This window comes from Oryctolagus cuniculus, chromosome 1 (genome assembly GCF_964237555.1).
Source record: "Oryctolagus cuniculus chromosome 1, mOryCun1.1, whole genome shotgun sequence".
Lineage (NCBI taxonomy): Eukaryota > Metazoa > Chordata > Mammalia > Lagomorpha > Leporidae > Oryctolagus > Oryctolagus cuniculus.
In genome coordinates, this window is record NC_091432.1 from 226,182,070 (window position 1) to 226,323,261 (window position 141,192).

General features: G+C 49.8%; 3 protein-coding genes across 7 annotated transcripts in view; 2 read left to right on the plus strand and 1 right to left on the minus strand.

Annotated features, from left to right (window-relative positions):
- Positions 1-8,397: 8,397 nt before the first annotated feature.
- RBM18 (RNA binding motif protein 18) lies at positions 8,398-31,500 on the minus strand. Of its 3 annotated transcripts, XM_008273366.3 has the most exons (7): positions 31,359-31,498; positions 29,296-29,364; positions 26,974-27,093; positions 18,474-18,600; positions 14,964-15,050; positions 13,183-13,268; positions 8,398-10,323 (listed from the first exon to the last, which is right to left on the minus strand). In XM_008273366.3, exons 2-7 carry the CDS (start codon positions 29,352-29,354, stop codon positions 10,164-10,166), a joined length of 639 nt encoding a protein of 212 aa, XP_008271588.1. In that variant the 5' UTR covers positions 29,355-29,364; positions 31,359-31,498; the 3' UTR covers positions 8,398-10,163. The 3 variants fall into 3 exon arrangements, with proteins under 3 accessions (XP_008271588.1, XP_008271589.1, XP_002720542.1); XM_008273367.3 differs by lacking the exon at positions 29,296-29,364 and having other exon boundaries at positions 31,359-31,500; XM_002720496.5 differs by lacking the exon at positions 29,296-29,364 and having other exon boundaries at positions 30,890-31,476.
- Positions 31,444-92,825, plus strand: MRRF (mitochondrial ribosome recycling factor). 3 transcript variants are annotated; one of them, XM_070056457.1, is made up of 7 exons: positions 31,444-31,581; positions 38,299-38,507; positions 44,253-44,408; positions 49,821-49,939; positions 52,034-52,100; positions 57,995-58,086; positions 91,957-92,825. In XM_070056457.1, the coding sequence occupies exons 2-7, from the start codon at positions 38,324-38,326 to the stop codon at positions 92,032-92,034; spliced, it is 696 nt and encodes a 231-aa protein (XP_069912558.1). In that variant the 5' UTR covers positions 31,444-31,581; positions 38,299-38,323; the 3' UTR covers positions 92,035-92,825. The 3 variants fall into 3 exon arrangements, 2 of the variants coding, with proteins under 2 accessions (XP_069912558.1, XP_002720540.1); XM_002720494.5 differs by lacking the exon at positions 52,034-52,100 and adding an exon at positions 81,463-81,622; XR_007917799.2 differs by lacking the exons at positions 52,034-52,100; positions 57,995-58,086 and adding an exon at positions 81,463-81,622.
- Positions 92,826-132,603: 39,778 nt separating this feature from the next.
- The window catches only part of PTGS1 (prostaglandin-endoperoxide synthase 1), a gene marked incomplete at its 5' end in the record, with an annotated part of 22,056 nt that continues 13,467 nt past the window's right edge, over positions 132,604-141,192 (plus strand). Inside the window, 5 exon segments of the mRNA NM_001082681.1 lie at positions 132,604-132,620; positions 132,717-132,818; positions 138,529-138,645; positions 138,896-139,036; positions 139,164-139,307. Of these exon segments, the coding sequence (NP_001076150.1) occupies positions 132,614-132,620; positions 132,717-132,818; positions 138,529-138,645; positions 138,896-139,036; positions 139,164-139,307 (511 nt within the window).

The following is a 141,192-nucleotide window of genomic DNA, read 5'->3' on the forward strand; positions in this document are numbered from 1 at the left end:
ACCTGTTTCCTCACCTGCAAAATAGGAATAACTATGAGACCCCCATTATCCCTGTCTCTCCTGCCCTCAGCGTGGCTGGGGGAATTGAGAGGTGAACAAACACGATGCAGTGCGCACATCTTCAGATCGGCGAGTGTGCAAGGATGCCATGAAGACAGCAGAGATCGTACTGGCTTTGCAAAGCCTCTTAGGCAAAAGGGGAGGAGGAGGAGGCATGAGCTGCAACTAAAGGGCAGGCGAACTGTGGCTGGATTTGAGGGAGAGGAGAAGGCGTTCTAGGTAGAGAGGTGACTGCAAAGGTTCTGAGGCTAGAAAAGCAGCGGCTGCGCTCCCACGAGGACGGATGCCAGGTATGTGCTCCCGTGTGCTAACGGCGAGACTGTAAGCACCATCTCTTGAGCATTTATTTGCCAAGCACACTTTCACTGTGCATTGTCCTCTTTAGTCCTCACAACAAGCCTACCAAAAGGTTATACTATTATCCTGACTTTATAGCCGGGCAAATAAACTTACAGGAGCCCCAATTCAGGCTTCGACACTCAGACTCCAGAACTCAAAGTCTTACTTACTGTACAATGCTTCCCTAGAATTCTGAAAGCAACCAATAAATATTAGCCATCATCACAGCACAGACTGGCTGAACTTCTCTGTTGTTATTCTGCCGGGTGCCACATCAATTCTTTTGTGGAGTCAGGCAGGGCATAAATCAACTCAACAATCAAAGATTCTTCTGAACAACCTACCTAAGGAAGCCACAGCACCATTACCCCAGCCTGGGGCTTGCTTGAATTTGAAAAGGAAGCGAAATTACTTTGGAAAAGAAATCTGTCTCCCCACACCTCCTGACTCCAGGAGGAAAGGTCCAGAAAGCAATGACCTTGGCAAAGCTAGAACTAGCAGACTGAGCGTGTTCCCAGGGGTACTTGTTGTCTTCCTAAGGGGGACCATGGACAAGTCACTTTGCTTCTGGGAGCCTCACTTGCAAAATGGGACACCAGGAGTGCTTACCTCTCAGGCTCAGGGGGACAACTCGCCACACGTTAAAAACAAGTCTTTTTAGGAGTGCTGACTCCATGCCCGTGGCTGAATTGAGCACACTCTGGGAACACATCAGTGCCCTGCACGTTCTAATAGCGTCTTGTTGTCACTTCGGTTCTCCTGGTCACTAGAAGATGTTTAGTGCCCAGGTCCCCCCACCTGCATCGCGGTCCATGGTTTGGGTTTGAAGAGAGGATTCATGAGTAACTGGATAATTCTGCCTGAAGCCCCCAGCAGCGGTTCAGCCCCGCGGGGGAGTAATTCTAGGACCGTAATGTGAGTGTGTGTGTTGGGGGGGAGAGGCTGGCAACCCAGCTTTGCATTTATTTACTCTGACAGCTAAATTGGTGAGCAAAGGGGAAATCAGATGAAAGCCATTTCAGAGTAAATACTAAATACAAAATTTAAACATTCGGTTGTGACAAATGGGGAGGGGATGGTGGGAAGAGCACCTTCCTCCCCCCGCCCAGGACCCTGTCCTCCGAGGGTCATCTTCCTGGGCATTTCCTGTTTAAAGAAAGAGCACACCAAGAGCCTCAAGACCCCAGGCCAGCCATTTGCTTCCCCCCCACCCTGGCCTCAGTATCCTTGGTGGTGAACTGTGAGTGTTGTGGGAGTCAGGGGTCCTGGGAAGTGATGGAGAGGACCTTGGAGTTAGACCTGAGGTCACGGCCCCGTCCAGCCACTTGCTGGGTGGTTGAACTTGGACAGGTCACTTATCTGAACCTAGGTTTCCTCAACTCTGGGGATACTATCAACTTCAGAGCAGTCGATGAGATCTTCAGTGTGGAAGGCCTTTTTCTATTGCAAATGGGAACAGTTATAATCACCCCAAATCGCCTTCTGGTGTTGACATCCACGGAATACATTCAGGTCAGCAGACACATATGAAGCACTTACTCCATACCAAGCTCCCTGCTAGGCACAGGGGACATGGAGGAAGCTGCCCTGGTGCCTATCCATGTGCAGCCCACAGTCTATTGAGAGGCGACAGCGCCAGCAACGCAAGTGCGGGGTCGTGGGTGCTACACCAGACGAGCAGAGGGACGCTTCACTTGGCTTACAGGTGGGACTCTGGGAAAGGAATTACAGAGGAGGCTGCCCTCCAGGCAAGTCGTGGGAGCTGAGAAACTGGGAGGCAAGTGAGGACTGAGGGATGAAGAGCAGGTGCCCAGGCAGTGTTGGGGAATGAGGCTCGGGCGGTGGGTAAGGGATCAGATCATGGAGGTTGGAGTGCTGAGTTCAGGAACTGGATCCATGCTGAAAGCTTGGACAGTGGTGCAGGGAAGCAGCCTCTTGGCTCTGCCAACGCAGCATGGCACGGAGGTTACGGATTCCAGGTTTGGAGTCAGCCGGCCAGAGTGGATAATCCGACTCCGTGCACACTCCTTGAGGGTCCTAGGGCAAGTGACAAATTTCATGAGCATTCGTTTCCTCAACCATGAAATGGGCATTAACAGAGAACTGAGTCACAGGTGCTCACGGAGCATCCTCAAGCATCAAGGTTGCATCAAGGTTGGTGCTGGCCTGGTATCCAGTACGTGCTTAGTCACCTAGAGCCATTGGCATCACTAAGAGGAAGCAACGAACACACAAGGGCGCTAGCCAAGTGGGACTGCACTCAGGGCTGGACTCCCTGCCCCCACACTCTGCATCAACCCCTGAAGGGTTCCTGTCCCAGTGGAGGGACAGGAAACAGCTTGGAAACTGACTGGAATAAGCCCAGTGGAATACGATCAGAACTTCAACCTCAAAACATAGATCGTGGGAGGCCATCAAGGGCATTTAAAGCATGAAGATGAGTTGGCCAAATTGGAGGTTTGGAAAGATGTCTTAAGCTGTTGGCTTGAGGACAGAATCAAAGGGCAAGAGCGCTCCTGCGGCAGTGATGAGGTTGCTGTGGGGACCAGGAGGAGGGAAAGATGGAATAGAATTAAAAGTTAATTATTATATAGCTATGGCACTTTATTATGTTACATGTGACACTAAGTTTATAATTTTACAGATAGCACATCCAGGCCCCTAAGCAATTTACACATGAATGTCATGTGTGTTATGATCATGTGTGATACATACAACATATGCAAACACATGTGCTTGCATGCATTATGTAAGTTATTCTCATCTCTAATTTTAATATGCAAAGTTGATTGTTTAGGAGCCTGGCCGTAGGCAGTGGAGAAATAGGAAATGTCCAAGATAGTGCCTAGGTTTCTGATTTTTTTTTTCTCTTCCCTCACTAGGCCATTCCCAAAGACACAGACTGCACAAGGAATGGGGAAGGGGTCAGGGGGATTCAGGAGCTCAGTCTGGGTCCCACGCAGCAGGTGGGGGTGCCCAGGAGTGAAGGGGGGACAAGGGCCTGTAGCTCAGAAGAGAGGCTGGAGTGGAGAAGGGAATTGAGAGACGGCAGGGAGGAAGGGCAGGTGAAGCCATGGCATTGGAGAGAGCTTGCAGCAGCCAGGCTGCACCCCACCCCACAGACACACAGACACACAGACACACACACACACACACACACGGGGGGGAAGGGAGTTGACTTCTTGCTTCCTGGGGGAGGTAGCATGCCCCTGGCACTCACCTGAGATACAGAGACTGACTTAAATTATACAGCCCGTGCTAGGTAGAGGGAAGTGCTGAAGGAGACTTAGGGATTGAAGCAGCAGCAAGGCAGTGACCGTGGGGTGGGGGGTGATGAGGACAGTGGGGGGGGGGGCAATGAGGACAGGTAGGAGGAGTTAGACAATGGTGGGGGGAGGACCGGGAGAGGCCATTGTGTTGGGGGTGAACAAGCAGTTTGGCCTGTTCGGGGTAAGGCTTACGGGGCAGGTTGTAGGGGGCCTCGTGAGCCTGGATGACCCCACAGGTCCAGGTGTTCCAAGCATCGTCTCTCATCTGATTAAACTCAAGCTCTCCCGGGCCCTTCTTCCTTCAATGCTCTTAAGCCTTCGCCTGGCTTTCGGCGCTCTGCGCAGGTGCTGTTCCCTCTGGGAAACCATCTGTGCCCACCCCTGCCACCCCCAGCTTGGTGGGGGCCCACGCCCTGCTCTCCCGCAGCCCCCGAGCCCTCTCTTTATCAGGCCCACAGCACACAGGGACCTGGCCACGCTCTCTCTACCCCTCCGCACCAGGGACACCCGTGGCCAAGGAGTAGCTTTCCTTCCGATGACGTCACCCTCCAGACAGCTTCTCAGATGGGAGAGGCCAGTTTTCAGAAGAGGGAAGCTTCATTTCTGTTTCATATTTGAAGACTTAAATTTTTTAATTATAGTTTTAAGCTTAGAAAGGTCACAGGGCGCATCCAAAATAAAATGCCATTCTGTACAGTCATCCTAGCCAAGTGACACTGGAGGAAAGAAGACACAGACCAGATTCTGGGGTGCGTTCCGACAGATCCGTTTGTTTTTAAACCTGGGACTCAGCCTCCCTCCAGAGACCACTGAGAACCTGCTTGAGGAGGAAACCAACCTGGAGGAAACACAATCAAGAGATTTCTGACCACAGCATTGGAACACCTGGGCTTTTCAGTTACAAGAGCCAATACACTTTCTGCTAAGGTAACTGGGGTATGGTTTTTGTCATGTGAACTGAAGAAGGGGTCCCAACCAACCTGCTCTCCCAGCTGGGGTGGGGCTTGGCTCTGGCACACCTGATGTCAGAGCCCTGGAGGGACCACGAGGGGTTGCAGCCCGCATTTGTCCCACCTGCCAGCTTGCATCGTGATCCCACGGGGGCTGGATAGCCACTTCCCTGTCCCCAAAGACGTCTAGGGGGTCAGAACAACTCTTTCATTCCCTGCAGAAACACCCGAACTTTTCGAATCGCAAAGGTTTATAAAGACATTGTCATTAATGGAATATCATTGAGAGCAGGAATTGCAAACTTAGAGTGGATATTTTAAGCTTTGTGGGCTATACAGTTTTGTGGGCAACTGATCAACTGTTATTAAAGTGAGAAAACAGCCACTGACAGGTAAATGCCTGGGCCTGTGTGGTAATAAACTTATCTCAGAGACAATCAAATGTGAATTTCAGACCATTTTGTGTCACAAACTAGCATTTTTTTTAAAAAAAGATTTATTTATTTGAAAGGCAGAGTTGAGAGACAGAGAGAGAGAGAGAGAGAGAGAGAGAGAGAGAGAGAAAGAAAGAAAATCTTCCATCCACTGGTTCACTCCTCAAATGGCGTCAAGTGCAGGGCTCTATCCAGGTTTCCCACGTGGGTGGCAGAAGCCCGAGCACTTGGGCCATATTCGGTTGCTTTCCCAGGCACATTAGCAGGGAACTGGATCAGAAGCGGAGCAGCTGGGACTCAAACTGATGCTCACCTGAGATACTGGCACAGTAGGCAGCAGCTTAGCCCACTGCATAACACAGGCTCCACAAAATAGCATTTTTCGTTTGGCTTTTTCCATGAACCATTTAAAAATGTAAAAACCATGGTTAGTTTGCTTGTGGGTTATACAAAAAGAGGTGGCATGGCCAGTGTGCTAAGAACATACATGGGATCAAATGTTTGCCTGCCTGGGTTCTCCCTATAGATCTCATTAACTATATGATTCTGGCCAACTCATTTTGTCTCCCTAGGTTCCAGTTCTTCTATCTGGACAAAGAGGAGGCTTCTTCTTCTTCTTTTTTTTTCATAGTGTCTCAGGTTCTTTGGCTCTAATACCAGGATTTTTTTTTTTTTTTTAAGATTAATTTATTTGAGAGACAGAGAAATCTTCCATCTACTGGTTCACTCCCCAAATGGCTGCAATGGCTGGAGCTGGGCTGATCGGAAGCCAGGAGCCAGGAGCTTCTTCCTGGTCTCCCACGTGGGTTCGGGGGCCCAAGCACTTGGGCCATCTTCCACTGCTTTCCCAGGCCATCACCAGGGAACTGGATCAGAAGCGGCACAGCTGGGATCAAACTGGTGCCCATGTGAAATGCCGGCGTGGCAGGTGGAGGCTTAACCTACTATGCCACAGTGTGGGCCCCTAATACCAGGATTCTGATATCTCATTTAGCAAACACTTAGTGAGCATGTATTAGATACCAGACATTGTTTTAAGTGTTGGGGGATACAGCACTGAGAGTTCCTTCTTAAATGGAACTTAAAGAGATGAAATGAATTTACATAGAATGTTGAGTAGTGCTAAGTGCTATTGACAAAATGAAGAAAAGCAAGGGGTTGGAGAACAGCAGTGCTGTGATATCCAACGGGAGGCCAGGCAAGGCCTTTTCATCATTAAACATTTGAGCAGAGCCAGGAATCAAGTAAGGAAGGGGGCAGTGAACACTGAGGTGCCTGCAGGTTAAGGCACTGCCTCAGATGCCTGCATCCCGAATCAGAGAGCCAGTTCCAGGTCTGGCTACTCCTTACTTCCTGTCCAGCTTCCTGTTAATGTGCTGGGAGGCAGTGGAGGATGGCTCCAGCACTTGTGTGAGACTCTGAGATTAGAGTTCCTGGCTTCAGCCTGACCTAGGCCTGGCTATTGCAGGCATTTGGCAAATAAACTGGTAGAAGGATACTCTATCACTCTGCTTTTCAAATAAAATAAAATTTAAAAAAAAAAAAAAAGGAGAGAGTATGTGGGTTTTGTAGGAGGAGAGCCCATGAACAGGCCTTGAGGGACAGGGGGGAGGCCAGGGTAGATGGAGCACAGTAAGCGAAGGGCAACGGCAGGCTATAGGGTCCACAGGCAATCTAAGAACTTTTAAGTCTCTGGATTTTATTGTGTGACAGAAAGCCACTGAGAGGAGAATATTTTAAAAGGATTTAAAAAGGATCACTTCGGAGGGGCCAGTGTAGTGGCACAGTGGGTTAAGCCATCACCGGCAACACCAGCGTCCCAAAAGGGCTCGAGTTCCAGCTGCTCCACTTCCAATGCAGCTCCTGGTCAACGCACCTGGGAAAGCAGCGAAAGATGGCCCAAGTGCTTTGGCCCCTGCACCCATATGGCAGACTCCGATGAAGCTCCTGGTTTCAGCCTGGCCCAGCTCTGGCTGATGTGGAATGAACCAGTGGGTGGCAGATCTGTCTGTAACTCCGCCTTTCAAATAAAATAATTTTTTTTTTAAAGGATCACTTTGGCTAATGGGTAGAAAACGGAGTAGTGGAGGCAGGGAGACAGAGCTTCAGTGGGGTACTGCAAGGGTCCAGGCAAGAGATGATGGCAGTAGCACTGGAGGTGGAGAGAAGTGGTTGGATATAAGATGTATTTTGAAGGCAGAAATCATAGGATTTGAAGGACCAGACAGGAGGAGGAATAAAGAGAAATCAAGGATAAATAAGTTGGCATCAAATCATATTTTAGGGGCATCATGATTACACATAGGAAATGTTTAATATTTATCAAGCAAGAATAAAATTTCCACATCTATTTATTTGGAAATGTATTGTGCATACCTGAATAGACAAGGGACAGGGCTGTAGAATACTTGGTTTCACAAAAAGTTTTTTTTTTTTTTTTGACTGTTTCTTTAAAAGATTTTATTTGAGAGAGAGTCACAGACAGAGGAGAGAGAAAGGTCTTCCATCTGCTGGTTCACTCCCCAAATGGCCTCAACGGCCGGAGCTGAGCAGATCCGAAGCCAGAGACCTGGGGCTTCTTCCGGGTCTCCCACATGGGTGCAGGGGCCCATACATCTGGGCCATCTTCTGCTCTCCCAGGCCATAGCAGAGAGCTGGATCAGAAGAGTAGCTGGGACTTGAACTGGCACCCAAATGGGATTTGGCGCCTCAAGTGGAGGCTGCTGGCCCCACATGTTAATTTTTGACATGCTTTGGAAACCTTTGCTGTGATCCTCTTCCCAGACACTAAGTTGCCAATTCCAGAAAATCTACTGGTTAAGGATGCACGTGGCATTTGATGCAACAGCCAAGATTAAGACAGTTCATTCCTATTTCTTCAATTTGATACTCTTGTATAAAACTGTGACATATTAGCAAAACAGTTAAACAAAGAAGAATTCTACTTAGCATACAGATAATCTAACAGGGTTGACTAGGTTACCACTTGTATCTTGCAAACCTTTCATCCTTTTGGCAATTTGTGATGTATTTATTCTTTTGAAACCCCTGTTTCCAGAGACTGAACACGATATGATACTCTCAGGTACTTCCATGACCTACTCCTTTTCAAGCAGTTCCCTTTGGAGCTGGAACAGCCAGGATCTTTCTCTCTTCTCTAGCAACAGGAGGGCAGGCACATGGGGGAGAGCTGCCAGGGGCCGACCCTCCAGCTACAGCCCTGTGCAGATGGCCCTTGGAAGCAGGGCCCCAGCTGGACACACTGGCCTGAGCCCTTCGTGATCAAAGCCTTCCACAGAGGTGCAGTCTTTACTCCAGAAAAGGACGAGAGAAGAGAGAACCACAGACGCTGTCTTGCATTTATTCACACAGAGGGATAAGAATTGGTACAAATAATAAACATTGCTTTAAATACAAATAAATACCTCTGGTTTCTAAAGGAAAAACTCTATATAATTCTAAGGTAAGTATTTTCTAAGTTCCTATTAAAAATAGAAGACTATTTTGCATTAAATTCTACTCCACTACAACCCTTTGAGGACTTAAGGATAAAACGGTGAGTTCCATACTCCAAGGAGTCACCAGAAAAATGGGAGGTAGTACTCCGACCTCCCTGACCCATCCTCCAAAAGGAAGGAGACACTTGCATCATAGATAAACACAGTTAATAAATGCAGAAAGTATTTTATATCTAAAGATATCTAAAAAGATTAACCTTGGGAAAAGTGGTAAGAAGTTCTCTAAACCAGTTCGGTGAATTCTGAAACCTCACGATGCTTAAGTTCCTCTAACGAAAGCTTCCTCGCACAAGGAAGCAGAGTGATGAACAGTCTGTGATCACCTGAATGGTTCCCGGAGTAACAGAGGGGATTCCCTGGTAAAGGAGCAATGGTCCTGGCCAAAGTTTGCCAAACCTGGCACCAAAAAGACTACAACTGTGCTCAAGAAACCATGCCCAAATCTGCTGGCTTACTTCTCTCCATATACTGCTGTATGTGGGATGTTCAAAGCGGCAAAAATATCGAGCGGAAAGTATGTCCTATGAACGAGGAATCAGTCTCATTACAATCCTGGTGCCAGAGTGGCTGCTCCACCGGCTTCCAGGGCTCAGTGCATGGCCTTCCTCATCCTACACAGACAGGATCATTTGCCCTCCTCTACTCGGACCCCTACACAATTATTAGAAAATAATGTATTTGATAGTGACCTATAGCAACGTTTATGTTTTCAGAGAAATTTTGTTCTGCTATTCAGACTGACCATGATACAATTTCAAACACAACAGTCTCATGCTATAAAACAATCTCATGCAGTAGTGCATTTTTATAAATCCCACGTTAATAATACTTGTATCAGAGAAGGCAGTATTATTTATATTTAAAAAATGATTACTACAGAATAAAAGTTGGATTTCTAAACAGAACTTCCACTGTGGTATAAAATGCTAAATTTGATTCTACAATTTTGTTGATGCGAACAATTTTAAGATATACACCATGTTTTCCTAATTGGGATTTTGAAACAACAAGCATAATTTTTAAACAGATCACTACAATGTTTGCTCAAAGAATCATCTCCCTTTTGCCAAGAACGTTCTCTTTTTTTAGTCCAATTGGAGGGATTTTCATAGTAAATTCTGCAACAACAGTTCAGAACATGATTTAAAATCTACCATTTCCCACCATTTCTTACTTTTTCTTTATGTTATGAAGACATGAGAGCACAGAAAAATGCTCTTTTTTTTTTTTGTGATGGACATTAATAAATTTAGTTTCCTGGTTTGAATAATAACATTTTGTGTGCTTGCCTTTTTCTCTGGCACACTATATAAGGTTTCTGGGGTCACAAATCCAAACAGATCAGCCAACTAGAGCATCCCAGTGTTCAAATCACAAGTTTTGGAGACAATCCTATTTATTCTGGATGATGCTCAATTCCACACATACTTCAAGGACGACACATCCATAAGAACATCCAAAAACGTTATGCTACCAAACTAACATGTGACTGTGCTCTGTCAGACAGTACCAATTACATCTACAAGGTACAAAGGCAGAGGACTTTAGGTGTAGAGACCAATTTGCTTTCGCTGCTATGGTAATTCACAATCATCATCTTCGAGATTTCCAGGCTGTTCTAGAATAAGGAGTAGTCCTTTTTTTATCTGGTGGTTTAAAGTAGGAATAGACAGGCGCTGCTGGGTACTCTGCATCGGGATTTTCTGCCATCATTTTCAGCTTTGCTTCAATGGCTTTTATCTTTGCAGTGACACTGGAAAAAGGGTAACAGAGGATCAGAGAGGAGCAAGGTACACTCAGAAAATGTCTGTGCGTTTCATCTTCTTCCTCTTACCCGCATCAGAATGGCAACAAGATATTAAATAACGAACATTTAAACCTTTGATTTAGAAGACTAAAAATAAATAATAAATAACCAGAGCTCTCATTTTAAGAGAGAGATCCAAGTCTGAACCATCTACTGTTTTAATCTAAGTCCAGATACTGCCGGGAGTACTTCCTGTGTATTTACATCTAATCTTCAGATAGACAACCTTCAGCACCTTGGTGTTTCACAGAAAGCACTCAAAAATAATTCTTGGGGCCGGGACTGTGGCCTAGTGGGTAAAGCTGCTGTCTGCACTGCCAGCATCCCATATAGGCATTGGTTCGAGTCCCGGCTGCTCCACTTCCGATCCAGGTTTCTGCTATGGCCTGGGAAAGCAGTAGGAGATGGCCCTGGTTCTTAGGCCCCTGCACCCGTGTGGGAGACCTGGAAGAAACTCCTGGCTCCTGGCATTGGATCAGCCAGCTCCGGCCATGGCGGCCATTTGGGGAGTGAACTAGTGGATGGAAGACTTCTCTTTCTCTCTCTCTGCTTCCGCCTCTCTGTAACTCTGCCTTTCAGATAAATAAATAAATCTTAAAAAAATTTTTTTTGTTCAATTCAAAATGACACTAGTAAGCAGGTTATAGTCCTTATTTGGCAGATGAACAAACAAAGGCACAGCAAGATGAACTTGCTCAGTGCTGAACAGCTGGTAAACGACAGAGCTGAGGGCTGGATGCAACTGCCTCTACAGCCCATGCTGCTCACTGCTACACCAGAACACTTCTCAGTCACTGAGTAACAGACAACATGCTGGCAACCCTACAGGCTCTTTTTATGGACCGATGTGTGGAATCACAATGAACGGGACACTGTGCCCAGCGTTTTACTTACAATGTTTCTAAGCCTTGCAAAATCCGCACAAGAACTGGTATCCTCATTTTACAGCAGAGACAATGATATGCCCAAGATTCTCTCAGGTAACCAACTGCAGAGCTGAGCTTCAGCCCCAGTTTGCCTACTGCAAAGCCCTTACTGTTTCCTCTCCATCAGGGTGGGAGCCGACCAGCTCTGTCTCACAGCAAGGGGGAAAAGTTGTGAGGGGTTTGCTTCTGATCAAGGCCACCGCTTACCCCAGACCAGATTGCAAAGCACTCAGGCAGTATTTTTTGCCATCGGGATCCTATTATTTTGTATTCTTGATGCCATGAATGGTCTACAGTCAGTGAGGAAAAGTTGGAAAGAGTGTACACAGTCTTTCAGAGATCCCTGGAAGGTATGCATCTGCTTCACACATCCATAAATTTACACGGGCAAGAAAGTAAAAAAACCAAATTACAATAAAAATAATACGGAGGTATTAGTGAGGTAGATTCTGGGACCTCTTTCATTAATGGAACAGCCAATCATTTATTCTGTGTGAGTCACAGGGAGACAACTGTCTCTAATTAAAAATAGAAGTTGATAAAAAAGACATATGCTGACATTCTCTAAACTGAAAAATAGATAGAAAACACTAGGCTATCTGGTAAACAACTGGCAAATACTGATCCTAAGAAACTGAACACGTGTTCACTGTAATGTGAAGGCCACTGTGCATAAGTATGGTCATCCTTTCCCATCAGGAGTTGATTTAGGGAAACCTCTATAGAGACCAGTCTGTGACCATAAAAAATTAAGAAATACCATGACATGAAACTTAAACATAAGATTAATTTCAATTTATCACTTGTGAAAGTTTTTCAGGGCTACCTCTCTGCCACAATTTAAGAGGTGCTGGGAAGTCTCTTTGGTTGGTGCAGATAACATACAAAGAAGGTATTTTCTTCTTCATCTGGCCTTCTGTCCACGTGGACATCACTTTCCTGGCTCGAATATGACTTCCGATCTTTCTCTATCGCTGATGCTCCTCCACAAGCCTTCATCCCCACCCCCAGACCAGGCTTCAGGGTGGTAGGCCTATGTTTACAGCCTACAGCTTCTCTCAAGTGGTAACTAAAAGGCTGAATTTTGAAGCCTGTCTGACTCTGAATTCTGACTCTGCTATTTGCTCCCGCATCATCTCAGCTAAGTGATTTCACCTCACTAAACTGCAGCTTCCTCCTATGTAGAATGATTTTCAAGGATAATTAAATGACACATTGTATGCAGAGTGCTTACTACAGTGCTTGCTTCATAGTAAGCTCAATAAATCCTTGCTATTGTTACTGTTATTGTTAACATTTCTCCCTAGGCTACAATCTAAAAATAAATAAATAAATTAAAAATCAACTTCTGCTCAACCATCCCACATAGCTTCACCCTTTTCTATCCAACCCTTAGTTCTCCTGTTTTGAATTAACTCCAAAGAAATAACTGACAATTCATAGAAACTAGAACCAAAACTATTATAGTTCCTGCAATGGTGCACAGAATTAAATGTCTGCAAACTAAATTTTGTATACGGGAACTTATGACTGGGGAGGAATTAATGTATACAAATGCCAAAGGGATCCAAGGCCTTATTAAAATGCTTGTTTTTAGAGAAAGGACTGTGTCTGCCAAGCATGAGGCTCAGTGTGTGGCAGCTAAATCTGTCCCTTTGTGAGTGAATGAATCTCCAAGTGGGAATACATAACCTGAGGGGGCAGCTGGAAGCAGAGGGAACGTATACATTCTGGAGGTTAACTGAACATCTCTCTCAACAAGTCACGTTAGTAGAATCTATTCTACACCTAGTCTGAAGATCTGCTGCAGTGTGAATGAAGGTGTAGAATGAGAAACAGCTTCAGTGCGTGAACACTGAGCCTGACAGTAGTACCTTACCTTAGGTTAGACTGAGTGGGCTCAGTGCTTGAGGATGGCTCAAGACTAATTGGAAGGATCTTATCATTCTTGTTATGATCGTATCTCTGAAAGGGAGAAAAACAGAAATTACTGCATCTCCAGAAACCAGCCCTTTATTGTAGTGCGTGGATTCAGAAACTCCAATCCCACCAGTACATCATCAGCTTGTTTTCAGAAAACTCTAGGACTGCTTTAGGCCTAGAATTAATGCAAAAATCCCCATGATTCTGGCCAAAAGCTGTAAGTTTAGAAGTTGAGAAGTTTCCATCTAACCATTAGTCCACCTTATTTGGCAGGGAAAGATTTTCAATTTTCGGATTCACAGACAGTACACAGCAAGGGCCCCCTTGAACATCCTTATTTTAACATATTGCCTCTTACACAATTTATTTTGATTCAAAATACTTTAAAATCCTGCTAGATTTTGCAAAGTACAAGTGTAACAGTCAACTCTTAAGAGGCCTGAGTGGAGAAGACAGGTAGTAAGGACTTGTAATTGCTGAATCAGCAAACATTCTAAAGGAAAGGCTTGGTTTAATTTGAAGTTAGAAAATTACCTACTTCTTATATAAATACAATATTAAAAAGTAATCAGGAACCTGTGGTCAAAAAGATTTATAGGAGAAGAGACCCACAAGGCATAGACATTTTCACATGAAAGGCAGGAATGAAGGATGATTTCTCTTGTGTGCCTTTTCAATGAGATGCAGAATGAGAAAATGACAGCCAGTTTAGCAGATGAGACTTGATTTTCTCTTGAGTAAAAAAAAAAGCATTTGGTAATTCTCCTTGTTGTTTCTAATTTTATGGCAATATGTCCTGGAAACTGAGAAGGCTCTGTGATTACCTGAAGCACTCATAGGAACCCAAAGTGTCTGATCTCTGTTTTTTACGTTGGGTAGGGGTAGAGCATCTTTGATCAAAAACCACACTCATACAGCTGAAGACTCCACCTCTGTCACCTCTGTCACAAATCTTTTTGGCAGACACGCCTGTCAAGACCCCACTGCAGGAGCGTCGACTCCTGGTTCTGCTCCGGTGTGCACCCCTCACTCCACCATCTCTGTGCCAGCTGCAACAGAAGGCCATTCACTGCTAAATTTTTTAGACAGCTGCAGTTTTTCTAGTGCATTCTCCTAAGAGACCAACTACAGGACAAACAGAGTAGTTTGCCACTTCTCAGGGCTTGCAGACTATAGAGACACCACAAAGACACACACACACACACACCCTAATAACTCTCATGTTATTAATAACATCTCTGGTGTAAGGATATGCCAGTGTTTTAAACACTCCTACAAACTGCCCATTTCTCCAGCATTTAGAATAAACAAATTCAAACCCTCCACAAGGCTGAGAGGCTGGGAAGAGTCTAATAATGCCTAAAGCAACTAATTTTAAAAATAAATACATTTTGCCTCCAAAGAACCACTCCCACCAAAGAAAGAAAGAAAAAAAAAAAAAGAAGTCTGGGTATACACACCAGCCACACGGAAAAATCAATCAGAAACAGGATCTGTGGGCACGAGGGGAAAAACAACGACGGAACTTAATCCCTCCTGAGGTGCTTTTTAAGACAAAAAAAAAAAAAAAAAAAAAAAAAAAATCTGGCAACACACATAGTAAATATGAGTAAATATGACTAGGAGACCGGAGACCGAGGTGAAGGGGCGAGGCTGCACACGGGCCGTGGACAAGTGTCTCTCGTAGATCCACACGGGATGAGACCTCACCTCACCTCTGCGGCTTCTGAGACGTACCTTTACCTGCGCATGTGCCCATCGCACCACCAGCTTCTTAGACAGAGCCAGCTTGCCATTGAGACACTGGATGGCTTGCTCTGCCTCCTGTCCAGGAAAGGGATAAAGATTAGTCAGAAACACAAATACCTAACGAATTTTATTTGTTCCTACAGTGCTTACACTAGACTTGATGGCTGAGTTTCTACCAAAATTACTTTTGGAAAATAATTGGCAAAGGCAGAATAACAAAAAGGATCTGAGTTTTTTAAGTTCAGTCAGACAATGCTTTGAATCTTGGCTCTGCTGCTGGCAGCACAATGTCCAGCATGTCACTGAATGTCTCTGGGCTTGTCACCTGTAAACATGGATTCTACTATGAGTTCCTTGCTGTCGGCTGCAAACACTCAAGTGGTGTGAGCGAGGTATGCAGCATACAGTGAGCACCTGACAGATGTTAGCTAAGGGGACACCTCTTAGTAGGTGACTCCTTTCTGTTCACTCTTAACTGAGGGTAGCACCTCTTCTGTCAATAGCTGTGCTCCCCGTGGTGAACTCGGGCTTACTCCCTGGATCCAAAGTGAGAAACACTAAGGCTTCAAGGGACAGGGGAGTGAAGGAAACCAGGCCGGAAAAAGCAGGAGTGAGTCAAAGGGACTCTGAGTAAGGTATTTGTGTGAGTCAAGCTGTGCACCTGGTTTTCAGAGCCAAAAGTTCTCTGGCCCTTTCCCCATCAAATATAGAAGCAACGAGGTTACAAGGAATTCCTGAAGCTGGCTAATAGTCACTTTTAGGTCATTCCCACAATAGTCACTTAAGGTCATTCCCAGGAAACACGGCTGTACTTTCCCATCCTAACAAATCTTCTCTGCTCCATTTATATCCAGGAGGCATTTATTTTTTTTTTTTTAAAGATTTATTTATTTACTTGAAAGTCAGAGTTACATAGAAAGAGAAGGAGAGGCAGAGAGAGCGAGAGAGGTCTTCTATCCGCTGGTTTACTCCCAAATTGGCCATAACAGTCGGAGCTGCGCTGATCCAAAGCCAGGAGCCTGGAGCTTCTACCAGGTCTCCCACGTGGGTGCAGGATCCCAAGGATTTGGGCCATCTTCTACTGCTTTCCCAGGCCATAGCAGAGAGCTGGATCGGAAGTGGAGTAGCCGGATCTTGAAACAGTGCCCATATGGGATGCTGGCATTTACCCACTACGCCACAGCACCGGCTCCTATCCATGAGGCATTTAGCCAAGCATCACCTGCATTTATTTAGTGGGAGTGATGAAGCCCTAAGGAACTGAAGAGGAACAGGAAGTCCCAGAGGGCAGGGACAGACTGTCAGAGACTGAGTGTAATACTAGTGGGCATTCCAGTCTGGTCTTACCAACCAGTGATTCTCTTGTTCCTCCACCACCAGGCTATTCAACAAGTATTTATTAGGTACGCCCTCTGTGTCAGGCACTGGATGGTCACTGGCCATCCTTGCCCACACTGTAGCACACAAAGAGCGACAGAAAACAGATGTTTTCTTCTTCTTCTAAGTTTCACTTGGTGAATGAGAACTTACATGGCACTCTTTAATTCTGAGCTATCAGCAATAATAAAGTGCCAGCAGGGTTAAGTATTTTAAAACATAATTTTCTATCTCTGTATGTTGCTTCAAAGTTCACATATTCAATGATAGCATTAAATACCACCTCAATTTTCATAATACCTTCCTCCCTCATCAATTCTCCCAACTTCGTATGAGGTAAGGAAAGTATATACTTTTAATTCCTATTTTTAGATGAAAATTGAGGGCCATCTTTTGGCCTTTCATTCTCTGGCTCACTCCCTCAAATGCCTGCAACAGCTGGGCTGGAGCCTGGAACTCCACTTCGGTCTCCCACATGGTGGCAGGGCCCAAGCACTCAGACCGTCTTCTGCTGCTTTCCCAGGTACAGCAGCAGGGAACTGGATCGGAAGTGGATCAGCTAGGACTCTGTGAACCAGTGCTCTAATACGGGACGTTGGCACTGCATGCAGTAGCTTAATTCACTGCACCAAATATCGGCCAGTAGCCTAGTCTTTTAAAGCCAACATCTATCATGACCACTGATTTTAGTTGCCCATATGAATCTTTATCACACTCTATCATCAAGGAAGAGAAAAGTACTTACAAATGTCAATCATACAGGGCATTTTTACTTGCCTCAAGAAAACTTGGGACAATTAGTGTAACAAAATATGACTTACTGCCTATCATATTTGCAAAAATTAGAGGAAATAAAAAAAGTGAAGTCAAATGACACTCTCACGCAGTTTTAGAATATACTGATACATCATTTCTTAGGGCAATATGGCAGTTGTATTAAGAAAAAATATGCATGGCCTTTGATGATGCCATTCCATTTCCACAAATGTAGTAAACACACACGGTTAAAGCTACATGATATTCACTGAGTAACATTTACACCAGTGATTCCCTGAGAACCACTTAAATAGCTGACAACTGGAGATTAGGTAAATAACTACTCATATCTTCACATAATGACAATCATAAAATCATCAACAATGGTATTGATTAGCTTTTAACTGCAGTCTATGCCACAGATAATAAAATACACAAATTTCAGATACAGGTCACTTTTTTTGGTGAGTGTATGACTGTTCACACACACACACACATAAATGAAATCACATTATCATGCAGATTGTTATCTTGATGTTTGTGTGTGTGACTGTAAAGAAAGAAAAAGAGATTGGAAAGATATGTCACTAAATATTAAGTGGTTATTTCCTGGTACTGGGCTAAGTGATTTAAATTTTCTCTTTTGGCTATCTGTATTTTCATCTATTATAATAAGCACATTAATACTTTTATAATATAAAAATCATCCACATAAATTATTAATAAAATGAGAAATATTCTTACATATGACAAAGTTATAGAGAGTACTAGCATCATCTTTGTATTTAATAACATCCAAACTTGATTTTTTTATCAAGGCCTTTCTACCCCAAGGACTAAATTTCAGTACATGCATACACCACAGTTGAAGCTGAACATTCTCCTCCTCTACATGTATTAAAATTTGTATGCATTTGTTCTGAGACATTGAGAAGAAGGGTGCATTTTTAAGAAATCAAAATAAAAGAGTTTGTGGGTGGCTTACCACAGATGGAATTTCTGTACCACAGGGCAAAACTACTCAAAGGAGGCTTTGTTGGCCAGCCACTAAAGAGACAAACAAAACAGAATAGGGGGCGGCGGGGAGGGGATGTCCATGGGCTCAATGTGGGTATCCCAAACCACTGGGTCAGAAAAGTAGATCAGTTGCCTTAGACCCTGAGCCTCAGGAGGATGGATTTTGGAAGCTGTTCACTAATTCATCTGTTTACTGAGTATCTCTTTCAGGACTCAGTGCAAGGCACACAGAGATGCATCAAACATGGCCCCTGCTTTCAAGGAATTGTTATTCTAGTAGTCAAGAGATGCACAGACAATGGTGACAGAGTTTGGGAGGTACAATGAAAGGGTGAGCAGCTTAATTACCTGCTTAGTCTCAAAGTTGACAAAACAGTACCCTCGAGGCTGTCCCTCCAAAGCACCCGACTTGTGGAAGAGGAAGTCAAACTGCTTCACCTTGCCAAACCTCTGGAGGAGCTTGAGGAGATGGTACCTGCAGGGGAAGAAGAGCTCCTGAGTATCCTCTGGCCACTTTGCTGGGCACTCAGCCTGAAGTGTGAGATAAAAGCAGTAAACACTGCACCCCAGGGGCGAAATCTCTCACCCCTGCCCCCTGCCGTCCTTCAAACTGCTGTGTGAGTTTATTTGGCAAACAGAGTTGTTTGCCTCTATTTGGAATGGGAACTAGAATTGTCATGGCTATGTGTCTGTCCAACACAAAAATGCCAAACAAAAAAACCACACCTAACAAACAGCTGTCTGGCCCACAAGCACCATTTGTTTTTCTTTTTGGAGAAAAGCTCAAAAATAGTGTCGATTTATTTATTTTTAATTTCTTGGCAATGACATAGCACTTGTGAATAACTATAACTCCCTCAAAAACATACACCCACGCTGAAAAGCCAAAGCATATCCTATCTCAAAAATAAACAAAGTAACAAACATATACATTCACACAAATCAACAATAGTTCTGGAAGACTTCCCTTAGATTTCATAGTTAATCATTAGACCCAAATTGCATTTCTATGAAACTCTGCCAAAAACCAAACCATGGCTGGTGGCACTTCCGTAAGAGCATAACAGTTTCAATCCCTAACGTGCCTGAAGATCAGGACGATGCTGGAACCACAACATGACTGAGAATGGTCTCTGAGAGGGCAAGGGAACCTGGCCAGCCCCATCAATCATTCAGCTATGGGTAATTAACCAACCTTAGTGACCTTAACACCACTTATTCTGTGCAGTAAGGTCCAGTAAGTATGTTAGATGGTCAAGAAGAAATTTACTCTTGGCAGGATGTTCACTCCAGGCTACCAGTGGCCACTCTTCCCCTCATCCTCTTCTTGGATTCCTTACTCCAAAACTTGGTTTCTACAGAGCTTTCACATTATTCAAACAGATGTGGCCTGAACAGGTTGCTGTGGCCAATCTCAATTCTGACTTCCTGTCATCTGATGTAAGGGTGAGACAAACCAACAGCTCTCCCGTTTCCTTTTCCTTTGGCCTTCCTCCTGGCATTCTCTGAGCTATTCAACTGGAGTCAAGGCTTTCTCTAAACAATGCTGTCCCTGTGATACTAAAAAGGTATCAGCCCACATGCTAAATCTGTTATTACTGGGAATTCTACCCCACAGGGAGTCAGTGAAGTTGTCGTTATGGACACATTTATATTCACATTGTTTTCAGGGAGAAACCCATCAGTATTTCATTCTTGAATAAGAATCTCCTTTGGGAGGCAGAAAGATATGAAATGAATCATAAGCTACACTAAATTTGATACTAAAGCACACCAACAAGCAACTACATTAGTTTGGATCAGGCCTCTGACAAAGGCGAGAAGGGAGACATACTGCAGGTCCAGCAGTGGAAGGATGCAGGCATCCGAAGGCACACTGTGGATATTTATCTGGTCTTCGGACCTGTCCCAAAAAGGAAAACTGCGATTCTCTTACTTTCTGAATTCCCAACTCCCACCAGGAGACCTCGGTGGCTGGGGGAATACAGGAGCTGCCTCTTCAGGGGAAAGGGAGACAGCTGAAGTGCACATTTCTGGTTTTACTTGATTTTCTGAACAGGCTTACAGCAAGAGTGAGCCTTTCAGACGCAGCCAGATGAGCTAGAGTCTCCCCAGGGTCTTTAATTCACAGCTGCATCTTCCACTACTATACTCATTCAAAGTAAAACCATACTAGTTGCCACAGAATGAGAGGTCAGAGCCATTTAAAAAAAAATGAAACAATCTAAGGGCTACTGTGGGCTGGTCATCTTTTCATTAGCTTCATTCTGCTTAATAGCAGGAAGGTAACGCGATTGGCATTTCCTAAGAAATGAATTTTAATTTACTTGGAAAAAAAAAAAACCCGCTGTCAGATTATTCTTTGTAAAGCTAACAAACACATTCTGTGCGAGAAGTGCGACCTTAAGATTCCAGGAACATCTGCTTAGGTCTGTGTCTTTCAACTTCTCCAGGATTTCTTTTCTTGTTTGATAATTCTGTAAAATTATCGCAACACTGAAACAAAAGGAATGAAATGTTTACTATTTTGCTTCCTGGAGATGGGGACTGCAAGCTCTGATAGTGAAAAAAGCCTGGAGGCTCTCGCTCTCACATCTGCAAGCACTTTTATCTGCTGCTGAGAATGGAGCTCACTACTCTCATCAGAGGCTCCCTCCACTTGATGAACCGTGCGCCCTGCAGCCTCAGGGCTGGAGAATCAGTCCACCAGCTCGCCACACATTTCTGCACCGTCACCAGTGTTTTCTGTGAAGAGCCCTTCTGCCTCATGGCACATGAGTACTTATTCCACATGGTGTTAAAACAGACACTCAGGATGTGTCAAGAATCAAGAAGGCACCTGGACTGTCCGAATGAATAAGCCTAGCTTCCTGCCATCAGGGACCTCACATTCTGGTTAGAAGGGAGAGGACAGGAAATCAACTATACAGCAGAGTGATACTTGGACACAAAGCTATGTGTGTGAGCACACAGATGAAGGAGGACCGACTGTGCAGGGAAGCTGATGATGAAGGGAAACTTCGCGAAAGCTGTGATAACAGAGAGGAAGCTGTCGGTATGCGTGATTACCACATACACAGATATAAAGGCAGAAAACAGTGTGATCCGCGGCAACAGAGTTGGGCAGATGACACAAGGCTGAACAGCACCCACAAGACAGGCTACGGAGAATGCTGTAAGCAACAGGAGCCAATGAAATGACATCTGATAGCGTTTTTAGCATAAAACTTGTTTTAGAGAAAATTTCATTTATAAGTATATAGAAATTATTATTTGTTCTGTTTTTTAAAGGTTTTATTTATGTATTTGAGAGGTAAAGTTACAGAGAGAGGGAGAGACAGAGAGAAAGGTCTTCCATCCGTTGGTTTACTTCTCAAATGGCCACAATGGCCGGAGTTTCTTCTAGGTCTCCCACATATGTACAGGGGCCCAAGGACTTGGGCCATCTTCCACTGCTTTCCCAGGGGGTGGACTGGAAGTAGAGCAGGCAGGACCTGAACTAGCACCCACATGGGATGACAGCACTGTAGGTGGAGGCTTAACCTACTACACCAGAGTGCCGACCCTAGAAGTTATTATGAGGGGCGGCGCTGTGATGTAGCTGGTAAAGCTGCTGCCTGCAGTACCGGCATCCCATATGGGCAACGGTTCGAGTCCTGGCTGCTCCATTTCTGATCCAGCTCTGTGCTGTGGCCTGGGAAAATAGTAGAAGATGGCCTAAGTCCTTGGGCCCCTGTACCTCTGTGGGAGACCTGGAAGAAGCTCCAAGCTCCTGGCTCCGGATTGGCCCAGCTCCAGCTATTGTGGCCATTTGGGGAATGAACCAGTGGATTGAAGACCTCTCTCTCTCTCTCTCTCTAACTCTGCCTTTCAAATAAATAAATCTTATGAGGCAAGTCTTTATGCTCTATGCTATGGTCCTTATTAAATGACTTTATTGTGTTTCAAATTTAAGTAAGCAAGCATTAAGGAGTTTTTCATACAAATCAAGGCATGAAGAAAAGCACGGCCAGTGAAGGAAAAATAAAGAATGGCTTGAGACAGAAACAGGGGTTTCTTTGGTTCTCACATGTTCATCCATTTATTCTCTCTCACATTCTAGTTTATCTAGTTCATCCCTTGAAGTCTGGCTGGCTCACCGCTGCTTTTAAGTTTATTTAACATACACAAACCAACCTCCTCTCCATGGAATATGGATGGCCCTTCCCAGATACCCCTCTGGCCAGTGGGAACAGGAGTCCTTTACATTCTTCAGGTAAGATACCTTAGGATTATCTTCAACTCGCCACTCCTCGCCAGTCTCTTTCTTCACCTCTCAGACTCACCCATTGGTCTCTAAGTTCACTGTCTCTAACCAGGTGATACTGATGGCAGGGCAACCTCGCCTAGCTAACATTCATCTTTGGTCTCTGCCCCTCCAACTCATTCCACACACTGATGTCTAATTTCCCTTCTTCTTTTTTTAAAAAAGATATATTTATTTGAAAGAATTACAGAGAGGAAGAGGCAGATGCAGAGAGAGAGAGAAAGAGAGAGAGGGAGGGAGAGAAAGAGAAAGAGGGAGGGAGAGAAAGAGAGAGATAGAGGTCTTCTATCCACTGGTTTACTTTCCAGATAGGTGCTAGAGCTGGAGCTGTCCCTATCTGAAGCCAGGAGCTGAAGCTTCTTCCAGGTCTCCCATGCGAGTGCAGGGGCCAAAGGACTTGGGCCATCTCCTACTGCTTTCCCAGGTCATAATAGAGAGCTAAATGTGAAGTGGAACAGCCAGGACTCGAACTGGTGCACATTTGGGATGTTGGCACTGCAGGCAGCAGCTTTACTTACTACACCACAGTGCCAGCTCCTAATTTCCCTTCTAACACATTAATTTCAGAATGCCAGTCTTCTGCTAAACACTCACAGTGAGTATTTTTGGCATGGAATTCAAACTTGTCTCAACGTATTTTAAAGATTCTAACAGTATTCTATGCATCCAGATACATTTTCCTTATTATTTGGTATTCAAAGTCAATAAGGTCTCAATCTTTCTTATTCCTACTTCTATCCTTTTATTTATGAGCTCCCCTCCACTTAGAATGCGCCTTCTACTTAAAAGTTCTGTTGACTAGGTCTTCTCCCACCTCTTATGCGCTGGCCATTAATTTTGCTTTTTATATTTAATATTAAATAGTAGAGTAAGAGACAGCCAGCTGGGAGTGCATATTCTGGCTGGAGCCACAGCTCAATAGACTAATCCTCCACCTGCGGCACCAGCACCCCGGGTTCTAGTCCCGGTCGGGGTGCTGGATTCTGTCCCGGTTGCTCCTCTTCCAGTCCAGCTCTCTGCTGTGACCTTGGAGTGCAGTGGAGGATGGCCCAGGTCCTTGGGCCCTGCACCCGCATGGGAGACCAGGAGGAAGCACCTGGCTTCGGATCGGCGCAGCACACTGGCTGCAACACTCTGGCCGTGGCGGCCACTTGGGGGGTGAACCAATGGAAAAAGGAAGACCTTTCTCTCTGTCTCTCTCTAACTCTGCCTGTCAAAAAAAAAGAAAAAAAAAAAAAAGAAAAAAAAAGTGCATATTCTGTTGAGAGGCAACTGATGGGCATCCTGGCATAATGTGAGAAGGACTTGGATTAAAAACTGATAGGCACTGGGGCCGTAGCGGGTAAAGCCACCGCCTACAGTGCCAGTATCCCATATGGGCGTTGGTTTAAGTCCTGGCTGTTCCACTTCTGATCCAGCTCTCTGCTATGGCCTGGGAAAGCAGCAGAAGACAGTACAAATTCTTGGGCCTCTGCACCTGCGTGGGAGACCTGGAAGAAGCTCCTGGCTCCTGGCTCCAGATCGGCCCAGCTCCAGCTGTTGGGGTCATCTGGGGAAGTGAACCAGTAGATGGAAGACCTCTCTCTCAGTGTCTCTCTCTCTCTCTCTCTCTCACTCTTTCAAAAAAAAAAAAAAAGCACTGAAAAGCACACACAGAATGATTCGAATTAATCACAAAATGTGAAAAACCAACAGGAAAAGTGGAGTTTTTTTTTTTTTTTAATCCCTACTGTGTTACTAATTCCCATACTCATTCATGATGGTAAATATGTGCTATCGTGTTTTGTGGTTTGTTTTTTTTTTTTTTTTTTTTGACAGGCAGAGTGGACAGTGAGAGAGAGAGAGACAGGAGAGACAGGTCTTCCTTTTCTGTTGGTTCACGCCCCAATGGCTGCTGCGGCCGGCGCACCGCGCTGATCCGATGGCAGGAGCCAGGTGCTTCTCCTGGTCTCCCATGTGGGTGCAGGGCCTAAGCACTGGGGCCATCCTCCACTGCACTCCCGGGCCACAGCAGAGAGCTGGCCTGGAAGAGGGCAACCGGGAAACAATCTGGCGCCCCGACCGGGACTAGAACCCAGTGTGCCAGCGCCACAGGCGGAGGATTAGCCTATTGAGCTACGGTGGCGCCGGCGATATCGTGTGTTTTCTAATTCAAGAAGTAAGAGAACACTGGACTAGGAAGGGAATTCAACAAAATAAAAAAGAAATCAGGAAGAGGGGTGGTAAACAGCATGGATAAATGGAAAGAGGGATAAGCAGGGATGGTTGAGTGGAAGGAGCAGGAACTGGCAGCGATGTGTGGGTGGGGGTAAGTTTAACTGGGAAAACTGGAGGATGCTCTACAAACTGTCAAGAATCACTAGAAGTTCAGAGATTTGGATTCAACAATACTTTCTGAAGTTGGACTACATGACAGGTACCAAATGTTCACATGGATTACATCATGTAACAGATTAATGTTTGAAAATAATTGTTTTTTAATAATTCATCTAGGAGCACCATTATCTACCCTGAGAAGAACAGGACCCCAAAGTTCAGATGTTTCAAAAACCTGGAAAGAAATTACGTACTTCCACGAGACGAGACTTACCTTATTAAAATGCTAGGATTCTCTGCTATCAGTAAGTAAATTAAATGAGGTAATACTAAACATTTCATATTCACCAGAAGCTGTGACTGGTGGTTATGTCTTTTAAAAGAAAATTTACTCCTCCTTAATAAAACACTTTGTTTGACATATAAATGTTCTAAGGTAGGGAATCCAAAGAACAAGTAAAAACGGTCTTGGGTGACACAGAAGTGGAAGCCACAGGTGGAGCATAGGCACTTCCAGTCTGCAAGGCCCTGATTTCGGGTTAGCACTTGATGGGCGTCTGTGGCCTGATGTTTGGCAGAGCAGAGATATCGGTGGGGAAGTTCTGACCCCGTGTCCCCGTTACTAATGCTGTAACTGGAGAAAGTGCTCACGCACACTGAAGTGGCAAATGTCCATGTGAACCTGCCCGTCAAGCACCAGGACACAATTGCAGTCTCATTACAGAGCGCTGCAGCCAACACAACCAATGCTGTTTCCACACTTTAGATTTCCATTCGGACAAGCAAAGGTGGGAATGGAAACAGCTCGGGAGAATCCCCTCATAGTTTGGGTTTTAGATGATGGAAAAAGCTTTTTTAATGAACAGACATTAATTGAGAGGTTGGACAGATTCCCACATTCATCCTCAAAGCCATAAACCACAAGAAACGAACACACTAAATGCAACCTATAGTCCAGCATCCCTGTGACCAAGGTAACATAATATCTGGGCAACACATCTTAAATACCATTATAATTTCTACAGGGACACAAATCTACATTTAGCTGATTTGAGTTTGGGCAGGTTTAAGAAACTAAACTTTCTGTTATGATCCTGGATCTGTAACTTTATATATCCTTTTCCTCTCTCCTAAGTCCAACCCTCAAATATACTCCCTCTCATCCCACACTCAAACTCCTTTGCTTTTAACACTATTTCAAAGGGAGTAACTTTAAGGACTGATAAAATACTTCATGCTTGCTTGAAGCACTGACCCCAGACAGCTCAATCTACTCACCCTTTAGTGCTCTGGCACCAAGCACGACTTTCCTCCACCAAACAACTGGAGAGAAGGAAAAACCTCTCTTTCCTCTCAACTAAGAAATTCCTTCCCACTATAATAGCTGTGATGGAGACTGAGGAGTCAGGACGATTCGGTTTGGTGACCCTGGGCAAGGCCCTTCTGCCTTGGGGCACGCGGTTTCCTCTATCGCAGGCTAAGTCAGCTGGGTGGTAACAGAGGTTTCCAAGTGTGTTCCATGGAACTCCCAAGTTCCACAGTCACATCATGGACTGCCAGAGAAAGGGTGACAACTGACAGGAGGCTGTGGGTGTACTTCTTTCCCCCTTTAATCAGACAACTCTGAGCTTTTATTTTACGTATGGCTTCTGATTACTTTTGCTTTAAATCAGAGCTCCTCCAATTCAAAATAGTCTGAAAACTACTTAGCATGGCACTTGGCACACTGCAGGCCTTCACATCACTTAATGTGTGAAAAACAAAGGGACTGAGATGATCTCTAAGATCTCTTCCCACTCTGATCCTGCATGTTCTGGGGCTGCTGAAAATGAATTATGATCAAGTTGTTACCCTCTGCCTATGTGCAAAGACTACTTCTGCTTGTTCCTTTAAGTGAGGGGACAAAAGTACACCCACAGCTAATTCTAGCGAAAAAGTCCCCTATGGCTACTAGGTAGAAGAATTCAAACAGCTGGAAATGGGAGAACATCCTTGGCAAATGGGAAAAAAGAGGTATGTGGTTTAAAAGTAACCGCATCTCTGTCTTTCCAGGAGCAGAGTCCAAGGGTAAGAAAAGTGACAAGAGGCTAACAACATCAAATCCCCTTAAAAGATAAAGTAAAAGTTAAACAAATGGGCCAAAGTGCACCTCGGAAATTCTCCAGAATGTCGTCACGGCCAACAGTCCACTTCTGTGAGTGACGGGTTAGGGTGACTTAGACTTACTCTGTGATTTTGGGGTCCAGGTTGCCGATCCATAATCGGTGGCCTTCCTGCAGGGAGCCCTCTGAGAGGATGGATGCATTCTCCAGGGGGAGAGTTTTGGTTTCTGCTTCCATCAAATCTCTGAAATATCAGAGGAAACAGGAACATTCAGGTAGGAGAGAACACCGTGTGAACGTGACACTTCAAATCCAACTCTACGTCGACTCAAGGAGGGCCTGCCCTGGGCAAGCCTTCAAAGGTCTCAGTTCTTCCACAACCAGGGCCCAGGAATTGGTTCTCCTGGGATGGCTCCTCTGCCGCTGAGGGGAGGGGGTGTGATTCTGCGTGAGGAACTGAAGTGCTCCTCCTTTGAAGCCAGAGGATGCCTGGACAGGAGCCAGTGTCCATTCACTACACCGTCCGTATTCCAGTTCAACAACTGTCACCCCAAACAAGCCTCAGGAGCCACAGGGAAGAGTCTTACAGCACTGGGAGGGACAGGTAGTGAAGCGCAGCATTACACACCTCTTCCCTCAGAAGAAACCACCTAGGAAACCTGCATATAGATTTTGGAGCTAGAACTGCGTTTGAAAGCTGGCTGTGTGGCTTAATGAGTTACCTGAATTTTCTAGGTTTCAGTTTCCTCATATAGGGTATTACAGAAAGTTAATGGAGGGGTTGGTGTTGTGGTACGGTGGGTTAAACTGCCACCTGCGATGCTGGCATCCCATATGAGCACTGGCTCAAGCTCCAAGTCCTGGCTGCTCCACTTCCAAACCAGCTCCCTGCTAATGCACCTGGGAAAGCAGTGCAAGATGGCTTAGGTAGTCCCATGTGGGAGACCTGGATGAAACTCCTGGCTCCTGGCTTTTGCCTGGCCCAGCCCTGGTCACTGGGGAGTGAACCAGTGGATGGAAGATCTCCCTCTCTCTGTAAATGTGCCTTTCAAATACACAAATATTAAAAAAAAAAAAAAGTTAAGGGAAAGGGGTGGGAGTTGTGGCGCAGCAGGTTAAGCCACCATCCAAAACACCCACATTCCCGATCAGTGTGCCAGTTTGAGCCCCAGGTACTCTGCTTCCAAACGTCTCTCTGCTAACGCGCCTGGGAAGCAGCAGACAATAGCTCAGGTACCTGAGCCCCTACCACCTGGATGGAGTTCCTGGCCCAGCCCTGACTGTTGCAGCCATTTTGGGGAGTGAACCAGTGGATGAAAGAGTTGTCCTTTCTTCTTTGCCACTCTACCTTTCAAATACATAAATAAAAAATCTAATTTAAAAAAAGGAAAATGTTTATGAGAAATGGAATTAAAATGACTTTATTTTGGAACCAAAAATTTCTGAAATCCATCAACACTGTTTTCATATACACATATTCTACATTATGAAAAACATTTTTGAACCAAAAATTTTCTTTGCATGAAAATAACTCAACACTTTTTATTTTTAATATTTTTATTTACGGGGCAGAGAAAGAACACACACACACATGTAAGCTCCCATGCTCTGGTTCACTCCCCAAATGCCTGCAATGGTTGGGGTTTGGCTGGGGCCAGAATGCAATCCAGGTCTCTCAGGTGGGTGGCAGGAACCTACTGATTTTAGCTATCACTTCTGCTCCCCTCAAGACTGTGCTGGTGGGAAGGTGGGGTTAGGAGGTAGGAACCAGAGAAAGGAACCGAACCCATCCACTAGATGTCACGTCTCTGAGCTTCAGTCTCCTCATCTTTAAATAAGATTTGAGGTGGATGTCTGGCTTAGGCAAGCGCATTCCAGAGCAGAGTGCCAGGGTATGAGCCTGGGCTCTGTTCTCAATTTCAGTTTCCTTTTAAGCACAGCCTGAGGGGAAGCAGGTGATGGCATAAAAGAGCTGGGTCCCTGCCACCCATGTGGGAGACCCAGCCTGAGTTCCCTGTTCCTGGGTTTGGCCTGGCCCAGTCTTGGCTGCTGTGAACCTGTGGGGAGTAAAATCGCTGAGTGGGAGATACCTAATAGGGTAAATACATAAATAAGAGATTTTCCCATGTTTATAACACAAGTTCGCTGAGGGGACCAAAAACGATACATGTGAAATACAGTTTTAATAAATGTGTAACATGGTAGAGAAAGAAAAGATCAAAGTCCAGGAGAGCTGGCAGACTTCAGAACTCCATTCTAGCGAAAAGGTATCCTTATATCCCCACAAGTGCCTCAGTGATCAGCACTGCAGGAGTTGTATCTTAACAACAGCTGACACATACTTTTACTCATCTCAGCACACCCTGCAAAGCAGACACGGCAGTCCCTATGGAATTGTTTACTAAATACATTTATCTACCCTCCACACAGGAGGGATTTTTCTTACATTCCCATCTTCAATTTGTTTGGCAGCATGTGACAAGCAACTATGAACTGTTCAGCCATGGGCCATGGTCTGAAAAAGAGAAATGGATAAGCCGTAGCTCTTAATCCTACCTCCTAAGAAATAGAGACTCCCAGGGGCCGGCGCTGTGGCACAGTGGGTTAACGCCCTGGCCTGAAGTACTGGCATCCCATATGGGGTGTTGGTTCAAGACCCGGCTGCTCCACTTCCAATCCAGCTCTCTGCTGTGGCCTGGGAAAGCAGGTGGAAGATGGCCCAAGTCCTTGGGCCCCTGTACCCGCATGGGAGACCCAGGAAGAAGCTCCAGGCTCCTGGCTTCAGATCGGTGCAGCTCTGGCCGTTGTGGCCGATTGGGGAGTGAACCAGCAGATGGAAGACCTCTCTCTCTCTCTCTCTCTCTCTCTGGCTCTGACTTTCAAATAAATAAATAATTAAATAAATCTTAAAAAAAAAAAAAAAAGAAATAGAGACTCCCAGGACTGGAAACAAGAACAAAACAGTTCATCTTCTTTCTGCTCTCCTTTCCTACTGATCACTTGCTAAAAAAAAAAAAAAAATTACCGCATGTTTCTATCTTTTAAGCATTCTCTAGTTTACTGGGGTCAGATCAGGGAATAAGATTCCTGTCCTCAGGATACTTCTATTTACAAAGGGAGCAGAGCAAACCCAAACCAAAAGGAGAAAGATATAACTAGTGATGAATGGTGGAAGCACCAGTAGGCAGGGAGGTCTGACAAGGGGAGGGGACTGCTTTAGGCTGAGCGGAGAGGGAAAGCCTCTCGGAAGAGGACAACATTCCGAGACTTGAATCACGGGCATTTCTGATTTTTTTGTCCAAAAACAGCAATCATACCAACAGCTACTCAGTATCACCAACAGGAACCAGGTTTAGCGGGAAACGTGCAGGATATGGAGCTAGAGAGACTTGGATTTCAATCCCAGCGTTTTGGGGGCCGCTGTTTCCTGTAGTTGTGGAGTCTGACGGCTCTGCTTCTCGTCCAGCTCCCTGCCGAGGCGCTGGCAGAAGGCAGCCAAAGATGCCGCGAGAGGCCCCCTCCCCCTCAACTCTCCTGGAGACCTGGGTGGGATTCCTGGCTCTTGGCTTCAGGTCCCCGGCGTTGGGGCCATTCGGGGATGGAACCGGCGGATGGAAGATCTCCATCTTTCCCTCTTCCCTTCACTCTGTCTTTAAAATACATGTCTAAATCAATAAATCTTAAGAAAGAAAAAAGAAGTCCTCGCCCTTGCTCCTAGTTAAGGGTTGACTTCAGTTAAGTCCCACGGTCTCGCGACCCCTAAGAGTGGCGGCTTCTTGGTATGCGCTCTGACAGTCACCTTTTTTCTTCCCATCTAGTGTTACCTCTGGGTGTCATTTAAGGGTTGATCTTCGCGCCCTCCCTGGACGGAAAGGGTTTGGCCAGTCCTGCTCGTGGTTCTGTCCCCAGCACTTCGGACACCGCCCGGCTCTGGGGCTGGGGCACGAGATTCACTGAACCGTGAACGAACCACACGAGTCCTTCTCTGCGCAGAGCCTCGCTCTCCTCCTATGTGCTACAATGGGTACAATTATTCCTACCTCGTGGGGTCGTCTGTCTCAAATGAGCCGACGTCGGTGACTGCTCAGCACAGTGAAATGTAAGAAAACACTCAGACGGCGAGCGACTACCAAAGCCCTCTGGGTTTGTAATGGCGACACTCCCTTAGATTGAGTTCACAATAAAAAAGCTTTTTTACATCTACCTTTCCAGTTACAACAACCCTGGGGGCTAGGGAGACACATTTCGGAGAAACTCAAGTCCCGGGCAGCAAACGCGCTTGTTCTCACTAAAGCTAACGGCGGGGTCCAGCCGGGAAGCCCGGCTCCCTAGCCCTCGGCCGCCACCGCTCAGAGCGGAGGGGGTCAGCACTCGGGTTGTTATTTCCGGGCCAGCGGCGGGACAATCCGGGGCGGGGCCTGAGGAGCCGTACCGCCAAGGCAGCTTCTTCTAAGACCTCCTCGCGGGGCTGGCGCTGAGGAACAGGGACACTTGGCGGCCCGGACTCACCTCGTGGCCTCGGCGTTATGCCCTCAGCTCATGCCCGGACAGCAGGTCCCGATCCGCGGCCCCACGGACGTCTAGACGCGTCCGCCTCAACGCCGCCGGCTGCCAGGCCGCCCGTGACGCGCTACGTCTGCGCCGCTGCCCCGCCCCCTGACGTCACGGCGCCCGCGCCGCCGCCGTGGCCGCCGTCGCACGCGTCTTCCCCTAATAGCCTGGGCGATAGCCGGTGAGTGGCCTCGACTGGACCTCCGGGCGCGCGTGGGGTCCGGAAGCCAGACGCCCTTACCTGAGGACCTCTAGGGGAACGCAGGAGAGCGGGCTACGGCCCTCAGACCCTTTCGAATCTGCCTTGACCTTTAAGGCTTGAGACGGGACCTGTCGCCTCAGGGCGCGTGTCGTCAGCTAGGGGTTTCGGGGACGTTGGGGGATTTGCCAGTATCTAATAGCACACTGTATGGCGGGAACATTTAATTCTTCGAAAAATCCCATTGGGAACGGGTTATCATCCCGTATGACTAAAAAAGCGGAAGTCCAGAAAGATAAATTGGCCCAGGCCACTGAGCGAGGGAGCTAATTCCAAACCCCGGTTTGTCTTGCTTGCTGTCCAGAGACTGAACAGTTGTCAGTAGCCCTTGTCCAGCCACGTCGTCCTGACCAGTCGTATTGTCATTTCCGTTCTGCAGGTGGGATTGAGATTCAGGGTTCGGTCAAATGTCCGTGGCCAGGGAGTGCTGGGCCGAGGACTCTTCAGTCTGGTGTCTTTTCCTTCAGCCACACTCCAGAACCCTGGGGAGCTTTCCAGGCGGGAGGCTGACATGACAGCCTGGTGATTTAATAGTTGAGGAAACAAAACCTCGGCGGGAGAAGTGACCCGGCACAGCCCGGAGTCAGGGGTCGTGGAGCGCCCCAGGTGCCTTTTGGAAGTGGCTGATGGTGCTGGCGGGCAGTGGTGAGGCCGGGGGGGGGGGGGGGGGTTGGCGTTCACATCTCCTAATTCTTTCTCCGCTAAGATAGCCCCTCTTTCCTTTGTGCCAGGGACGTAATGATTCTGTGTACACTCTGATCCCACAAATACCTTTGAATACATGACACCGGGTTTAGAGAAAAGCATGCCCTGCTGTCTCCAAGCAGAAATTTGGCAAACCGACAGTGAATGCAGGCAGAGGTGGCAAGGAGAGCCCAGCGTCTACCATTGGAGATGCAGAGGCCAATTCTGGTGCTAGCATTTTGGCCCTGGGCAAGGACTTAATCTTCCTAGACTTTGTTTCAGGAATGTAGCGCATTTATACTGTGTCTGTCTGTGTCGGGGCTCAGTGATGGGCAATAAGAATATAGCAGTGAATGAGAAAGTCATGGATTAGTCTTCGCAGTGCTTATAGTCCTATAGAGGGAATTAGGCAATCAGATAATTATACAAATATTAACTTGTATTAAAAATTAAGTGGGATAATGATGTATAGGGGGTTGAAGGAATTCTCAGCAGAACACCTGACCTATGTGGGCTGAAGGAGGTGGCCAGGGAAGACAGGCTGTAATGCAGTGAGGGTTAAGCTGACATCTGGAAGAAAAATGAGGAATAAGTAGAGGTGCGGGGAGATCATTCCAGGCAAGTCAATGTATCTGAAGATTTGGAAGAGGAGCACTTGAGGAGATGAGAAATCAGTTTGTTTTGCACGGTAATCATGACTCTGGTTATTGTGAGATTCAAATAAGATAACAGATGCACCAAGTGTTTTATACACAAGAGACCGCATGTATGTATTTGTTAAAATGAACAGATTGTAATATCCAGCTGCATTAGAACGGGTTGTTGGGACCATGAATAAGCCAGGACTTGGGATTTATCTTCTAGTTCTTTCCAAAATCAAAATGCATTTGTGGGGCAGGCGTTTGGCACAGTGGTTAAGACCTCACTTCTGATGCCCACAACCCTTTTGGGAGTGCCTTCGTTGAGTCCTGGCTCTGCTCCTATTTCCAGCTTCCTGCTAATGCAGATGCTAGGAGGCGGCAGGTGGTGACTCAAGCTGTTGGATACCTGCTACCCATGTGGGAGACCCAGATTGAATTCCAGGCTCCTGGCTTTGGCCTGACTCTGTCCTGGCTGTTGTGGGCCTTTGGGGAGTGAACCAGCAGATGAAAGATCTCTCTCTCTCTCTCCCTTTCAAATAAGTAAATATATTTTTAAGAGTACCTTTTGTGAAGAATAGGGAAGTTCAAATTTTGAGACTCAGTTATAGAAGAAGAGAGTGTGCTGCAAGGGGCTTTAAAAATATTTCAGCAGTTTGAATAACTGTTAGCTGCTTTTATTGTGCACCTCCTGGATGCCATACGTTATCCTGAGTGTTTATATATACAATGTAGTATAGTGGTTAAGAGACTCTGGAGCTTGATTGCCTGATGCAAATCTTGGAAAATTATTTATTTGTACCTGTTTTCTGTACAGTGGGGATAATCATAGTACTTACCTCAGGTTTGTCTTCAGGCTTGAATGAGTTATATATGCAAAACACTTAAAATCACTTCTGTCACATAATCACTGTATGAATATAGCTATTGTTACTGTTGCTATGATTATCTTTTTCAAAACTCATTAACATCAACATGATGATGATAGCAGTGGAAACTGGCTCAGAGAGGCTAAATGAATGATACGAGTCCACACAGCTAGTAAGCGGGGGAGCTGAGATTCCAGTTCCAGACTGTCCAAAGCCCAGGCATTTCCAGCATACTGCCTCCGTGTATACATTAGTTGTTTTTTTTTTTTAAAGATTTATTTTATTTATTTGAAAGACAGTGTTACAGAGAGAGGTAGAGACAGAGAAGTCTTCCATCTGCTGGTTCACTCTCCAGATGGCCGGAGCTGTGCCAATCCGGAGCCAGGAGCTTCTTCCGGGTCTCCCACGCGGGTGTAGGGGCCCAAGCACTTGACCCATCTTCTGCTTTCCCAGACCATAGCAGAGAGCTGGATCGGAAGAGGAGCCGCAGGACTAGAACCGCTACCCATATGGGATGCCGGTGCTTCAGGCCAGGGTTTTTACCCGCTGTGCCACAGCGCTGGCCCCAACATTAGTTTTGTTTAATAATACTTGAGTTCTCATAACAAGTTTCTTTTCTCAACTGTAATGTTTCATCTGTACTAAATGAATGTTAATGTGCACATGTCCTGAAGGTAAAGGATCCAAGAACTGCTTTTATTAAACTTCTACTTTGAAATTTCCTGACTTCTGTGCAATTAAAATCTATGCCTTAAACATTTCAGCAATGTGGTTTATTTATAGAGTTGTCTTCCGGTTCACGTGTACCGGGTCTGCTTTTGGGTGCTGCATTTTCTGTCAAAGGTTGTTTATTTCTAACTCATTTTGATTTCCTGTTGCTTTGTCCATTGGTATTATGACCTGCAACAGGAACACCAGGAAGCCTGTCTTAAATGGAGCAGAGTGAGACCCTGTAGATACACATTAAAAAAAAAAAAGACACATTATGATGCACCATATTCGGATATAAGTGTGAGTTAGGCATTGGCTATATTAGGCAAAATCCTAGATACAGCCGCTTAAGTCTGAGCCAAATTTTTGTGAACAGCTTTGCTGAAATAAGGCTGAGCTATTATTTCCATTTCCTTGGGCAATGACTTAATCTCTGAACCTCAGTTTCAACATCTGTAAAATGACTGTTCTTTCTTTGTGGCATCATTGAGAGGATTATCTAAAAATTATGGGTAAAGCAAGCAACTTAGAACTGCCCTCAATTAAGAGTAGATTGTTTATAATAATGATAAAGTAGAGGAAACGTTTTCCTTCATTTCCACCCAGATGTTTTTATAGACTTTGTACAATGACATTTAGCATCTCTTGCTATTAAAAATTCTATCAGGAGAAATTATTTACCTTTGCGCTTTTATTTTTAAAAAATACTTATTAATTTTTATTTATTTGAAAGGCAAAACAACAGTGACTTTTCCAACCACTGCTTTACTCCCCAGATGGCCACAACAGGTGGGGCTGGGATACCCTGGGGACAGTAGATAGGAACTCCATCTGGGTCTCCCCCATGAATGGCAAGTATTCAAGTACTTGAGCCATCATCTGCTGTCGCCCAGGCACATTAGCAAGAAGCTAGATTGGAAGTGGAGGCGGGACTGTGTCCCAGGCACTCCAATATAGGATGTAGGTATCACAAGCTGTGACTTAACCTGATGCAGCACATTGTCTGTTCCTGTGCTTTTCTTTTAAAACATAATGATGTTGATAATAGTTACCGTTTTTTTTTTTTTCAGCTCTAGCCCCACTTTGTACATCAGTAATGACATACAGATACTCCCCAACTTATTGTGGGACTATGTCTTAATAAACCCATTATAAATTTAAAATATTGTTAAGTTGAAATACACATGGGGCAAACGTTTGGCCTAGTGGTTAATATGCCCCATCTCGGCCAGCGATGCAGTACAGCAAGTTAAGCAGGAACCTATGACACTGGCATCCTATAGGACTGCTAGTTTGAGTCCTGGCTGCCCTGCTTCTGATCCAGCTCCCTGCTAATGCGATCGGGAAAACAGCAGCAGGTGGCTTAAGTATTTGGGCCCCTGCCACCCATGTGGGAGACCTGGATGGAGTTCTAGGCTCCTGGCTTCCATCTGGCCCAGTCCCAGCTGGAGTGTGAACCAATGAATGGAGGATCTCTAATCTTGCCCTCTCCCTGTAACTTTGCCTCTTAAATCAATCTTGTAAAAAATGTTCTGTCCCATTTTGGAGTATCTGGGTTTGGGCGCTGGCTCAAGCTCCTGATTGTAGTTTTCTGCTAATGCAAACCCTGGGTGGAAGCAGGTAATGGCTTGAATAGTGCATTCTCTGCCACCCATGTGGGAGACCTGGATTGAGTTTCTGGCTCCTTGCTTTGGCCTGGCCAGACCTGCTGTTGTGGGCATTTAGGGAGTGAACCAGTGGTTGGGAGCTCTCTATCTGCCTCTCTTTATGTCTGTTTGCCTCTCAAATAATAATAAAAGAATATGCATTTAATAATGCCTGAGCTACAGAGCATCATAGCTTAGTAACACTGTAGCAGGGTGGGGGACCTGTTCTCTGTGGAGGCTATTTGGATATTTATAATATCATTTGTGAACCATACAAAATCATCAACTTAAAAATTGGCCCGCTGTGGATGTGTTGAATTTTGAGTCCTGCCTGCAGTTGCCTTGGCAGGGCAGGATTTTTATTTATTTATTTTTAAGATTTATTTCACTTATTTGAAAGACAGACTTACAGAGAGAGGTAGAGACAGAGAGAGGTCTTCCATCCGCTGGCGGTTCTATCCCAGATGGCCACAACAGCCGGAGTTGTGCCAATCCGCAGCCAGGAGCCAGGAGCCTCCTCGGGGTCTCCCACATAGGTGCAGGGTCCAAGGACCTGGGCCATCCTCCACTGCTATCCCAGGCCATAGCAGAGCTGTATCGGAAGAGGAGCAGCCGGGACTAGAACCAGCGTCCATGTGGGAGACCGGCGCTTCAGGCCAGGGCGTTAACCTGCTGCGCCCCCGGCCCAAGGGCCAGATCTTAAGTGGGCCTGCGATAGCGCTTGGGCCAGATGGCCCCATCCCTGCAGCATTAGTGTGCTGGTTGTTTACCTTTGCAGTTGTGTGGCTGCGTGGGAGCCGTTGCTCCCTGCCACTGCCCAGCATTCGAGAGACTATCACACCACATATCACAAGCCTGGGGAAAGGCCAGAGTTTGAAGTATGATTTCTACTGAAGTTGTCTCTCTTTTACACATTGTAAAATAGGAAAACCAGAAGTCAAAATCATTGTAAATTGGGGACCGTGCATATGAAAGTTTATTGTGTCTGACTCTGGCATGGAAGTCTTTGAAAGGAAATGTCATAGCTTTCAGTAGGTAACATTTTTCTGGGTTCCTGCTGTGTGCTAAACACTGAGCCCTGTGTTTTACCTGCATAACCTCATTGATCCTCAACTCCCAAGAAATAAGTATAATTCTCCCTTTTGAGGAATTCAAGGCCCAGAGATGTCAGGAGCATGTGGTCAGTGGTAGAGCTGGGGTTGGACTCCAGGTCTTCCTGATTGCAAATTCACTCCATAATTTGCTGCTACAAAATATTAGGGTAAGATTTTTTTTTAATGAAGTGTGGACTGGTTTTCAGAGACAGGCGCTTCCAAGTGTTTGATGCTAATTCTTCTTACTTTTTAGCTGAGTGACATCCAAATTCCTGGAAGAGGCTATTAATGCTGCCTTTGTCACTTAGCTGGGGCGGTTCTATCCCAGAGGTAGCTGCAGGCAATAGCATCTTTCCGTAGTCACAGATCCCGGAAGTATAATGTGCAACTTGTGTTAACACAGTGGAGGGTGGCATTTTCCAGAGCTTTAGTTCTATACCATGGAAGACCTCAACCCTCAATCATGTTTCAGAGTCACATTAAAGTAAAAGTGCATTCTAATTGGTAATCAGTGCATAAGGAACCAAAGAAAATTTTAATTAAATGCTGTCGTGTAAATTTTCCAGTCATTTTATGCCTGTTTAAATGGTTTTCTTATTTAGTTTAAAATCCTCTAGTGCTCTGCACTCTCTCTTTAAACTTTATCAAGATTTTGTGCTTTTCCTCCTATGAGGGTTTAATTAGCATCATTAAAGGGTTAGGCTACTTTGCATTTGCTTAGCAGCAGCGTTTTGGTATAATGGAAAGAGCTTGGGGTTTGGAGTCCTAGAGACAAGGTAAGTTACTGAAATCTCTGTGAGTTTCTGTTTCTTCATTCTTTGAAATGAAGCTAATATTTCTTCCCATGGCCATTAGGAGGAGGAAAAGGGATAACATCTGTAACCTGCCAACTCCATAGCTCAGTTTGTAGGAGTTACTTGCTCATTGGTATGGATGATTTTCTGAAGTTGCAACAGGGTTTCTTACTTAGATCTCCTTTTTGTCTTGTTCTTTTTAGTGGATGTCCATAAGGATTTTCAGTCATGGCCTTGGGCTTAAAGTACTTCCGCCTGGTCCACCCTGCCTTTCACAGTTACCTTGCAGCCTTGACCAGACCTGTTTCAGAAATGACACTGAAGACAGTGAGTGGAGGACAGCAGGACCACAGGCGATACATGGGCTCTCCAGCTGTACCGGTCCGCCATTTTGCTACCAAGAAGGCCAAAGGTAGAGACATATGACCTCCTCCCCCTCCCCACACCTTTCTTGTGTTGGCCCCTGTGCTGGCATAGCTGGCAGGGATCTCAGAGGTGTGTTGAATTTTCCTTCTTGCCCACATGAGGAAATGGTATCTCAGTTCCTTTGAATAGCTTAAAAAAGTCATGGTGGGCTGGCGCTGTGGTTCACTTGGCTAATCTTCTGCCTGTGGCGCCGGCACTCCGGGTTCTAGTTCCGGTTGGGGCGCTGGATTCTGTCCCGGTTGCTCCTCTTCCAGCTCTCTGCTGTGGCCCAGGAGTGCAGTGGAGGATAGCCCAAGTGCTTGGGCCCTGCACCCACATGGGAGACCAGGAGGAAGCACCTGGCTCCTGGCTTTGGATCGGTGCAGCGCCGGCTGTATCGGCCATTTAGAGAGTGAACCAACGGAAGGAAGACCTTTCTCTCTGTCTTTCTCTCTGTCTCACTCTGCCTGTAAAAAAAAAAAAAAAAAAAAAAAAAAAAAAGTCATGGTGGAAGAGACAGCATTTGAGTCCAGAGCCTGTTTTCTCTTGACTGTGCTACCTCGTTTATTTTCTTGGTGCCTCAAAATGCCTACTTTCTTTCTTTTAGATTTAGAATTAGAGATATAAGTACCAAGCAAACCAGAATGCTTGTGGCAGGGATCAATATACTCCGTCCTTACAGGAAGATGCATGGTGGAAGTATAATTAAAACCAGAAGGTTGTTGGATGAAGGGGACATTAGAACTGTGGATGTAGATGGATGATCTTAATGGCTTGTGTCATCCAAGAATGAGACTCTGAGGTACTGCAGGTCTTAGCTTAAATGCCACTTCCTAAGGGAAGCCTTCCTTGACCTCTCAGACTAGGTCAGGTCCCCTGTTACACGCACTCGTGTGTACTGTTATCTTTCCTTTGACGCATTTAGAACAGCAGTAATCAATTAATTAATTGTAAGGTTTATTATTGTTTCTGTCTTTCATGTTGGAGTCAATGAAGATAGACTCTGTATCTTTCCTATTGAGCCCTTTATGAGGCCTGACACATAGTGTGTATTTAAAGATTTTGTTGAATGAGTGACAGAAAATTATCAAGCAAATCAGCTTTTACAGAGGTGGGCCTGGGAGTTCACTGCCAAAGATAGTGCTTGACATCCATAGCTGAATGTTTTCTCACTGACTTTCCTTTTCTGGTTTTGTGCTTCTCCTTTGTGTTAACAGGGCAGTTAACAAGTTGTTGATACATTGTGAATACTTACATTCTGTTAATAGTGACAGTAACAGTAACTTTTGATATATGTGTTGTGTTGTATTTTTTAAAGTTCCATATATTTACTGATTTGATCTTTATTATCATCTGTTGAAGGAATTAAAATTTTCCAGTGAAGAAGTCCTATAGTTACCTCATGAATCCAGATCCCACCATTTTGCAAATGAGGAAACAGATATATTTATAAAACATGTGTCCCTAGTCATATGTGGTTGGTGGCAGAATTGGAAACCTGACTCCTGAGGTCTCCAGCACTGTGGTCTTCTAGCACATTGGACAATACAGCCTAAACATTATCTTCTCAAAACAAAACAAAACACCGTCTTCTCATTTTCTGTGGGCTACTCAGTTTTACCTTCTTTGATTGCCTCTTTAAAGTTGGTTGTTTGATTTTTCTCTAGAGTTATTGGATTCTTCCTGTTTTAGAGGTGCTAACCCTTTTTTGATAGTGTGTGTCACAAGTATCTGCTTTTTACTTTGTTTGTGGTGTTTTTCTCGAACATAAGTTTTAATGTGCTCATGTTTTTCAATTCTTTTCTAGTCATTTTTATATATTGTTTAAGAAATCTTTCCCTATTCCATGGCAACTTATTTCTGAATGTGTGTGAGGTAAGAAATCTGATGTGAAGTTTCTTTTCCATATGGGTAATAGGTTGCATCAGCATCACTTACTGAGTAGCCAAATTCTTACTCCTGGATTTTCAATCCCCCCTACTGAATGACAGGTTCTTTATATGTATGGCTTTGCTTCGAGCTCTTGATTTTGTTGGACTGCTTGTCTCTCTGCTGAAATCACTCATAAATTCTTAAATCTGAAAGTACAAACCTTTCCCACCACTCACAAACTTCTTATATAATTTATAATCATACTGTCAAGTTTTCTCCAGAAAGATCTTACACTGTTCTTCAATCAAAGTTTATTTCTGGAATATTGTTTTTATTTTCTTCATCTTTGTATATGATATATTTAAAAATTTTTTTGAGTTGTAACATTCACAGTGAAATGTATACATAGATCATAAGGGTATGATTCATGATGTTTTGATAGACATATTGATAGTAAAATAAGTTAAAAATAGTTAAATAAGTTAAAACTAGTAAAAAATTTATTTACAGTCAAGCAAATAAACATAGCTATCATCTCACTTGGGAGGGGTATGAGCACCTCTTAGTAAAAATCCCCAATATGATACAATATTGTTAAATATAGTCCTCAAATGATATATTGGACTTCTAGACTTGTTCCTCCTACATACCTGCTACTTTGTGTCCTTTGGCTTATATCTCTCCATTTCCTTCTTCCCCCCACCCTTCATATCTCATGTTCTATTCTCTGTCTCTGTGAATTCAACTTTTTAAAGTTTCAAACATATAAAAGTGAGAACATGCAGAATTTTTCTGTGTCTGGCTTATTATACTTAGCTTTCTATCTTCCAGGATTGTCCCTATTGTGGAAAATGGCAGGACCTCCTTTTTTAGGACTGAATAATCCATGTGTGTACACACACACACACACACACACATACACAACACACATACATTTCTTTATCCATTCATTCAGTTGACAGACTGATCGTTTCCATATCTTATCTATTGTAAATAATTCTTTGTTCTTTTCTTATAAGCATTTGAGGCTATAAATTTATAAATAGAACTTTAAGTGCTTCCTACAAGTTTTTAGTGTCCAATGTTTTTATTATGGTCATTTCTAAATATTTTTAAATTTTCGTTTTGCATTTATTTTTATTAGGTCATTTCTAAATATTGTAAAATTTTCATTATGCATTTCTCTTTTTTTTGAGTATTATTTAAAAGTGTTTAAAAGTTCTTTTTTATTTATTTTTAGATTTACTTATTTGATTTACTTATTTCCATTCTGTGGTTCACTCCCCAAATGGCTACAACGGCTGGAGCTGGGTCAATCTGAATCTAGGAGTCAGGAGCTTCTTCTGAGTCTCCTAGGCAGATGCAGGGACCCAAGCACTTGGGCCACCTTCCACTGCTTTCCCAGGACATCAGCAGGGAACTGGATCAGAAGTGGAGCAGTCAGGACTTGAACTGGTGCTCATATGGGATGCCGGCGCTGCAGGCTGAGGCTTAGCCTATATACCACAGTGCCAGCCCCAGTTTAAGCATATGGCTTTCTCAGTTAGCTTAATCTCACTTTGGTTAAAGAACATGTTCTTTTTTTTTTTTTTTTTTTTTTTTTTTTGACAGGCAGAGTGGACAGTGAGAGAGAGAGACAGAGAGAAAGGTCTTCCTTTGCCGTTGGTTCACCCTCCAATGGCCGCCGCGGCCAGCGCGCTGCGGCCAGCGCACCACACCGATCCGATGGCAGGAGCCAGGAGCCAGGTGCTTTTCCTGGTCTCCCATGGGGTGCAGGGCCCAAGCACCTGGGCCATCCTCCACTGCACTCCCGGGCCACAGCAGAGGGCTGGCCTGGAAGAGGGGCAACCGGGACAGAATCCGGCGCCCCGACCGGGACTAGAACCCGGTGTGCCGGCGCCGCTAGGCGGAGGATTAGCCTAGTGAGCCGCGGCGCCGGCTAAAGAACATGTTCTATTGATGCTTCCTGAAGTTTGCTTTGTTGGATAAAGTGTGGTTATTTTGTGTAGAGGTCCAAGTGTGCTTGAAAACAGTGTGTGTTCTCTTTGGGATGCATGGTTCACTATATTTTCTTCTTTTTTATTTGAAAGTAGAGTTGCAGAAAGGTAGAGAGAAAGGTCTTCCATCCGCTGGTTCACTTCCCCAAATGGCATCAACAGCGGGAGCTGAGCTGATCCGAAGCCAGGAGCCAGGAGCTTCTTCTGGGTCTCCCCTGCGGGTGCAGGGGTCCAAGGACTTGGGCCGTCTTCCACTGCTTTCCCAGGGCACAGTAGAGAGCGGGATTGGAAGAGGAGCAGCTGGGACTAGAACTGGTTGCCTGTATGGGATGCTGGCGCAGCAGGTGGAAGATTAACTAACCTACTGTGCCATAGCGCCAGCCTTGGTTCTCTATATTTTCATTAGATCAAGTTGACTAATTGTGTTGATCAAATTTTCTATTTATTCACTTTCCCAATTTATTAGTCAAAAAACATATTAAAATTCTTGTGATTGTAGATTTATTAGTTTCTTCTTTTTAGTTATGAGGCTTTTGTTGCTGATATTTAAACAGTTTCCAGTGAATTGTTTATATTATCATTTTGAGGTAGCTTTCATTATTTCTAATAATGTATTTTGTCTTAAAATCCTTTTTGTTTGATATTAATGTAACTATACCAGCCTTTCTTCTTTTGGTTAATATTTGCCAGGGTTATAATTTTTTCAGTCCTATACATTAAGCTTTCCCTGTCCTTAGGTATTTATTAAATATCATATATGACTGAATTTTTAAAAATTCAGGACTGGCATTATGGAGCAGTGGATTAAGCTGCCACTTGTGACGCTGGCATCCCATATCTGAGTACTGGTTTAAGTCCTGGTTGCTCCCCTTCCTATCCAGCTCTCTGCTGATGTGCTTGGGAAAGCAGCAGATGATGGCCTTTGCCACTTATGTGGGAGATCTGGATGGAGTTCGTGGCTCCTGGCTTTGGCCTGGCCCAGCTCATGCCATTGCAGCCATTTGAGGGATAAACCCAGTAGATAGAAGATCTCCCTCTGTCTCTCTCTGCCTTTCAAACAAGTAAATAAATGAATCTTTTTATTTTATTTTATTTTATTTATTTATTCGACAGGTAGAGTTACAGACAGTGAGAGAGAGACAGAAAGGTCTTCCTTCCGTTGGTTCACTCCCCAAATGGCCACCATGGCTGCCGCTGTGCCGATCCAAAGCCAGGAGCCAGGTGCTTCCTCCTGGTCTCCCATGTGGGTACAGGGCCCAAGGACCTGGGCCATCCTCCACTGCACTCCTGGGCCACAGCAGAGAGCTGGACTGGAAGAGGAGCAACCGGGACTAGAACCCGGCGCCCATATGGGATGCCGGTGCCGTAGGCGGAGGTTTAGCCAAGTGAGCCACAGTGCCGGCCCCTGGAACTAGATCTTGGCTTTACTATTTCCTGACCTGTGACATTAGGCAAATTATTTTGCTTTTATCTTTTATTTATTTTTCTAAAAAATAAAGGCATTAATTCACTATGGGTTCTCTGCCATGTGGATAGTGCTCTTTTCGATATATGAGTGACTTAAGGGGTATCCTCATAGCAGCTTTACAGATAGGGAACCTGGTACTCAGAAAAATAGGGTAACTTGCCCACAGACCATAGAGCTAGTAAGCATTATTATAACCAGGATTTTAACCAATGTCTGATGATAAAGCTTGTGTCTCACTAATGTGTGAGAGAGTGTTCAGCACAATTTTGGGTACCTACTTGACACTCAGTAAATATAGGTTTTTTTTTTCTAGCACTGACATTTTGCCCTACGTGGAGTATATACTTCTTCACCAACTGCTTATTCTCTTTGTTTTTCCTTATTTTCTTCTGTTTACTGGATGTGGACTTTCTAGCTAAAGGGAAAGGACAGTCCCAAACCAGAGTAAATATTAACACCGCCTTGGTTGAAGATATAATCAACTTGGAAGACGTGGATGAAGATATGAAATCTGTGTTGGAAGCACTCAAGGATAATTTCAATAAGACTCTCAATATAAGGACCTCACCAGGTAAGTGACTGCTGCAGTATTTTGGGGAGGGGTGGAAAGAGCCTGCCTTTGGCAGAGCTGAGTTTTGTGTTTTAATTTTTTTTTATATATACATTATTTAAAAGGCAGAAAGAGACAGAGATCGTCCATCTGCTGGTCCACTCCCCAGAATCCCCTGTTAGCCTGGGCTGGACCAAGCCAAAGCCAGGATCTTGGATCTCAGTCAGGATCTCCCATGTGGGGGACAGGAGCCCAGCTACTTGGGCCATCAGCTGCTGCTTCCCAGGATGTGCGGTACAGGAAATTGGAACTGGGAGCAGAGCCAGGATTCAAGCCAGGCTCTCTGATATGGTGTGCCTGCGTCCCAGGCGGTGGCTTCACTGCTGCACCACGTGCCTACTCCATAGCTGAGTGTTTTTCCCGAGCTTTGTAACTGACGACCAAGAGTAGTTCTCTTGCTTTTCTGGTCCTTGGTGTCATTGTCTGTTTCCTACTGTATAGCTCTGGGGGAGGGATGGGTATTAAAATAATGGTATGTAATGGTTCTAGCATAGTTCCTGGCACATAGTTAGCAGTATATTTATTTATCCTTTCAGCAAGTATCTGTCTACATGAACTAGTTGTTGTGCCAGTACATGGTAGTGAACAAAAAGTCATGGTCTCTGCTCTTATGGAATTATACTCAAAAAATGTGGAATTTCTTTGTGACTACATTTAAGTCCTGACGTCTTTGGTCTGATTTTTCCAATTTGTGTTTTTACTGGAAACTGAATGGCTGCAAACCTGCCCACCTGAGTCATTTCTCTACCCCCGAGCTTGACCAGGAAGATGCTGTTTGGGTTAATAACTTCCTGAAAGTGACTTTTCTAAGTGGGAAATGTCAGAACTGTCTAGGAGAACTGTTTGCAGATGTGATGAGAAGGGAGTCGTCAGCTAATGGTGCAAGCATGCAGGAAAAATCCAATTGCTGTTAAATTGGCCTTTTGCAAATTGTCATCATGCCATAGTCAAGCCTGGGACCCCCTCTGAAGGTATCTCATGGAACCTTGGCTGCTTCCACTCACATAGTTTGTAAGGAAATTAGAAAGTGCTTCATGACCTCGTTCTTAAGAAAAGCAAGTGAAAAATACACAGCTCCAATTAAAAACACTATCAGAAATGTACTAAGTTCATAGATGAGATCCAGTGTGAAATCAGAAGACCATTCCCATCATGTGTCAACCTCTGGACTGGGGCATTTCTGCCTTTGCTGACAGTAGAGCGTGCCATTCAATCTCTCCCAACTGTTTATCTTAAACTTGCTTATTATTTTAGGTATGAAACTGATAAAGTGCTCTGTCTCCCCCGTGCTTTCTGGCCTGTTAACATTCTGCAGCCGAAACCAGAGAGCGGTTTGAGGGGAGCTCAGGGGGAAACGTGATACTTAAAATTAGCCAGCAAGCTCCACTCTTGTTGAACTTAAAAAGACGATGGGCCTGGAATGAGGTTGGGAGTGTAATTTGTTAAATGTTAACCTCTGAGAAAATGAGGGGCAGGAATGAGATTGAGGGAGATTCTCGCTGGGGACAGATTGAGGGGAAAGGATTTGATGCATTATGTCGATACGGATTTAGGGAATGGGAACCCCCGCAACTGCACTCTGAAAAGCCTGAGTTGGGACTTCTGTGGCAAGCGGTCCTATGGTAAATCAGGAAGGTTGAACTAAGATCCATTTTCAAAAGGCCTCCTATTGGTATTTCCTCTTTGCTTCTTTCTCTTGAGAGCTATGTTTGTTTAATGTTCTGTGTAGAACTTGGGATCATGAAGAAACTAGGGAGACAGGTCAACCTAGGCCAGTCTTTTTTGCCAGATTCTTCCATGTTGTCTTTCATTACTCTCTGAAGCAGCAGGCACTCTTCCTCATAGTTTCCCACTATCCACCAGCAGTCTATCTCCAAGGCAGGTGATACCTTTTAACAGTTGTTCAGGACATTGGTTCAGGACATTTATGTGTTTGTTCTTGTCCTCTTTCCCTTTCACCCATCCATGTGTGCCTTCATTCATTCATCACAGCCTTACTGAGCACTTTGCCTGTGCTGATTACTTTACCAGGTGTTGTGGATACAGAGGGCATAGGCACAGTTCCCAACTTTCAGGAGCCTAGAACCTAAGGCGGAGGGAGGGACAGACAGGTAAGTTGGGCCAGCACTCTGCCTTAGAAGGCTATTGTGGCCACCTGGGGAGTGAACCAGTGGATAGAAGACCCCTCTCTCTCTCTCTGTACCTCTGCCTTTCAAATAAGTGAAGTCTTAGTCTATCCCATGGAAATCATCCAAAAGGAGTATCACATATTTGTTAAATTTGATTTCACTCCCTTTTTTTTTTTTTTAAGATTATTTATTTGGAAGTCAGAGCTACACAGAGAGAGGAGAGGAAGAGAGAAGGAGAGAGGGAGAGAGAGGGAGAGAGGGAGAGAGAGAGGTCTTCTATCCACTGGTTCACTCCCCAGGTGGCCACAACAGCTAGAGTTGAGCTGATCTGAAGCTAGGAGGTGGGAACTTCTTCCAGGTCTCCCTCGCGGGTGCAGGGGCCCAAGGACTTGGGCCATCTTCTGCTTTCCCAGAGCAGGATCGGAAGTGAAGCAGCCTGAACTTGAACCAGTGCCCACATGGGATGCCAGCACTAGAGGTGGTGGCTTTGCCTGCTGTGCTGCAGCACTGGCCCACTGCATACTTTACATAATGCACATTTTCATGAACTTTTTTTTTTAAGATTTATTTATTCATTTGAAAGAATTACACAGAGAGGGAGAGACAGAGAGAGAGAGAGAGATCTCCATCCACAGATTCACTCCCCAAATGGCCGCAACTGCCAGGGTTGTACCAGGACAAAGCCAGGAGCCAGGATCTTCATCCTGGTCTCCCACATGGGTGCATGGGCCCAGACACTTGTGTCATCTTTTGCTGCTTTCCCAAATACATTAGCAGGGAACCAGATTGGAAGTGGAGCAGCCAGGACTCGAACCTGCACCCATGTGGGATGCAGGCACTGCAGATGCAGTTTAACCCACTATGCCACAGGGCCAGACCCATCCATGAACTTTTTAAAGAACTCCTCATAAGTGCTTTTCATATATTCTTTCATTTATTCTCATAAAAACCATATAGGTATAATTTTTATGCCCCATTTATAGATTGGCACACAACGGCCCAGAAGATTGAAGGGATCTGCCTAGGATTACACTGTTAAGAAATGGCAGAGTTTGTATTTGAGCTCATGTCATTGATCTTCAGAATCATGGATTTCGCCAATGTATTCCTGGCTAATGTCTAGCTTGTGATGACAGTGAATCTGGTTGAGTATTGCAAATAGGCCTTTGACCAGAGTATGGTCATGGATTATTTGAACACATATTGATAGGACAACTACAATTTGTTTTTTGTTTTTTTTTTTTTTTTTTTTTTTAAATAACATTTTTATTTTTTTTTATTTTTTATTTTTTTTATTTTTATTTTTTTTTACAGGCAGAGTGGAGAGTGAGAGAGAGAGACAGAGAGAGAAAGGTCTTCCTTTGCCGTTGGATCACCCTCCAATGGCAGCCGCTGCAGCTGGCGCACCGCGCTGATCCGATGGCAGGAGCCAGGATCCAGGTGCTTTTCCTGGTCTCCCATGGGGTGCAGGGCCCAAGCACCTGGGCCATCCTCCACTGCACTCCCTGGCCATAGCAGAGAGCTGGCCTGGAAGAGGGGCAACCGGGACAGAATCCGGTGCCCCAACCGGGACTAGAACCCGGTGTGCCGGCGCCGCAAGGTGGAGGATTAGCCTATTGAGCCACGGCGCCGGCTTTACAATTTGTTTTAAAAACTCCTCCCTTCCACCCTTTTCTCTTTGTGTCTCAAAAGGAGACATCCGTGAGTGCTTCAACTGTGAATGGTAAGGATTTTCTTCTAGTTTCATTTGCATAGGAAATCAGAGAATTTGAATAATGCCGCCTTTCCATCTGTAATTGTGGCTGTACTGCTTATTTCTTGGATTTCTGAAATTTTTGCCAGGGTTTTCTAGAATTCAGATATGGATAAAGGTCAAATCCAGGGTTAACAGTGAATTTAATACAAGGGTACTTTAGAAAGTTCATGGATAATGGATTAAAAAGTAAGTTTATTTTTGGAGTAAACAAATTTTGAAATCCATGGGTGCTCATAGTTTTTGTCTTTTTTTAAATGTTTATTTTTTCTTCTACCTGAAAGGCAAAACGGCCAAGAAAGAGAAAGAGAGACTGACTGAGACTGAGAGAGCTCTTCCATCTGCTGGTTCACTCCCCAGTTGTCTACACTAACTGGGACTGAGCCAGGCTGAAGCTAGGAGCCAGAAACTACATCCATGTGGGTGTCAGGGGACAAAGCACTGGAACCATCATCTTCTGCTTCCCAGGATTTTTTTCTTTTTCCTTTTTTAATGGGCTTCTTTCTGAAGAGGATTTAGGTATCAAAATCAAGGTAGCATAAGGGAATGGTTCCGAACTTGGCTATGTGTCAGAATCATCCTGATGAACTTAAAAAATTGAAGTCTCCCCAAAAATCACAGGCTCCATAGCCTCTCCAGAGTCAGAATCTGGGGTGGGGCCCAGCAATCCAAGTCACAAAGCCCCTGGCTGATCGTGTTGCTGAGCAGGATTTGTGTTCCACTTTCAGAAAGACCTTTGACTGAGATAAGAATAAAGCACAGCTGAGTTTGGGTCTTGGCTCTTGATGGTTTCCTTTTGTTAGCTCTATGCTCTTGGCCCAGTTAGCCTTCTCCAGGCTCATTTTCTCATCTGAAAGTGAAGAGAATAATGCAATGTCAGAGAGAAATTATAAGCACTAAAAAGGGTACTGTTTATTATTTTGGTATCTTTTATATATTCGATTGTCTGTATTTAGCTAAAACCCTTTAGCTGGAGTCCTCACTTTAATCCTGTAAGATAGTTACCTTATGTCTGAATTGGAAACCAAGACAGAGAGGATAATTGAACTGGTCCCACGTTTCACAGCTAGTAGATGGCAAAGTGGCTGGAGGCAGGGGTGAGGGGGTCGGAGTTGGTGGGGGGGTGGAGTGGAGGAGGGAATCAATGGATCAGCTCTTTCTACTTTTAGCTCTGGAAGTCTTGGGTCACAGGAGACCCCTCAGGTTCAGGCGGAGAAGGATGGGTGGCCACCCCAGTGGCAGATAGGAAATTCCAGCTTAGTTCTAGCAGTGTCAAGCACTTCCCATCACTATCAGTACTGCTCCAATAGAAGTGCTTAGAATAGTCTTATCACATTGATAAGGGATCCCTAAGTGTGTGTGGAGTCTGAATTAAAAAGGGGGTTAGCTGTGGGGCTACTAAGGTCCTAAATTTTGTATTGTAATTCTAAGACCCTGTAATTTTAAAACATTTTTATTTTTATTTTTTAATTTTTTTTTTTTTTTTTTTAGGATCCCTTGATCAGATTACTGTGGTGACTGCTGATGGGAAGCTTGCTTTAAACCAAATTAGCCAGATCTCCATGAAGTCACCACAGCTGATTTTGGTGAATATGGCCAGCTTCCCAGAGGTAAGGGGGCCTTGCTGAAAGGGTTGTTCTCTGCGTTCTCCTTGGGGATAGAGGAGGCTGGATCACATCAGGAGGATGCAACAAGAGAGAAGACATAATAGAGGGAACTTAAGGATAAGGGAAAGCTCTTTTCTATTTCTGAATACCTTCTTTGTTAAGCTCAAATGCTGGAGATCAGGCAAGAAATTGGAAAACTGAAACAAGACTCACCTACAAAAAGCAGTGATGGAGATGCAGAGTTGGGCATCTGGCCAACATGGCAGGGCGCTCTGGGAAATTGGAAAGGCTGGGCTGTGTCTGTGGGAGGGCCTCTGCCCAGCTCCTGCTGATCACTGCCAGGCAAAAAGTGGGCCTGGTAATGAGAGTTAGTGGATACTAGGATTTTCATTTCCAGAAAATCTAGTAAACTCAAATTATTTTATGAACTTGTTTGTCAAGTGATGACCAGTTCCCTTTTTTTTTTTAAGACTGTGAAATGAAACATATTAATGGGCAGATGTGGTCTGAAGGCCACCAGTCTGTGACGTCTGCATTCGTATTTGGAGCAGATCCTCCAGGAACTCATTCCTTTCAAGGTAGATTGACTTAAAGAATTGAATGGAGCACAGTGCTCTCAAGACAGGAAGGTGGGTTACATTAGATCATTGAAACCTTGAAGCTTAACTATTTTAAGTTTAGTTGAGGAAGATGAGTAGGCTTTTCCTTGTTGGTCCACTAAGAATTGGTCTGGATTGGAAGTCCTAGTGGACCCGGGATCTGGTCCTGTCTCTGCCACTAATGGGCTGTTTGACCTTGGGCAAGTTGGTTCTCTCTCCTGGCCTCCATTTCCTCATCTGCTAACATGAAGTGAAGGATCCTTCCAATTCTGGTCATTTCAGTAGTTCTGTCCAAAAACACAGGCCATCATTTGGAGTCAACAAACTAGGTCAGAGAAGAAGAGAAAGGGAAGAAAGCAAGCCCTTATTAAGCACACACATTCATAAAATAGAGCTGTTGCACTTCATGTGCCAGGCACACTTGTAGGGTACTGTTACCACTACCCCTCTATTCTCCTTACTTCTGCCAGAGTAAGCTGTTGAGAATATATGTTGGAGCTGGTGTGGCGTAGCAGGTTAAGCTGCCGCCTGCGATGCAGCCCATATGGGCTCTGGTTTGAGTCCCAGCTACTCCACTTCTGTTCCAGCTCCCTGCTGATGCACCTGGGAAAGCAGTGGAAGATAGCCCCAATCCTTGGGGTCCTGCATCCACATGAGAGACATAGATGAAGTTCCTGGCTCCTGGCTTTGGCCTGGCCCAGGCTGTTGCGGCCACTTGGGGAGTGAACCCACAGATGGAAGTTCTCTCTCTCTCTCTCTCTCTCTCTCTCTTTCTTTCTCTCTCTGTTCTGCCGTTTGGTGAGTGAATAGTGGAAGGAAGGTCTCTCTGACTCTCTGGGTAACTCTGCCTTTCAAATAAATAAAATAAATCTTTAAAAAATATGTTGAATCACGTCATTCTCATACTTTAAATTTATTATTGGCCTCAAATAATCTTTAAGAAAAAGTGAGAAATCCTTACAGTAGCCTAGAAGGCTTTGCATGATCTGGCCTCTGGTAGCCTCTTCAATCTTGTGCCCCTGTCATCCTGAATCAATCTTTCTTTCTTTCTTTCTTTCTTTCTTTCTTTCTTTCTTTCTTTCTTTCTTTCTTTCTTTCTTTCTTTCTTTCTTTCTTTCTTTCTTTCTTTCTTTCTTTTTTTTTACACTTTTTACTTATTTGAATGGCAGAGTTACAGAGAGGCAGAGGCAGAGAGAGTCAGGGGTATGGGGAGAGAGATATTCCATCTGCTGGTTCACTCCCCAAATGTCTGCAGCAGCCGGGGCTGGGTGGATCCAAAGCCAAGAGCCTGGAGCTTCTTGTGGATCTCCCACAGAGATACAGGAGCCCAAGCACTTGGGCCATCTGCTACTGCTTTCTCAGGCCATAGCAGAGAGCTGGATCAGAAGTGGAGCAACCAGGACTGGAACTGGCACCCATTTGGGATGCCAGCACTATAGGCAGCAGCTTAACCCACTACGCTACAGTGCACGGTGTTCTAACCTTGCTTGTCTTTCAGTCCCTCAGAGTCCTTTGCATCCTAGGCTTTGCCTGTACTGTTCTGTTGCTGGGAATGCCCTTGTTTGGTAAGCTACTACTTGTGTTTTTGGATCGTAGCTGAAATGTCACTTTGGCAGGGAAGCCCTCCTTAGTTCACCCAGTCTAAACTCTTCTTCCACACTAAGCTTTCTCATATAGCAATTTTTTTCCCTTCATTGCACTTATCACTCATTAGTTACACATTTATTTATGTTTATTTTCCATCTCGCTGGTGTTGAATTGTAAGCTTGGAATATAGGCATTAGCTAAGTTGTTCATTGTGTCCAGCATCAAACACAGTGCCTAGCACGTGGAATCAGTCAGTAAACTCTCCTTGAAGGGATGGATACTTGTCATTAGGTTGATGGAAGAGAAGCACTCAGTGCTGGTGTTACTGAGGAGCAGAGAAAGGGAGGAAAAGAGAACTGTCACCTCTTTCCTTTTCTGGCCCCTCTGAACCACTGAGGCCTCTCTTCCTTGTTCATCTAATCCCATAGGCACTGCAGGCCAATTTAGGGAATAGCCTCCTAATTACACAGCTTGAAGACCTCATCAGACAGATTGCCTTTCAGAGCCCGCCACTTCTGTTATTAAATAGCAAATGACATTCACAGAAGCAGCTCCTGATTGGCTACCAGAGCATCTTAAGAGGCAGGAGGAGGTATGAACAGCCTAATTTTTTCTTAGGAAGTTGGAGTATGTCTTCATTTTTTTTAACCAAAGCATCTTTGCCATTTCTCCAAGTTGAAATTCAATGGATTTTGAAAAAATTTTGTACAAGCATCTCAGAGAAGTTCATTTATAGGGACAGAGTGAGGAAGTGTGAGTTACATTGTCTTTTGAATTCCTTTATCTCATCTGGTGTATATATTAAACAAATAGCTCTAACTAAACATTTCCTTCCTCTAGCTTAGAAGCCGTCTATAGAGTACCCAGGTTCGAAGCTTTAAAATGCTGAGCTAATCCTCTCTGTGTTTATGTAATTCCTTTCTGTTTCACATACTGTTGGTTTTTTTTTTTCCAAACCTGAGCGTTTCTGTGTCATGCTGCAGTGACACAATACAGATTTACATGCATAATCTTAGTGCATTAAAGACAGAAAACCGTGTTGCATTTGTTTAACATGTGTCCCGCTTGATAAATGATACACACAGTTGCTGCCTTCTATGAACTTGCCTGCAGCTAGAGTTAATGATGGGAGAGAAAAGAAGGGAGTAAAAACCCTTGAACAAAACAAGGCAAATGAAAAAAAAATCAACAGGCTCTGTAACACTTTTTGGAAGGAAGAGAGTTAATGTGTATTAAGTGTCTCTTGTGCTGCCAGTTCCTTTCTTGTGTTTATTTCATACAATCAGCCCAGGTGCTCTGTAAAGTTAGGTATCATTTAGTCCATTTTATCCATGAGGAAACTGAGGCTCAGAGTAGTACCCCTTCGAAGTTTGCACTGTTGTCATAGAGCCAGGATTTGAACACAGATCTTTGCTGGATGTGATTGCCTATGCTCCTTTCTCCATTCATTCATCAATTCAACACATACTCTTGGATTCCCTTCAGTTGATTAGGTTCTATTTGAGGCACTGGGAATTCAGTGTTGACTAGGAGAGACTAGGTCTCTGCTTTGATATACCTTACATTCCAGGTGCTCATTGAGGTATAAAGAAAACGGAAGGCCAATAGTTGATATGATTCTAACAGAGCTGACATGAATCTAAATCCTCAAGGACTCGTTCACCTGTCTACAAAAGTTTCATGTCTTTAGTCCTTCAGAACTTAATAGCTTAAGAATAGCAATGGTAAGGGCTGGTGTTGTGGTGTAGCAGGTTAAGCTGCTGCCTGTGTCACTGGCATCCCATATGGGTGCCGCTTTGAGTCCCAGCTGCTCCACTGCTGATTGAGCTCCCGCTACTGCACCTGAGAAAGCAGCAGAAGGTGGCCCAAGTGCTCGGGCTCCTGCCACCCACATGGGAGACCAGGAGTTCTTGTGGCTCCTGGCTTTGGTTTGGCCCAGCTCTGGCTGTTCAGGCTAATTTGGGAGTAAACCCAAGGATGGAAGATCTCTCTCTGCAACTTTGCTTTTCAAATAAATGAAAAGAATGGCAATGGTAGAAACTGCTGATTGATCACAGACCTCTTTCCATGTGGAGTCTAGAGTCTTTCTCAACACGATACTCAAAACAACCATAATCAGTTGGCCAGTGTTGCCCTTTGAGAAAGTATTTGGCTTGGGGTACTGGTGAGCATACCACCAATGGGAATAAAAGCTATGGATAAGAGAGAGAAATGTCACAGGAATGTATACCTTTTTTTTTTTTTTTATCTGAACCATAGTGTTTCTTATATCATGTTGGGAAAATAACTCCAATTCTCTGAGGTTCTGCATTCTACCATGTCAAACCAAAGTATACATATCTAGAATATGTTAGAAGAACAATTTTTTTCAGTAGGTTTCTTTGCAAAATGAAACTTTGCTTGATTAACATATTTTTCCTGTATATGAAAAGGCATAGGAAAGTTCAAGTATAAAGTAAGCAATAAAATGAATTTTGTAATAGATCTGAGCCATATCATTAATATATTTATTCAATAAGCTTTTACTGAGCACTTACCTAGTCCCTGGTACTGTGTGTTGCACTGGGAAGGTATAACAGGTATAACAGAAACACAGTCCCTGTCCTGTTTAGTGTCAGCACTAGTTGCTCTTGTGCCCACAGAGAAAGGTAATATGGAAATTCTTGGGCCAGAGTGTGAAGTGGAGGTGGTGGTGGTGGGATGTTGTAGTGGGAGACCATTGGTCATTTAGTGAGAAGCCACCGAAGAGGATTGGGGACACTTGAAATTAGCCTGTTCCTCCAAAGTAGAGATTTCCCCCTAATTGTTAACTTTGAAAATCTATTTCATTTTATTAAAGGAGGATGACAGTTCTCTTGTAGAGGAAAATTGATTTCACTTCCTTATCCAACTCTTTTATGTACATTGGCCATGCTCTTTATTTTTTTAATATTTATTTATTTATTTGAGAGGTAGAGTTACAGACAAAGAGAGGGAAAGACAGAGAAAAAGGTCTTCCCTCTGATGGCTCACTCCCCAACTGATTGCCAGTCTGGAGTCAGGAGCCAGGAGCTTCTTCCTGGTCTCCCATGTGGGTGCAGGGGCCCAAGCACTTGGGCCATCTTCTGCTGCTTTCCCAGGCCCTAGCAGAGAGCTGGATTGAAAGTGGAGCAGCCAAGACTTAAACTGGCACCCATATGGGATACTTGTGCCCCAGGTGGAGGCTTAGCTCACTATATCACAGCACCAGCCCCATGCCCTTTATACACCAGACCTAGTTCCAAATTATTTTTGGCTATTAAAAAAATCAAATTCTTTATGTAACAATTACTGTATGCACTGAACTTGGGCATCTGGAAAAAAATGCAGACAGGGTAACATCATGGGACTGAATCTTCATTCAGCTTTCCCTTCACACTGTGCCAATAACAGAAAGTGCAATGTGTGGGGTTCTTTGTCTTTTGGGTTCTCAGGGAAGACCATGTCTGCGCTATAGAAAATAGAGGCTGTACTTGATTGTCAGAGAGCCCTTCCAGCTCTGATTATCTGGTTAGAGATAACCAGTTTAAGAACTTACTAGGGACTGGCAATGTGGCATGATGGGTTAAAGCCCTGGCCTGAGGCGGGGGTGCTGGTGCTAGTCCTGGCTGCTCCACTTCTGATCCAGCTCTCTGCTATGGCCTGGGAAAGCAGCAGAAGGTGGCTCAAGTCCTTGGGCCCCTGCAACCACATAGACCTGGAAGAAGCTCCTGGCTCCTGGCTTCGGATCGGCGCAGCTCCAGCCGGCCATTGCAGAGTGAACCAGCGGATGGAAGACCTCTCTCTCTATCTACCTCTCTCTGTAACTCTTTCAAATAAATAAAATAAATCTTAAAAAAAAAAAAAAAAAGAACTATCGGGCTGGCACTGTGGTGCAGTAGGTTAGTCCTATGGGCGCTGGTTCTAGTCTTGGCTGTTCCTCCTCTGATCCAGCTCTTTGCTATAGCCTGGGAAAGCAGTAGAAGATGGCCCAAGAACTTGGGCCTTTGCGCCCGCATGGGAGACCTGGAGGATTCTCCTGGCTCCTGGCTTTGGAGTGGCCCAGCTCTAGCCGTTACAGCCTTTTGGGGGAATGAACCAGTTATTGGAAGCCCTTTCTCTTTCTCTTTCCCTCTCACTGTCTGTAACTCTACCTCTCAAATGAATAAATAAAATCTTAAAAAAAAAAAAAAAAAAAGAACTTACTCTCTGGGGGACAGACTTTTGGCCGGTTGCTTGAGATGTGTTTAAGATACTGGTTCCCACATTGGATTGCCAGAGTTTGACTCTGAGCTCCAGCTCCTGATTCCAGCTCCTGCTAATGCAGACCTTGGGAAGCAGCAGTGATGACTCACGTAACTGCCTTGCTGTCACCCACATGGGACACCTGATTTGAGTTTCTGGCTTCAAGCATCAATCTCCTGGCTGTGGCTGGCATCTGGGGAGTGAACCGAATATGGGTTCCCTCTCTTTCCCTCTCTCTCTGCCTTTCAAATAAATAAATAAATACTTAACAATAAAAGAATCCGGTTAAGGAAATAATTTACTATTTTAAGCAGTGGCCACACCGTTGGAGTCTTTTACAGCCTCCCAAGGGGATTGTTCATCTGTGTGTGGATGGTTGTTTGACCTTATGGTGACACCTTATATGGTGAAGAATTAAGGTCATTTGAAAAATGGATAAGCTTTTTAGGTACCTCATACACAAACAATAGCAACAACAGCAGACACCTAGTAAATTAAAACAGGTGTGTATCCGCTCCCATACATTCAAACCAGAAACTCGAGAGGAACTCCAGGCCCAGAGTTGCCAGATGAATACAAGTGATGTGTACTGGCTCTGGTCAAACCTAAAATTCTTTTGAAAATGTCAGAGGCTTTGGTTTCATGAATTCCACATTGTTGTGCCAATCTCTTTCTGTCTCTCTTCCCCCATCTCTCTCTCTCTCTCACACAGACACACACACATGTGCGCGCGCACACACACACACACACACACACAGTTTTCTTGTTATCCTTTACAAATCAGGTGTGGTTGCAGTTATAGTGTAGCTTAAATGTGAGGTGAGGCGCTTTGAGAAGTCAGCATAGCAGTTGACAATTGGCACGCTGGTGAGCAAACCTGCTAGAGGAGCCCTGAAGGACGTCAGGACAGCAGCTACATGAGGGCATCGACTCCGCTTTGTGTGAGGGTTTGTGGGTTCTTACCTTCGTAGGATGATGACTGGGTGTTACCATGTGTGAGCACAGAGAGAGAGGTCTTGCTCATGTTCTCTGCCTGTCTCCTGAGGTTCAGGTGTCACAGGGTCTCAGATTGGAACAGAGGCTTGCAGCTTCCTGTTCAGAAGAACTAGCTTTCCTGTAACGCACACCAGCGGATTCATTGCTCACTCAGAAAACGTGAGTGAGTTTGGTGTGAGTGTAGATGCGAATGAGTTAAATTTATTTACTCATTCCAAATCGGCACTGGTACATTTTGAGTGTAAAATGTCAACTGGAATTTTTAACGTATGAAATCTTTCATCTGTCTTTACACCAATCTTTGCACAGACCAGCCCCCCTCCCTTGAGGATTTATTGTGGTTTTGATCTGTGTTGCCTCAAACCATTGAAATCTTTTCAAAGAAGCAGAGCTGTTTTCTTTTTATTTTTTCTTCTCTTTTTTCCCTCCTGCTGTACACTGGTACCAGGAGTGGACAGAGTTTGCTATTCAGCTTGATCAAAGCACTCTACACCAATGTAACTTCCTGATCTTACTGGTAACAGAACTAAATGTTTCCATGTTCTGCCAAGATGGGTTGCCAGTTATCGACGGAGGGCTTGCATCTGGTAATAATTATTTACTAATTCTGTTTACCTTTTGATCTGGTTTTCAGTGTACAGCTGCAGCTATCAAGGCTATAAGAGAAAGTGGAATGAATCTGAACCCAGAAGTGGAAGGGACATTAATTCGGGTACCCATTCCGAAGTGAGTTTGTCTGAAATTCACATATTTCAGTGAAATGAGGTGGCTGTCCTTGGAAAGAAACCAATGCCCCACTGTGCTGCTAAGCTGATAGCCCGCCCTACTGCCCCTTTCATCTTGGAAAGCTTCTTCTGAGATCCAGTTTACTGATTTGGAGATATTTTTGAGTGCCTGTTGTTCTAGAGGCTGTGTCTGTAGCAGTAGCTTGAGAAATCCCTTGTCCTCATGTAGTTTACATTCTGGTTGGAAAGAGGACAAGTAGGTAAATAAAATCATTCCAGGTAATGAAATGCTCTGAGGAAAGAAACGGCAATGGGCTTGAAAAGAGAGTATCTTGGTGAGGGTAGTGGTGACACGCAACTGCAGCCTGAAGACTCTGGAAGGAGGTAACATTTGGGACTTACATTGTGGTGCAGCGGGTTGAGCTGCTGCCTATGATGTGGCATCCCATATAAGCACCCGTTCTAGTTCTGGCTGCTCAACTTCTGATCCAGTTCCCTGCTAATGCACCTGGGAAAGCAGTGGAAAATGGCCTAGTCTTGGGCCCCTTCATACACATGGGAGATCCGGATAGTGTTCTTGGCTTTGGCCTGGCCCAGCCCTGGTTGTTAGGCCATCTGGGGAGTGGTCCAGCAGATGGAAGATGTCTCTCTCTCTCTCTTTCTCTCTCTCTCTCTAACTCTGCCTTTCAAATAAATAAATATTTTTTTAAAAAAGAGGTAACTTTTTGTGGAGAAGTAAATGATGAAGAGTAGCTGGCAGAGGGAAGAGCATTCTAGACAGAGTGGACAGTAAGCACAAAGGGCCTGAGTCAGAAGTGAGATCGGCGCTTGTTCGTGAAGAGCCATTAATCCCTGCTGGTTGAGTTTCAGACATAAAAACAGAATATTAGCTGTATTAGTATATAGAACTTAAAATTTCAAGTGAACAAAAAATGCTGTGTTCATTTTTAAATAAAGAAGAAGAAGAAGAAGACAAGATCAAGGCATGTTTGAGAAAGAAGCCAGCATGGGGCAGCCTCCAGGAGAGAGTGGTAGGTGCAGGTTGTACATGCTGGGAAAGGTGCCTTCTGAGGCATGGGGCTTTGTTCTAGGTCAGCAGAAAGCCACTGATGGGGTTAAAGGAGGGGCTGACTTGATCTCATGTGGACTTTTTGAGGGTGTCTCTGGCTGCTGATTAAGACGGAGAATACATGGGACAGGTGAACCCAGGAAGGCGGGATGTGACTCCCTCAGCCCAGATGAAACCTAAGTCTTCTCAGATTCCTTGACAGGAGATTTAAATTCCTCTTTAAAAAAAAAAAGTTAATTTGAAATACAGAGTTGCAGAGAGGGAGACAGAGCTCTTTCATCCACTGGTTCATTCCCCAAATGGCTGAAATGGCCTGGTCGGAAGCCAGGAGCCAGGAGCTTCATCTGGATCTCCCACGTGCGTGACAGGGGCCCAAGCACTTGGACCATCTTCCACTGCTTTCCCAAGTGCATTAGCCAAGAGCTGGATTGGAAGTAGAGCATCCAGGACTTGAACTGGCACCCACATGAGATGTCAGCTTTACCTGCTGCACCAGAGTGATGGCCCTAAATCCCTTTTCCCACACAGACTTTCACATACTCACTGAATTAATTTGTTTGATCATTCAAAAAGTATTTATTAAGCAGTAACTACATGCCAGGTACTTTCCTAGTTGTTGGGATATAGCAGTAAACAAAACAAACAGCAAAAGGTCCCCATCTTCCAAGGCTTACCTGATAGATGATGAGTAGGCATGGTAAGTTGAAAAGCAATGTGATGTCAACATACCTACCTAATATAGTGTCAAGTGATGGTAAAGACTATGAAGAGGGTAAGGAAAGTAAGGAGATAGTCTTGGGGCTTTATTACAGATAAGGAGGATTCAAAAGGAAACAACGTTTAATGAATATGAAATGAATGCAGCTTCCAAATAACTAGGAGGGAAATTAAGTCTAACTCGAATCAAATGTCTTTTTTTTGGAGTTATCCTGGATTTTTTTTATATTGCCTCATTTGTCATATGAACCTTGTAAAGTAGGTTTTTTCCCCTCTCCAGGTTTGGAAATTTAGGTTCAAAGAAGTAAAAGGTAAAATGATCTCTCCAAGGCCACACTGCTTGTGCTGAGGCTGGGCCCTAAACTCAGGTTTAGTTGATTCTAAAGGATGTGTGCAGGCCGCCAACAAGAAGTAGTCCTAACACAGAGAATCCAGGAACTTTCCCCACTGAATGTTTTTCTAACTTGGGGCCAGAAAATGACTGTCTAGTTCTGCTGTGTCCTCAGTGCTCTGTAGGGCTGAATTAACATCCTGCTTTGAAAGCAGGTATCTTACGGGTCAGGTAGACTTGGATTCAAGTCCAGTACCTGTTTGCTTGGTCACTTCATCAGTCTGCTCAGTGAGTTCTCTGAGAATGTCTCTGGGCCAGGCTCTGTGCTAGGGATGTACACACCCACAGGTCCTGCACACACCTTGCCTTCTTGGAGCTCACAGGCTGTGTGCCAAACCCCTTGTTGTTTACCTCTAGCTAATTTGTGGAACTTCCTAGGACCCACAGTTTGCAGAGGAGAAAACTGAAACTCAGAGAAACTAAGGGACTCGCCCAAGATCACAGGGCAAGGAAGTACTGCAGAATTAGAATCCCGATTACTCCCTGCATTTTCTTTGCAGAGGGTAGTTCAGCAAAGTGCTAGGTGTGCTCATGGACCTTAGAGGTGAGATTTAGTAGTGGAATAGATGATAACCAGAGGTTTATTTCCTAGTTCTTGCTGTCCTGTCTGGGAAACCTTAGACAAGCCACTTAGCCTCTCTGGGCCTCTGTTCCTTCATGTCCCATGTGAAGGGCTGTCCTCAGTGGCCTGCCAGCTCCCTTCTGAAGTTCCAGAAGCCTGAGACCCCATCAGTTAGTGCTGCTTATTGCTAACTAATTCTTAGAGTGGCCTGATTGAGAATCACATTTTCTTTCAAAGATATGGTTGAAATAATAGCACCCCTGCAGCCCCACAGGAGTCCATGATTGCCCTGGGTGCACAGCATGTAAGTTTGAAGAATCAGTGTGTTTAACTTCAGTTTCCAAGGACATAGACATAGGGATCTGTTGCATTCTTTTCTACATTATTTTATCTTTGTTAATGGGTGTAATCCAAGAGAAAGTTGTTGGACCCAAACCGCCTCTCCTGCAAAACTCATTTTTTATATACTTTCTTCCCTTTGACAAGGTGGTGGGGTCATGAGGCCCCTTATTGAGTTATAGGTTTGGTAGTTTTCCAGATAAAAAACGAATGATCTGTTCTTTATTATGGAGGCTGTGTCATGTGAGAGGAGAAAGGCTGATTTAGAAGGAAGAGGACTGAGTTTCTATGTGGTTTTGGCAGTGACTTCCATATGACTCTGGGCATATCACCCAGCGGCTTGCTGACTTCTAGCTCCTTATTTGTAGAACAGTTGAAATAGTGCATAATAATAGGCAGAGATGCAGTGACAGTGATAGAAAAAATAGATTAGCTAATTTAGCTAATGTGACTTCCTTAAACTATGTGACTAGAAGATACTGTTATTTCAGTGGAGTTTCAATTTGTTATATATCTATCATTTTAGGATAAAAAGGAGGAGCAAGCAAGGGAACTAATATGTTGAACACCTACTATGTGCCAGGAATCATTATGTGCCTAACGTACACATGGAAAGTTGAAAAAAGTATAAAGGTTAAATGTGTGCCTTCGTGCCACCTAAGCATGAAATTGAGTTCTAGCCCTTCTACCTTTTAGCTTTGTGACAGTGGCAACTTTCTTTGCCTCTCTGAATCTCACAGAGTTCATCTATAAAATAATAATTTATGGATTTTGCCTTACATGGTTATTGGAAGATTTCAGTGAAATAATGTTCATGAAGTTTTTGATAGACTGAGTTAGTGCTAAATGTTACTGTTTCCTTTACTTCCTTCACAAATGTGTGGTCCCTTTTAGGTGCGAGGAAACAGGTTCAGAGAGGTCAGCCATCGACCCCAGGTCACACAGCCAATAATTGGCAAAGCTGTAAGGAAGAGAATAACACATCACAGCTCGCGTTAGGAGTTTGTGATGTGGGGGGAATGAGAAGCATAAGTTCCTAGGATCAGTTTCTAGTTATAATATTTTGAATGTAGTTCCAGGAAACTTTGCCTGTCCTGGCTGATTGCGCTCTTCCTCTGCCTGGTGACACCTGTAAGTTGGCATTTTTATCTTCACTCTGAATGCCCAGAGCTAAGTTTTATTTTCAGTCACAGCAGATCTTAGTGTGACTACTTCTCCCTGTTGCGCTGCTCTGATTCTTGCATTCCTGTTTAAATGAGTATACCCTCTCTGTGATTCTTACTGTCTTACTCTGCCTCTGAGCTTTTGAGAAGTAGGTGGAAGATAATCCTAAATCGATAACAGGCCACATGGGAGCCTACGTGGTCCCCATCACCGGCCTCTCTATGGCCTCTGAGAAGCAGCTCTTGTGGCTTCATGTACATTTTCATCCTGGCTGTCGTCTTCTCAGGTGAAATGCCACCAGGCCCACGAGGCTCTGTTTTTGTTTGTTTGTTTGTTTTTTTAATTTATTTGACAGGTAGAGTTCTAGACAGTGAGAGAGAGACAGAGAGAAAGGTCTTCCTTCTGTTGGTTCACTCTCCAAATGGCCACCACAGCTGGCGCTGTGCCGATCCAAAGCCAGGAGCCAGGTGCTTCCTCCTGATCTCCCATGCGGGTACAGGGGCCCAAGCACTTGGGCCATCCTCCACTGCCCTCCCGAGCCACAGCAGAGAGCTGGACTGGAAGAGGGGCAACAGGGACTAGAACCTGGTGCCCATATGGGATGCCGGCGCCGCAGGTGGAAGATTAGCCAAGTGAGCCGTGGCGCCGGGCCCTTCTTCCTTCTTCTTATTGCTTTCTGGGCACTATTTATTAAGCACCCATCTGAGAGTTGCAGTACCCCGAGGAGCTGAACTGAATGCTTTAGACTCGCCTCCAGATACTCCCAACTACTCTATGGGTGAGAGGATATTCTCAGCCTCAGTTGGCTGCCGAGAGACCAGAAGCTCCTCAAGTTGATGTCCACTGCCAGACAGATAGGAAATGGCAGAAGTAGGGCCAAAATCGGGATCTTTATTGCTGCCTTTCTTCCTGTTCTTTTCTCCTGAAAGATGATCTCCCTGGAATATGTTTTTCACTTTTTAAATAGGAATCTTGAAAAGTTTTGAGCAGCAGTTTATTTTAATCAGGTCAGATTTTGGTCTCTGCCTTATTTGTATGCCCCAAGACAAACACACCATCCCAAACTCATTGTTTTACTAAGATGTCAATGAGAAAGCCACCCTAGGTGGGGTGGGGCTGTTGGGGTTGGCGATTGTTGAGTGCGTGTCTGGCTTTAAGTGACACTATAAGGAAATCACGAATTCACGCGGAGAAGACAAAGGCACGCGTGGTTGACTCTGTTCCCCGCTGAGGCTGCGTCCTTCCTTCATCCTTCTTGTCTTCTTCTATCAGTGTCTGCGTAGATCTTATTTTACACTAAGCTAACTAAAAATTGAAACACCTCTTCTTCGCAGGGAACCACCGTAGCCATTTGATTTTCTAGGGTTTTCCTGTGCAAGGCCATGTATGTGTATCTCCTCCATTTTTCTTGTGAGGATTTTGGATTATATTATGCGTACTGTTACTGCACTTTTTTTTTCACTTAACAGTGCATCATTGCTTTCCCTGATGAGACTTCTTCACTCTCTTAAGGCTGCTTAGTGTTCATATTTTACACGTAGCACGAGCCAGTTTCCAAATGTCAATGTCTGGGTTTAAATTTCTTCACTTTTCTTTCACTTTTTCCTCACTGCTGAGGCCTCCCTCCCTGTTCTTCCGCTGGGAGTGGGAGGTTGGGGAAGGAAAATTGGGCAGCAAGTGAACGTGGAGGGGAGGGGCCTCAGTGTTGCTCTTGCTGCTCCTTGCCCGAGGGCTTGTTTGCAGCGTGCTCCTCAGGGCCACACTTTCCAGGTTTCAGGGCCAGACAACCATCTGCTGCACTCTCGTGAGCCCTCCACCATCAGACCCACACTTTCTGTCACTGTTTACAGAAACCTACTGGGGTTGAGTATCTCCCCGGCCCCCTGTGTGGCAATACTAATATCAAGCAAAATGACCCTGTATTGAGTGCAAGCTAAATTCTAGGTCCTTTGCTGTATTATCTAAATTGCTTTGTTCTGTTATTACATGTGTTTTTCATTTTTAAAGATTTTATTTATTTGAGAGATAGCGTTACAGAGAGAGGGAGAGACAGAGAGAAAGGTCTTCTATCCACTGGTTCACTCCCCAGATGGCTGCGCTAGCCAGAGCTGGACCAATCCGAAGCCAGGAACCAGGAGCCAGGAGCTCCTTCTGGGTCTCCCATGTGGGTGCAGGGGCCCAAGGACTTGGGCCATCTTCTACTGCTTTCCCAGGCCATAGCAGAGAGCTGGATTGGAAGAGGAGCAGCTGGGACGTGAACCAGCGCCCATAAGGGATGCTGGCACCGCAGATGGAGGCCTAGCCCACTATGCCACAGCGCCGGCCCCATTATGTTTGTTGTTTTTATACATAAGCAAAGTAAGCATGAGAGAAGTTAAATAACTTGCTCAGCTGTGTTTAGCTCATAAAAGCTGAGTTGAGCAGGACTCACACTTGGGTCTGTTTGACTTTAACATCTGTATCCTTGCGTCTGTGGACTTCTAAGAGTATGTTCTGTTTTTGTTTTGTGTTTACTTGTTTGTTTTTGTGTCAAGGGTCAGCTGTTGGTACTTTAAATGTTAATTATATAACCTAACTATATTTAGTTTTAACTTTCAAATAATAAAATGAACCCATTTCAAGTGTACATGATGAGTTTTGGCAAATATATGTGACTCTGTACCTGTCATCCCCATCAGGATGTAGAGTATTCATTCACCCCAGCGAGTCCCACTCTGCCTCTTCACGGGTCAGTCTCCAGTCCTACTCCTCTGGTGCCAGACAACCACTTGCCTGCTTTTAAGAGAATATAGTTTTTGTCTTGGGATGTGAAACTTCTGGGACATTCATGAGTTTATAACATATTTTTTAAATATTTCCTGTATATCAGGCATAGTTGTAGACACTGTAGATAAAGTAATGAATAAGCCAGACAAAGCCTTTGCCCTTCTGGGGAGATGGTCAATAACATACATTTACAGTGTGTGTGTGGAGAGGGTGGGAGAAGAGAAATAAAGGATGCCATGCCATGGATGGGAGTGGTGATGGTGGTTCAGTATTTTTTTTTCTTTGAAAGTCAGAGTTACAGAGAGGAGAGGCAGAGAGAGAGAGAGAGGTCCTCAATCCGCTGATTCACTCCCCAATTGGCCGCATCGGCTGGAGCTGGGCTGATCTGAAGCCAGGAGCCAGGAGCCTCTTCTAGGTCTCCCATGTGGGTGCAGGAGCCCAATGACCTGGGCTGTCTTCCACTGCTTTCCCAGATCATAGCAGAGAGCTGGATTGGAAGTAGAGCAGCTGGGTCTCAAACCAGCACCCATATGGGATGCCTGGTGCTTCAGGCCAGGGCATTAACCCGCTGTGCCACAGCGCTGGCCCTGGTGGTGGTTCAGTATTAAGGAAGATGTATGTCCACACAAGTCTTCAGAAGGCCAGTATGCGAGGTGAGAACTGGATGATGTGAGGGAGTGAACCATGCTTATATATGGCGCTGAAGCAGGAAGTGCAAAGGCCCTGAGGAAGGAGTCCACCTGGGACATTCAAGTAACAGCAAGAGGACCTGTGTTGACTGTGGCACAGTGAAGGAAGAGGAACCAGAGATGAGAGCCGAGGGAGTGGGGAGACTGACTCATGTAAGGACTCATGGATTTCCCTGAGGATTTTGGCTTCTTACTTGGAGTGGAATGGCAAGCATTGAGAAGCCTGGATCAGGAGAGAGGTACAACTTAGATTCTGAGCATCTTCCCAGCTGCTGTTTTGAGGGTTTTACTGTAGAAATACAAGGTGAAAGGAGACCATTAGGAGCTACTGCAATCATGCCAACAAGAGATGCTGGTGTCCTGGGTTAGAGTTGGTCGTGGAAGAGGTGGTGAGAAGTGGTTGGATTCTAGATGAGTTTTAAAGGAAAAGCTGCCAGGATGTTTTGATGTATTGGATGTGGATTTAGAGAGGACTTCAGGGTGACTTCAGAGTTCTCAGCCTGAGAAGCTGTCAGGAAGGAGTTGCTGTTTACTGAGATGGGCAGACTTGGAGGGGATGGGTTGGATGTGAAGGAAGAGCAGGGTTGGTCAGGCCTATTAGGCGGTGCCCTGGGCATCTAACTGGAGAGGTCAGTAGGCTGTTGGGTCAGTGAATTTGGAATGCAGTGCACGGGAGTCATGAACATGTAAAGGAGGCCATGAAATTGCCTGAGATCAGAGAGTAAATGTCGATGATGAGGAGAAGTGCTCTGGGACTCAGCCCTGGACCCATCGCTTCATGGATTAGGGGTCAGTGAGATGAGGAGGAACGGGCAAAGGAGACTGAGAACAAGGGGCCAGCAAGGGAGGAGAGGGGGAGGGGGTGGGGTCCTGGAAACCAGGTGAGGACATTGAAAGAAGAGGTACGCTGAATTCTGCTCATGGCTTAAGGGTGAGGTCTGCCAACTGATCATTGGATTTAGCACCCTGACTTCCTCACCAGTTTGTCCCTCTGTGTTTTACTCTCTGGGTATGGTAGCACGGGTCCTCTGAGAAGCAGTTGCCTCTAGGATGTACAGGAGATAAATTGCAGCAGACGCAAGTGGAGATGGAGCAGGAGCAGACAGGGGTTTAGGCTCAACACCAGAGAAGAAAAGAGACGACTGGAGAGAAGGAGACTCACTGCAGTGCAGTTTTGAGGAAGTCTCCGCCTGGCTGAAGGGGCCTCCAGGGCAAAGACAGCCCCCGGATGGATCCCATACTGTGTGTAGTGGTCTGGCTGCAGTACCTCTGCCATGCATGGTGGTTGGCTGGGAGTAGCTGGGGAATGTGTCCTCCGTGTGACCTCAGTGTGAATGTCACAGGGGGCTGAAGGTGCCAGGCATTTGTATTCCTCGTAGTAGGTTCTTCTGGAGGACGATCTGAGTGGCACCTCCATGCCCGCTGCGATACCTTGGGCAAGTTGGTGAACATTTTGGAGTTTCAGCCTCTTTATCTGTGAAATGGGAATACGTGGTATGGTTTTGAGCAGTCATAGAATATTGTATGTGAGGCCTGCCTGGCATATCAAAAGGACTGCATAAATTGTAATTCCTTTGTTTTAGAGTATTATTATCTTGGAACCATCTTTTTTTTTTCCTCTGATTAAATTTGGGAGTAAAACCAAGGACATTTTATTTCTATTTGCTGATTTCTCTTTTAGTCCTTAATGCCATCCTGCCTTCTCTTCCTCACTAACTCCCTCCCCCAGACTCATGCTTGTATAGTTTTCTGTCCTTCCCTTCATTTTTAGGGTTGGGAGGAATTGAGTCATTATGTTGTAATTATGTGAGAATTTAAGTTGCTCGGGAACACTGTAGTTTGATTGTTGATAAGCACTCAGTTTGTTCTGTGAATATGAATTACAGTGAACACACCTCCTGGAAGGCATAGTTCAAATAAGAAAATCCAGTGACTAGTCCTGCCTGTGGTGTGAGGCTTGCTGTATGCTTCCAGTGCAGGTGAGAGATTCAGACTCTTCTTTGGCATCTCTACCGATTGAACCGCTCCCCAAGGTCTCAGGTCCCTCTCTTCCTCTGAGCGTTGTTGGAATGACAGACATGGTGCCTAGACTAGGCTGTTTCCCTCAGACTTTGTTCCAAGGTGATAGGAAGGAGAATTACACTTAGAATCAGACCAGGGAGCTCCCCAGACAGCAGTAAAAAGCCCCTGTGTTATCGTTCCCCCAGCCTCAATTCTCTTTCTCAAGTGTTTTCCCCACCAAATGCTGACGTGCGCTTTCTCTTGGCTGATGACTAGGCTTTGTGAGGGAGAGCAAGCTGCGGAGGGTAGGGTAGGGTGTGCTCCAAGCTGAGGCAGTGGGGAGGGGTAGCTGCTGCCCTGCCAGGGAGAGCCCAAGATAGGCTCGTTATTTAAACTGTGCAAGTCAGCGTCCTCATCCGGAAAATGGGATAACAGCAAAATATGCTTTCGTGACAATTGACTGGGAGACGTTCCTGTGAGAGATAAAGGGGAGAGGAAGCAGTAGTCGTCAGGAGAGCCTAAAGTTTGCAGAGCAGGTCTGACACCAGTGAAGACAGGAAAGGAACTCAGAAGTGAGGTTAATGTCACTTGTACAACTGTCATTGTCAGGTTTGCAGTCCTTACTGATCCTTCCTGTGACCTTTTCTGTTGGTGTTAGGTGACTCTTTCGGGGGCGTTGTCTTCACTGCCCTGGGACATGCTGCTTTCATTCAGGGTTCCACTTGGAATGCCCGTACTATTCAATGGAAAGGCATATGGCTTTTTTAACAGCTTCCTTGACATATAACTCACCCATTGACAGTATACAACTCTGGAGTTTTGTATATTCATCAAGAAGTGCAGCCATCAATGCAATTGATTTCAGGAAATTTTCATCATTACCACAAAAAACAACCCTGTTTCACTAGCAGCCGCCACCCCTTTCCCCAAAAAACCTCTTAAGGTTGCTCTAGGCAACTACTAATCAACTTTTATCTCTATAGGTTTGCCTATTCTGAATGTTTTATACAAATGGAATCACACAATATGTAGTCTTTTGTGATGGACTTCTTCACATAGCATAGTATTTTCAAGATTCAGCCATATTATAGCATGTAACAGTACTCTTTTTTCTTTAATTATTAAAATTCATTTTATTTATTTGAAAGACAGACCGAGATCTTCCACCTGCTGGTTCACTTCCCAGATTCCTACAAAAGCTGGACCTGGGGCAGGCTAAAGCCAGGAACCAGAAACTGCATCCAGGTCTCTCACATGGGTAGCAGATACTCAACCACTTGAGCCATCACCTGCTGCCTCCCAGGGTAAACATTAGCAGAAAGTTGGAATCAGGAGCAGAGCCAGGACTCAAACCCAGCACTCAGATATGGGATGCAGGCATACCAAATGACATCTTCACTTCTGGGCCAAATGCTCACCCCCCAGCCCCCTATTTTTAGCTTTTTGAGGGACTGTCAAACCTTTCCACAGGGACTACACAGTTTACATTCTCACTAGCAATATTTGAGGGTTCCAGTTCCTCCATCTCTTTGCCAACCCTTGTTACTATTACCACTCGAGTGGGTGTGAAGTGACATTTCATTATGTTTTCTATTTGTGTTTCCCATGGTTAATGATGTTGAACATCTTTTTATGTGCTTATTGGATTTTTGAGTATCTTTTTTCAGAAAAATCTCTATTCAAGTTCTTTGCCTAGTTTTAGTTTGGATTGTTTGTCCTTGTGTTATTTAGTTGTAAGATATCTTTATTTATTCTGAATATTATGTTCTTATCAGAAATATAATTTAAATCTCTCTTAATTGCAAAAATAATACATGTTTTTCATAAGAATTCAAATCTGGGGCTGGTGCTGTGGCTCTGTGAGTTAAAGCTGGCAGTACTGGCATCCTATATGGGCGCCGGTTCAAGTCTCAGCTGTTCCACTTCTGATCCAGCTCCCTGCCAATGTGCCTGAGAAAGCAGTGGAGGATGGCCCAAGTGCTTGGGCCCCTGCACCCATGTGGAAGACCTGGAAGAAGCTCCTAGCTCCTGGCTTCAGCCTGGGCCAGTCCTGTCTGTTGCGGCCATTTGAGGAGTAGACCAACAGATGAGCAATCTCTCTCTCTGTCTCTCCTTTCTTTCTTTCTGTGGCTCTGCCTTTCAAATAAATAAATAAACTTTAAAAAAAATTCAAATCACACAGAAATATATAAAAAGTTTAACTGTTCCCCAAGTATTCTTCCCAGAAGTAATGAGTATTAATGTTTAGTACGTATATTTCCTTCCAGATTTTAAAACTGGAGTCCATATGGAATGCCAGCATTGTAGATGGTAGCTTAACCCACTGTGCCTCAACACTGGTCCCTAATAATAACTTTTTTTTTTTTACATGACCCACACACATACAGATCTCTAGCAACCTTGAAGGAAAATAAAAACAGAAAATACCTAATGACTGACTTGTGCTGGGACAGCCACACAGCCACAGCCTGCACTTGAACAAATGCAGCTGCCTTTCAGGCCTCATTCTGCTGCCTGCTTGCCATTGCTGCTGCTGCAGGCTGTTCCATTCACTCCTGGATGAGTGCCAGTACACTGTCTCTTTCTACCTCCCAGACCTGAGGAGGCTCCACGCAGCTTCAGGATGACTGCCTTCTCCTGTGACTTTTTAGAAATTACCTCCTTTTGTTGCAGGTCCCCAGTGTGTGCAATGGGCTCTCTCTCCCAGCACAGATGTGAGGCTTGGAACACACAAGAGCAGTCAGGAATCAGGAGTGGAGCCTGGGTTGAGGAGAAAGTTGCCACAAATACTGATGCAAATGCTTGCATGAAAGGACAGGTTCCTGTGTCCTTACCTTGTCCCTGTCCTCCTCCCTTTGTTGTCATGAGCCTATTTACATTAACTGGCATTTGATAGCTCTGGGTCAGACCACTTGTCCATTATATTCCTCTGTGGATTCTTCCCTCCTTTTTCCTCACTGCTTTTGGATATGTAATGGGAGCTGGAGGAGTAGCAATGAATTATATGGCCACACACCATGGGTGACAATATTTTGATCAGCAGCAGACTGCATGCATGGCTGTGGTCCCCTATCTCTCTCTGTCACTGTGCCTATCAAATAAATAAAAATTAATTAATTAAAAAAGATTATAATGGAGCTGAAAAATTCCTCTTATCTGATGATGTTGCAGCTGTCATATGTCATAGTGTGATGCATTATTTACATAGCGTGACATACTACATGTTTATGGTGATGCTGCCAACCATATGAAAGTATAGCGTCTACAATTATGTATAGTACAATCCATAATACTTGATAATGAATATCTATATTGCTGGGTTTTGGACTTTAAAAAGTTCATGGAAACATGGAATTAAAAGATGAGTTTATTTTGCTGCCAAAAAATGAAATTCATACATAGTTTTCCATCTACTGGTCCATGCCCCAAATAGCCGCAACAGCCGGGTTTGAACCAGGCCAAAGTCAGGAACCAGGAGCTTCTTCTGGGTCTCCCACATGAGTGACAGGGGCCCAGGGACTTGGGCTATCTTCTGCTGCCTTCCCAGGCACATTATCAGGGAGCTGGACTGGAAGTGGAGCAGCCAGGACATGAACAGGTGCCCATATGGGATACTGGCACTGTGGGTGGTGTCTTAACCTTCTATGCCACAGCACTGGCCCCCATACGTAGTTTTTCATAATGCACATTTCCATGACTTCTTGAACATCCCTTGTATTCACATTATAATATATATATATTTATCATTGTTTAGGGGGTTCTATAAAAATACCATAAACCAGCAGCAGCAACCTCATATGTCTCGTGTTTAGCACGTCTCTTGAACTAAACCATCTGGGTTTGTGTAAGTAAACTTGATGGTGTTCGCACACGATGAAATTGCCTACTGATGCAGTTTCTCAGAATGCATGCCGTTGTTAAGCAGTGCCTCGCTGTATACCAGGCATGTCTGGGTATGAGACCAGTGCTGTTCTTATTACACCACTAGTAAAAATAGCTGCTTGAATTGTCTAGTACCAAAAGAGAGGAAGTATAGCAGGAGGCCTGAGATCTGGGAGTCAGGTTGCACTGGGCTCAAATCCCAGGTCTACCAGGATCTCGTTGTGTGACCTTGGGTGGGTTACTTGATCTGTCTAAACCTCTTGCTTTCTAATCTGTAAAATCCACATAATGGGACCACTAATATCATAGGAGTGTTGAGAAGATTCACTAAGCCACTGCATGGAGGAGAGTGCTACTGAGTCCATAGGCTCTGCAGGTGTTCTCATTGTTATTATTGAAGGGAGTAGATGACACCTGGATCAGATGACAGAGCAAATATGAACAGACCTTAGATAATTAAGTCCTTATCTAGCTTTATTTTCTTCATAGCACTTATGTGTCTTTTAAAAATCTCTCTCTCTCCCCCTTTCTCTCTCCCTCCCTCAATCTTTTCTTCCCTCCCTCTCTCCTTCTCCCCCTCCCCCGCCTCCTTCACTAGGATGTAAATGCTTTGACATTACTTTTGTTCATTGCTGTATCCCTAGCTGCTGGAGCAGAGCCTAGCACGTAGTCAGTAGATAACAGTGCAGTCAGTATATGGAGTCAGTGAATGTGCGCACTCACTGTTTGCCCGCTGCTGTTCCAGGTGCTATTTGTATTAGCTAATATATTCATAAAAATCAAAATCTTCTGCAGTCAATATATTATCATCTTCATTTTACAGTTGAAAAAACTAAGTCGCAGAGGAATGAGGTTCTTTGTGTCCAGTGTCAGTTATTAAGAGGAAGAACAGGCAGCCTTTCTCCAGAGCCTGAACTTGTAGACATGCTGCTATATGCTGTCTCTCGCTCTCTCTCTCAGAGAACATCACTGTTAGTTTTATTACAGTATTATGACAAGTTAAAATAGCTCAGTGCCTACATGTGCAAAGTTCTTTAATGCTCCTCTCTTACCTGCTCCTAACACTGTGGAAAAAAGGGAGCATTCTCCCACCCATGCAAAGGTTGCAGAAGTAACAGCCGTCTGTTTGCTGAGCATCCCACCACATAGCAGCACAGTGGCTGACTGCATCCTCACAGCAGTCCTATAAATGATATTGGACACATTTGGCAAATGGGAAAACTGACACAGAGAGGTAATTTACTTGTCCAGGGCTGCATAGCTAAGAAACTGTAGACCTGGGCCTTGAACCCCGGGCAGTGTGGCTTCAGAGACTGTTCTGTTAAACGCTTACAAATCAGAGAGGAAGAGTTGATTGCCACAGTTATTTGACTTGTAAGTGGCAGAGCTAGGATTGGAAATCAGGACTGTTTTGACCATAAAATCTGCTCTTTCTCGTATACATTGAGGCCGAGGCAAGAGATAACGTCTGCTGAACCCAGGACTTGGGCTTCCATCCTTCTGGGATTGACGTGGAAGGAGAAGAGCCACTCAGCTGGGAACGTGGAGCCACGGTCCCTGCCCTCAACGCTCTTTCTCTTTTTGTTGTGCTGGAGTGTATTTCAGGTTTCAGTCACAAGACAGACCTATGACGGGGGTGGCCACTTGTGTCCCCAGAGAGCCACAATTACTGTTGGTGGTAGACGTCCTTCCAAAGTGTATGAGTTCCTTTAGGCTGAAAGGACACCTCCAGAAGATCGGATGTCTTTATGAGACATTAATGGATGTCAGGCAGGCTGGTAGGCTGGGGGCAGGGCTGGTGTGCCTAGTGGCATAGGAAATCTGGCTGGGCTACACAAACAAAAACATTTCCTTCAGGGCCGGTGGCCCCAAGTCCTTGGGCAGCTCCCACCAGCAAACAATGAAGCCGGGCATGTGTCTGCTGCTGATTGCGGCTGATGCTGCTGCCGGGGGAGTTTCTGAGAAGCCCGGTGAGGAGGTGGCAGGGTTTCCCTGAGGGACCGACTGTCAGAACTGTGTTTTGAGGATGCCATTCCTGAAGTGCAGCTTCCTTCTCTCAGCCTGTGCCCCACTCGTGGTCCCCATTGTCCTCACTGCCCGATGCTCTCCTCTGTATCGCTCTGTCCCTCCCTGCTCACCATTCACTCCATAGCCCAAACTCCAAGTGACTGAATCTGTTTTGACCATTTTCTCCCTCACCACTCCTGTTGCCCCCAAGTCCTAGAGATCCTGTAGTAAGAAGAATGACACAGACACCCGGGGTTGAACTCCTGCCTGTGTGTGCACTGGGAGCATTCCAAGACCTTTCATTTCATTTACTCCTGTCTTCCACTCCAGTAATATTCTTACTGCTGTTTGATACATGAGAAAACTGAGTTTGGACAGGTTGACTATCATGCTCAAAGTGCCGAAGCTAACAAGTGGCACAGCTGAGGTTCCAGGCCTTAAAATTTGTCCTTTGCTTGTTTAAAGCCTGCTTTATGTGGCCAAAGAGCATTCTGAAGTTGAGTGTGTGTTGCATTGTGATGGATTTTTGCTGTGATTGTCCGAGCTGAGCGGGCTTCCTTTAGTGCATAGCTTTCCTTGCACACGTGTCCCATTCTCCCTGAAACAATAGGAAGTATCATTGCAGTCAGTGGGGTTCTCTGTTGTGTTAGTTACCAGCGGGGCATGCCCTCTGCTCATTGTTCAGGGGAACCTGCTTAAGGAATTTTGCAGGAAGGCCCCCATCCAGGATGTTACTGGAAGATCTGCCTGGCGGAGTTTGTACAAACAAAGTGTGACCCTGCCAGCCCGGCCCAAGCCCCTGCCTTATGCTGGGAGGCTCTCTGACCCCAGCGGAAAAGGCTGCTGTCTTCATCACCCGGCCAAGAAGCTGCCACAGGGGGTTCTCAGCTTCCTGTCTACCTGTCTGGAGGTCCCTGGGGAACACCAGCCATGTGCTTAGATCTGGTTTGCACATATCTGATCTCTCTCTCTTTTAATTTTAAAGATTTATTTGTTTCTTTGAAAGGCAGAGTTACAGAGAAAGAGAAGGAGAGACAGAGAGATCCTCCATCCACTGGTTCACTCCCCAGTGGCTGCAAGAACCAGGAGCCTCATACGGGTATCCCACATGGGTAGCAGGGGCCCACACACTAGAATAGTAAATTTTTTTAGTTTTTAAAAATTACGGCAAAATGTACATTTTAAAATGTAGTCATTTTTAATGGTGCAGTTCAGTGGCAGTTAGGTACATCGCACACTGCTGCGCTGCCTGTCTCCAGAACCTTTGTACCTGCAGACTCAGAACTCTGTTTTGCTTTAGACAGCTCTCTACTTCTCCCTTCCCTCAGCCCCGGGTAATCACAATTCTACATTCTGTCTTTAGGAATTTGACAACTCTAGGAACCTCATACTTTGAAGTTGGGCTTATTTCGTGCAGTGTAATGTTTTTCGTGTTCATCCGTGCCACAGGACATATCAGAATCCATTCCTTTTGGGAGACTGAATAATATTCCGTTGCAGGCGTGTACTTGAGCATCTGTATTGCCTTGAAGGAAGGGCCTGTGCAGTGCTGCCTTCGCCAGCCTCTCCTGCCTTCTTGTCTGGGATAGCCTTTGCTCCCTTTCTCTGTGCTCCAGCAACGCTGCCCTCTCCTCAGGAGCTGTGGTCTTCTTGCTTAGAGAAGCATTGCCTTTCCACATGCCGTTCCCTCCTTTCACTATCACCCTCTGCTCTTAGCCACTCCACCATCAGTTAGCTTAAGTGTCCCCACATTGAATTCCTGGGGTCCCACTAGGAAAGCTTGATCCTACTTCCTTCCCCCACTAATTATTTTCGTGGAACTCTGTATCTTTATAGTGCTTACTGCAACTGTGACCTAGTGATTAATCATGCATGTGTTTGTTTAATGACTGCCTTCCTTGCCAGACTGTAAATTCTTGTGTGTTTAATGCTTTATCCTTTGTTTCTGCTGTAGTAGTGAGCATATAATAGGTACCCAGGAAGTAGTTGTTGAATGGAACTATGAATTGAATGAATTCATTCTGAAAAAAGGACATTTCAGGGCAATGTACTGGCAGCATTTGGATTTTAAAATGTATGTAACCTGTTAAATTACTCGTCAGATCTCAAAAAAATCATCTTGCTGAAGCATAGACTTTTGTCCTGTCATTTCTCAGTTGATAGGAACTTTAAATAAACTCTTATTTAGGTGCATATGCCTCTGGGGTTGCCGGAACATAAATAGCAGCAACCGCACAGACAGCTTTTGTCTGAGGAGTGCTTATTGTCTGCCGGGCTTTGTGCTGGCTACTTTCTACATAGGAGGCCACGTCAAAAAGGTAGTGAAAAAATATATTAAAAGATGTTTATTTTGGTGCAAAAAAATTTTTTTGGAATCCATGCATTGCTTTTTCATAATATTCATTTTCAGGAACTTTTGAAGATCCTTCATATACATGCATTTCAAAAATTTTTTGCACCAAAACAAACTTACCTTTTAATTCCATTTCCATAAACTTTTTGAAGTTGTCTTTTAAATGAGTTTCACAGTAGGTAACTCAGGAATGGAGGTGCTGTTTGTTTGTTTATAATTTCTGTGTCCAGATGAGAAGACCAGGCTTAGCGAGTCTTACTAACTGGCTTAAGGTCACTGAGCCTGTAAGTGGCAGACCCAGAAGCGGGTGGGTAGGAGCTGAGCTGTGTAGCCTGGGGTAGAGCACACACCGGCCCCGGTGCCCTTCCTGTCACCCGCTGGATTAGTCTCTTTTTATCTGTTTTATGGATTGGACGTCTGCCTTGGTTTTCTTTGAAGACAGGGCTTTATGGCTAAAGGAAAATTTGAGGGGCCAGCACTGTGGCCTCGCTGGTAAAGCCACTAACCTGCAGGGCCGGCATCCCATAGGGGTTTGTGTGTCCCAGCAGGGTTTGTGTCCTGCTGCTGCATTTCCGCTCCAGTTCCCTGCTGATGTGCCTAGGTAAGCAGTGGAAGATGGCCCAAGTCCCTGGGCCCCTGCACCCTTGGGAGACCTGGAGGAAGCTCCAGGCTCCTGACTTCAGATTGGCCCAGCTCTAGCCATTGTAGACATTTGGAGAGTGAGCCAGCAGATGGAAGAAGACCTCTCTCTCTTTCTGCCTCTGCCTCTCTGTAACTCGGCCTCTCAAATAAAACAATCAATCAAAAAAAAAAAAAAAAAGAGAGAGAAAAATTTGAACACTCTAGGCCTGCACAACAAATTTGACCCTGCACACTTTCTAGCCTCAGGTTCTTCCACGTGCTTCTCCCTGACATGCCTTTCCTCTCTCCTTGGCTGACAAGTTGCTGTGTGTCTCTAAGACATTTCCCAGGTTTCAAGACAGAGTAGTTGGCCCTTGGGTATGCTTCTCCTCCAGAGGTGCCCCACCCCCAAGCTCTTAGCATCGTTTGTGCACTGCCAGACTGGTTTGCCTCCACCACTAGACTGAGCCCCTGGAAAACCTGGTCCAGGCCTGCCTGCTCTCTGGGGCTCCTCTGGGTCTGTGCCCGACTCAGGATCTGGCATGGAGCACAGGGTTTGGCCAGGACTTGCTGATGACTCAAACCCCAGGTTGGAGTGGGGGCTCGGAACCAGCAGCCGAGTTGAGGAACCTTGAATGCATACTCTCAGAACCCCATGAATATGAGGTGGAGAAGAGGATCAGATGTATTATTCCCTGGTTTGGAATGGAATTAAAACATTTCTGTAATGTGTTTCTTTTCTAAAGCAGATGTGCCCTGTTGTTTCATGAGAAAGTAATTAAGTGTGTTTGATTAAAACAAGCATAAACGTGATCATTGATTGAAGGCTGCTATATGCTGCTCTCTTTTGGCATTTTGTGTCTGTTGTGTCTGCTTCTCCTGGTCATCCTGTGAGGCATCGTTTATCTTCACTTTAGAGACAGGGAAACTAGGGCTCAGTGGGATTCAGTAGCTTACCCAACCGCTTTGGGGATGAAACCCGACTACCTGGTGTCAAAGCTGGTGCCCAGCCATCACCGAACTGCTTCTGGTCTTGTAGTTTACATGCCTCTCAGCTCAGCACCCCAACCAGCATGGGCCCTTCCTCCTCTCAGCCCAGCACCCCATCTCCCCCTTCGTCCTCACTGCGCTCCCATATCCACTTCCTTCTTACTATTACCTCTGTATTTGCAACCCAAAATGGAAATGTGTTTGGCAGTGTCCATTATAATTGAACACTATTGTGTGTGGAAACTGTTACTAATAGTTTAGTAATGTCACATTTACAGCACAAATACAAAGTAGTACATTTTATTAAGGCCAGATTATTACATGTATGTTTTGATTATTTTCTTTATATAAAATTTTATTCTTAAGATTTTTTGAATCCCAGTTTATATTTTTTTAAAACATACAGCCTTTTTCTTCCATTTAAAACATAAACATAACAAAGTAGTGAAAAGAAAAGTTGGTTAGGTAAAATGTTTTCTTTTATTAAGGATTTTCTAAACAGCAGGATACCTATTTCAAATTATATGTGAAATACAAGATTGAAATACTTCAATGAGGTCTTTTTAGAGAAGTTTAAGAAGTTTCTTGCAGACTTAGATTCATTTATTTTCTGCCCCTCCTAGTATTTCAGCAGGATTAAGTTTTTTGAATCAGTGGATCAAGTTTTAATTTCCCTGTTCCTTCCTTATACTGACATATGCTTTGGCAGCACAAAAAAGAGACCTAAACATGTCAGCATGATTTTTGTTCAGTGAATTAAAAACCATAAAAGTAACAAGATCTGATCCAAATCCCTAAACTCCTGACATGGTGGTTTTGTCCTTTTCAGTCCCAAGATTCATATTACTGACTTTGAAAGACTTTCTGCCTGGAAGCAGAAGTAAGGCAACAGGGCATGGTTTATTTGAACTAGATTACAAGGAGTAGGCAACACACAGTGGTAGAAACAACACAGGCCAGGAAGATCTGAGTTTGAATCCTAGTTGTGTCACTGGTGCCCACATAGAAGTCACTAAACCTTTGTGAGCCTCAGTTTCCTCACTGGGAAATGCCAGTGTTGGAATCTCCATCGAAGAGGTGTTCTGAGGATCAGCAGGGTGACACGCTTACTCACCTGGCGTGGAGGAGCTTCATATTGGTAGGGCTCAGGGTCGTTTTTTAAAATTTATTTATTTATTTTACATACAGAAGGAGAGGCAAAGAGAGAGAGAGAGGGAGGGGGGAGGGAAGGAGGGAGGGAGAGAGATCTCCCATCCACGGTTTCATACCCCGATTGGCCATAAAGGCTGGAGCTGCGCCAATCTAAAGCCAGAAGCCAGGAGCTTCTTTCGGGTCTCCCACATGGGTGCAGGGGCCCAAGGACTTGGGCCATTTTCTACTGCTTTCCCAGGCCGTAGCAGAGAGCTGGATCGGAAGTGGAGCAGCTGGGACTCGAACCGGTGTCCATGTGGGATGCGAGCACTGCAGGCAGCAGCTTTATCCGCTAAGCTACAGCACCGGCCCCAGGATTGTTTCTATTTTGAGAGTACCTTTAAATAGACAAATCCAGAAGGATTTGTTTATAACACAGCTGTCTACGTTGTCTTCAGAGCCTATCCTTTCTCAAATTCTTTACATTTTTTTTCATTAGAGAATATACAAGGCAAATGGTGCTAAATCTTGAATGATTGCCCCTCACTGTTTCTCCAGACGTGTTCCTGGAGCTTGAGCTCGTCCTTACTCAGCACTGGAGGGTCAGGAAGCATATGGCAGTGATGTCCCTTTCAGGACCCAGGGGGCAGAGAAACTTTGTCATTTGGAGACCTTTGGTTTTTTAGATAGGCCATCCTGGGTTTGGCCTCATGTAAAATACCAGACTTCTTAGGGCCTCACTTTCTTCATCTGTAACATGGGGTTCATGATCCAAGGCTCTCCAACATGTGGCCACTCATCCCATTCTTGTCATTGCCTTTGTTGTCGTCTTTTTTTTTTTTTTTTTTTTTTTTGATTGATTGATTTGGAAAGCAGAGTTACTGAGAAAGAGGAAGAGGCAGAGTGAGCCAGATTTTCCATCCGCTGGTTCACTTCCCAAATGGCCCCAACAGCCTGGGCTGGGCCGGGCCTGGCCTAAGCCAGGAACCTGGAACTCTGTCCAGATCTTCCACGTGGGTGGGAGGGGCCCAGACACTTGGGCTGTCTTCCACTGCTTCCTAGGCCATTACCAGGGAACTATATAGAGAGTGAAGAAGGCAGGACTCAAACCGACCCTTACATGGGATGCTGGCATTGCAGGCAGCAGCTTAACCTGCTGCGCCATACGCCAGCCTCTCATTCCCTTCTTTGTTACCTGTATTGCAGCCAATTCCTCACGTGAAAGTCTCTTTGTAGCTTCAGGCCTTTATACATGCTCTTCCCTCTTTCTGCAAATCCCCCCTTGCCATGACAGTTTTGGCAACTTGGATTTGTTACTCAGATATGAGGGTGGTGTTACTAGTCAGGCTAGAATGAGTTATGCTGTGGTAACAAGCAATCTCAAGGTCTCCATGGCTCATTGCTGTTTATTTCTTGGTCATGCTACAAGTCATTCTGGGACCTGAGCTGCTGGAAATTCTATCTCAACTTCTATGAGGTCAAGGGAAGCAAATGTGCTGATACACACAGAGGAATGAGGAAATGCACTCCTACTGTGTGTCTGGAACGGTGACAGCCAGAACACTAGCGATCAGACCTAGTGATTGCCGCAGTTACATATTTCTTCAAGAAAGTCTTCCTTTTCTGCCCCTTCTCTAAATTCAAGCAGTTCCTGATCAGTTAGCTGCTTCTGCTAACTGAAAATGTCTCTTTACTTAATTCTCGCCCTAGCTAAGCTCCTTAAGAACAGGACAAAAGTTCTGTCATGTCCGTCAGACTATCCTGCATGCCCGAAACTTGGCACTGAGTTTGTATGGGAGAAAGGAAGGAAGGGCAGAGCTGCTGGCTGCCTTGCTGGGCTGTGGAGAGTGAAGGTAAAATAGGAATGATAGTAGTTGCCTCCTGTGGTTGTTATAAGGATCAGTGTAGAAAATGCTTATCCCAGTGACTTACTGTAGGCTCTCAATATGCTATTGTTATGATGATGTTATTAATAATAATAATAATAAATAAAATTGGCATTTATTAAGTACTTATAAAGTGTTAGGCACTCCCGTGTACTTAGGGAAGTTAACCAAGTACATTGGTTTTCATATGTTATGTGGGGACTCATGTCTTGACCTGTTTTGAGGTGATTAACAAGTGATCTGTTATCATAATTGTTAAGATTATGCAAGTTGCTACTTGTTTTGGGTGATTTAGAGATGACACTGTTTTTGTAACACCATCACTCATTTGCATTGCTTTCTTAGGGGGAGACAAAGGGATAGAGTTACAGCTAATAATTAATTCCTTTCATTGAGCACTTAAAATGTGCCAGGGTCAGTGCTCAGCAGTTTACACGCATCATCTCATCTAATCTTCACAGCACCTCTGTACGACAGGTGCTGCTATAATTGCCATAGACAGATGGGGAACTCTGAAGAGGGACAGTCAGTTATGCATCTTGTAGGTATTGTGGCCAGGGTTTGATCCCAGGTCTGCTTAGACTCCTTGACTTATGGCTTCTAGCGGTACTGTTGCTGGCTGTGCATAGCTAACCCACCAGGAATTGTACTTAACCTTGAGCACGTGTCAGGAATGTGAAAATTGTCAATCCACAGAGAGTCAGGTTACAAACTGTTGAGCTAGTGGACAGAATAAGGTTACATTCCTGGCTAGCAGTTAATATATGGAATGATTTTGTTATTTATTTATTTATTTTGTCTTTTGTCAGAGTAACCAGGGAGCACAGAGAAATGCTGGTGAAACTGGCCAAACAGAACACCAACAAGGCCAAAGACTCTTTAAGGAGGGTTCGCACCAACGCAATGAATAAGGTGAAGAAATCCAAGGACAAGGCCTCAGAGGACACCGTTAGGCTCATAGAGAAGCAGGTACTGTTGCCAGCAGACGCGGTGTTTATGTACCTGACCCGAAGAATCGTTTGCTCATATCTGAGGTGGAATGCCTCTGATTCTTTCGTTCGTGTGGCCCACACTGATCGAGTCTGTTCTGGGGCCTAGCCCTGTGTGCTGGGTCTGGGGGGTGGGCACAAGCGCAGAGGGAGATACTGTGCCACAGGCTCTGTGCTGCACACGGTGCAGTACCTCATCCTCAGCACTCCCAACCTGAGATAGGCAGTGAGTAAACTGAGTTTTGGAGAAGTGAAGTAGCTTGCCTGAAGTCACAGCGCTTTAATAAGTGGTAGAAATGGAGACTTCTTCAGAGCCTGTGCACTAATGTTTTTCTCATTTTCTGGTTGCTGAGAAGGGTGTGTTCCGTGTTCCCAGTGTGCTGTGGAGTGGTACTTGAACAGTCTTAAAGGAGCTACTGGGTACAGCTGTGAGAGATACAGGGGAAGGTAGAACAGCATGTGCAAAGGTACTGTGGTGCAAAAGAGTGTTGTTCAAGCAGATGATTGGAGCTTGAACCTGGAATGAGACTAGGGAGTGCACAGAGAAGATGGAGTGGCTAGATCATGGAAGAAAATGTCTGGAGGTTCCCGTGTTGGCTGTGCATCTGTATCAGTCATCTATGGTCACAATAGGACATAACCATCTACCCTAAAATTCAATGATTTATAATATCAAAGTGTTATTTCTTGTTTTTGTTTCGTGGGGCAGCTGGGGTGTCACTGTTCTAGGCTGTGCTCGGTGGGCTTGGCTCCAGGTCTGGGATTGAGTTCAAGTCTACTTTATGTATCTCTCAGTCTTCTGTAGTCACCAGGTTTATATAGTCATTTTTCATAGCAATAGCAGATGCCAAGAGCATAAACCCAACCTCTCCAGTACATTTTAAGGACCTGCTTCTGTCACATCCCATTTCCCAAAACAAGTCATGTAGGCCAAGCCCAGTGTTATTGGTACAGCGACATTCAAACATTCAAGGAGTGCAGGGCTGAGGGAGGGAATGAGTACTTGTTGAATGATCTACCTCAATACTGTAATCACTTGGGGAGCTTAGATTTGGTTATGTGGAGCCCCAGTGCCAAGACTGAGTCAGTGAATCTGGGGTGTGACTCAGGAAGGTTTTGAATGCTTCCTGAAGGAGGGCACACAGCCTGTTGGTTAAGCTACTGGTTGGGACACCTGGATCCCATATCAGATTGCTTGGGTTCGAGTTCTGGCTCCACTCCTGATTCCAGCTTCATGCTGGTGTGTACCTGGGAAGCAGCAGGTGATGGCTCAAGAAGTAAGGTCCCTGCTGGCCACACGGGAGACCTGGACTGAGTTCCCAGCTCCTGGCTTTGGCTTGGTCCAACCCCTGCTATTGCAGGCATTTGGAGAGTGAACCAGCAGATGGAAGCATTCTCCTCTCCCCATCTTCCCCAAGTAAGTAAAGAGAGGGTTCTGTCCTTTAAAAAAAATTCTCATACTTGAAAGATTGTTTTTTCCAAACAGCGAGGATATTGCATCTGTCTTTATGAGAGATGACCAGAATGGCCAGGTAGAAAACAGACTTAGGATGCAAGGCTGGAGGCAGAGGGACCAGGGAGGCTGATGCAGAAATCTGACCAGAACGGAAAGTGCAGACGGCAGGAAGCTGAGAAATACCGTGGGGAGTGGGATGGGAAGATGAACTTATGGTATTTAGGAGATAGGATCAGTCATGTTTGGTGTAATATAAATGGGTTGACAAGCCTGGAAGTTTTCTGTTCCACAAGAAAAGCCTTATTTTGGGAGGTTGCAACAGGAGTGTGGCCGAGACAGGAAGTGAAGAGGAAGCAGCTGAGGCCAGGAGCGTCCCTATGGGAACCTCTGAAGGGGAGCATTGATTGTCCAGCTGCCCCAACCGTCAGAATGCCAGTTGCCGACTGGCCACAGCAGTCACCCAGGGATAAGTTGGGTTCTTGGGCCCTGTGTCTGCATTTTCTGATTCAGTGAGTAGGTCCAGCATGTGTATTTTTGAAAAAGTTCTCCAGATAATTCTGTAAAAACACCACATGCTGGATGATAACAACACACATGCTGGAAGGTAACAGTGTGGACTTAGAACGACTGTTCTGCACCTGACATCCTGGGACCTCTCCTGGGGAGGTTACTTGACTCCTTGGCGTCTGTTTCTTTTGTAAAAAGAGATTGGTAATTTCTACCTTGAAGGGTCGCCCTGAGTGCTAGGAAGCCCTCGGAGCTCCTCTCTTGCCACCTTTCTGTCCCCTGTTGCCCTGCATCACTTAAAAGAGGAGGTTCTTGAGTGAAGTGGTATTTTCTGAGCACTGATCAGGTCTGGGAACAGTCTGGCCCCTGGCCGCGCTGCTTGTTCCTCTCCTGGGGATTCCACCTCTGTGGTCGAGACGTGGCCTTGCCCTTGCTCTCTGGTGGCTAAGCCAGTGGGCCCTGGGGCCTGGCAGGTCCCCATCACTCAGCACACTGGGGCGTCTGCCTCAGGGACCAGAGCACAGCACTCCTGAAGGAGGAGGAATGATCAGCTCAGCAGGGCGCTGGTGGAAGCTGCTTGGCAGACCTTGCTGCAAGCCTCCGCTCGTTAGCACTGGCTTTTCTTCCTCCTCATCCTCTGCCTCTTCTTTCTTCTTTTTCTTGGTCATATCTTCTCCATCATCTTCATCTGGGCTTCTTGCTGTTGATTATTGTTTTTTTTAAAGTGAAAATAACTTAGTTTTTCTGATACTAAACTAATATATGTTTACTGCAAAAAAAAAAAAAAAAAAGAAAGTTACTCAAATCTCATCATTCACGGGTCAGGGAACCTTTTTTCTGCCGGGGCCTTTTGGGTGTTTTAGGTCATGCACAGACCATATAAAATTGTCAACTTAAAAATTAGTTTGCTAGGGGCTGGCCCTGTGACATTGCAGGTTAATCCTCTTCCTGTGACTCCGGCATCCCATATAGGTGACAGTTCAAGACCCGGCTGTTCCACTTCTGATCCAGCTCCCTGCTCATGGCCTGGGAAAGCAGCAGAGAATAGCCCAAGTCCTTGGCTCTGCACTCACGTGGGAGACCCAGAAGCAGCTCTGGGCTCCTGGCTTCAGCATGGCCCAGCCTTGGTTGTGTGGCCATTTAGGGAGTGAACCAGTGCGTGGAAGATATCTCTCTTTCTCTCTCTCTCTCTCTCTCTCTCTCTCTCTCTCTCTCTCCCTCCCTCCCTCCTCCTCCTCCTCCTCTCTCTGCAACTCTGCCTTTCAAATACATTTTTTAAAAAAATTAGCCTGCTGTCGATTAATTGAATTTTGAGTCTCATCTGCATTTGCCTTAGCAGGGCCAGCTAAATGATTTGCAGACCTCATACAGCCCTCGGGCTAGACGTCCCCTACCTCTGCAAGACTGACCATTGTCAGTTAACATTGTGTGGTCTGTCAAGTTATCTCTCTTAAACATATGTGCAATATGACAAGAAAAAAGATCATACCGTTTGTTTAACACAGTATGTTGTAGGTATCTTTCTGATGTAAACATATTTTTTGAAAAAGATTTATTTATTTATTTGAAAGGGAGAGTTACAGAGAGAAGGAGGGAGAGAGAAAGATCCACCTTCCATCTGCTCATTCACTCCCAAAATGGTCACAACAGCTGGGGCTGGGCTAGGCCGAATCCAGGAGCCTGGAACTCCTTGGGTGACCTTCTGCTTTTCCAGGTGCATTAGCAGGAAGCTGGATCAGAAGGGGAACAGCCAGGACTCAAACCATCTCTCATATGGGGTGCCCAGGTGGCAGCTTAACCGCTGTACCCACAACAACCATATGGGTGACCAGTTCAAGATGGCCCAAGTCCTTGGGACCTGCACCCACACGGGAAACCCGGAAGAAGCTCCTGGCTTTGGATTGGCTCAGCTCTAGACGTTTCAGCCATTTGGGGAGTAAACCAGATGATGGAAGATCTCTCTTTCACTCTGTCTGCTTTTCTCTCTGTAACTCTGCCTTTCAAATAAATAAATCTTTTTATATATATATAATTAATATATATATAATTAATATACTATATACATATAAAATCATTTAAATGTTAGCTCTCTCCATTGTTGTTAGTAACTTCATTGATTGTCATATGGCTAAAAATTTGGCTAGGAGAATATGCAGCAGACAGCCTTGTGTACACTTCATTTTGCTCTTTTTCCCTGTCAGAAGGCACCAAATTGGAGCTTTTGATGTGTGTTTTTTGTTTTTGTTTTATGTAAATACACTGCAGCTGATTGTTGCTTCATCAAATAGTTTTTAAAATTGTGTTTACTTTTGTTCCTGATTATCAGAGTAATGTATGCTCGTTGTAGAAAATGTAGAGGGTGGGAGACTGTTTTTAAATAATGGAGATAAATGCCCTCCATAATCCCACACTTCAGAGGTAACTGCTCTTAGCATTTTAGAATGTTTTGTCTTCCCTTTCTCTTTTTTTAACTGCATAGTTTTTAACATGATTGAGAACATTACTATATAGCATACATTTTGTATCCAGCTTCTTTTTTCTGTTTGGCATTAGAGGCATTTGCATTTTCTAATGTCTTAGAACACTTGAACAGCCATTTTCTAATGGCTGGTTCAGTAGTCCTGTTGTGGTTAGACCCACAGTCTAGTTTTGTGAACCTTCTTTTTGGACATTAATTTTTTAAAAATTATGAGTGAGATTGCAGTGATTATATTGATATATAAATCTTTGTTGAGATGATTTCCTTAGGATAGAATGGCCCAAGTGTGGAATTGTTGCACAGAGAATGATATTTTTCCGGTTCGTGGTATCTTAAATTACTGCCTGAATCACACGTGAGAGTTGTTAGTGTGTGCCTTCTCTTATAATTTTGCCTTTTCTAGTCCCTAACAGTTGAACTTAGAATTTCTAATGTGAGCTTAAAATGTTGCTTATCTTGAAGTACTGCCTTTACTCCATACTACTCTTCAGAGAAGATTGTTTTTCTGTATAAATCAATATCATCTTTCTAGAGGGCAGTGTGGCAGTACTTACCAAAATCCACCCCTTTCAGATTTAGTGACTTAGTAATTTATCCAAAATAAGTTACGAAGAATCTTGTCTACAGGTGTGTTGATGTATTATGAATAATGGTAGAAGACTAGAAACTGGACATTTCTGACTGTGAGAAAATAGTTTTAAGTATTCTACAGATATGGTCACTTTTGTACAGTTTTTTTAAATGATAGGTTCTGCAACAGTATTATGCTTTCACTTTTTGTAAAGAAAAGTCACGTGTACATAATGCAGTTGGTAACTTAAAACATCAGAACAATGAAGGTGTTCTTTTCAGATGATGGTATCGTGGATAATGCTGATTTTATTTCATGTGACATTTTCTTTTTTTTTTTTTTAATTCTTTTGAGGTCAGATTTTTAAAAACCTGTTATAAAAATGTTTCATCTTTGGTGTGTAAGAATGAAATGATTGGGCTGTAGGTCCACCCCCACATTCTCTCTGACCCCCAAGCTCCCTCAGCCTGCCCCAGCTTGCCAAGCCCAGCCCGGGCAGCCCTGCTGAAGAGGGCTGGGGCCTTCCACTCCCACTCCGACATCTGCCGGCCTGCTGTTCCACCTTCCCTTCAGTTTGCTGTAAGCGGGCCTGCTGACCATGAGAGCACTTGGCAGAAACCACCAGAGACGCTGGCCAAGATCCTTTCACTGCTGCCGTCCTCTGAGGAACGAGTGAGGCTGGGTGCTGGTGGGGCTGACGGAGGGGTGGCTCCTGCAGCCGGGGCACCGGCTGGGCAGCGGGCGTTCCGAGCCATTTTCCAAACTTGTAAGGAGGATGACAGCGATGATGTTAATCTTTACGAGGCAGCATATTACAGTGGAAAGAGCTCTTGCTTTGCAGTCAGACAGGCCTGGATTCGAATCCTAGCTGTTACAGTCAGCAAGTGGCTTTACTTCTCCTCACCTGTAGAGTGGGGGCAGCAGTGCCGACACAGCGTACTTCAAGGCGCTTCTGGGGCACCTGCACCTCAGTAATGGCTCACCCTATTTGTCCGCCCCACTTCTCTCCCCAGCCTTCGGACTTTAAGTATGGCACTGGGATTTACACCTTGACCCTAGAGGAAAACCTAGGCCAGGTACTGGGCCCAGGAGTGGGCACATGGCCCCAAGGGAGTAGGTGCATCAAGCTCGTGAGTTCTCGGCTCAGCCACGACCCTGACTTTCCTGTGATCTTGGGCGTGTCTGTTGTCATTCTATGCCTTGGTTTGCTCTACAAAATTAGTGTCCTGCCTGCTTTACAGAATCATGTGAGGGTTGGATTTGAATGCAGTAACAGGACAGTTGTACGACTGTCAGGTGAAATAACACGTTAAAGGGAGATGAAATGCTATCTTGAATGCCGTGAGGATTGTGTACAGTGACACACGTGCAACTTTGACCCTGTGTCCGGCATGTAGTACATGCTCAGGAAGTCAGGGCTGCTGGAGAGGGCGCTACCCTTAACCACCGACACTTCAGGACATCTGATAAAGATGGAGGAGGTGAACTTGCCAGGCAGACCACCCCTCAAGGCACTTTGAACCTAGTCTGTGATAGGACAGATAGTAAGCATTCTCAGCGATTAATTTGAAAAGAAGTCAGGTAATGTTCTTAAAACTCATAGTAACACGGCCATGTTTGTGCAGCATGACCAGGTTAAAATGTGCGTGTATACTCATGCTTTTGTTTAACCCTCGCAGTTACTCTGAGGATGGGACCAGCACCCTCATCTGACAGATGAGGACACTGAGACGCAGGGGGAAATGATGTGCAGGTTGCCACCCACTGAGAATTTAAGCCATACCCAGTCCCAGCCTCAGCACTGTTTTCCCATTTTCCCAGGGGCAGTCGCAGGCTGCATTCCTGGCTGTCCCTGCTCCAGCCTGCTGGGCACTACGCCACACCCTGTGCGTGGCAGCTGCAGGGGCAAAGGCATCTCAAGGGCTGTGGCTGGCTCAGCAAGGAGGGACCAGGCTAGCATCCGAGTGACTGTGGCCCCTGAAGCTTTGCTCTTCCCCCTGCAGAACACAGCTGCTGCAATCCCGAGGGTCCAGCCGCCTCCCTGCCTGGGACCAGTTGCTCCAAGTCCCTTTTAGTTGCTGCCCTCTCTGGGGCATTAGTTCCCAGCCCCTGGCCAAAGCCTGTGGTCTGCAAATAAAGATGTCAAACAGGTGTTGTGCCATGGAGCACAGGATCCAGGGCAGCTTCGGCTCCTGCCAAAGCCTCCTGTCTGGGGCCTCCTGCTCAGGCCGTGTAGACAGGGCAGGGAGCCTGCAACACCTACTAAAGCTGTATTGTGTTGTGTTTTCATTCTTAGAGCAAGTGCGTGGTTACTGCAGAAAATACAGAACAGCACAGAAACTTCATAATTCCTCACTTAGTAAATATCTCCTGAGCACTTGCTCTATGCTGGATCTTGGACTGGATGTGACAGATGTGGGCATGAATAATGCATTAACCTATCTTCCTACTTTTAAATCACTGTTAATATTTGGCGAGTTTCTTTTAATTTTTAAAAACATACAATTTTTAAATTTTTTTGAGGCCATTTCTGTTATGTACATATACTTGGGATTTTATATCCTGCTTTTTCTTTTATTGAAATATAAATTATGGGACATGTACTCTATAGAATAGAGCAGTCAGAAACAACAAAATCTGGTCATTTGCAACAAGATGGAGGAATCTGGAAAACATTATGCTGAGTGAATTAAGCCAATCCCAAAGGGACAAATATCATATGTTCTCCCTGATCGGTGACAACTAACTGAGCACCAAAGGGGAAACCTGTTGAAGTGAAATGGACACTATGAGAAACAGTGACTTGATCAGCTCTTGTCCTGACGGTTGATGTACAATGTAATACTTTATCCATTTTAGTGTTTTCTCTTTGTTTTTGTTCTAGTACTATTGGTTGAACTCTGTGATTAACACACAATTATTCTTAGGTGTTTGAATTTTAACTGAAAAGTGATCCCTGTTAAATATAAGAGTGGGAATAAGAGAGGGAGGAGATGTACAATTTGGGACATGCTCAATCGGACTTGCCCCAAATGGTGGAGTTAGAATCATGCCAGGGGATCCCAGTACAATCCCATCAAGGTGGCATGTACCAATGCCATCTCACTAGTCCAAGTGATCAATTTCAGTTCACAATTGATCACACTGATAGGTCTAAGAGTCAAGGGGATCACACAAACAAGTCTAGTGTCTGCTAATACTAGCTGATAGAATCAAAAAGGGAGAGAACGATCCATCATGGGAAGCGGGCTACACAGTAGACTCATAGAATGGCAGATGTCCTAAATAGCACTCTGGCCTCAGAATCAGCCCTTAAGGCATTCGGATGTGGTTGAAGAGCCCATGAGAGTATTTTAGGCATGGAAAGCCAAGACACCCTGGAAAAAAAAAAAAAAAAAGACCTAAATGGAAGATCTCTGTGAGTGAGATCCCAGTGGAAAGAACGGGGCCATCAAAGAAGGAGGTACCTTTCTTTGAAGGGAGGAGAGAACTTCCACTTTGACTATGACCCTGTCGGAATAAGATCGAAGTCAGTGAACTCAAAAGGCTTCCGTAGCCTTGGCAACTCATGACTAGAGCCTAGGGAGACTACTGACGCCATAAACAAGAGTGTCAAATTGTTAAGTTAACAACAGGAGTCAGTGTGTACTTACTTCTCATGTGAGATCTGTCCTTAGTGTGTTGTCCAATGTGAAGTAATGCTATAACTAGTACTGAAACAGTATTTTACACTTTGTGTTTCTGTGTGGGTGCAAACTGATGAAATCTTTACTTAATATATACTGAATTGATCTTCTGTATATAAAGATAATTGAAAGTGAATCTTGATGTGAATGGAATGGGAGAGGGAGCGGGAGATGGGAGGGGTGTGAGTGGGAGGGAAATTATGGGGGGGAGCCATTGTAATCCATTAACTGTATTTTGAAAATTTATATTTATTAAATAGAAAATAATAAAAAATGCTTTCTATAAGTCAAAAAAATATAATGTGAGCATGTTTACATAATATTGTGAAGAGCTTGAAACATTGTTGAAAAAAGTCTTTTTGATTACAAAAGTAATTCATACTTGTTATAAAAAATCCAGACATTTCAGGAATATATCCAGGCTGTTATTCATATTCCCACCCTCTCTGTAAGAAATCAGCAATCTTAGCCATTCTAAATGATATGCATTCAGCTACTTCCCCAACTCTAAGGCTTTAGACTTCCTGACTTTTCATCATTAAAAATAGAGCCAGAGTCATCAATTATCTTTGTGTATAAAATTTAAAACAAAATTTTCAGATCCTACTCATGGTGCAATTTCTCAATTGAGAGGTTTGGGGGTTAAATGGTATGAACATTTGCTTCAACTTGAATTCCTGTCGAAGATATATAAGTTTATCCATTTCACTATAGCTTGCTGGCATTGAATATTGTAATTAAAAACCACAACATCAAATTTTGCTAACTGTGATAGCTGAATTGTATCTTGTTTTAATTAGCATTTCTTCAGTGTCTGTTGAATTTTCCATGTTTGTTAACCAGATGTACTGCATCTTGCTTCAAGGCATTTTTTTTTTCTATTTTATTGGGATCTTAATAGTCTTCTTAGCAGCAGCCTCTGAGGTGAAGGAAATTCTAGAGGCTCCTTAAGGGACAGATAAGGCTGACTTCTCTTAATAGTGTAAAAATAATTAAGAATTTGGACTGTGGAATCAGTCAACTGTGGGTATTTGAAAGAGTTACACAGAGAAAGAAGGAGAGGCAGGGGGAGAGAGAGAAATCTTGGCATCTGCTGGTTCACTCCATGATTGACCGCAATGGCTGGAGCAGCACCATTCTGAAGCCAGGAGCCAGGATCTTCTTCCAGGTCTCCCACATGGGTGCAGGGGTCCAAGGGCTTGGGCTGTCTTCTACTGCTTCCCCAGGCCAAAGCAGAGAGCTGGATCAGAAGTGGAGCAGCCGGGACTCAAACTGTGTCCATATGGGATGCCAGCACTGCAGGTGGCGGCCTTACCTGCTACGCCATAGTGCTGGCCTCCACTGTTACTTTTTAGTTGTTTATCCTGAATAAGTGATTTCGCTGTCTCAATTTACTCGTCTATAAAATGGAGATAATATAGTCTGTTTCCCGGAGTTGCTGTTCGGAGCTGGTGAGACTGTAAAGTTCTTTGTACAGTACCTGTCTGGCACTCATTCAGAAGGGACCTTTGTGCCTGTTGGTGTTTCCCAGTTCCCGTTTCCTATTTCTAGAACCTTTGGCCCTCTCCCCTTTTCCAGCCCAGTGACTGTGCTGTCTTGTTTGGTGTTCCTGCAGATCAGCCAAATGGCCGACGACACGATTGCAGAGCTGGACAGGCATCTGGCAGTGAAGACCAAAGAGCTCCTTGGATGAAAGTCCGTCAAGGCCAGCCCCGGTCCCGTGCCCAGTCCCTGGTGGCTCCTGTGGGTGGCCGCATGCACGTGGAAGGCTCTCCCCATGCTGCCCTTCCACACGAGGCCTGGGCTTCCAGCTGGACAGTCAGACTTGTCTTGTTCCTTCTCCTACCCCCTGCCCGTCTTACTCTGCTCCGGGGGCTCTGGCAGGGGCGCCCCCCGAAGTGTTTGCTGCTGGGCCAGGGCACCTTAGGACGTTTGCCGTGACCGTGATGTGGCCCAGGACTGGGACCACGGGCAGGCTCCACAGCACCTGCTGCATCCCAGGAGCCTCCGTTCCCGTCAGGCCCTGTTCCTGCTGCACTCTGCCAGGGCTGACGTGGGCCTTCACCTGTGACCGGACGTCCTTGCCACAGGGGCACTCTCACCCACGGTAACCTCAGCCACAGAGGGAAGGGTAGCCTTGGTCTGCTGGATGACCCCTAAGGACCTGTATGTAAAGCGCTCAGACAGGACGTTTGTCCCTGGGTCACCTGCACACAGCCCCGCCCTCCACCTGGGCCACTCTTGGCCCCGTCACCACCAGTCCTGTTCGTCTGGATATCTCGCCCTCTGGGACACCTTCCTTTCCCCTCAACCTTGGACCCCCATCTTTGGCTATTGTAGCACAGTCTGCTATTTGGTCTGAGCCCTAATGATTCTCTTGCTAATGAGTCGGTACCTCCTCAGAACTTGGCATGAATACCTGAAGCATAGTAGGCATTCATGTCTGTGCTATGAATAAATTGCCCATAGTAGCTACTCAACAAATGCTGGCTGCTTTGCCTTTCTTTCTAGTCTTAACACTGCCTTTCTGGCATTTTCTACTCTTTTTTTTTTTTTTTTTAAGTTTATTGAGTTATTTGAGATGTAGAGTTATAGACAGTGAGAGGGAGAGACAGAAAGAAAGGTCTTTTATCTGCTGGTTCACTCCCCAGCTGGCTGCAATGGCCAGAGCTGCGCTGATCTGAAGCCAGGAGCTTCTTCTTGGTTTCCCATGTGGGTGCAGGGGCCCAAGGAGTTGGGCCATCTTCTACTGCTTTCCCAGGCCATAGCAGAGAGCTGGATTGGAAGAGGGGCAGCTGGGACTAGAACTGGCGCCCATATGGGATGCTGGTGCCAAAGGCGCCGCCCCATTTTCTACTCTTGTCCTTGTCTTCAGATTCTCTCGGTGGTGAGATACCTTGCCCCAGAGCCGGCTTCTCCTCTCAGGAGCCTTCTGTTGTTGACAGACAAGTGGTTGTGGCTCATCCGTGGGTTCTGGGTTAAGTTAGGGCCTTTTCCCTCGCTTGTTCCTGATGTGACCATCATGAGCTGGATGCAGTTCTCAGCATTGTTTGTAAGCTTCACAGTAAACGTCATGGCTGTGCATTGTCTCCATTTACAAACAGGAAAGCTGAGACTCGAGGGCATTAGATAACTTGCCCAAAGTGACCAGGCCAGAAAGTAGTAGAGGGTCTCTCTGACTCGCCGTCAGCTCGTTTCTCCACGGAGATCACTCTCCTTGCCCAGGGTTACCTGGCTCGCAAGTGGCAGAGCAAAGACCCAAACCGAGGCCCGATGCCAAAGCCTGTTCTCTGCCTGGTAACGTAGGGAGAAAAACTGGTGGTTGTTGCCTGCTATACCCTACACTCCACATGGAATGCTCCTGGGACCAGCTGGGTGAGGGTTTTCCCTCACACACCAAGCTGTTCTCCACTGGACACCAGCTGGCCATCCTGTATTGTAACTGAATTCCACGCAGAGGCTGTGGAGACAGCATCAGGTCCCACTCTGAGAGCTCTGCCCCACGAGGCCGCCTCTGCTTCCAGTGCTGTCCCTGAGTCCAGGATTCTCTGTGGCCCCCTCCTTAGGTTCAGTTAATTTTCTAGGACGGGGCCAGCACTGTGGCTCAGCGGGTTAACGCCCTGGCCTGAAGTGCCAGCATCCCATATGAGCGCCAGTTCGAGACCAGCTGCTCCTCTTTGGATCCAGCTCTCTGCTACGGCCTGGGAAAGCAGTAGAAGATGGCCCAAGTCCTTGGGCCCCTGCACCCACGTGGGAGACCCAGAAGAAGCTCCTGGCTCCTGGCTCCTGGCTTTGGATTGGCACAGCTCTGGCCGTTGCAGCCAGTTGGGGAGTGAACCAGCAGATGGAAGACCTCTCTCTCTCTCTCTCTCTCTCTGTCTCTCTCTCTCCCCCTCTCTCTCTGCCTTTCCTCTCTCTGTGTAACTCTTTCAAACAATAAATAAATCTTTAAAAAAAAGTTTTTTTTTTTCTAGGACTGTTCACAGAACTCAGAGAAACAATGACTTATTGTTTGCTGGCTTCTCATAAGGGATATTTTAGAGGCCGGCAGTGTGGCCTAGCAGGTAAAGCCACCTCCTGCAATGCTGGCATCCCACATGGGTGCTGGTTCATGTCCCTGCTGCTCCACTTCCGATCCAGCTCCCTGCTGATGGTCTGGGAGGAGCAGCAGAAGATGGCCCAAGTGCTTGGGCTCCTGCCATCCATGTGGGAGGCCTGGATGAAGCTCCTGGCTCCTGGCTTCTGCCTGGTCAGCTATGGTCATTGCAGCCTCTTGGGGAGTGAAACAGCAGATGGAAGACCTCTCTTTATAACTCAGACTTTCAAATGAATAAATGAATCTTTTTTTTTTTTTTTTAAGATGATATAGCTGAATAGCCAGGTAGGAGCAAGGTAAAAAGGGAGCCTTATGTCCTCCCTCCGTGTGTGCTGGTGGAACAGGGCTAGAGCAGCCAGTGAGCAGTCAAGGTCAGAGGTCAATGGAAGACGCTGACACCATCTCCTGCTCCGCTTCCCCATCCTCAGAGCGCACTCAGCCCTGAGTGGCCATCACACACTGCAAGCAGCCCAGGCTGGGGGCAGGGGACAGGGCTAGAAGTTGCCATTAAGGATCCTCCCTGGGGGTAAGCCACATGGCGGGGGCTTTGCAAAGTCTTCCGTGAGTGGCCGAAAGCTCCGCTCCCTGAAAATGTGCTTCTCAAAGATGCAGGATTTTTTAATAAACAGAGGAAATGATGAATTATGTTGTAACTCCACTCCAAAGGCATTTGGTTCTTAACAGCCAAATCCTCTGTAGTCTTTAAATAAACAAAAACTTATTTGGTGAACAGACGGGAGGGAAAATGAAAGATTTTCTGTACTTGGGTTCCACATGTCAACAATTTCTCTCCCGTGTGTATGTTGGCCAAAGCTGTACATCATGATAAATGAATAAAGGAAACTTCGGGCCCAGGGCGGTCGGACAGCTCAGCAAATGGCTTTCAGCTGATTGCGCTATTTCAGTTGACATTTATCAAGGAGGTCCTCTGCTGCTCGGGTGTCGCAGCGGCAGAGGTGGCAGGGCCAGGGAGACGACCTGCTTGGATGTGCCGAGAAACGGGGGATGCCAGAGCACCTCGTTTCCCCCTTTGCAGCAGGAAAGCTGGCCGGAAGAATCAGCCGCCTCCTGTGCCCCACCGGTGGCTATCAAAGTCCCCATGAAAAATCCAGGCTGAAGAATGCCTCCCTTTTGTTGTATCTTTCCTCGTGTGTGTGTGTGTGTGTGTGTGTGTGAGAGTGATAAAAAGTTAAACTTGTTACACGTCCTCCTTTAAAAATCAGTGTGTAGGGGGCCCGTGCTGTGGCGCAGTGGGTTAACGCCCTGGCCTGAAGTGCCGGCATCCCATATGGGCACCGGTTCAAGACTCGGCTGCTCCACTTCCTGTCCAGCTCTTTGCTATGGCCCGGGATAGCAATAGAAGATGACCCAAGTCCTTGGGCCCCTGCACCTACGTGGGAGACCCGGAAGAAGCTCCTGGCTCCTGGCTTTGGATCGGTGCAGCTCCGGCCGTTGCGACCATCTGGAGAGTGAACTATCGGATGGAAGACCTCTCTCTCTCTCTCTGCCTTTTCTCTCTCTGTGTAACTCTGACTTTCAAATAAATAAATAAATCTTTAAAAAAAAAATCAGTGTATATCCTTCTAGACCTTTCTCCCTCTCCCTCTCTCTCTCTGTATATGTGTGTGTATGTAAATATACATATATTATATATATATATATAATGTTTGAAAAGGAGAGAGGGAAACTATTCTGTTCATATTCAGAGGCTTTTTACTTTTAAACCCAAAACAGTCATGACCGTCCCTATGTGTGCTTCTCGATAGAATTCCTTGTTTTACGCAATGATCCTATAATATGGATCCACCGGAACTTACTCCACTGTTACCTGGTGTTGGGTTTTACCAATCGTTTGTAAAGCACTGAAGGCTGTTTCTACCTACAGTTTGTGTTTTTAGGTAGAAAGGGATCCATACTCTAAAACTGGTAAGTTTTGCTCTTCCTCCTCCAAGCTCTCAGGAACTTCTATTGAATGTCCAGTGTGGACCAGGTGTTCGTCCATATTCAAACTTGTTCTCCTATATTTAACCCTCACTTGCTTTTCAATATTTAAACAGTCCTAATTGATGTAGATATCGATATTTTCATGTGAGAAAAGAGGGTAAGAAGGGTATTTAACTTGCCCAAAGTCACACAGCCAGTAAGCACTAGGGTGAACCTCTGAGGAGAGGGAGGCCTGACTCAGTGCTTTGGGTCCTGAGTTTTCACTGAGCACTCGCTCAGAGTGGCCCCAGCCCTGCCCCGGGCTTGGATGGCACGGAAGGGTAGCAGAAGTCGTGCTGTTGAAGAGCAGTTAGCAAACCTGCTTGTAAAAGACCGCACGCGTGTGAAATAGCACAGGACCTGGCTCAGAGTAAACACTGAAGAAATGGCAGCTCTCGCGGAGACAGTGCAGGGTGTGTACTCATAGCCTCCCTGTCTGGCGGGCTTCTCCCCAGCAAGCGGAAGGATGGCGAGCAGGGAATCGTGGTCCCAGCACCACCCACAATGGTATCCACGGCATCAGGGGCTGATGTTTGCTCGGTGAATTTTCAGTTTTCCAAGCACTTCTACATCCTTTATCTTAGTGAAACTTGGCCGTTAGGAAAAGATAATGAGATGACTTCAAAACCTTTGTGGGAAAGTGGAATTAGCAGATTGAGTTTATTTTGGTGCTATAAAAAAAAAAGTTGACATCCATGTGAAGTTAATTCCTAGTTTGTGTTTTTCCCTGAGAGCCCTCCATACGCTCATACGAACGCGTATCTTCAGAAGCCGCTGATTGGGGCTTTCTGTTCCCTGGTGCCTGTGGTCGGTTTGCATGATGCACACTGTTTCGGGGATCAGTTTGACACACACATGGGAAATAGCAGATTATGCTGAGGGTCCCTACAGCCTGCCTTAGGCTCTGGCTGTTGCTGAGGCTTAGACTGTAGGGGGTGCCTCAGCCTCCTGTTACTGCAGTCCTAGTTCTTTGGTTTCCTGTTCTTTGTGCTGCCTGAAAGCATCCCCTGTGGTCTGTGCCGCTCGCTGCCCTTTGCGGCCCTCGCTGGCTTGCTCTTCCTCATTGCATGCGTGGTGTATCTTTCCTCTTTACTTTGAGTCTCTTCAGTATTCATTGTTTGGGTGTATTTCTTTTCTAGAACTTTTTTTTTTAACATTTATTTATTTATTTGAAAGTCAGAGTTACACAGAGAGAAGGAGAGGCAGAGAAAGAGAGAGAGAGAGAGACAGAGAGGTCTTCCATCCGCTGGTTCACTCCCCAATTGGCCGCAATGGCCGGAGCTGTGCTGATCCAAAGCCAGGAACCAGGAGCTTCTTCTGGGTCTCCCACGTGGGTGCGGGGGCCCAGGACTTGGGCCATCCTCTACTGCTTTCCCAGGCCATAGCAGAGAGCTGGATTGGAAGTAGAGCAGCCGGGACTCCAACCGGCGCTCATATGTGATGCCGGCACTGTAGGTGGCAGTTTTACCTGCTACACCTCAGCACCAGCCCCTAGAATTGGGTTCTGCTCTATGATCCACCCTGGAGCTCCCTTTTTTCCTTTAGTGTTTTAAATTGTGGTAAAACACTCCTCACAGGAAATTTACCTGTTAATTAACCTTGTTGAAGCACACGGCTCAGTAGTGTTATGCACATTCAGTGTTACACACCGGTCTCCAAAACTTCCCACCTTGCAAAACGGAAACAGCACCCACTGGCAACCACCTCGCTCCTTTCTCTATGCTAGGAGCCTCGTGTGAATGGTATCTTGTAGTTGTTTTACGATGTATTTATTTGAAAGGCAGAGTTACAGAAAGAGGCAGAGACAGAAAAACAAGGAGATCTTCCAGCTGCTGTTCACTCCGTAAATGGTTGGGCCAGGCCAAAGCCAGGAGCCTGGAACTCCACCTGAGTCTCCCTTGTGGGTGCCAGGGACCAGAGCAAGCACGTGGGCCCTCTTCCATCGCCTTCCCAGAGGCGTTGTCAGGGACTTGAACTGGTGCGCTCCAGTATGGGATGCTTGCGTCACAGGCAGTGGCTTAACCTGCTGTGCCACAACGCTGGCCCCGTTTGTCTCTTGGTGACTGGCTTATTTCACTTAGCATAATGTCCCCTTAATGTAGCATGTGTCCGAATTTCCTTTCTTCCTAATGCTGAATAATACTCGTGTGTGTGTGTGTGTGTGTGTGTGTATAGCTCTTTACAGAAGACTGAAGTATACTGGTATGTTGTGTAGAACACATCGACTTTCTTTATACTCAGTGGTGACACTAAGTGGCTTGCTGTCTCAACCCTCAGCAGTTTGGGCACCAGAGGGTGGGCTGGCGAGCAGGGTGGCCTCTGCATAGGCAGGTGCGGTGTGTGTTACATGAGCAAGCGATGACCCCTTTCTCTCGTGTTCCTTTCTTCTGCTCCTAGCCCATCCTGTGTTGTCAGACTAGATCAACCTGAGACACGCCTCCGCCTTGTCACTCAAGACTTGTCTCCTGAGAAACCTTCAGGGGTCCCCAGTGCCTGCTACCTTGTGGCATTCGGTGACCTCTGCAAGCTGGGCCTGTCGAGGTCCTGATTGTGAGGTCACTCTCACAAGGTCCCCATCCAGCCATGCGTAAGCTGAACAGCATTAGCTTGTCTGCCTCAGGAGCCCTGTCCCTTCCCTGTCCGTCCATGCGCGTGCTCGCTCGCTCGCTCACCCGTCCATCCTGATGTCTCCTGACCCCTGGGCCGGCCCCACCTGGAGGGTACCCAGGCCTGCACACCCTTCTGCATTCCTGTCTCTCCAAAGGGCCCCACCACTGGCATTAGTCCGCTCTTCATTGCTTTAAAATACTTTAAAGGAGCTTCTCTGTGAAAAAAAAAAGGGGGAGGGCTTCTTTCAGCTTCCGGTTTGGAAATTACAGGCGGCCCCATACGCCAGCGTCTCTGGAGGCTGCTCATGGCAGCTTCAGGGAGCCAGGAAAGAGAGAGAGACCTAGGCCGAACCTGAACTCAAATAATCAAACCACCCTCCAAGGAGATGCCCCAGTGACCCGAAGGCCTCCCACTGGCCCCACCTCCCGGCCGCAACTGTTCTAGCAGGTCTCTACCCTATTATTATCTTGCATGAGTTTTTGGGAGACAAGTCCTATCCTCATAACACCCCCGCCCCACCAAGGTGTGAAGCCAGGATGTTGGGAACCACTGCAGCCTGCCTCTCTCTCACCCCCTATTCAACAAGGCTGCTGCCCGTGCGGGGTGGGTCCCCGAAGAGGCAGGGGGTAGGGCTTTTCCCTAGTCCCAGGCTCTCCCTGGGCCCTGAGCTGCAGAGCCCCTGAAGTGAGGCAGTCCAGCAGCTGCTCCACAGGCTCCTTCTCCCAGCCCCTCCTTGCTGACCGTGACAGTGACAGTGGCTCACAAACACCGCCCTTGACTGTGTGCTGGGCCCCTCTCGGAGCTGTTTGCCATTTTTCGTTTTGCAAGTGAAGTTGGGAGCACAGAGAGGTTGCTACTTGCCGGAAGACACACACAGGAAGATTTGGAACGCGGGGAGCCAGGAGTCTGAGCTCCAGGTAGGCGGCTACATACAGGATTCGTGGAGGCCAGTTTCGCCCTTTCTTTTTCTTTCTTTTTTTTTTTTTTTGAATTTTTCTTTTTTTATTTGAGAGGTAGAGTTACAGAGAGAGGAGAGGCAGAGAGAGAGAGAGAGAGAAAGTCTTCCATCTGCTGGTTCACTCCCTAAACGGCTTCAATGGCTGGAGCTGGGCCGATCTGCAGCCAGGAGCCAGGAGCTTCTTCCTATGCAGCGCAGGGACCCAAGCACTGTGGCGTCCTCCACTGCTTTCCCAGACCACTACAGGGAGCTGGATCGGAAGAGGAGCAGCTGGGACACCAACTGGTGTCCATATGGGATAACAGCGCTGCAGGCAGAGGCTTAGCCCACTATACACAGTGACGGCCCCCAGGTTTGCCCTTCCTGTTCCCAGTAAAGGCTGCTCCGTTCATCGGTGGGCACTAGGGAGGCACCTGACAGGGCCTGTGGCTTCTGGCTGGACCAGAGAACCTGCGCCAGCCACTGCGGCCATCTTCATCTGTCTGGGGACAAAATAAAGGCCACGTGGCACAGGTATTCTGCAAATTAAATTTATTGAACTTGAATGACTATTGTACAATCTTAGATCTTATTCTTCCTACTTTTATTTTTGGTGTTAAAATATTATTTCTATTAGGAAATAAAACGTTGATGTTTCTAAAAAAAAATCCTCATTTGGAAAATTAAAGAAGTCACTATTGGTTCCCTCCTGGTTTTTTTTTTTTTTTTTTTTTTTTTTTTTGGTTTGAATCCCAAAGTCTGGGAGGGAGGGATCTCACGCCCACTCCTGGCACGAGGTCCCCGGGGCTGGCATCCCAGGCGAAGCTGGAGTTGCTGGCGCGAAGGGAAGCTGCAGAGGGAGGGAGGCGGTTTGACCCGTGTGGGCGTCGGGGACCCTGCGGGTGAGTGAGCGGTGCTGGCCGCGAGGCAGTGTGGGAACCAGGACAATAGTCAATCAGGAGAGGTGGGAGCGAGGAGAGAGGGGGACAGGGACAGGGACGAAGCAGGGAGGCAGAGAGGCAGCCGCAGATCAGATACGCCGCGCGTGGGGTCCCGGGGGTGGGGGAGAGCGAAGGAGGGAGGGAGACGGTGACGTGGGTTGGGGGCAGGACCCTCTGCTGGGAGATTCAGGGAGACACCCCTGCAGAGTGAGGCCTGTGGCCCAGGCCTCCAGCGAGAGCGCGAGCGGCGGGAGCGCACGGAGGCCGCCGAGCAGAGAGAGAGAGAGAGAGAGAGAGACGGGGTGTGGCGGGCGGAGGAAGCGCCGCCCGAGCGCGGGCCGGGCTGCGGGGACTAGATAAGGCCGCCAGCCGCCGGAAAGCGGGGAAGGAAAGACGCTTGCACAGCCCCGCGGCGGACACAGCCCGGGAGGCCGCGCCGGCCCCGAACAATGGGTACTTGACTTCAGGGGGTCATTAAGGAGACAATTAATGGAAAGAGTCGCGGGCCGCCTCCCCCGGGAGGACGGGGAGAGGGCACACGTGGACTGGCTGAGGGCGTGGCCCGTGTGCCCACGACAGACCCCTGGCCCCGAGCGCCCCTCGCCCGGCGCCCTGGCCCCGCGCCCGCGCCCACGGCGCGCCCGCCTTTCCCATGTCCGGGCCTCGCTGCCGCCGCCGCTCCCTGCGCCTGGAACGCGGTCCCCTGCCTGCCCCCGCCCCGTGGGGTCGGGAAGCCGGCTGCGTGCCCTCGGTGCCTGGGCGGGCAGTGGAAGCAGCCGGCCCAGGAGTCACGGATCCAGTCTGACACGTGTGATGGGAGTGGGGACGGCACAGCGCAAAGCAATGCTTTTGAAAATGGGTCCTGACTCTGTTTCACCTTACCGCGGTTTTACAAGGAGGGGCTTTCGGGGGGATCCTTAGCGAATTCCTGATGGTGACTGAGCCCAAGGAAGAGGCTGCACCCTTAACGTCATCCCACAGATGTATCTATCTGTGTGTGACAGCAGGACGAAATGTCAATTTGGGGCTGTGAAAACAGGGGTGGCTGTTTTCTGTTCTTTGCCCTGTGCTTAAAGATGTTTTCCCGGAAGAGAGGGAGACAGGTGCTACCGCTCAGACCCAGCCTAAATGCCGCCTCCTGCAGGAAGTCTTCCAGGAATGCACCCACAGTTCAGATGTGGTCTCCCTTTTTCCCTTTTCTCCTGCTCCACCGACTAAAGGCTCTGATGGCAGCTCAGATCCAACTCACACAGTGGGGATGGCCTGCGGAGGGGCAGGGGGCTCCTGGAAACCAAGCCAAGCTGCCCGAATGGGCGTCTAGGTGGGGGACCACTGCTATCCAGATCGTTCAGGGCTGTTTCCTGGCTGGTGGTGGCGACACGGCAAACAGGGCCTCCGGCTGGAGCCCCAGCGATGTCCCTCAGACCACCCCAGTGGGGTTGGAAAGGCGCTGAGCCCCTTCCACCCAAAGCTACAGATGGAAAGAACCCCCGAAGCCACAAGCTTCTGGTGGAATGGAGTCATGGCCGAGAAGGAAGGAGGAAGGGCATTGGTCCTGGGCCACCCGCTGCCATTTACGGAGCATTCCTGCAGGGTCGGCCCTGGGCTGCGTGCTCTGAGCATCTCAGGCCGTGCCTGCACCAGCCCTGTGAGCTCAGACGTCGTTACCCCTACTTTACAGAGGAAGAAACTGAGACTCAGCCCAAGTGTCCTGCTCACGGTCACAGGAGACAGCGAGAATGGGACTCAAATCGGACCTGTTCCGTGGTCGTGGGTCTGGGTGATGGAGAGACCATGACTCTCCCCACTTGTTGTACCAAAGGGGACACTGAGGCAAAGAAAGAGCAAGAACCCGCCCACTGGCGACATACTAGATGAGTGGCGGAGCTGGGACCTGACCTGTTTCCTGCCCAGTAGGCGCTGCCACGCAGCGGGTCAGTCCTCAGCTCTCTGCAGCCAACAGCCATCCAAGGTCTCCCGCAGGCAAATGGAGAAAAAATCTGTGCCAGGGGAAAACCAAGTAGCTCAGAATTCACCCAGTGCCTTGGATCGGCAGAACCTATTGGTGCCAGCCTGAGGAGCCCTGTTCACAATAAGATTCTCTGTATCCAGATCCAGCCCCAATTGGAAACTGGACAGACAGGGGCCGGCCCCGTGGCTCATGGTTAATCCCCCGCCTGCGGCGCCCGCATCCCATATGGGCACTGGGTTCTAGTCCCGGTTGCCCCTCTTCCAGGCCAGCTCTCTGCTGTGGCCCGGGAGTGCAGTAGAGGATGGCCCAAGTGCTTGGGCCCTGCACCCCATGGGAGACCAGGAGGAGGCATCTGGCACAGCTCTGACCATGGCGGCCATTTGAGGGTGAACCAATGGAAGGAAGACCTTTCTCTCTGTCTCTCACTGTCTACCTCTGCATGTCAAATAAAAAAAAAAAAGAAAGAAAAGAAAAGAAAGTGGACAGAAGGGGGAGCAGGATGGCTTCCACCCAGAGATGCCTGTTGAATGTAGAACAGGCGAGCAGGTGAGTGGCTGCTGGCTCATTTCTGGCTCCTACCTGGTTCCCTTTCGGTGCTGCACCTGCTGTCAGAATCATCTAGCAGCACAGCCCTTGGGGCAGGAGTTGCTGTGCAGTGGGTTAGGCTGCCACGTGGAGTGGGCAGCCCAAGTCCCGGCTACTGCGCTTCCCGAATCCAGCTTCTGGCTCGTGTGTCCTGGGAGGCAGCAGGCAATGGCTCAAGTAACTGGGTCCCTGGATGGAGTTCCCAGCTCCTGGGTTTGACCTGGCCCAGTCCTGTTGGGGAGCTGGGTGGGGGGCATTTGAGGAGTGAACCGGAAGATGGAATCTCTCTCTCTCTCTCCATCTGTTGCTCTGCTTTTTAAATAAAGAAAGAAAACTTTTAAAAGATTCCCAGCTTTTGTTTGCCATGCCATCACCCCCTCCCTCTTTGCAGAGAGAACTGGCTGACCTCCTCCTAACCATGCCCCATTCCCCAGCTGAGGCTTTCATACACGCCCTGTCCCCCGCCTGGGAAGAAGTCCCAAATTCTTAACCCAAGGTCTTAACAGCAAAGGTGTGACCTTGATGGTCTCTCCCAACTCCTCTTTTCTCTGGCCTCCCCCTTGCTCTGGCTCCAGTGCACCCTGGCTTCTCTGGGGCCCTCTCCAACCCCCCTCCCCACGCTCCGCACCCACACACCTGTCACATCAGGTACCCTGCACATGACTCTCTTTCTGCCTGCCACACTCCAGACCCTACTGGCCATGCTAAGCCTTTGCATCCTGCAGCTCCCACCAGATCTCACTGCCTCTGGGCAGCCTTGCCCGATCTCCCTGGCTCGGGTTAGGGCCCTGAGACTGCTCCTGGTGCCGTCTTCAGCATCTGCCTCTTGCCCAGACTGTGGGCTCTGAGAATGCAGGGACCCGTCGTTCACCACGGCACACTCAGCGCCTGGGACAGAGCCCAGCACACACTGTACACTCAGCTCACTGGGCTGCCCATTGAAACTGATGCGTTCCACAAATATGCCAGTATCCTGGTAGGCGCTTGTTGGGCATCTCTGATATGGCAAACATGGTTCTGCACACGCCCCCCAAGGTGGACGAACCATTGGCAAAGTCGCTGCCTTCAGGGAATTTATAGTCTACTCAGGACGTTAGGTAGATAAAGAAATCATGCAATGCCAGGCACAGCCAAGTGCTGGACTGAAAATGAAACAGGTGACAGGGGTTAGAGAACGTGTGTGCATGTAGGTGCTCACTTAGACGGAGGTGGTCAGGGAACACTGCATGGAGGAGGTGACATTTTAGCGGCAACGCAGACCGGTCCTTGCCGGAGCCCAGGGTGTGTCCAGGGATGGTGGTCTCCCGGATGGTGGTCTCCCGAGCCTGCCTCCCCTTGGGAGCGTGGAAGCCCGAAGAGGCCTTTGGCGAGGCTCTGAGGCGGGTGCCGAAGCCTCAAGCTGCTCTTGACAACGGCTGTGATTGGGCTGTCTCTGCGTGGCGAGAGGCGGCAATTGCTTTGTGCGCGAGGACGCGGCTGATTGTGGCCGGGCGATCGGCACCCACAGCCCGCGGCCGCCGGGGGTTTACCACGCAGCCCCGGCGCGGCGGCGGGCCGTGCGCAGCGCGCCAGCCCAATCTCGCCTCCTATATTCAGAGTTGATTAGACGCTATTTCTGCCTGGATTTTCGGAAGGCTCAAGAGCTGTTTTAATCACCACAGTGGCTCATTACGGCTCTGCAATGACACTCATGTCCTTCAGTTCTCTTCTCAGATTAGATTCTACAGTCCGATGAATATTGGATGATTTCATTACATACAAATGCAATCAACAGTTTTGCATAAATTTCTTCTCTTTTCTTGAGTTTCAATTGACCCCAGCACCCATGGTGGCAGGCACGATCCACATGCAAATGAGCTGGGCTTGCTGCTGGGAGAGGGGCTGGGAGGAGGCGGGCACTAGCACCAGCCCGGGGAGGCAGCCCGCCTTGATTGCTCAGGCTTTGGCAGAGGGGCGTCGGGGAGGGGGCGCCCTGCGGTGGGCAGCCTCCCTGGAGAGGCAGGGCTCCCTGATCGCGATGAGGCTCCCACGGGGGAACTGAGGCACAGGAGGGCTCCGAGTGCTGCAGGCTCTCTCTCTGGGTAGATCTGGAATGCAGAGCTGGGGCCCCGGCCGATGCCCCCCAGGGCTGTGCTCAGGACCCTCCCGGGCAGGGGCTGTGGGGCAACCGCATGGACCCAGTTCTGTATTTTTGCAACTGGTGGGGCGATGAGCACAGATTCCTGCTGCCACGTCTTCCACCCATTGAATGCTGGTGCGGTTGTTATTATTATTATCACTGTCAAAGGCATCGTGGCTGTTCCTTCTGGAGGCATTGAGCTAAGCTACGAGGGCAATCAGCAGAAGTCAAAAGGTGGCCCTGGGGGAGCAGGCATTGTGGTGCAGCAGGCTGAGCCAGGGTATGGGGATGCCCACTGCCCATACTGGGGTGGCTGGGATGGAGTCCTGCCTCCACCTCCACTTCCACCTCCACCTCCACCTCCACCTCCACTTCTGATCCAGCTTCCTGCTAATGCGCACCTCGGGAGGCAGCAGGGGATGGCTCAAGTACTTGGGTCCCGGCCACTCACGTGGGAGACTCGAATGAAGCTCCTGGCTCCTGGCTTCAGCCTGACCCAGCTGGCTGTTTGCCAGCATTTGGGACATGAACAAGCAGATAGAAGACCTCTCTCTCTGTCTCTTGATTTCTCTCTCTCTGCATTTGGGATACAAACAAACAAACAAAGCCAGCCCAAGGCAGGTGGGTCAGGAGCCTGGAATAACTGTCCTTGCCTCCACTTTCTTGATCTCCCTGCATCTTGCCTGGCTGGAGGGGCAGGAGCTGCTCAGCCCAGGGCTCGGAAGGTTCCTAACCCAGCTGAACGTGGTGCTTGGCGACCTCTGCCTGCCCTCTCGCTGCAGGCCCAGGCCTCTGGCTCACCCAGCTTCGGGATGAGAAGGGGCTTTCTATGGCTCCGAAAGCAACCCTCTTGGCCCTGTGCTCTGGGCCCCCAGCCCACCTCTCCTCCGTCCGCCCCACAGCAAGGCTCGGGTCAGCAGGTGCTGGCTGTGCCCTGCTGAGTCAGCTCTCCTGGGGCCCGCCTTCCTAATTCCTGCAGCTTCTCTTCCCAGAAGGCGAGCTGCAGCCTCCAACCGGATCTGTCTTCCAGATGCGCCTGGCAGCTGGCCCAGGTCGTGGCCCTGGCCTGGACCTGACACCAGGCACGAGGCTGGTAGGGAGAGGAGGGGGACCAGTGCTAACAGCTGTGCACCCCATACCCCATCACGGCCAGGACAGAGCTGCGTGTCCCAAGCCTCACTTCCTCCGGGTTGCTTCTTTACAAAATCTCCAAACACGAACACAGACATGACACAGGCAGTGTAAGGCCCAGAGAGATGCCTATGCAAAGTAGCCAGAGACCCTCAGAGATGTTGTCACGGATGTGATGAGACCCTGAAGTGGATAGGACCCCAGCCCAGCAGAGAAGAGACACAGCTGTGCTGCCTCATGCCCAGGCTCAGCCTCCCTCCTCGGCTCCCTCGACTGGGGTCATGGAGACCCAGGGATGTGAACTGAAGCCAGGGGCTCCCATCTTGCTGGGCAGACGACTGAGGTCCAGAGAGGGCAAAGCTGAGTTAAGAGTCACACAGCACTGAAGTCAGGGTCTCATGGTGTGGGGCGGGGGCTGCTTCCCTGTTCCTCTGCACCTGCTGCTCTGCTGGAAGTGGTGTGTGCTGCCCAGGGCTGCCATCTATCTGGGATTGAGAGATCTGGGACCTCAAGGCTGTGCCCCTTAGAGCTTTGGGAAGGAGGAGGAAGGGGGTGGGGCTGGCTTCTTAATGCTTCCTGCAGTAGCCTCACTAAGCCATCCCTCTTCCCTACCCCCAAACCGCGCCCTCAGTCAAGGACAACAGGGAAGCAGCCATCTCATGTCCATCACAGACCTATTCCCACAGCCCCGAAGAGCAGACTGGGAGAGTTCATGGACTCCTCAAACAGACTGGGATCTCTCTACCCAAGCCCCTGTCTTCAAGACATAGAAGCCCCCTCTCTCTGCCATCCCCCTCTCTCTGCCATCCCTGTAGGCCCTCCTGGTGGACTGAACCCCAGCCCTCCACCCACTCAAAAGCGGGCACCCACTCACCTCACCAGTCTCCTCTTTTTTCCCTACTCACCTTGGCCACACCCAGGCACCTAACACATCTGCATTGTAACCCTGGGCCCCGAGGGGCCCAGAGGACAGAGCTGAGCCCCGGGGGGCCAGCAGGTGCGGGCTGAATCCCCGACGCCTTGCTTGCTAGCAGGATTGACTCAGACAGGCAGCCTCACGTCTCTGAGCCCAGCCTCCTCTGCTGCTGAACACAGCTGGCAGCCCTTCCCTTGCTGGGCGGTCAGGAGGACCCATTCCTGGCAGTAGGGGTTTGATAAAGCATTTGGAAGGCACCAGCGACCGAGCACGGGCCGTGGGGAGGAGGCTCAGGTGTCAGGGACAGCACAGGCAAGGGCAGGAAGGAAAGGAACCCCAGAGAGCAGGGGAAGGAACCAGAGTGGGGGCTGCTCCCGCAGGCTGGAGGGTGGGCGGGGCAAGGGCCCGAGTTACTTACTTATTTATTTATAACAACAATCGAGAGTCTGTTGTAGCAGGGAAAGGGATGATCAGAGGAAGCTGCCGGGTGCCAACAACACACCAGGCAGCTACGCCGTCGCCGTCGGAGCAGCAGCACCTGCGGTGAGCGGAGCCCAGGTACCGAAGCATCTGACGAGCGCGTCTGCGGGTGAGGGGCTGAGGCCTGGCGAAGAGCCGCGCTGTCCTGGTTTCCACGGCTGATAACTATCCTGGCCCGGATTTGAACTCTGCTCTAGCCTGGCCCCAGAGCTGCTGCTCGGGCCCCCCACCTCCCCCTGGCAGGTGCGGCCGTGGGGAGCAAATGGCTTAGACTCCCTGGCAGCAGGTGGTGGAGGAGAGTAAAGCAGGCCTCCTTGGAGGGCCTGAGCGTCAAGAGGGTGGCAGCCTGGCTCAGGCGAATCAGGGCCCGGGGTGGGGGGCAGAGCAGCAGCCGGGGAGGAGGCTGAGGCAGCCCGGATGGTGGAGTGGGGGCTGGCAGATGGTGGCCATGCTGCCCGATGGCCTGGGGCTGGGGTGCCTCATCCCGATTTGCTTTTTGCTGGGGTCCCTTTCCTCGGCCCCATCCGGCACAGCTTGCCGGAAACACAGGGTTCCAGAGACCCCAGCCCTGGGCTGTGACCCTCTTGCTGCATGACCTTGGCCAAGCCGTGACCCTTGCTGACCCCTACTGGCTGCAGCCAGACCAGTGCTGGCCTCGTCTCGTGTGACCTGGATTAAGGCACTGAACTCGCTCAGGGACTTTCCTCATCCGTACAGTGAGGACCCGAACTGAAGTCCAGAGTCCTTTCTCCAGATCCTGTGAGGTCCAGAGTTCTGATTGTCAAGTGCATGGCCTCCCGGTGGGCACGGGGCCGTTTCTGGTGACCAGACTCACACGTTTCTCAACAAGACAGGAATATTCACACCAGGTAGAGAACTGAAGCCCCAAACAGCCTCCTCTTAGCTCAGACCTGAGTCCTTTCTGAGTTTCAATGTTGCGGATAAGGGACTAGGGCATAGGACGGCTTTTTGCACAGAAAGCATTCAGAATGGGGCCTGGCACATCTTGTAGGCTCAAGACACAACATGCGCTGCGGTGGGTCCTGCGCGTGCCCAGAGCTCTCCCACGGCCCCCGTGCCCTCAAGACACGGTGCAGACAAGTTAGCCTGGCATTCAAGGCCTTTTGTGAGCAAAGCCTTGCCCAGCGCTGGCAGGCAAACTTCAAGTCCGTTTGTCTTTCTCTCTTGGCGGGTGTCGCACTGGCTGTGTCTTCAGCCTGCAGCGTGGCGCTCTCGAAGCTCCTGCTCTTAACCCTCGTCATCCTGCAGGTGCCACCAGAGCTCTCACCGGAGCACAGGTCACAAGTTCTGAAAGTGGCGCGGCTCCCCCTGGAGCCTGGGTTCTGTGGTCCTCCTCTGGCATGCAGTCCGGTGGTGAATGAATGCTCTTTAGCTCAGGGACTGTTTGTTGAATGAATAAGTAAAATACAGCTTTGGAAGGAGGGAGCCCTAGGGGGTCTTCCCTTTCCCCATAGATGCCCCAGAAGTTTCTCAGGACGCTTTTCCCTCTCTCCCCAAATTCCTTCGGTGATTTTTAAAAAGGGAGATGGAATCCATGCAGGGGGCCTCTGGGATGGTGGGGCCTGGGGGGGGGGGGTCAGTACATTAGGCAGAAACCACTTGTCCATGTTGGCGGAGGTCCCCGGGGCTTGGGGAGCAGGGGGCGGGGCCTAGGAGGCCTCCAGTGGTCTGGAGCAGTTGCTATAAAATAAACTCCATAATCAGGTAACTGCAGCCGTGTGGGGGATGGTTCCTGCGCAGCTGTGGGCGTCCTCCGGGCCCGGCCACGGGGACCTGTCTAATCTCAGGGTAAGGCAAACATGGCTCTAATTATGACAGAGGGCTGGGGCCTGGGCCGCGGCCGGAGTTTGGGGGGGGGGGACGCCGGGGGCCCTGGCAGCGGAATTAGAGCATTTAAACTGTCAGGCCAAATCCGGGGGAGGCCTGATTACCTGGCTCACGAGGAGGCCACTTCGGTTTGGTGTCGACTATAATTTCCTGGCCGCCGGCCGTGAAGCCAGGGGCCACCTTCTCTCCCCCATGATGGGGGTCCGAGCTCTGCCTCTCCAACCGCTCTCCCCCCACCCCACTCTCGTGCCAGGCCAGGGGAGGGGTCTGGGCCTCCCAAGCTGCCCCGAGGGGCCGAGAGGGAGGCAAGCCCGGCAATCACACACGCTAGGCTTGGCTCGTGCACGGTGCGGCCACAGCTCCTAGGTCAGTACTTTAAGGAAAGGTGTGAGCGACACACGCACCGCGGGTGCCTGCGGTGCAGGTGAGTGGGTGTGCGCACACCCTACAGTCCCAGCGTGTGTGTGTGTGCAGGTACAACGTGTCACACACTGGCCACGTGTCTACAGTACAAGAGCTGTGTCTGTGGATTTACATGCAGTGCCCCACCAATGAGGCGCATGAGCAGCTCCTGTGTGTGGGCCCCGCCCAAGCACCAGCACATGCAGGGTGTGCAAGTGCCAGGGCTGTGCCTCCTCAGTGGTACAGAAGGCCACTGTGCCGGGCCAGAGGCCATGAAGGCATGGATCAAGTGTGCCTGGCTGACGGCAGGGTTCTAGACCTGCTGGAGGCTTGGCCTGGGGAAGCTAAGTGTGCATGATGGAGACGTTGAATGTGCCTTTGTCCCAGGCACGAGTGAGCTGTGGGATGCATGGATGAAAGACGTGAGTGGCCAGCGCTGGGGCTCACTAGGCTAATCCTCTGCCTGCAGCGCCAGCACCCTGGGTTCTAGTCCCGGTCGGGGCGCCAGATTCTGTCCCGGTTGCTCTTCCAGTCCAGCTCTCTGCTGTGGCCCAGGAGTGCAGTGGAAGATGGCCCAAGTGCTTGGGCCCTGCATCTGCATGGGAGACCAGGAGAAGCACCTGGCTCCTGGCTTCGGATCAGCGCAGTGCACCGGCCGCAGTGGCCGTTGGGGGGTGAACCAATGAAAAAGGAAGACCTTTCTCTCTGTATCTCTCTCTCACTGTCCACTCTGCCTGTCAAAAAAAAAAAAAAAGACTTGAGTATCTGGAGACTTCTTGGGATGTGCCTGGCGTGCACGTGTGTGTGGGTGCGTGTGGTGTGTTAGCGTCCACACTGCGTGACCTGGGGGTGTGAGCTCCAGAGGCAACGCCTGACCTGTGTGGGGTCACAGAGCCCTGCATGGACAGGCTGTGTGACTTTAGGCAAGTCGTGCAAGCTCTCTGAGCCCCACTTTTCTCATCTACAAAGTGGGTGATACCGATAGCAGGGTGGATGTTTCCTGAGCACTCGCTAGATGCCTGGTGCTGTGCCGTGCGCTTCTCACGCATCCTCATCTTGTCGACTTCACAGCAGCCCTGAAACTTCAGTATTGCTCTGGCCTCCGTTCTGCGAGGGATCTCCACGGCTTAAATCACGCTGAAGCCAGGATTCAGACCCGGGCAGTCTGCCAGCGGCGTGAGCTTCTCTCTGCCAGGCTGAAAGCACAGGACCTACTCCATAGGCTGTACTGACGGTGGACTGAGCTAAGCCATCCAGCACGGTGGCTGTGCCCCGTGGGTGCTCAGCCAATGCCTCTGCGGGATGCGTGCCTGCGGGACGTAGGGCAAAATGGGAATGCACAGGGCATGTGTTTGTGCGTGACAGAGACCTGCTGGTGTGTGTGGTGTAGACACACATGCACACAGGGTATTTGCACAGAGATGTATTTGACGCGATGAGCATGACACCCGGCATGCAAATCAATGTACTGCAATGTTTGGGGCTCTGCCGCATTGCCGCGTGGCTTTGGAATCGCGAGCACGCATCCTTGAAGTCTGTGCTGTGCATGAGCCTACCCGAGGCCCTGTGCATGCTTATGGCTCAGGCTACACACGGAAGGGGCAGGCATGGTCACACGTGTGCATGCAGCAAAGCACGTGTGTGCACAGAAGTGACAGATACTGCAGCCGCAGCCACACGTAGCCAGACGTGTGGATGGGCCAGCAGGGCTTATGCGTGGGGTGCCATGCGTATGGCAGGGCACACGGGGTGTGTGCTGCGTGTCTGCCGGGGCCTGTGGCATGAATTTTTGAGATGTGCACATCTGTAATTATCGTTCTGTGTCTTTGTAACAGCAACTACCCTCTGAGAATAACCCCAATTCCCCGCGCCAGTCTGTTTTTCTCCAAAGTCGCATCCCCTTCAGACGGACCCCCAATTCAGGGCTTTTAGGATGGGCGCTTCCTCCCTGGCCAGCCCAGAAACTTCCAGCAGGTTCCTCGACTCCCCTCCCCCCCCCTTCCCCGGGGCTTAGCACAGGGGCTGGGACGCTTGAACCATCCAGGGTGGTGTGCAGATGAGGCTCCAGGCTCAGGTGCAAAGCCTGCCCCCGGGCTGCGTGCGGAGTCCAGCGCCCCGCGCGTCCCAGCTCCCGCCCGGTCATCGCAGCGCCAGCCGGTACCCTCACCCGCTGGCCTTCCCTCCGACCCCGGCCGCGGCCCGGGGCGCGACCCCGTGTACCCGCGGCGGCGGCCCCGGGCTCGGCCCATTTCCCGGCGGCCGCAGGGCGGGGAGCGAGGGGGCCGCGGCCGGGGCGGGCGGCAGGAAGCGGCGCATTGTTCTTGAGCCGTGGCCGGGCAGGGAGTTCCCGGCCCCGCGCGGACATAAAAGGAGAACGCAGCGCTCCCCTGACCCCTCCTCGGCTCCCGGCCCGCGCCGCGCCCCCGCCGCCCCGCAGGCCGGGCTCGAACCCGGCTCGCCGCCCCCGGGGAGGCCTGGAGCGTCCCCGAAGCCGGAGCCGCTGCGGGCCAGTCCCGGGGCCTGAGTGACCCACTTTGTGCCCTGGGGCTGCCCACACCGGGCCTGGAAGTGGGGGAGGGCTCCAGGTCACCGCCAGCGAAAACCCGGTTGTGCAGAGTTTTTGCAGACCTGGGCTGGCTGGCTTGGTGGGCGTTGCGGTCCACTGTGAACCGAATGCACTGAGTCCTGTTGGGGCGCACTCGCTCTGGCATCTCCCCCACCCCACCCCGGAGGCCCTGGGAGGCCGGGTGCCTCCTCCATGGGTTGAGGAAGACGGCCCCTGCTCCTGGCTCTGTCCAGGGCACAGCCATTTTTTTTTTTTTTTTAAGGCAGAGATAGAAGGAGGGGGAGAAGAGAGATTGATCCATTTTCCCTCTGCTGGTTCATGCCCCAAATGACAGCAATGGCCAGGGCTGGGCCAGGCCGAAGCCAGGAGCTTCATCTGGCTCTCCCACTTGGGCCATGCTCCGTTGTATTTCCCAGATGCATTAGCAGGGAGCTGGATCAGAAGTTGGGCAGCCAGCACTTGAACGGCCCCCTCATAGGACGCCGGCACTGCTGGCAGAGGCTTAAACTTCTACCCCACAGTCCCCGACCCGGGACGTAGCGATCTTGAATGGGGTTGTTTTAAGATGCGCTGAAGGCAGGAGAAAGGATGGGGTTGGCACCACCAGCACAGCCCAGCCCTCAGCACCGAGGGGCCCAGAGAGGTGGCACGGGCAGCACCGGGTCACACAGCAGACACAGGCCTCTCCCTGTGGAGGGAGCCCGCCTCCTGTGCCCTGAGATGTTGGGGACCCGTCCCGAGGGGCCAGGAGAGTCTGATTACGGAGCCCCAGCCTCCCGCCCACCCCTGCCCCTGCCCAGCCTGGGAACCCTACACCGGGGGTAATTGAGATCAGATGCGGCTGTGACCTGCACAATGCTCCCGGGAACCTGGAAGCATTTATTGTCTGGAAGACAACCCTGGGCCGGCTCGGGGCTGTCCTCCCTCCCTGGTGCATCGCCGGATCGCCGGATCGGCCCGCAGCCTCTGGTGCCGCCCGGGGCTTGAGCGCTGGCCTTGATGAATACCACTGCTGAAAGCGCCTTCCTGGCTCTCTCCTTCCTGGGGATACGGTTACAGGGGGCCAGACTTCCTGCCCAGTGGCCGCCTTCGCCTTGGCTGTGTGGATGTGCGGCGCCCTGGCAGGCAGGCAGGCAGGCAGGCAGCCCGGCCGCGTCCCCTTGCAGCTGGGGCACCGGCAGGCCCCGTCTAGTTCCGAGCCCGGCTCAGATGTCACCTCCTCGGGGAGGCCCTCCCTGACCACCCTGTACGAGCCCACCTACCCACAGTCTCTCCCTTTCGCCTCCTCCTGCCACTCATCTCTAACGGCTGTTTGTTGACTTTCATATAACGTTTATTTCCCCTCCCCGCTTCAAGACCGTGCGCCCTGTCTGTGCAGGCAGGGGTCTCGTCACCCATGCACACTGCGGGGCCCTGGGACCTGGGCCTCTGCCTGGCACAGGGTAGGTGCTCAGTAAACCCTGGCTGAATGAGCAAAGCCACGAGCGAGCACCCACCTTTGGCCTCTGAACTTGGAACCTGACCTTGAGTTCCTTTGCTCTGAGCTGGGCTTTGCCAGCCACGACCCCACCCTCAGAGATGCTGATGGTGGTGCGCACCCACTGGCCTGCGTTTTAAGGCCTCAGGCTGAGTTCCGAGCTCTGGCCCTGGGTCCCAGCCCTTGGCCCTCCTGTCCCCAGGCTCTGCTGTGTGACTTCCTGATTGGGCGCAATTCTTCAAGCAAAAGGCTGTGGGAGAAGCCCAGTGTCTGAGGCAGGTGCAGGGTGAGGAGGTGGGGGGAAGGCCTGGTCTCCCCCTGCGCTCCGTTTCATCCCCTCAGCCTCAAGGACACGGCCAGGAAACCCAGCTGACTCTTCGGGTGCTGATGCCCCGCGGTGGCGGAGCTGAGAGGCCTGTTCTACACGTCCGTTCATTCTGTCACTCACTCATTTATCAGACACGCAGGGAGCGCAGCCGCGCGCTGGGCTCTCTGAGCCCTGGCCTCCTGATTCTGTTTCTTTTTTAAAGATTTATTCATTTATTTGGAAAGAGTTACAGAGAGAGGGCAGCGTCAGAGAATGACAGAGAGAGAGAGAGAGAGGTCCTCCATCCACTGATTCGTTCTCCAGGTGGCCACAAGGGCCAGGGCTGAGCCAGACCAAAGCCAAGAGTCAGGAGCTTCTTCCAGGTCTCCCATGTGGGTGCAGGGGCCCAAGGACTTGGGCCATCTTCAGCTGCTTTCCCAGGCCATAACAGAGAGCTGGATCGGCAGTGCAGCAGCCGGGACTCGAACTGGTACTCATAGGGGAAGTGGATGCCGCAGGTGGTAGCTGAAGCCGCTGCGCCACAGCGCCGGCCCCCTCTCCAGTTTCTTGTGTCTGGGTTCTGTTGTTCTCTCATTCCACAGCACATTGCACATGGCCGGCCTGTGCAGTCTTGGGCATGCGGGCACCTTGTGGCACGTGGGGAAGTCTGTCTTCTGCAAGAACGCAGCCCTCCTGGGCCCAGCGTGGCCAGCGGGGTGACCTTGCGTGCGGGAAGAGCTGCCCATCTTCTTTGGATTCCAGCCCCTGATGCAGCGTACAAACCTCCTGTCTGCACTTGATTGAATGCTCTCAGTCATGGTCCTGCCGTTTTAAACAACACGTGAGCCACGGTGAGGCCCCTTATACAGTGGGAGGGAGCGAGGCCTACGAGAGGGGGACTGGCCGCTGGGGCGGCTGACGGAGGCCTGGTGGGCCAGGGGCAGGTCTGCCAGCTCCCAGCTGGGCGAGGCTGGGCACGCTGTACTGTCATGGTCCCCACCGTGCTGGCACTCGGTGACCGGGAGGAGAGAGATGCTGTTGGGGTGTTGCCCACACCCGGCCACAGCAGGTGCAGGGCGGATCGGAGCAGGGAGTTGCCCCTTTGCATCAGGGGTTTTTGGAGAGGGCTTCCTGGAGGAGATGGCCAGGGGCCAGGCATGGATGAGAGGGGAGGGGCGTTTGCAAGGGCAAGTCCAGGATGGGCAAAGATGGCCGGGCCTGGGTGGGAGAAGAGGGGTGGGGGTGGGGGTGGGGATGGAGCTGGAGAGGCAAGGAGCTGGTGGCCTGCTTCCGGGTGAGGGGTCTGCATGCGGTCATCTGTGTGGGCCTGGGAGGGCCCCAACCTCCACTCCACCCAGAGCAGATCGTGGGTGAAAACCCCTCTCTCTCTTGTACTTGAGGTGGGCGTGGGGACTCAGGATTTTATTTGTGACAGATGACATTGTCTCAGCCATGGGGGATGGGAAGCGGGGAAGGGTTAACCCCCCTCTGCCATTCTGATCCTGGCAGGGCTTTGCCCTCTTTAAAGGAAGACACCTGAAGCTGATGGGGCAGGCGCCTGCTCCAGGGTTGCAGGCCATTTCTAGAACCTGGCACTCTCGCCTCCTACATCGAGGCTGTTTCGGCTCTGCATCAGCAGGAACGCACCCCTGCAGGCTCTGCACAGATCTGGGGCCTGCTTTCCAGGTCTCCTGGCAGGTCCCCGATGCTCCCCCTCTTAGCTCTGTTCAGTGGGAGAGCGCTGGAAAAAGGCGGCCTATGCTGCCATCTGGTGGCCACTCCAGGTAGGTGAGGGTGCTACTTCTGGGCTCTGGAGCGCTTGCGTCACGGTGCTTTGCTCTGGGGTATAGGCTGCCCTGTTCTGGGGCTTTGGTCCTCTGGGACTCTAGGTCCACTAGGGGTCGTATGACCCATCCCAGATCTTCCTTCTATCTCCCAAGTCTCAAACACTTAGCGCCCTGAGTGTCTAGTCCTGTTTCCTCCCACTCCCTCGCGCTTATTAAATCCACTCTATCCCCAGGTCTGCCTTTCAGGTGGATCTGGGCTACATCCCTGCTCTTCATCCTGGGGACCGTGGCTGCCATCCAGTAGCATCTGGGCCCCCACCTGGCCGGCTGCAGTGGCTTGTCTGCAGCCCGTTCTCCAGGCTGCATCCAGAGTGACCTGGCTAAATCCCATAGCCGTGTATATGACCCAGCGCCTAACACTATCAGTGGTTCCCCAGCACCCCCAGGACAGAGCCCCTTGGCCTGGGCTCCCCTCTGGGACAGCCCCCAAGCCCCATCTCTCACTGGCTGCCTCCTGCCTACCCTGCTCGGCAGAACAGTAGAGGGGTTGCAGGCTCGGGCTCAGCTTTGCCACTGGACAGCTGTGTGGTCTTGGCCAGGGCCCTGAGCCTGGTTTCCCAGTCTCTGAAACAGGGCTGGCGATCCCAGGGCCTGCTTCAGAGGGTGCTGTGAGGAGCTGGGGTCAGTGGGAGCCGACCACAAGGTGGGCGGGTACGGCCTGGGGTGTTCCGAGTCCGCCCGTGGTGGGGAGAATTTGCTGGGGAGACCCATTCCTCACCCAGAGCTTGCGCCCTCTCAGCCACTCAGCCATCACCCGGAGGCTCCTTCTGCCTGTGACACCCTGTTGTCCTGTGGCCAGGGAGCCGGGGGCAGTCATGGCCCAGCACCAGCGTGGACAACACGCACGGAGTGTCGCCAACCAGGGAGCTCGCCTGAGCCCCAGCGCTCAGTTCCAATCATGTAGCTGTGATTGATTGATCGACTGATCCACTGATCGATTTTTCTTGTACTTGATCTCCAGCTCCCAGTCCACTGATCTGGCCTGACTCGAACCCCACTGCCCAAGTCACATGTTAAAAAAGAAAGATTTATTTTCTATTTGTTTGAAAAGCAGAGTCACAGAGAGAGAGGGAGAGAGAGGGAGAGAGAGGGATCTTCCATCCGCGGGTTCACCCCCAAATGGCTGCAACTGCCAGCACTGGGCTGGGCTAAAGCCAGGAGCCAGGAGCTTCTTCCAGGTCTCCCACAGGGGTGCAGGGGCCCAAGGACTTGGGCCATCTTCTATTGCTTTCCCAGGCCACAGCAGAGAGCTGGACGGGAAGCGGAGCAGCTGGGACTGGAACCATGTGGGATGCTGGTGTTGCAGGTGGAGGCTTATCCCCCCACACCACAGAGCCGGAGCCCCATGTCCCATTTCTGCTGTTCTGGCATGGCCTGCCCCCGCCCCCAGACTCTGCTACTGTGCCTGGCCACCCTGAGTCACATTCGCTACACCGTCCCACTGTGCCTGGCCCACCCTGAGTCACATTCGCTACACCGTCCGACTGTGCCTGGCCCACCCTGAGTCACATTCACTACACCGTCCGGCTGTGCCTGGCCCACCCTGAGTCACATTCGCTACACCGTCCGACTGTGCCTGGGCCACCCTGAGTCACATTCACTACACCGTCCGGCTGTGCCTGGCCCACCCTGAGTCACATTCACTACACCGTCCGACTGTGCCTGGCCACCCTGAGTCACATTCGCTACACCGTCCGGCTGTGCCTGGCCCACCCTGAGTCACATTCGCTACACTGTGCCTGGGCCACCCTGAGTCACATTCACTACACCGTCCGGCTGTGCCTGGCCCACCCTGAGTCACATTCACTACACCGTCCGACTGTGCCTGGCCACCCTGAGTCACATTCGCTACACCGTCCGACTGTGCCTGGCCCACCCTGAGTCACATTCGCTACACCGTCCGACTGTGCCTGGCCCACCCTGAGTCACATTCGCTACACCGTCTGGCACGTCCTCAGCAGACACTCGTAACACTCGGAGGCCAGAGGTTCCTTCGTGGGAGCCCAGGGAAAAGCCGTAGCCTCCCTTTGGGCGGGGCCACAACCTGCACCACACGGGAGCGTGTAGGGCTCTCTCCGGCAGACTGCAAGTGTTCTCCGAGTGCCAGCCATTCTCACCGCTCCTCGCACCGGGAACTCTGCCTCTGGGCCTTTGCACATGCTACTCTCGCCACTAACAACACTTTCCTTTTCTCCAGGAAAACCCTTGGGGCTGAGTCGTGTCCTGTGTGTGCCTCTCTGCCTCCTCCTCGTGGCCTGGGCAGTGGTCAGTGTCTCTGTCCCCCATCAGAGGGGACAGGGGGCACCTGTCTTAGCTCTCGGGGTCCCAAGTGTCCAGCACAAAGCAACGCCAGGTGACTGATTATGAAGTTACACTCTGAGCTCCTTACTATAGTGTCGCTCCCCCTCTTCGTGGAGGAGCAACACAGGACCCTGCGCTGTTCTTTCGTCTGCTCGGCCTTCCCCGGGTTTGCTGCTGGTTCTTCCCGGGTTGGCTACTATCCCTTCCACCTCCGTGGAAGGGCAGTTCCCCCTGGCCACATTCCCCACTTCCGCAGGGGAGCGGCACACCGCCGGCCGGCTCGTCTCGGGGGCTGCACAGGTGTTCCTTCAGCTAGATGTTCCCCATAGATGTTCCCCGGTGCATGCCGTCTCTCTCCTCCTTTATAGTCCTCCTCCGCCAATCCCAACTCGGCTGCCCACACGCCGAGTACGCTGCTCTCCTCCAATCAGGAGCAAGTCCTACAGTTTATTAGTTGAACTGGAGGCAGCTGTGCGGAAGCTGTTTACTTCTCTCCCAGCGCCATATTGTGGGAGAGCAGATGCATAGAATAAGTCCTAATTCGAGTAACTTAGTCTAGTCCGGATTGCTCCCCACACTATAGGACAGAACTGGAGTGAGGCCCGGAGACAGATCTCAAAACAGCCTGGACAAGGCGGCTGAGAGCCGCGTTGAGCCTGGGTACCTTTCTCCTACTTAATCATGATGCTAGCCGTTTATCATTATCAACCAAAGGCCGGGGTCTGGGCCAGTGGCTTTTCTCCTTCAGCACCTGCACAGGTGATTATCTGCACTCTGGAGATGAGTACACGGCCAAGGTCGAAGTCAGGGCTGGGGCAGAGCTCGCGCCTCCTGGAGGAACTCGAACTCGGCGCCTCCAAAAAGAAGCACTCAGCCAGGGAACGTGGGGCCGTGGGGCCGAGAAAGCACCCAGGGCCGTGGGTCCCAAAGGCCGCCGCAGGGCCAGCGAGGGGGTGGGAGGAGTCAGGGACGGCCCTCCCCAGGAAGCAGACTGGAGGGTGAGCTCCCGCCCCTCCAGCCCCCCGCAGAGCGAGGGCCCGGGGTGTGTCCAGGTCCAGATGCAGGCTGAGGGCTGGGGGTTGCGGGGGAGCCAGGGCTGCGATCCCCTCCCTGTCTGCCCCTAGCTGGGCCCCAGGCGTGGGGAAAGGGGAAGGAAGAGGTGGCCCAGGCCGAGGTCACTGGAGGAGCTGGGTGGGGGGTGGGGGGCAGGGAGGGCACGACCTTTCCAAGGCCTCTGGGAGGAGCCGGACTCGGGGCTCCCTCCCAGGCCCTGGGGCTGAGCTGTGGGCTCTGGGGCACAGGGCAGGGTAGGGACGGCACAGGCTGTGTTTAACCTCTTGAGAGGGGTCAGAAGTCAGGACCCCAGGCGAGCACAGCCGGAGGACTTCCTGAGGAGGGGTTCGGGGAGGGGCCCCGGAGCCAGCTGTGAGTCCTCAGGCCTCAGTCTGCCCATCTGCTGCCCGTTGGCTGGAGGCCCCGTCTGTGCAGGAACAGGAAGTCGGGGGCTCCGAGCAGGGGAGAGGAGTGGAGGTCGGGTCCGTCCGGGTCCTGGTGGTGCCTCCCCCGGCCCTTGCAGCTTCTCCTTTGCCCACCATGGGCGCCACAGGCTCCTCTTCTCCTTTTCTATTTTAGACGTCCTGGAGTTTTGGGGAAGGCTCCGGCTGGTGCCTGCCCAGGAACTCTGAGCTGCACAGGCCTCCGTGAGCCTCCGCAGCAGGGGTGCACACAGATGTGCAGCTGGCCTGGGCTGGAGAGGGTTCTGTCCCTGCTGCAGCCTGGCTGGGGTCCAGCCCCCAACCCCACCCAGGGGCACTGGCTCCCTTAGGGGCCACTGGGCAGGAATGCGGTGCCGGCCCTTGGTCCAGGGCTCACCCTGACCAGGGCAGTGCTGGGGGCTGTGCCTGGCTGGGCGGAGAGACTGAGGCCAAGGGCTGGATGGCGGCGTCTTGGTTCCAGCTGTGCAGACTCCAGCCTTCTCCCTTGCACGGGGGCAGCCGGCTCTGCCCGGCCACTCCTGCCTTCTCCCTGGCGCATGGGGGCCTCCCCTTGTGGGGTCAGGTGGCACCTGGGGCCGTGACCTGGGAGGTAGGGAGGGCTGGGGTCAGAGTCTGGGGTCTGTGGCCTCAGGAGGGCCCCGCTAACTCCAAATGACTTTGGGCCTTCTGGGTCTGACTTTGCCATCCATAAACCGAGAGCGGCCCACACTCCCTTCCAGCTCCCGAGTGCCAAACGCTGACTTTCTGGCTGGGGAAGCAGGTGCAGCACCCGCGCTCTGGGGGCCTCAGGCCCAGGCGTTCTCAGGCAGCCGGGATGACCTTCCGAGCTCCTGCAGGGAAAGTGTGGAGGGGAAGGAGGGTGGGAGGGGACTCTGCTCACTAGATTTTGTCCCCAGCCGAAGGTTACACCACGAAGCAGATTGTTCCAGAAACAAAGACAGAGCCAGAGAAGGATGAGTCAGCAAGAGGGAGATAGCAATACAGAGATACCGAAAGAGGAAGAGCAGTGCAAGACCCCAGGAGACAGGGCCAAGCACAGAGGCAGAGATAATGATGAAGGAAAAACCGACAGCCACTGAAGCTGAGAGATAAGACAGGAAACGGAGGACAGGGCCAGAAAGGGGCGCGGAGCCAGAGCCAGGTGGATGGAGCAGCCAAGCCAGGGCACAGCGAGCTGCTCTCCTGCTTTTCCCTGGAGGTGCCCAGGCCGGGTTGTCCCTCTTCTGCCCATCAAACCTCCTTTGGGACCCAGAATTCGCTCTGGCCACAGGCCTCCTGCAGACCTCACCAGGTCCCCGGAGTGTGTGCCGAGGTGAGGGTCCTGACAAGCCCTGGGTCTGGCTTCATGGCCTGGGGACTTCAGTTTCGGGTCGAGGACCCTGGTGGAGCGGGGATAGGTGACGGTTTCCACCTGTGCGAGGATGCACAGGACTGGGAGGAGAACAAGGAGGCGGGAAGTCCGAAGAGAAACGTCCCCATCTTTCTTTGCATTGGTCATTCAGTCCAAGTCTCTGTTGTAGGGAATGACACAAGCCTGGAGCAGAGGGTGGAGGTGGTGGAAGGCAGGCGGAGGTGGGCAGGGGTGGGTCCAGCTGAGTTTAATCACAGCCAGGTGCGTTGCTGCTGGGGGCGTGGTGTGGGCAGAGTGCAGTGGCACTGTGCTGTGTCCTGCTTGGTGGTGGTGGTGGGGTTGCATTGGGTCAAGTTTAGTTTGGTTGAACGAATGGAGTTGGGTCCGGATTTGGCTGAGTGGACTCAAGTTGACTTGAGTTTAGTGCACTTGCTGAGTCTGGCTGCACTGGGATGGGTTGTGCTGAGAAGAGCTGAGTTGGATGAGGCTGGGTTTGGGTGGATTGAATGGAAGTCAGACGAGTTGGGCTGGGTTGAGTGGGATGTAAGTGAGTGGAGAAGGGTTCAGGTGAGCTGACTTTGGCCTGGGTAAGAAAGTGAAAGGAGGGGCCACCACTGTGGCGCAGCAAGTTAACGCCCTGGCCTGAAGCGCCAGCATCCCATATGGGCACAGGTTGGGTCCCGGCTGCTCCACTTCTGATCCAGCTCTCTGCTATGGCCTTGAAAAGCAGTAGATGGCCCAAGTCCTTGGGCTGCTGCATCCACTTGGAAGACCCGGAAGAAGCTCCTGGTTCCTGGCTTTGAATCAGCGCAGCTTCGGCTGTTGTGGCCATCTGGGGAGTGAAGACCATCTGGGGATGGAAGACCTCTCTCTCTCTCTGCTTCTCCTCTCTCTGTGTAACTCTGACTTTCAGATAAATAAATAAATCTTTAAAAAAAAAAAAAAAGAAAGTGAAAGGAGGAGAACCAGGGGCCAGGGAGGCACAGAGAGGTCTCAGCGAGGAGATGTGCGGAGGGGAGGTGCCCACAGCTGCGCTCCACGTGGGTCTGAGTGTGGTTTGCCGTGAGGACGCCCCCAGTGCTCATTTTCTTGCACTCTGCACTTGGCATTGGTGGCGATGGCTGAGCTCTGCCCCTTGGCACGGTGAGAAAGGAATGTGAGCGTCTCCTTGCGTGTGTGCAGTGCTCACACAACCCCAAGGCAGTTATGAAATGCCTCCCAGGCTGCGGCACGCACCAGTTGAGAATCAACTTCCCGTGGAGTCTCTGCTCCTGCAGAGGAGGTTTGCTCGGGTGCGTTCCAGGCAGGAAGACTTGTTGAAGGGGAAGATCGCCCCGCTCAGCCTCTTAAGAGGAAAACAGCATTTATTGAGCTCCCATTGTATGCTCACACCCATTGCTGTACTAAATCCTCACAAAATATTCTCACTGTACAGCACAGAAAGCAGCCCGGGGAGTCTTTAAAATTGTCATTTAAGAGATTATTTATGGATTTATTTGAAAGGCAGACAGAGACAGAGAGAGAGAGACAAGAGAGAAGGAGAGATCTTTCTGGTTCACTTCCTAAATGCCCCTAAGAGCCAGGGCTGGGCCAGGCTGAAGCCAGGAGCCAGGAGCTCCATCTGGGTCTCCCACAAGCACTTGGGCCATCACCCACTGCCTCCCAGGCTGTGCACCAGCAGGGAGCTGGGCTGGGGAGCCGAGCCAGGCCTGGAACCTGGGCCCTCTGCTGTGGGCTGTGGGCACCCCAAGGGTGTCTCAAACGCAGGAACACCACCCTTCCCTAGCCAAGGAAGGCAGGCAACAGGGCCACGAACCCAGCTGCCCCAAGAACGAGAGAGAACCAAAGGGCTTGGGGGCGCAGAGGAGCTGAGAGAGTAGGGAGCTACAGTGGGGGTGGGGGCTGGGCAAGGGCATCGAGGAGACTGGGGTGGAGACAGGTGCACAGAAGGGTCCCCAGAGCCTATTAATGGCTGCCACCCACTCGGGAGCCCACAGCCTCAGCGAGGCCTGCCTGTGGGGCTTCGGCACGCGGGAACGGGTTCTCCTGGGGATCCGGGCAGGCGAGTCCTCGCAAGGAGTTTCCACACTTTGCCACCCGGAGGCCCACCCACTGTCAGGGGCCCCTTGAGAAGAGAGGACCCCAGCAGCCCAGGGCGCGTTGGACAAGAGGCATCCGGGGAGGCCTTCGGTGCACAGGGAGAGTGGAGCTGGAAGTGTGACTCATGGGGCAGCGGGGTCACCCCTGGGTGCTGGGGGCCCGACTCTGGCAGCGGCTGGCTGTGGGCAGGCACCTGCCCAGGCCTCCCTCACCACCCAGTTCTTTCTTGTGGTCCTGTGGTCCCGGCCCCATGGCTGTGCCTCCTCCTTCCCCCACGCCTCTGTGACTCCCGCACACAGAAGCCCCACGCACCTTGGCCGGCCGGGGGGGGGGGCTCTATGCAGACCCTTAGTATTCGCGTTCACTCTTGGCTTTACAATTTGCGACGGGGCGGGGCGGGTTGGGGGAGGGAGTGGAGGCTGCAGCCGGGGTCTGAGATGCAGAGCTGCAGCTGAGTGGCCGGAAGACCCTTGCCCAGTCACGTCCGTCCCCTTTCCGTGCCTGAGGTCCCTCAGCTGTGAAATGTGCAGAATGTTCTCTTGCAGTGGCGTGGAGAGATCCGGCTTGATAACAAATATAGACATGTGTGCAAACTGTAGTCAGGACTGGCCACAGACAGCCGCCCGGGGATTCGGTCTTTGCTCATTTATTTATCGAACTTGGATGCGGTGCTGGCTCGCCAGGCAGTATCCCGAGCGTTTCGTGGGAATGGACTCATTTCATCCCCACTGTAACCCCGAGAGGATGGCACTGTGCTGCCCCCCCTCTACAGATGAGGGGACTGAGGCAGAGAGTCCTTAAGAAACCTGCTCCATGCCATCGAGTTAGCAGGTGGCAGAGCTGGGACCCATTCCTAGTCCTCCTTGACTCCAGAGCACTTCATTCATTCATTCATTTGTTCATTTGTTCAGCCTTTGCTAAGTGCTTTCTCTGCATCAGGCTGTGGGCCCACAGAAAGGCACCAGGCTGGGGCTGGCATTGTTGTGCCTGGGCTAAGCCACCACTTGCAACCTTGGCATCCCCTAGCCGAGTGCTGATTTGAGTCCCAGCTGCTCTGCTCTGACCCGGCTCCTGGCTAATGTGCCTGGGAAAGCAGCAACAGCTGGCCCTCACTACCCACTTGGGAGAGCCGGATGGAGTTCCTGGCTCCTTGCGTTGGCCTGGGCCAGACCTGGCTGTTGTGACCATCTGGGGAATGACCCTGCAGATGGAAGATCTCTGTCTCTGTCTCTGTCTCTCCCTTTCAAGTGGATGAATGGATAAATAAGGATAAGAAAATCATTGTTTAGAGAAAAAGCAAAGAAAGGAAGCAACTCAGGGTGGGAGTGGCTCCATGGGGCAGAGGGAGCCTCCTGGGGTGGGGGTTGCCTATGTGGGGGGCAATGTTGGTGTTGCCTCTGTGGGATTTAACCATCAGCCAGCTTGGCCTTCTGCCCCCTGACGGACAACGGTGCCCATAGTGCCCCCGTGAGGAACCATTCCAGGAAAGAGTTCAGTCGCTCCAGACCTGGTATGTTCCCAGACAGTGTGGCTTGGCGAAGTCACTCTGGCTCGCTGAGCCTCAGCACCCACTCTGAAAATCATGGCGGGAGACAGCGTGGCTGGGAGGGCCCAGCTGTACCTGGCCTGCCTCTGCTGCTCAGCACACCTGACAGCCTTCCCTGCTCAGCAGATAGCAGCAAGCACAGGGGAACAGCCCTGGCTCCCAGCACCTCGGAACCCTTCTCCCTCCCTCCTGGGCAGGCTCCAAGGCAAGTGCCCAGGGCTGGAGTGGGGATACGCTCAGCCACAACACCCTTCCCTTTTCTCTGCATCCAGGGGGCTCCCTTGACCCCCTCTTGGGCTGCAGGCAAAAGCCCTTGTACCCGTGGGGGGCCTGACTCTGCCTGCCCTGCCTCCCTCCCCTCCTCTTGTGATAACGGCACCCCGTTTTATTTGGGGAAACATCCCAGCCGTACCCTGAGACATGTGGGCACGTGGCCAGTCAGGATCCTGACCTTCTGTCCAAGCAGTTAGTTAGTTAGGGGTGACCTGGAGCTGTCAGCAGCATCCCAGGGTGGGGGTGGGAGTAGGGGTGGGGTGGGGTGGGGCGGGGCGGGGGTTTAGCCTGGTGGTTAAGAGACCTGGGTTTGAGTCCCAGCTCTTACTCCTGACTCCAGCTTCTGCATCCTGGGAGTCAGCAGCAATGGTGCAAGCAGTGAGTCCCTGCCACTCAAGCCAGAGACCTGCATTGCTGGCCCCTGCCCAGCCCCGGCTATTGGAGGCATTTGGGAATGAACAAGTGGAAGGGAGTTCTGTCTGTCTCTGTTTTTATTTTTCTCTTTGTCTCAAATAAATAAATTTAAAAAAATAGAAGTGTCGTGCTGGCACTGCAGCGTAGTGGGTTAAGCCTCTGCCTGCGGCACCGGCATCCCATGTGGGTGCCACTTTGAGTCCTGGCAGCTCCACTTCCAAACCAGCTCTCTGCTATGGCCTGGGAAAGCAGTAGAAGATGGCCCAAGTCCTTGGGCCCCTGCACCCACGTGGGAGACCTGGAAGAAGCTCCTGGCTTTGGATTGGTGCAGTTCCAGCCATTGCGGCCAACTGGGGAGTGAACCAGTGGATGGAAGACCTCTCTCTGTGTCTCTCCTTCTGTCTGTAACTCTACCTCTCAAATAAATAAATAAAATCTTAAAAAAGAAAGAAAGAAAAGAAAACCAGCAGTGTTTCAGGAACTTTTCTTGGGACTCCCAGGAGAGAGGCATTCTCTTCCCCTGTGTGACTGGGGCACAAGGACAGGGCAGGCCTGGAGCTGCCTGGATCCTCTGTCACATCACTGGAGGACATTTGCCTGAAAGTGAAGCCAAGGAGAGGAGAAGAGAGAGGAGAAGGAGAGAGAGGAAACCTGATACCCGGATGCAGCCGCTCCTGTCCTCGGTTTTGGAGAGATTTACTTTCCCCTTCTTTTGCCAAAATCTGTTGGAATCGAACGTCTGTCACTTGCAATGGAACTCATTCAGGGGCTTAAAAAAACCTACGTCTAAAGGTTCCCGTGCATACCAAAGGGGAAGATGATGTCAGAATGTTTTTCTAAACTGCGGATGGCTGAAGACGGTAAGTTAATAACAAGGCATTCGAGCGGGAACACATTCCACGCGAGTGACGAGTCGGCCGGTTCTGTCCTAGAGGCTCCAGGAAACACGGGCTTACGTCTCTCCCCTGGGACTCACAGAGCTGTTCGCAGGAGTGGATCCCTGCCCCTGAAGTCTGCAGCTCTGCAGCTGCAGGTTCTCAGCCAAGGCCAAGGCGTCAGGTGCTTCTCAGGGAATTTACTCCCAAGTCGGTTGCTTTGCAGTGGGCCACAGAGGGACACAGAGGCAGGACACCTGGCCTGCCGGGGCGCGTCCCTGCTTGCCCTGGGTCTCCGGTTCTGTCACCTGCTGGGGCTGGCTTGGACCTTCCCTTGGGTGCTCCTCGCTCTGATTCGCTGCAGTCCCATGGGCCCCAGAGCTCATCAGGGACTAGAACGGAAGTCTGACCCCCTGCCTCCCCTCCCCGGGAGTCTGCCGCGGTGCTTGGTTCTGGATTCTGCAAAGAAGTCACACGTCAGAAACCACAGGCACACCAGGAAGAGCCTGGCACGCACCGAAGGCCGGCCAGCCCAGTTTCCACCTCCAACGCCCTGTCCTTTGCCTGCCTGTTCCTAAGTTTAATTGCCCGACCTCCTCGGCTGCCAGAGGTGTGCACGGAGCTGTGCTGGGCTGCCGGCTCCCTTCCCAGCCTCTTCCTGCCGGCACAGGGGCCTGAGGTGCCACACACCACGGGGCGGCACATTCTGAGGATGCTGGAGTAGAAAGATGGGCAGAGCCTGGATTCCTGAAGGCAGGACCAAGGCACCACAGGAGGCCCCGGCCACGGCCCCTGGGAAGAGGATCCCCATCCTGGTTTTGGCTTGAGCCCCCATGTTTGGCGCCTGTGTTACATGCAGCTAAGTGCACCCCTGATGCTCTAAGCTGCCATTTGCCTGCAGCCAGCCTCTCTCAGATTCTTGTTTTAATGTAACGATTTAGTTTTTTTTTTTTTTATTTGAAAAGCAGAGTGAAAGAAAGGGAGGCAGGGGAGAGATCTTCCATCTGCTGGTTCACTCCTAAAATGGCCACAAGCCTGCAGCCAGGAGCCTGGGACTCCATCTGGGTCTCTCTCCCGTGTGGGTGGCAGGGATGCGCGTACTTGGCCCATCTTCTGCTGCCTTCCCAGGCTGGAGAGCAGGGAGTGGCACAGCAGACTGTAACAGGGCCTCCAGGGTGGGACGCCATCTTGGCGGGTGGTGGCTCTGCCCGCTGCACCGCAATGCCTGCCTGCCCCTCCCAGATGCTCTCGGGGTGTCTTGTACAGTTTTCTGTCCCCACATCGAGGACCGCAGTGGCCTATTTGAACTCGTTATATAACTGTTAATGATAAGAGTTCACCCAGTAATGACCTCCTGAGCATCTCCTGATTGCCAGTGGTCTGACCTTTATGGCGGTCCAGGAACTAGACACGATTATTACCTTTAGTCTTACATGCAGAAGACAGAGGGTCATAAATGGCCAACTGGGGCTGGTAATTGTGGCACAGCGGGGTTAAACCATTGCCTGTGTGCTGTGGCGTAGCGGGTGAAGCCTCTGCCCATGGTGCCAGCATCCCATATGTTTGGCGGTTCGAGTCCTGGCTGCTTCACTTCTGATCCAGCTCCCTGCTAATGCACCTGGGAGAGCAATAGAAGATGCCCCAAGTGCTTGGGCCCCTGCACCCATGTGGGAGACCTGGAAGAAGCTCCTGGCTCCTGGCTTTGGATCAGCTCAGCCCCGGCCATTGCGGCCATTTGAGGAGTGAACCAGTGGGTGGAAGACCCCTTTCTCCATTTCTCCCTCTCTCTCTCTCTAAACTAAACAAAAGAAAAAAGGAGTGAGCAGTGACTGGGTCAGAGAGACAAAGCCAGAAAGTGGAAGCTGGGCTCAGAACCCAAGCCCACCCAGCTCCAACACCCTACCTTCAGCTCACTGCACAGGAGGGGAAACTGAGGCTCAAGAGGGAGAAGGACTTGCCTGAGGTCACCCAGCGGCTTCAGGGGGCTGCCCCTCAGGAAATCCGACCCTCTGTGTCCCCATTTCAGGGTTCCTTCTGTGACATCCTGCTTGAAGTTCAACTCAAGGTCTAGGGGCCATGGGAGCTAACGAAGGTTGCAGGCAGAGGCAGGAGGGTGAGGCTGCAGAAGCAACTCCTCTTCCTTCAGCTGACACCGGGGTCAGGGCTGACATGTCATGGCCCCAGCAACCCTCTGAGCCACGTGGTCCCTCAGCCAGGCCAGCGCTCTCTCCCTGGGCTCCTCTGACCCCAGCCCCCGATGTGTGATGCTCTGTGGATGAGGCGATGGTGTGGGCATGCTGGGGAGGGTGCCAGTGGTGTGACCGCTCGGCCATCCTGTGCAAATCAGTGCAGTGTAGACTCCCAGGATGAGCGTGGGGGCTCTCCGTCTACCAGTCTCCTTGCTCAGCTTCCTTCCCATCCCTGCTAGGATTTGGGTGTGTGTTTGAAAGATTCAGGGCTGGGGATGCAAGCGAGCCCGCGACAGACATAGCAGGGAATTGAGTTGCAATGTCGACATCACACCAAGCAGGTTCCAGGTCTCAGCTGTACCACTCTTAGCCTGTGGGCTGCAGCAGGTCAGTTAGTTTTCCTCTTTACGGAATCCACCTCCTGGGGCTGTGAAGAGTTAGGAGGACACAGCTCCTCTTGGGGCTGCCGGGAGGGTGGTAATGCCAAGGATTGTGAAACACCTGTGCCTCTCTGTTCTCAGCTCCTCCAGGCTCCCCCACATCCCCCCTGCCCACAGCACCCCCACAGGGCACCCCTGTTCCCTACATGGTGCAGTCGGGCCTTGCAGTAGGCCAAGAAGGCGAGGGTGGGCACTCTTCATGAGAGCCTCCTGCTCCGGGAGGAAATAGCAGGGAGCATTGGTCAAGAGGTGGCACTGAGCTCCCCTGGGGCTTGGGGGTGCCTCATAGAGCATCTTATCTCACCCCCACACGAACTCTTGCCAGAGTGGAAGGACATTACAAATGGGAAACTGAGGCCCACCAAGGGCTTTTAGCTGCTAAGGTCACACTGAGCAGTGAGGCTGGTGGGCAGGGGGCTGGGGCTGGAAGAGAAGTTGGGTTCATTCCAGAACTTTCCTGGCTGGCTGAGAAGCTGCCTGCAGAGGTGGGGCCGGGTGGGGCTGGGGCCCGGAGTGATTCAGGTAAGAGTCAGCTCTGGATTTCCAAATAATGGGTGGGGCCCAGCCAGGGTGAGACCTGTCCAGGGGCATTCAACTCTGGGCTCCAGCTCCAGTGGGCAGGAGCGCATGCGGTGGGCATGGAGCAGGGGGTGGGGGCTGGCATGAAGAGAGAAAAACCAGCTGGATAGGGAAGGGGGGGTCTTTGTTGGCATCGCCAGGAGGGGCTGAGAGCTGAAGAGGGAGCTGTAGGTATGTTGGGGACGCTGGCCAGTGGGCCCGGCTGGGGAAGGCAGGGAAACTGAGGCAGGCACTGACACTTTCGGTGGCTGTCACAGCACATGACGGATGGGCAGCCACCTTAATGAGGCTGATCCTAGATCCCCACTCACTCCCAGAAGCTCTGTTTTCTCATGCATGCAGTTACTCATTCATTTCTTTATTTGAGCAACCGGCATCCATTGGACTGGACGTCTTCCACCTGCCAGATCCCGTGCTTGGCTTTGGGGATGCCAGGAGTGACCAAGACACTCACAGCCCAATAGGAGGGAGAGTGGGCAGTGCCAGGCAGTGTAGTACTGTCCCCACCAGGGAAGGCACAGGAGCTTCCTGGTTGAGAGCAAGAGGAGGGGGCTTCGCAGGGGCCCCTGGAGCTGGCCGTGTGCAGTGAGTGGAAGCCCAGCGTCCTGAGGACTAGGAAACAACCCTGGACATTCAGGCTATGGGCGCTGGAGGAGAGAGGCAGGGACTGCTGGGCTCCTGGGCTGCCAAGGGCCAGGGTGGACCTCACCCCTGTGTATGCAGCTGGGGATCCGGCCACCGACGGGTCCCAGTGCAACTCCACCTGCAGCCGGCCTCCCTCGCTGGCATTGTCACCAGCATGGCCAGGAGCCTGGTGCCCACCCCCTCTCTTCCCGGGATTCCAGCGCATCGTCCCACCTTCCCTCCTGTCTACCTCTCCGCCCACCCCACCGAAGCACTGTGCTGGAGCCCCCTCAAGCGAGATGGGCAGCACTGCTCCCAGAGCCTGGCCATGGTGAGGGCCCCATCACTCCACGTCAGAGCCAGTCCTGTCCCCGGAGACCCCGTGTTCCGGTCATTCTGGAGTTCACACAGGGAAACAGAGGCACAGGGACTTGACTTGGGGTCACAGCCATGGGAGAATGAGACTTGGATGCGCTTCTCTTCCCCACTGGGCCACCCAGCGTTTGTTTCCAGCACAGGTGGCTGGGTGGCTGGGGAGGATGGTGTTGGCAGGAGCTGTGGGTGTGGTAACTGGCAAGGCCAAAGGCCCCAAGGCAGGGAGGGCCTGGCACTGGAAGGTGGGATTGTGTTCAAGCTCCTCGCGCCTGTCTTCATCCCCAGGAAGCCCCCGTTCCTTTGGGCAGCTGGCCCCAAGTCACCAGCCTTGACCCCGTTCTCTTGTCTTCTTGTCCCTTCTGGGCAGTGACCAGGGACCCCTCCAGCTGGCATGGATCCCAGAACCCCAGGGCCCCAGCCATCTGGGGTCTGCCCCGGCTTGCTCGGTCTGCCTGGGAAGCTGGCTTCTGTCCCAGTGGAGCACAGGAACTGTAGCTGGTGGTGGTGGCGGGCCTCCCTGCCAGGTCTCACCTCTGCCACCGGGCCTGGCTCCCATTTGGCACCCAGGGGTGCCTGGGAGCTGGCACAAAGACCTCTGAGCCCTTTGCCAGGAATTCCCACTTCCCAGGCCAGCAGGATGTACAGGGGAAACTGAGGGAGACAACCCAAGGGCGTGAGGACCAGGACACCGTGTGACCTTGGGCCTGTCCCCCTCTCCCTTCTAGACTCAATTTCCACAGCAGTGAGGAGGTGCTGATGTTGGGGTTCTGAAAGTCGCTGGTGAGTGTAGGTCTGGCCGGTGCCCCTCCCCCCACACCCATGCCGGCCTCTGTGACAACAGCACCTCCCAGGGACAGCACCTGGAGATTGCTGTACATTACCTCTGGGATGGCTGCTGTCATTCTGCCCATTTTGTAGATGAGAACATTGAGGGCCAGAGAGGACAAATACCTCGTCCAAGGTGACACAACTGGGAGGCTGTGGAATCTGGGTTTGAACTTGGGTCTCCTGGACTTGGAGCCTGAGCTGTCTTTCCCATGGGGTCTGCCTGCCCAGTGGCAAGTTTCCCTTCCAGGAACCCACGTGCAGGCCGGCCCGACTGCCCGGCTGCCAGCCCCTTTCTCTCCTGGGCAGGTGGCTTCACCCAGCAGCTTCCAGCCTCAATCCTGTCCCCAAGCCCTGGGAGACCCTCGGCATTGCTTCCGGCCTCAATTTCCTACCTGCCACACGGTCACGTTTCGGTGCCACCTGGCCTTCCAAGCTCAAGTGCCCTTAATGGCAATCATAGGACAATCAATCAAACAGCTGGCCTGCGCGGTGGCCGGGGGAAGTGAGCGGCCGCGAGGTGACAGCGGGAGGGAGGGGCGGGGGTGGAGCCGCGGGATGGGTGGGGAGGGGGCGGGCCAGGCGGCCCGGAGCCGGGGCCGCCTTAGGAAGCGCCCAGGGAGGGAGCCAGCCGTCTGCGTCCCGCAACCATTAGCCGCCCCACGCCATGAGTCGTGAGTCCGGGCCCGATGCCCCCGCGCGCCCAGGGACCCTCGCGGCCTCGCGCGGGGCCTTGAGTGCCAAGCACAGCCGCTGTCTCTCCTCTGCAGGGAGCAGCCCCTCGCTCCGGCTCCCGGTGCTGCTGCTGCTGCTGCTGCTGCTGCCGCCGCCGCCCCCGGTTCTGCCTGCGGACCCTGGGGCGCCCACGCCAGGTAGGGGTCCCTTCCCTGCCCTGGTCCCCGCCTCCGCCTCTCCTCCTCCGCCGGCCAGGTTTCTCCTTTTCTGCCTGCAGTGCCTGGGCATGGGGAGGGGGTTTGGAAGACCCTCGGGAGTGTGGCCTTGGCGAGGGGGATCTCGCGCGGCGTGGGCAGCAGGGACAGCTGCCCTCAACAGCCCCTCACCTGTTCCGGACGCTCCGCTGTTTTCTGCGGGGGCCGGCGCCGGGGGTGTTCGTGGGGGGAGTTGGAGGGTAAGAGTGTAGCCTGTGGCAGCCTTGAACTTTCTGGGGTTCCGCGAACACCGAGGTGGAAACGCACGTGTAGCTCCCGCGGCTTCCTCAGGGGGTGTAAGCCTCAACCGCGAGGTCCCGGTGGGGCAGACGGGGAAACTGAGGCTCAGGAGGAGCCATGGCGTGTCCCGAGCTCAGGATTTGAACCGCGGTCTCTCCAACTTCAGGCGCCTTGCAAAGCCTCCCCCCAGAGCCCGCCCCTCCGTGCTGCCTACAGTGGATCCCGGGTTCCTCGGGGCTCCGTGGCCCACAGGTCAATGGGAACGTCAGATTCCCGGAAAATTCCACCCCTCCCTCCCCCACACGCCCAGGACCCAGGTGGAGGAATTTGCTCCTCTCTCAGCCAGCTTTCCTCCTCCTGGGGCTGCGGCCTGGACCTAGCACCCTCCACCTGGGGGCCGGGGGGGGGGGTGTCTGCCTGTCCCTGGGGCTTGGTTCCCATCTGTGAAATGGGGTCAGGAGAGGATGGGGTGGGGGAGCCGTTCTGAGCCTCCGCAGCGGTGTGCCAGGGATTTGGGGCTCAGGGGCACCTCTGCAGACTGCCAGTCAGACCAGGCTTGCATGGGTGCGTCTGGGGCAGCCGGGGAGGATGTGGACTGGGAGAGCTGAGTGAAAGCCTGGTTTGTGGCCGGCTGGGGAGGAAGCTCCGTGTGGCCGGCTTGGCAGCCACTTCTTCCCTGCTCACGACAGCCCCGCTGAGGGCTAGAGCCAGACCCACTCGACACCAGGGGCCTCGGAGGCCTCATGGCCAGTGGCTGGTGCTCGCCCTTGGGCTGGTTCCATGACCATCTCCTAAGAGCCCAGCACTTCCCCTGAGGCCCCATCTGCCCCATCCGGGTCCTCAGAGGTGCACAGGCCCTGGCCTGCCCGTCTTCCTAGGGCTGCTCTCCGAGGCACAGCGGGCTCCTGTCTTGCCTTTTCCTTCTTTGATATGTAAGGGTTTGATTGCTTTTGTTGACATTTCATACCCCTGCTTTAGGCCAGGGGAAACTCACCGTCTGATGGTGGCGACAGAGATGTCAACAGATGGTCACTGCCGGGGCTCAGGGTCATGGCTGAGGGACACTCCGCGGGGTGCAGAGCTCAGGGCACAAGCAGCTGCCTGTCTGCAGGGAGTTGAAGGGGGCTTCCTGGAGGTGGTGGTATTTGAACGGGACCTTGCAGGAGATGCTGGGTGAGGCCTGATTTTCTGATGCAAGCCATGGGCATGAACCGGGGCACAAAGTGAACAGCGAGGGGCGGGCGGGTGACAGGGAGCTGCAGGGCGTGAGGCAGGGCCTGGGTGGAGGGGATGCAGGATGAGGTTCAGGGGCTTGGGCTGTGGGTGACAGGAGGGATGGATGAGGCTCTTCCCAGGACCCAGGAAAGACCGGCTGACAGGTCCGTGCAGGGGCAGAGGGTTTGGGCTGCCTTGGTTTTGAGCGGAGGCCCAGACTCCCTGGGCACCTGCCCCAGGAAGCTGAAGCCTGGTTTGCCCCTCACCCCCATCCCCCACCGAGGGGAAGCAAAGGAGAGGAGGAGATGAGGGTGCAGGCTCACCGGGGCCAGAAGGTGGCTGCATGGAACGCTGCTCCTGCTTCACCTGGGGGGACAGCCGAAGTCCAACTTGCCGGGCGAGGCTGTGCCGGGGGATCCTTCACGTTCAAGTCCAACCCCTCCAGCCCCTGGATTTGGCTGAGTGCCCTCTCCCGAGCTAGGGAGGAGGCATGACCTGGCAACCAGAGCTGCGTGCCAGGCGGAAGAGCGGAGGGCAGCCAACCCTGGCACGTGGGGCAGGAGCCCAGCCGGGGCCGGGGCCTCTCTGCTGCCGCCTATCTCCAGCACCAGCTGAGGCTGTGAGCCGGGAGGGGCTTCCTCTCCAGCCGGGCCCTTCCTGCTGCTGGCACCCAGGACGGTGGCGCCTGGCGTGGAGCTGCCTGCACAGCAAAGTGCAAGGACTGGAGCCGCCCCCGCTCCCCGGCCCCAGTGGCTCAGAGCCCATTGGTTTTCTCTTGGGCTAGGAGGCCCCCCGAGCTTCTCTAAATATTATTCTTAGGGGATTTGGGGCCAGCCTCCCTAACTGGCCTCTCCAGAGCCTGCCGCCTCCGCCTCCCAGAGGACTTGGTGTTCCCTGGCCGTGCCTGTCCCGCCTCGGCCCTCATCCTGCTCAGCCCTGAGCCTGGAGCCTCAACTCTTGGCCCCGGTGGGTAGGGGGTGGGGACATTTCCTTGCCCAAATCTTTGGAGAGGTTTTGGAGCCGGGAAGTCCCAGACAGTCGTCGTCTACGGGGACACGGTCCAGCTGCTTGGTGGTCAGACCTCGTGGGCAGTGCGGGTTGGGGATCACCCCTGCCTCGGGGGCCATGAGCACGCAGTGGGAGCAGGTTGTAGGAGTCTCTGCTGATGGGGTGAGGGTGGCGTGGGCGGGACATACTGAAGAAATAACCAGGGAAGGCGGGAGGATCGGCTCCAGCCGGAGCAGGCTCCTGGAAGCCTTTGAGCTCGCCTGCTCCATCCTTTCCGTGGGAGATACAGGAAATGAGGCCCTGAGGGTGGAAGAGACATGCCGAAGGACACAGAGCCTCCCTCTCCAGCACCTGTGCTGGGTGTGGGGCACTCAGGTGCCTGCAGCTCCCCCGGCTCTCTTTCTTGATGGTTTAGGGGTGTCCTCCACTCAGCACAGAGCGAAGGTGACATAAAGCATGTGGAATTGAGGTTAGACTGAAGGAAGGCCTTCCCATCACACTCCTCAGAGACCTGCGGCGGCAGGGGATGCTGACTGCGTGCATTCAGGATTCTCCAGGTTCTCCTTGAAGGAGCAGGGAGACACCGACCTCACCTGGGCTCACTCCCTGCCTGTGGAGCCAAGTCAACTGCCTTTCCCTCTCTTCTGGAACTCCAGGCCTGGGCACCTCCAGGAGGAGGAAGGGAGGGGAAGAGAAGGGAGTTCAAATCTTGGCTCTGCTACTTGGAAGCAGTGGGGCTTCAGCAAGCCTCTGAGCCTGGGGGTCCTCCTTGTGCTCCCCATCCTGGGGAGGGCAGAGCAGGTTCCGTGGGCACCGAAGGTCTCGGGCTTGGTCTGCTGGAACCCTGGCGTCCCCCAACCGTGACAGCCAACCACCCCAGCGCCCTAGGGCCCAGGCAGCAGCTGGTGCCCTTGCTGGAGAGAAGTTCTCCTGCCTCGGGGCAGCTGGTGTTTATGGAAAGAATGTGGGGGAGGGACAGGCCCGTGGTGGGGGAGGGGCCGCAGCTCCCTTGCGATGGCCTCTCTTGGCAGGAGAGGGTTGTGGGCAGCAGCTTCGGGTCAGGAGCGTGCGGCCCTTTTGTCTGCTGGGGCTACAGCAGGAAGCCCTCTGGTGAGATCACCGAGGCGTCTGGGAAGGTGAGGGAGTCTCTCTGGCCCGGCTACAGGCGGGCCCGGCTCCCCAAGTCCTTTTATTAATTGCACAAACATTTGTTCAGCTCTGGCCAGCACATCTGGATCCCGAGGCTGAGCCCTCGCTGTGTCGGGGAGGAGAAAGCCAGGGAAGGTGTGGCCGCTTCTCTTGGACACTCGTGGTGGAGAGAGCCCAGAGCCAGGGCCGGGATGGGTAGGGAGAGTTAGTGAGGACATTTTGGGGGGCTTCCTGGAGGAGGCAGGTGGAAGGGCCAGGCCAGGTGGGTAGATCGGGCGGGGAGGTGCTTTAATTAAGCTGTGGGGCTCAGAGAAGGGGCGTCCACGGCACGTCTGGGCTGTGGGAGGATTGGGGAAATCAAGGCTGGGAAGAGGCACCGGCTTCAGCCTTGTGCCTTGGAGTGGAGGAGGGGCCCCTGGTGCCAGAGAGCCTTGTGTTGGAAGCTGGGCAGCAGGGAGCAGGGGCGCTGTGGGAGCAGGAGAGCCCGTGTGGGGAGTCCCAGCAGGGGTGAGACATCCTTTCTCAGAGGGACCAGGTCCTGCAGGCAGGTCCTGCAGGCAGCCCAAGGCTGATTCCCAGGCTCCCTGGTGCTTCTGGGCCTGTGGCTGTGGAAGGGGAAGCTGGGCCTGGGTCCCGCCAGCCTGCAGCAGCCTGATAAGACCTTTGTGCCTAAGCCTCTTCCCCTCGGCCCCTCCCGCCATCACCCCTGCCCAGGCCACACAGATGCCATTGTGGGGCCGTGGGGAGTCGCCAGGGCTTAAGCAAAACTATTTGCATGATTCTTGAGAGTCTCTGTGTGGGAGTGGTGTGTGGGGGGCCCTCTCTGTGTGTGGCAGGAAGTGGGGGGCAGGAAGACCTTGCTGCCCAGGGCCCAGCCAGAGACCTCAGGCCAGGCCTTGCCCGGGTCATGCCCTCCGACTGCAGCACCCCGAGGCGACCGAGCCAGCGTGGGGGTGAGTGGGTGTCCCAGGCTGCTCCTGCACTTTGCTACCCTCTTGACCCCCTGTAGTCAGTTGCACAAGTAATAAAAGTTCCCTGTAACTTTGGCTCTGAGCCCAGAGAGAAAAGAAGTATGTTTGCAGAAGGGATTCTGGTATTTTCTGTGCACAGCCAGGGAACCAGGCTCCCACCGGGAGCCCAAGTCCTGGGCCCTTGGCCAAGCCACCGGCTCTCCCGGAGCCTCCCTGTGCTGAGTGTGTGTGTGTGGCACTCTGCAGGGGGTGGGGGGGAGGTGGACCCCGGGGACCCAGGGGCGCCTCTCAGAGGGCAAGGGGGCAGCGGTCAGGGAGGTCTTGCTCGGGACGTTCCCAGGAGGCTGTCCAGCCGCGTGTCCCCTGCCCCCTGGGTGCATGGCCTTCCTCAGGCCCCTAGGGTCGGACACCACCCCGACTTGGGCTGGCGAAGACCCGAAGCCTTCGTCTGTTCTCAGGGTTCTGGATGATTGGACTTGATCGCCACGTCTGTGGCGGTGGAGTGGAAGTGAACGGGTGGCCAGCCGGCCAGGTGTGGCTTTCTGGCTTTCCTTTTCTCTGGCCTCAGTTTCCCCACCTGCAAAGTGGGCATTACATTTGTCCTTTGTTCCCTTTGGTAGAAGTGCAGGGATGGTGCAAAATCCCATTTTCTCAGAGCTGGGGGTGGGGGTGGGGGTGGAGCTGGCCTGGGGGGAAGTCCCCTCCCCACCCTTGCCCCTTTTCTGGATGCCCAAACCCTGCCTTTACTGTGGGCTTTGACGGGCAGGAAGCGAATGATCTAGAAGCCAGTGGCTGCAGCGGCTTATCATCATGCCTCGTTCCCCTTGTTGGCAGCAGGGAGGGCGGGGACTTCCCATGTGGGTGCGACCAGGGCCAGGGCCTGGCATGGCAGGCGAGGGGCGAGGGAGAGCCCCTAGCGGAACTCTGACGTCAGAGAGGTGTCCCCCAGCGACTTAGGACAGAGCTGCCGCTTGGGGCCGCGCCTTTGGCCCCTCCCTCCCCATCGGGGGCTGGGTGGGGGTCAGGAGGTGCCCCTGGCATGGTCTCTGATCCCCAATTCTCCCCCACAGTGAACCCCTGCTGTTACTTTCCATGCCAGCACCAGGGCGTCTGTGTCCGCGTCGCCCTTGACCGATACCAGTGTGACTGCACCCGCACGGGCTACTCTGGCCCCAACTGCACCGTCCGTGAGCCCTGCTTCCAGCCCCTTCCCCCTGCAGACCCCCACTTCCTGCCCTCCTCCCTCAGGGCTTGAGCCTGGCCCACCCGCTCGCCCCAGCCCTGTGCCCTGGACTGCACATCCAGCCCTGGCCCTGGCACGCGGCATCATTCCCAAGGCCCCAGCCTTACCCCCTGCCCCTGCCCAGCTCCCTGCCGGCCCTCAGCCCTGGCTACCTCCCATCCCACCGGGAGGGTCACCCTCGCGTCCCCCCACAGCTGACCTCTGGACCTGGCTCCGGAGCTCCTTGCGGCCCAGCCCCACGTTCGTCCACTACCTGCTCACACACGTGCGCTGGTTCTGGGAGTTTGTCAATGCCACCTTCATCCGGGACACGCTCATGCGCCTGGTCCTCACAGGTGGGTGTGGGAGCGAGGACGTCTGCCAGTTCTGACAGGGGCGGTGGGTGGAGAGAGCGCAGGGGGAGGCGCGGGGCGGCGGAAGCAGCCGCAGCACCGTGGTCACCGCTCCTGTCACCCTCCGCAGTGCGGTCCAACCTCATCCCCAGCCCCCCGACCTACAACTTAGATTACGACTACATCAGCTGGGAGGCCTTCTCCAACGTGAGCTATTACACGCGCGTTCTGCCCTCCGTGCCCAAAGACTGCCCCACGCCCATGGGCACCAAAGGTAACGGACACGGGCTGGGGAGCCGGGCCCGAGGGTCACAGGGGGCACCCGGGTCTCCTCTTGGCGTGGAAGCAGGTGGAAGAGCAATAACCGACGCATTTTGCAGACAGGCAGACCTAGGCAAGGCGTATGCCCTGTCCAGAAGCAGGGATGAGGACAGGCGAGGCAGCAAAGAGGCAGGTCTGGCTATCGTGTCTTATTTCCAGGGCGCCTCTTGGCTGGCACCCGGCCTGCTGTGAGTGGGATCCTGCCGGCGTGGGACTGACTTCGAAGTTGAGATGTAGGAAGGGAGGAAGAGTGCGCTGTTTATTAGGTGATAACTCCGTGTTAGATAGCTTTACGTGCTTCACCAGGGTGGAGTGCAGATAAGTTCACATTTTTTTTTCTTCGTTATTTGCCCAAGACCTCACTTGGTCTCGTTGGCAGGGGTCTTGCTCCCAAGGTCGTCTACCCGTTCCAAACCTAGTGATAATTTAGAGTTCAGAGAAAGCCCAAGTCCACCGCTGTTATTTCAGTCACGGCCACACGGTGTCGCTGTTTAACGCTGGGTCCGTGCAGCCCCATGGTTGTGCTTAGGCGGCTTTAGCGCCTTGCACGTGTAATCGGTCTCTGCCTTATTTTTATTTATATACATATGTATATTTGACATAAAGAGAACAGTTTGTCTACTTGGATGGTTTCAGTCACACGATCAGCTATTATTCCAATGTCACGACTGTTCTGCCGGGTTAGCTGGATCAATGCTGACCACTCTCAGAGAATGAGGATTCCAAATTGTGAGGTGTGGGGCAGTCCCTCTAACTTCCCCCTTGGAGAGTCTCCTCTGGGTGCTCGATAGCGCTCCCTGCTGGAGGGTCCAGGGGAGGCCATTTCAATCCAGATTATTTCAGCACTGGGCCTCACATAAAGTATTGTGGGGGAACACTTTTGCAAGAGCGAGCCACTTCTCTTAATTCCTTTCTGAGGGCCTTGGGTGCAAATTCATCTGACATTAACATAATTAGGAAAGTCCTCTCAATACTCCTCATAATGAGAGACACCCACTTCAAGCTGATGCCTGCATGAAGGCATTTGAAACAGGGAGGCATGGCTGCCATTTGGCCCAGGGGCCAGGACGCTGGTTAAGGTGCTCCCATTGTCTGAGTCTGAGCCCCAGCTCCGGCCCCTGTTTTCACTTCCTTCTGATGCAGAGCCCGGGAGGCAGCAGGTGACGGCTCAGGTAGCTGGGTTCCTGCCACCCACACGGGAGACCTGGATTGGGCTCCCAGCTCCCAGCTTCAGCTCCCAGGCCACTGTGGGCATTTGGGAAGTAAAGCAGTGAGCAGGAACTCTGCCTATCTCTGTCTCTCAAAGAATTAAACAAAACCTTAAAGATAAGATAGATGGGCAAGCTCTGTCCTGCAGGCCAAATCCAATCGGACCCTGTGTGTGGAAAGGCAGTGTTGCTGGAACACAGTCCTGCTTGCTTGTTTCTGGGCCGCCCATGGCTCCTTCCCGTCACAGCCGCGGGACTGGGGGGCTGTGACGCTGACCACACGGTCTGCACTGCCTCGCGTGTTTACTCTCTGGCTTTTCATCAAACGAGTTTGCTGAGCCTTGATTTAAAGGATTCTACTTCACCAGTTTTTTTTTTTTTTTTAAGTTTATTATTTATTTTAATTATTTGAAAGGGGGAGAGGGGGAGAGAGAGAGACTCCAAATATTGGCTTATTCTCCAAAACCCCACAGCAGTTGGAGTTGGGCCAGACCAAAGCCAGGAGCCTGGAGCTCAATCCAGGTCTCCCTCATGGGTGGCAGGGACCCAGTGTTCCCCACCCCAGGGTCTGCATTAGCAGGAAGCTAAAATCAGAAGCAGGGTGGGACTCCAACCCAGGCACTCAGGGGC

What these genes read in the sequence shown, in the direction of transcription:
- RBM18 (XM_008273366.3), bottom strand. Translation starts at nt 29,354, where the DNA reads ATGGCTGAACAGTTCATAGTTGCTTGTCACATGCTGCCAAACAAATTG. An exon ending in TCAACTTTGAGACTAAGCAG is followed by an intron (nt 15,051 to 18,473) that starts GTAATTAAGCTG and finishes TTTCCTGGACAG; the next exon opens with GAGGCAGAGCAAGCCATCCA. An exon ending in CCCACTCAGTCTAACCTAAG is followed by an intron (nt 10,324 to 13,182) that starts GTAAGGTACTAC and finishes CCCTTTTTCCAG; the next exon opens with TGTCACTGCAAAGATAAAAG.
- MRRF (XM_002720494.5), top strand. Translation starts at nt 38,324, where the DNA reads ATGGCCTTGGGCTTAAAGTACTTCCGCCTGGTCCACCCTGCCTTTCAC. An exon ending in ATTCGGGTACCCATTCCGAA is followed by an intron (nt 58,087 to 81,462) that starts GTGAGTTTGTCT and finishes GTCTTTTGTCAG; the next exon opens with AGTAACCAGGGAGCACAGAG. An exon ending in TTAGGCTCATAGAGAAGCAG is followed by an intron (nt 81,623 to 91,956) that starts GTACTGTTGCCA and finishes GTGTTCCTGCAG; the next exon opens with ATCAGCCAAATGGCCGACGA.